Below are 144179 nucleotides of genomic sequence, written 5' to 3'. Positions count from 1 at the left end.
GTTCTAAACAACTGCTTCAGTTGGTTTGTATAGGTACATATAGGATAATACACATGGTAAGAATACTGAAGCTGAAACATGGGCTGCACAATATTTTTTATGATCATCTCCCACTGATTTATCACTCTCATTGTGTCCTATTCCACTCTATCCTTAAAGGTCCCAGAAAATTTCACAGCCACCTGTTTAAAAACAAAACAAAACCAAAACCTGGATCCCACTCTGAATGTGAGAGAAAAAGAAACTTGTAGCTTAGATATTGCCATTTAGAGATAGTTAATTCTGCTTGGTTTCTCAAAATACAGGATTTATTATTTCTCCCTCCATTATCCTCCTGTTTTGGACAATGCTGCTCTCTGGATCTGAGGCTGGGGGAAGCTTCCAAGTGCTTCTAGAAGCTGGATCTGGGTGCCGGAGGCCTGGAAAAGACCTCAGACACCTGGATCAGGCTTCGGGGGGCTGCAAAAGCATCCCCTGGCCTCAGATCCGGATGGCAGTGGCCTGGAAAAGGCCTCCGGAGCCTGGATCCAGCCTCCAGAGACACGTGTAAGCATCCCCTGGCTTCGGTTCCATTCTCTGTTGCAGAGAACAGAGGCCTAAAGTACCATGAGATCATGCAAGATCAGTAGCGTGAGATCTCGCCCCACTGATCTCACGTGATCTTGCATTACTTTAGGCTTTCATTCTCTGCGAACACACCGAAGGCCTGGAGCAGCCAAGAAAGTGAAAGATCTCGATCTTTGCAGGGTGAGTATTGAAGGCCTGTCCTAGTGCCTAGGGAGACTCGGGGCAGGGGAGGGGAGGGAGGGAATAACCAGGGTGATTGTTGCAGTGCCACTGCGGTCGCTCATAAGAGTGAACAACTTCTGTGGTGTGGCAACATTCGTAATTTCGGGACTTGCTTGTAAGCACTAGGGGGCGCTTATTGTGTAACTTTGAATGTTCGCTAAGGGAATGTTTGTAACCTGGGGATTACCTGTATGATTGTGACTGGGCTGGAGTTGCATATTTAATGTGTATTTTAATATATTGCTTCCTGAAATGCTAAGCCTGACATTTTAAGTCTATCATTTTTAAATGACATGAATGTATATTGATGTCATGTATATACTAAGAGAGTTGCTTCCATGCTTAATTTATTGCTGCCATGAATATAAGTTTCTCTTTCATAAAAAACAACAAATTGGATTGAAAACTAACATCTTGTTACTAGTACATTACTAAGAAGACTGTAACTATCCTAATCGCAACGGCCATGCAACAGCTCCTCTAACACACTAGCAATGAGAGCACAAATATATTGCAATAGGAAGAATCTCAGAGGCATATATGAGCTGAGAAATGTCAGATGGGTAGAGCAATAATAGCACCCATGGTATATTGTCAAGCAGTAGAACATCATGACCATAGCCAACATAATGTTTAAAGATATTTCTCAAATGCCTTATTTATTTTGTAAGTAACAAAACTATTAGCCACAAACTGCTGGTGTGAACCTATTAGGCCACATCTGGAGCTGTTTCTTATTCTGTCTAATTAGTTCACAGTTGAATTGGGACACAAATTGTATGTGTTGCTTTCCTTTGCAGTTCTCTAAAGATGCATCTCATCACAGCAAGCATTACCATTGAAAAAGATTGTACTTATTTTTGTCCAGTTCCACCATATTAAAATGAGACACTGCAACCCAGGATATTCAATATAAGCATCATGTTTGCTGTGCACATACTGTAATGTTTACTTTAGGGAAATTGCTTTGCCACAATCAGTAAATATAAAATAATACATTGTGGCTATTGCATTTGTTTTAAAATTTAGTGAACATTATTTGGATATTAGATTTTAACGGCAGAGAATGCAGAATAAAACTGAAGATTTATAGTAGAGCATTGTAGTCTTTGTGCTTGATGCCCCTTTAATTAATGCACACATTGGACACATTTTAATTACTGTACTTCCATTTGGTGATATATCTCTTTATTCTCTTGTATATTCAAAATTTACTTTTGGAGTATTCTTTTTATTTAAGTACAAGAAATGCTAGGAAGGTTGCTAATAATAAAGAAGTGACTAGTTTATATATTGCCCGTGCATGGCTTTATGCATTAAAGAATTTAGAATCAAATAATGACATTTGAAGCATTTCATTTGTTTTGTATTTTGTTTCACTATGCAGCTGCACGTGCAATTACCCTTAACCTTTGTTGTCATTTTTTACTGTGGGCATACTGGCACACATTAAAATTGAAATTCTGTTGCCTGCTCTCAAAAGTGTACACATACCTAACACACATATTATTGTTGTTATTGGGAGTACCTCATGAAGAGAAAGTTTGAACTATTTTGTTTGAACTGATTCCATTTTTTAAGAAGAAAAGGAAATTAAGAGGATGCAAGTTACTATCTAAGAAAGACCATTTTTGTGACATATGATATCACTAAGTAGCTAGTAGGTAAACATTGGAAATGGTTGAATCTTGATTAAGTGAATTGACTTTAATCTCAATGAAATAATGTTTTATCTGATAATAAAGCTTGTCTTCATTCCACATTTAAAAGAACAGCATTAATCAGATGCATAATGTCCCTAATAAAAACTCTGGTTTGCAACTGGTTTTAGTATATTACACTAAATAGCCAAACAAATTAGAATAAATGTAATTTTATGATTCATAAGAGTAAATGTATCTTTGGTATTTCTTTTCAACAATATGCTTTTCAATAGATGGTATACAACAGGGGTGTCAAACTCAATTTCATTGAGGGTCACATCAGCATTGCGGTTGCCCTCAGGGGGCCGGGTGGGTATGGCCAGGGTGGGTGTGGCCTACTGGGTGGGTGTGGCTAGAGTGCGTATGGCCTACTGGGTGGGTGTGGCTAGAGTGCGTATGGCCTACTGGGTGGGCATGGCCAGCTCTACATCGTTCGCATCAAGGGTGCCTATGGGGGCCTGGGCAGGAGTGGGACAGATCTGACGGTCTCTGGCAGAAGGAGGGTCTCTGGGCCAGGGCCAAGGCAGTGGGGGCCGTTTACTCACTGTTTCCAGGATGGCTTCGCGGGCCGCATGAAACCACTTTGCGGGCTGGATCCGGCCCCCGGGACTTGTGTTTGACATGTCTGGTATACAATGTCTTTTTTTTTTTTTTTGCAAATAAGCTTCATTTTGTTTCAACAGTTTATTTCATAGTCTTTTAGTTATTTCTGATTGGACATCTCTAAAGCAACATGGTTTTAAACAGAGCATTCATACTACAATAATCAATGTATTAAACAATAACAGCAGAGAGAAGGTAAAAGAATAGTGGCCAAGTATACAGTGGGTTAGGATGCTGAGCTTGTCGATCAGAAGGTCGGCAGTTTGGCGGGTCGAATCCCGAGTGCCACGTAACACAGTGAGTTCCTGTTATTCGTCCCAGCTTCTGCCAACCTAGCAGTTCGAAAGCATGTAAAAATGCAAGTAGAAAAATAGGGACCACTACAGTGGGAAGGTAACAGCATTCCGTGCGCCTTTGGCGTCTAGTCATGCCGGCCACATGACCACAGAGACGTCCTTGGACAAGCGCTGGCTCTTCGGCTTTGAAACGGAGATGAGCACCGGCCCCTAGAGTCGGAAACGACTAGCATGCATGTGTGGGAGAACCTTTACCTTTACCTATACATAAAATAAATATGGAAAAATGTACGCTCATAGTTACCTGCATACTTCTATCATTATTACCTAAAATTAGCAGAACCCTGTGATATGAGTAACTATATTGCAGTGTTTGATGTCAATTTAATCTTTTGTTCTTCTAGATGTTTAGCAAATGATTTCAATATTTTTTTAACATTTTTCCTCTTGAATTTGGTTTTGCTCTTATTATCACCTTCTTTTTAATTGCTGTATGTATTTTATCTTTTTAATTTATTTAAATACTTTTAAAAACTTACCTTTTAAAAACTTAGGTAAATAATGAGTTCATGGGTTTTATATATAAGTCAGGGATCCCCAACCCTGGGCTGTGGCCAACTACCAGGGGGTGGCATATTTGGAACTGGACTATACGAGTGGCTGGCTGGAGCACGGGTGTGTGGCTCAATTTGCTTGAGCGGCAGCTGGTAGCCATTCACATGCGGCCTAGTTCCTCTCTCCCCTCAGCTGGGCGGCTAGCGGTCCCCAACCTTGGCAGCTTGGGGGGGGAGAGGGGACTAGGTCTATGTGAGTGGTCAGCTAGCGTATGCGTTCGAGCACATGCAGCCCTTGTGTGAGCAGCAGGCTGGTGTGCAAGCACACAGTTCAACTTGCACAAATGGCAGACTGGCACGTGCACCACTCACATGGCCCAATTTCAAATATGCCACAGCACAGTAGTGGGCCATGGCCCAGTGGTTGGGGACCCCTGCTATAAGTTGTGCTCCAAACATAAGTAATTTGATTTCATATTTGTTTCATCCAACAAAAATGAACTTCGCTTTTTTTCCCCAGGTGGCTTTTCTATTGATATGAGCATATATCATGGGGAACCTGGAAGTCATTCACCTTTGTAGAAAAGAGAGATTTCATGTTACTCAAGTCAAAAGAGAATCAGGATATACTCTGCATATGATTATGCATGGTATTTATAAACATTCTTACACCATGAAAATAATATTGTAACCAGATCTGAAACTTACGCAATTTGCCCTTGGTACTTCTGTTGATTATATTTTGTATAAACATAAAATCATTTAGCACATAATATTACTCTGAGTTTACACTAACTCAAGATGTTTCCATTTCTTTAGGAAATGAGTCATACATAAGATGTTTCTCAGTTTCGTCTATCGAACGATTTATGATAGAAAGCTTTAGAAGAGTGTGTGTATGATCAAATTTAAATCAAGGCTTTTTTTGCACTGAGTTGATCTGTTATTGTCATAGGTATCAAGATTGTCCATATTTCTCTGAATTTTATGACAGTAAAATACTGTTGGTTTTATCATTGCAATATAACACTTATAATGCACATATTGTGTTAACATATTGTTTTGTTAACCAAGGGTTTTGCAATAGTTCACAGCTGACTGAAGTGGCACAACATCTGAATCATAAAATAGTTCAGCCTTCCCAAGCTGATGCCCTCCAGTTGTTCAGAATTCCCAACATACAGTACACGGTTATTGATGATGCTGTACAGCTCACCTTGGACTGTACAACATGGCTGTATGTCCTGAAGAGAGTCCAAACCAAACATTTAACAAACAACAGGTTTTCCAGTGTGCTCTAAACACAGTGTTCCAGTAGGAATCAGGAGTTGATAAAGTTGAATCCAGCCTCTGGATAAATATTTTTATTTATTTATTTATTTATTTTTTATTGAAAAGTTTTTCAATACATTTTATCTTTAACAACCCCTCCCCCCCTCCCCTTCCCCCCTCCCCGTCCCCGACTTCCCAGAGCTAAATACAAGGTATAAAAGTAGAAACAATCATAAACAATATTCGGCTTTGAAACGGAGATGAGCACCGGCCCCTAGAGTCGGAAACGACTAGCATGCATGTGCGGGGGAACCTTTACCTTTACCTATACATAAAATAAATATGGAAAAATGTACGCTCATAGATACCTACATACTTCTATCATTATTACCTAAAATTAGGTAATAATAATAATAACAACAACAACAACAACAACAACAACAACAACAACAACAACAATAATAATAATAATAATAATAATAATAATAATAATAATAATAAATATTTTTATTGATTGGCTAAATCTATTCTATAACCCAGTTGGATTGGCACATCTAATTCTTGCAATTTCATAGCCTCCTGGGAAAAATAAGTTGTACCATAAAATAGCCTAGGTGACTGACTACTTCCAACTATTGCTTTAATTTTACTGCATATTAAGAAATCTTTAACAATTTGTTTATTCTTTTTGTAAGCAGTAGAATGTAAGTAGAGAGCGGTTGGAGACTGCCTAGAGAGCGGTTGGAGGTCCAGCTGATCTGAATCCGACTGATTGCGACTAAGAACCCATATTAGGTCTTATCTCGCAGCGATGAGGGTGGCGAGGTGTAACTACTTCGCTGCCCTCATCGTGTCCGCAGATAATCGCCCGGCCGCCCTGTTTAGGGTGACCCGCTCCCTCTTTAATCAGGAGGTGAGTGAGGAACCCTTGCAGGGGCGTGCCGAGGAGTTTAGTCAACATCTGTTGGACAAAATCGCTCGGATTCGGACCGGTCTGGACTCCGACTTGGCAGCATCAGACGATCAGGACACGAGCGGTCTTGTCAATGTTACCTGGGAGGAGTTCGATCCTGTAACTCCGGAGGAAGTGTACAGGATTATGGGGAGGCTGAGCTCCACCACTTGTTTATTGGACCCGTGCCCTTCCTGGCTGGTTTATGCAGCCTGGGAGGGGACACGAGGCTGGTTCCAGGTGGTTATATCTGCCTCTTTGAGTGAGGGTAGTTTCCCCGCCGCCTTGAAAGAGGCGGTGGTAAGACCTCTCCTCAAGAAGCCTGCCTTGGACCCGGCTGTGTTAAATAACTTTCATCCGGTCTTCAACCTTCACTTCCTTGTGAAGGTTGTTGAGAGTGTGGTGGCACATCAGCTCCCTCTGGTCCTGGATGAAGCGGATTATCTAGACCCGTACCAATCGGGCTTCAGGCCCGGGTACAGCACGGAGACGGCATTGGTTGCGCTGGTGAATGATCTCTGGAGGGCTCGGGACAGGGGATATTCCTCTGTCCTAGTCCTATTAGACTTCTCAGCGGCTTTCGATACCATCGACCATGGTATCCTGCTGCGGCGCCTCAGGGGATTGGGAGTGGGAGGCACGGTTCTTCAGTGGTTCTCCTCCTATCTCCTGGGATGCTCGCAGTCGGTGTTGGCAGGGGGGCAGAGGTCGACCGCGAGGCCTCTCGTTTGTGGAGTTCCTCAGGGGTCGGTCCTCTCGCCTCTCCTGTTCAACATCTACATGAAACCGCTGGGTGAGATCATTCGTGGTTTTGGAGTTGGGTATCATCAGTATGCTGATGATACCCAGCTTTTCATTTTGACCCCAAACCACCCCAGTGATGCCCTCGATGTGATGTCCCGTTGCCTGGAGGCGGTCTGGGTCTGGATGGGGAGGAACAGGCTTCGACTCAACCCGAACAAGACTGAGTGGCTGTGCGTACCAGCATCTCGGGATATTCAGGATATCCCACCCCTCACTATGGGGGGTGAGCTATTATCCCCCGTAGATAGGGCTCGCAACTTGGGAGTCCTCCTAGATTCACAGCTTTCCCTAGAAGACCATATAGTAGCTGTGACTAGGGGGGCCTTCGCCCAGGTTCGCCTGGTGCGCCAGTTGCGGCCCTATCTAGACCGGGATGCCTTACGTACGGTCACTCATGCGCTCGTGACCTCTCGTCTTGACTACTGCAACGCTCTTTACATGGGGCTACCTTTGAAGACCACTCGGAGGCTCCAACTGGTACAGAATGCAGCCGCGAGAGTTGTGTTGGGAGTTTCCCGACACTCCCATGTCACACCTTTGCTCCGCGAGCTGCATTGGCTTCCAGTTGTCTTCTGGGTGAGGTTCAAGGTGTTAGTAATGACCTACAAAGCCCTACATGGCATGGGTCCGGAATACCTTGGGGAGCACCTGCGGCCGGCGTCAACTTCCCTCCGCCCAGTACACTCCCACAGACAGGGCCTCCTCAGGGTTCCACCGGTCAAAGAATGCTGACTGGTGGCCCCCAGGGGGAGGGCGTTCTCTGTGGGTGCGCCAGATCTATGGAACCATCTTCCGGTCGAGCTCCGGATGGCGCCCGATCTCCGCTCCTTCCGGCGCGATCTTAAAACCCATCTTTTTGAACAAGCTGGCCTGGCCTGATGGGACGGGGTTGGATTTTATAAATGGATCTTAATTTTAAATCTGTATTAATTTATTACGGGCATTGTTGTTTAATTACTTTTTAATAATTTTTAATTTTTGTATCTTGTTTTTATGTATTGCCCTGTTCACCGCCCTGAGTCCTTCGGGAGAAGGGCGGTATACTAAATAAATAAATAAATAAATAAATAAATAAATAAATAAATAAATAAATATATATATATATATATATATATATATATATATATATATATATATATATATATATATATTTAAATAAACAAGAAAATCCAAACTATAGCAAATATGGAGCCTCTAGATGGTTGTATTGATTGACACATGATTTACACTTTCCCAGTGATTATGTTTTATGGCTTTAATTCAGTTTTAATGTTATTTTATTATCTGTATTTTATTGTTTTTTGTGGTTTTAATTATCTCAGCTGCATAGAGTCCTGAATCTTAAGCTCTGATTAGACCATTAGGAATGGAATACTGCCCAAGTAGTAATTTCATTTGGTACATATGTATCATGAGTCTTTAAGTCCATGTTGTGGGAAAATGTATGCATTAGAATTCTAATGCCATTTTTTTTTAAAAAAATGCTGCTTGAGAACAGAAAATGAAATAGTTACCTTGTGCCATTTAGAAATATTTATACTTTGGGGAATATGGCTGGGACAGAAAAAGGAAAGCGCCTACCATTTAACTCTTGGGTGTAGTTTGAAGCTGCTTCTTTCTAAATGAAAGAAGAAGAAGAAGAAGAAGAAGAAGAAGAAGAAGAAGAAGAAGAAGAAGAAGAAGAAGAAGAAGAAGAAGAAGAAGAAGAAGAAGAAGAAGAAGAAGAAGAAGAAGAAGTAGTTGGAAGGGACCTTGGAGGTCATCTAGTCCAACCCCCTGCTAAGGCAGGAAACCCTATACCATTTCAGACAAATGGCTGGCCAGTCTCTTCTTAAAAACTTCCAGTGTTGGAGCATTCACCACTTCTGGAGGCATAATATGTGCCGGTGTTCAATATATAGTTAATCCTTCTATTCCCAATCTTTAGCAGAGAAAATTAACTCAGCACTGACCAGTAATTTACATGTCATTGAGTCAGATTTTACTTTTGCTAACTTAATTACAAGCTCAACTTGTCCTTAGCAATAATTCATAAAATTTCCAATGACATTCCAATATTTTTTCTTCTCTATCCATCCACTGTTATCTATTGTCTTCTCTTTTTCAACTTCCTTCAACCTTTCCAAGTACAGCTATTATTTTAGTCCATCATTTGTTCACATCACATCACCAAACTATACTGTATGAGTTTCGACTACTGATCATTGCCTAAAAGAGCAGTCAACCTCTGGAATGGATTGATTAATAACCATCTCCAAAACTATAATTCAACAATTTCTGTCTTTCTCATCATTTTTCAAGGTCTAATTTTTTAAATATTACCTTACCTTTGGGACGCGGTAGCTCAATGGGTTAGGACGCTGAGCTTGTTGATCAGATGGCAGTTTGGCGGGTTGAATCCCAAGTGCCGCGTAACAGAGTGAGTGCCTGTTACTCGTCCCAGCTTCTGCCAACCTAGCAGTTTGAAAGCACGTAAAAACGCAAGTAGAAAAATAGGGACCACTAAGGTGGGAAGGTAACAGCGTTCCGTGCGCCTTTGGTGTCTAGTCATGCCGGCCACATGACCACGGAGATGTCCTCGGACAAGCGCTGGCTCTTCGGCTTTGAAACGGAGATGAGCACTGGCCCCTAGAGTTAGAAATGACTAGCATGCATGTGCGGGGGAACCTTTACCTTTGGGAAGATCTTTATTTTTGCTATTCTGATCTTTGTTGTCATTGAAATATTTATGGTGATTCTCAGTCATCCAGGTCATGGTTGTCCCAAAGGTGCTTTTTCAAAAGGCAACTGGACTTTCTTGTTTTTCTTTAAAGATGTTTTGCTTCTCATCCCAGAAGCTTCTTCAGCTCTGATTCAGTTGCCTCTTGAAAAAGCACCTTTGGGTCATTGAAATATCCTTAACATTCATAATACCAGTGCTTTTTTTGTATTAAAAAAAAGTGCCGGAATTCACACACATCATACAACCCGCCTTGCCTACCCTACAAGGATTACCTTTGTAGTTGAAAAAAACAACCCTTCAATTTTTAGTGTATCTAAAAGACTAGGATTTTGTTCAAGGTAAGTTAATACTATTGTTACCATGCACTGTGTGGCTTTAAATTACAAGAAGGCATTTTATTAATCTTTTGGGACATTTACCACTGGCATACCCATTTAGTGTAATCAGTGGAAATGTCAGCTTTCTATGTGGAATGAAATTGACCCAATAAAACAAAATTTGGTTGCTTGTAGAAGATTGAATTATTTTTAAGAAGTTGTCAAACAAGGTGGAAAAATTTACATTTGGAGTTTAATATAGATATTAACTTGAAACAAATTAAAGTTGAAACTTTGTCAGTGAACAGATTATTTTTAAATTACCTTTAAGTTAAACCCAATTTAATAAATAGATCTGATTAAACCTCATACTGTAGGTCTTCCTTGACATCTGACTAATACATTATATACCACGCTCTGGCTGTGGTGCTCCAGCACCTCATGGCTCCTCCTAGAGGAGGCAGACAGCGTCGGAGGGGATCCCGCTCGAACCGTACTGCCAGCAGGGCATTTTCAAAAGCAAACAAGGATAGGAAGGACAACAATAGGAAAAGAATGCAACTTTGGAAAATCCATCGAAAAAAGGTGCCGTAACTCCGTTCTGGTGCACTCTATGACAAAAAAAGCCTTGCATAATACTATCTAGGCCAGGGGTGCCAAACTCAATTTCATTGAGGGCCGCATCAGCATTGCGGTTGCCCTCAGGGGGCCGGGTGGGTATGGCCTGGGTGGGCGTGGCCTACTGGGTGGGCGTGGCCAGAGTGCGTATGGCCTGGGTGGGCGTGGCTCTACATCGTTCGCATCAAGGGTGCCTATGGGGGCCTGGGCAGGAGTGGGACAGATCTGAAGGTCTCTGGCAGAAGGAGGCTCTCTGGGCCAGGGCCAAGGCAGTGGGGGCCGTTCCCTCACTGTTTCCAGGATGGCTTCGCGGGCCACATGAAACCACTTCGCAGGCCGGATCCGGCCCCCGGGCCTTGTGTTTGACATGTCTAATCTAGGCATTTCTCTTACTTCTCCAATGCAGTTTCTACTTTTAGCTGTTCACTCCGAGAAAATAAAACTATATACTCTCTTCACTCCAATTGACTGGCACTACTCTTTTCTTCCAAATATTTAACATAAACTTGAATTTCAGTTTTAGTGAGTTCTTCCAAGTATTATTTAAGGATCCACTGAAAAATTATCCAGTATTTTGGCATGTTAGCCTTAATGTGTTTGCAGTCTGCTGTGCTGTACAAAAAGATCTTTCTGTATCCCATGAGGCAAAATACTCTTGTTCCGCTTAATCTATCTTGTATTGGCCATGTGATCATGTAGACATCTACCTTTTTAGGAGCCTGTATGTTCATCCGACATTTTTTTCTTGTTCTGTGGTTTTATTCTTTTTTTTATAATATGTTAAACTAAACTTTGCTTGGATGAGGCAATAGGGCAATGTTTTCAAAAAGATAGATAGATAGATAGATAGATAGATAGATAGATAGATAGATAGATAGATAGATAGATAGATAGATAGATAGATAGATGATAGATAGATAGATAGATACTCTACCAGTTTCTATATAATGTGATATTTTATTATTAGACCTACAGTTGACAGAGTTGTTAGCACTTAACAGCTGACCAGTAATCACATACAGTACATTCAAAATTTACCAGAGATAATTTTAAATCAAAATCTACAAAAATGTTTTATGTCTTTTAACTCCAATAGTTTAAGGCATATGCACAACGATAGTACAATCAAAAAAGAAATTGTAGATTTATGAATATCACTGCACTTAAACACTTTTTTTATTGTATCAAGGGATCATGCTTCTTAGATTCAATGTGCAATTTGATATGCTAATATATAGAAGAGCTTGTTCTGGCTTTGCTGAATGTATTTCAGCTACTTTTTCTCTGTGAAAGTAGAAAATGATAATCATTTGTAATGGGCTGCTAGATACTGGGGATACCAAGAAAGTAATAGATCAAATGGCTGATCTGACGATTTAGCCACTAATTTAGAACTAAGTAAAAAAACAATTGATTCCTGATTGGATGAGTCAAGGGAAATATGTTTATTTTGTTTAGAGACTTGAGAAACTGACCAGGGAAGTAATTATATATAGTTTTGGGGGAAAAATAACTGTTTTTAACTGTTTTACAGTTTTAAAAAACTATAAACTGCCTATAAATTGCCCAGAGTCATTGTTTGGGATGGGTGGCTATAGAAATTGAATACATAAATAAAAATAAACAATTTCCGTAGCAAACAAATTGTGCAGCAAACTTTTATCTGTAAAACAATTATATTAACTTCTGAATGATTGTGAATAAATTTAGGAATGTGTCATAGTTTAGGTTTAAAATTATTTATAATTCTGAAGTAAAATCATATAACTTTGTATCATTTTTACTTGTATTTTATTATTTATTGTGTTTAACCTAATGGAAAGAACAGAAAACTGTCTTCTCAGGTTATTTTTGCAGCAATTCTTTATTTCCCATGACAATTACAATAATAAATTCTGATAACTTTCTGAATAGTTTCTGATAGCAATGACTTAAAACTATATATAAAATTTCACACAAAAAAACCTTCTACTGATTTTTGTTTTTAATCTTTTCTTAGGTGGAAAGACATGATGTGAATACACTCAGTTTGCCTCTTAATATTCGCCGGGGAGGTTCAGACACTAATCTGAATTTTGATGTAGCTGATGGTATATTTGAATTTCACAAAGTAAAACTCAGCGCAGATAGTCTGAAACAAAAAATTCTGAAAGTTACTGAGCAAATAAAAATAGAACAAACAGCTCGGGATGGGAATGTGGCTGAGTACTTGAAGCTGGTGAGCAGTGCAGACAAACAACAAGCTGGACGAATTAAACAAGTCTTTGAAAAGAAGAATCAGAAGTCTGCCCATTCCATAGCCCAGCTGCAAAAAAAACTGGAACAATATCACAGAAAGCTAAAAGAAATAGAACAGAATACTTCCTCCAAAAGCACCAGAGATGCTTCCAAAGACAGCCTAAAGGAAATCCAGCGCTCTTTAAAAGATGTACATGGCAAAGTTCGTGCTACCAGCCAGGCCAATGAAAGCTGCAAAACAGGGGTTGTTCCAGGAGTCTCATTGACGCCTCCAGTGTTTGTTTTCAACAAATCCAGGGAGTTTGCAAATCTGATTCGGAATAAGTTTGGTAGTGCTGACAACATTGCTCACTTGAAGAGTAGCTTAGATGACTTCAGACCAGAAACTACTTCTAGGGCATATGGTGGTAGTGCTACCATTGTAGCCAAGCCAAAATACACCAGTGATGATGAATGCTCAAGTGGAACATCTGGATCGATAGACAGTAATGGAAACCAATCCTTTGGTCATGGTGGGGCAAATGCGTTGGAGAACCATGGAAAACTTACCATATTCTTGGAAGAACTGAGGGAAATAAAGGAAGCACAATCCCAATTATCAGAAGATATTGAGAATTTAAAAGTACAGTTCAAAAGAGATCATGGCTTTATTTCTCAGACCTTACAAGAGGAAAGATTCAGGTATACAATTATATATTATATTACAATTATACCCTGCTGCTCTATCAGTGTTTGGCTGCCATTATGCTTCTGGTTTCAGTTCAAGGTATCGGTGATGACCTATGAAGTCCTTCATGTCATGGGACCAGGTTATTTGAAAGACTGCCTTCCCTGCTTACATCTACCCATCCCATTAGAACTGGTAGGCGAGATATGCTTCAGGTCCCATCTGTTAGAGAATGTTATCTGGCAGGGCCCAGGAAGAGAGCCTTTTCTGCTGTGGAGCTCACTCACCCTGTGGAATATCAACCCCTGGGAGATCAAATTGCCCTGACTCCACTGGCCTTTTGATGTGACCTTGCCCCCAGGCCTGGTAATCTAGATGTGCCGTAAAGCCTATATAGTGGTTGTTTTGAGTGTTGACTGTTTTATCTATCTTGGCTGTGGATGGTGTGATGTGATTTTGCATGGTTTTCTTTTAAGATTGTATTTTGTTCTTTTGTAGTGTTTTCATTTGTTGTAAGTCACCCAGAGTCGTGCATTTGAGTTGAGTAATTACATAAATTGAAATACTCAACGATTTTATTTTTAAAAAGTCTAAAATGTCTAGCTTCTATATAAGGCAATTTAAACTCACTTCATGAAAAGGTTGGTTATCCTGGTTTTTTTTAAAAAAAACCAACAACCTATAAATGATATTTTAACTTATGCATAAACTACACCAAAAGTAACTTTAATAAATCTTTTTGTTGTTGAAATTCGTATGAAGATATGAGCACTTAGAAGACCAGCTAAATGATCTAACAGACCTCCATCAACATGAAACAGCCAATTTGAAGCAAGAACTGGCCAGTATTGAAGAAAAAGTAGCATATCAGGCTTATGAGCGGTCACGTGATGTTCAGGTATCAACGTTTTAAAATTAAATAATATTGTTTCCTATTTGTAAAGAATATTAGTACAAAGAATCCTTCCATACATTGCCCTCCAGAAAATTAATTTGCAGGAAGTTAAAAAAAGGCTAATTTGTTGCAAGGAAAAATAAATAAACTTTAAAAAATTAATTACTCTGAAAAAATATTTGTAAACCCAAATTCTTCACAAATTAAGCTGGAAAGAGTATGTAAAATGTCAGATGCTTTGTTCTTACAATTAAAGTGGCGTTTTTTTCTCTTAAGTATAATTTCCCTTGAAATTTAGTGTGAGAGTTAAAAAATTGACTCAAATTTTCATGATCAGCATATTCAGAGAAAATGAAAAGGAAGAGCCACTCCTTTTTATATCTTCTTCATAAGCAATGGAAATGTTTGAACTGTATTGTTGTCAATGAAAATTTTAAACAATTTATACATAATGGGGGCAATTTTTAAGATTTATATCTATATCTCTAATGGTATAATGGAGCTGGGAATTCTAAGAGTCATTTTCCAGTAGAATACAGTAGGCTTGAATGACTTCTTTCACTGATCAGACAGAAATGGAAATCTATTTTGTATATAAGTTCCTTAACATTTTGTTCCACTGTGTTCCCTTCCTGTTTTCTGCCAATAGGAAGCTTTGGAATCTTGCCAGACACGGGTTGCTAAATTGGAGCTGCACCAGCAAGAACAGCAAGCATTACAATCAGAAACGGTTAATGCCAAAGTCCTACTAGGAAAATGCATAAACGTAGTCTTGGCCTTCATGACTGTTATCCTTGTATGTGTCTCCACCATAGCAAAGTTTATAGCTCCTATGATGAAAAGCCGTTTCCATATTATGTGCACATTTTTTGCAGTAACTTTTCTTGCAATTTTATGCAAAAATTGGGATCACATTATCTGTGCCATAGAAAAGATAATCATACCAAGATGAAAACACAAGCATGGAGACTTTCCTTTTTAAAAAAATTATTTTGGACTTCTAAACAAGCTACCAAATCTTGTAATTTAAGTAGACGGATTAGGTGAAGACTTTTTCCCCCCACCTGGGCATAAGGACTGCAAACTCCTGACAATGCTTTTCATCTTAGCAATCACCGCATAAGGAATGAAGTGAATCTGATATGAAGTGGAAGATGTGTATGCAACTTTTTGCCTTAATCCAACCAACTTTTCTACATCCTAGATTTCAGTCAAATTTGAATTAAAGGTATTAACTTGATAAGTTTCAAGTGGAAAGAATAGAAGAAATAATAATTAATTACATTTTATTAAATGGAAATCTACAATGTCCTATCCTTATCTAAAGCACTTTTCTTATGGTATATTTCTAAGTAGTAAATTAGGATATCTGTGTTTTAGGAAGTGCTTGACTAAGTTCCCAGATGATCAACATTCCTGTGGTGGGAATTGTGCTGATGTGAATTATCTTCTGTTATTTGTATCCCCTTTTATCCAATAGACATACAGTATATTTAACTATATAATTTATAACTTATTTTGCCTTTCAAATTAATTAATCCACTATGATTTTGCTTCATGATCTTAAAGATGATGTCTCCACTATGAATGAGATCAAGCACTTGGTTCTTCTGTTAATCCAAAAATGGGGGTCTCTATCTTACAGGAAAATGTTTGTAGCCTATGAGAAACCTCATTTATCATAAATGCAAAAAGATAAGAAAAACAGTTCATCTTCTTACAGACACTGGAGGAGATACGATCATTCTCAATGGAGCACAAATATACACAGTAGTATGAAAGAAGAAACAACGCTAGCACAACAGAACATGTTTTTTGGTAGTTTCAAAACATAGGACCAGGAAGAGTAAATTGACACCAAACCATCCAACCACTGTCTGTCCGCCTTACCAGGTTGATTAGACAAGAAACATAATCAGATACACTAATTCTATTTTATTGTAAAGCCACATTAACAGAATCTGGCAAGTCTGAAAATAGAATTATCCAGCTGTCACTGGATAATTCAGTGGATAAAGTCAGAGAATTTAAACAGAGTCCCTTTGCATTTCCCACTATACTACTGTGGGCTGTATGTACTCTCTTATCTGACCATTTCCTAGGCAGCATCTCTTCACCTGGTCTCCCAAGGTCAGGGGAGCTGACTCAGGAATTCTGGGAGTTGAAGTTCATGAGTCATAAAAGAGCCGAGGTTACCTATCCCTGCCCAAGGTCTTTCCCACATACCATTACTTTGTTTCTCTCCTCCCTACTCTCAATAATCTGGAGTAGCTATTTCATCACAAATAAAGAACACACCTCTAAGCTAGTTGGATGCCTTGGATACCCTCCCTGATTCTGAAATGGCAATGGCATCTACCTATACGGTTGGTAAATGCCACTTCATCCACTACTGTTAGAATCAGCAAGCTGCTTATAAGGTGAGCAGCTGACCTTCTAGAAATGGTTGTGATGGTGCTGCCTCCAGGAAAAGAAAGAATCAATGACTGAAGCAGTGAGTCCCCCTTCTACCTCAAACTGTGGGACCTCTTAGGTCTCATGCACATGTCTAGTTACTCCCTTCTCTTTTCCACCCTCCCTTTAGCTTCCTTATTCAACTGTCATTATGATACTCAGCAGTCCTGCTTTCGCACCAACCTGCATAAGATTGGTGCAGTATTCTCAAGTTACTGTGTTTCAGCCTACAGTAACACCGTAATCACTGTGAAGTTTGTATTGAATCAAGACTTCATCTAAGAATTCTCTTGTATATCCTCCTTGAATAGAATTGGCTAGGAAGTGAAAAGATGGGAGATGGAATAGTGTGATTATGTTCCTTGTTTTAAGGCATCTATTTTATTTTTAGCACTTTCTTGTAAATTGACTTGGTTGAGACCTTAAGACATGCACTGTAATCCTTTTGCACATTTTCTGTTGGGTTGTGTTTTTACTGTGTTTCATGAATATAATGGTATGGATGCTGTAATGATAACAGCATCACCCAATATGGTTTTTCATCTTTTGAAAATTTGGATGCGTTGTTTCAAAATGCACATGAGCATAAGTACAGGTCTCTTTAAAGCATCTACATCTTTTTTTAGGCTTCAGATAAACTTGAAAAAAAAGGCAAAGCTGTTTTAACAAGTCGAAAACGCAACTGCTTTAAAGAAATGCTGCAAAGTATTTCCATGCAGAATGAAACAACCTCTCCAAATCATGTTTTAAGTATGTGCAGTTGTATTGTACAATATGTAAATAGTGATAATGCTTGCACTAAAAATGGTTTATAATTGATATGTGCAATTTTATTTTTTAAAGTAGAACTGAACTTGACAGTAACAATTAGAGCCCTTCGTTGTATCAAGCAGTGCCAATGTTGTTGATCATATTAAATCCTGTAAACAATTACTAGTAATCTGGTAAATACAAGTGGCATTGTTTTAAAGCTATCTACATTTAACTAATTAGTCCTATGAAATTCTGATCAACCTCACCATAATTGACATAAATATCATACCTTACAATCTGTTCTTAATATAATACTTTTTCCCTCCAGTGAATCTCACTAGATGAATGCTTTGCATAGAAAATTAAAGAATTCAGATTACCTTAAAAGGGGGGAAATAAAGCATTTTTACTGTAAGTCCATATCCTATTTTTCCATGTCTCAGATTAGTAAAATTCAAAAAAATAATAATCTAGTTCTTAATTTTTATCACATTTGATTATTTCCTTCATACTGTATATTAGGAGCATATAGTTCCTATTAAAATTTATGTTTGAACAAATTTTAATTATTTAGTAATTGAAATATCATGTGCGATTCTATAGTTTATTCTATAATTTTGTGCAAATCACAGAACATTGGTTTGGATGGGCCTTCGAGATCATCTACTCTAACTCTATACCAAAGTTGAGGGCTGGCTTTATTTTTTTTCAGCTCATATTAATGAAGTTATTTCTAAATTCCTCTGCTCCTGCCTCCCCCCCTCCCTCTCCCTCCCCTCCTTTTCTCCCTCTCATTATTTATATATAAGCCAACAACTAAACTCCACATTCAGAAATATTTATATTCTTCTAATTGCAAAAACCAATTTGCTGTTTTAAAACATTGAAACTATTTTTCTAGACTACTGATTATTCTTTTATAAAGCCTGTTTCTGACTCTAGTTCAATACTTTTGAATTTTGGGGCAGAATAATGAATTGCTTCAGGCTGAATATCCTGGCTCTTCCTCTCTCTGGGAAGACACTGTTTATATCTCATTATATATCATGCAGCCTGTCTTGAGCTATAAGCTAGTTAAGCATTTAAGCATAGTGGAAAATACTATTTGGTCATCCAATATTGAGAAATGATTCAGTTGCCACTAGTTTCTATACGAGATGTAAGAAGGCAGGAAAATGAACTAGGCTACTATCTCTCAGGATACAGTACATATTTTTTTCTTAATACATGATCCATTGCTGTGAATGATCTCTTGTTTACATTTAAATATATATCATACCTGGATTCACTTCTTAAACGCTCTGCTTTTCATTTTTATGGGGAAAATGTTATGTTTTTGTCTGTTTATGCTGCTTTATGGTGCACTTCTCCAAGTTCCTTTGCTAAGAGCCATCCTCTGTTTCACTAAGGAATGTTCATGTTTTTACTGTTGAAATTGAGTTTTTGCAACAGCACTTGAAGCCACAGAAAGTGCACAACAGGGAAAATGTATTTCTATTCACTTACTAGTGTGAATACTTAAAAAGTGTTAACCTAGAGATTGTCAGATACCACATCAGAGCTATGTTTTCTTGAATCTTAGATAACTTCTTGTATATTTTTTGTTCTCACTTTAATTCAAAAATAGTTAGTTGCAATTTGCTAACCAGAAAACTCTGGCTTTAATTTTTAACACCATTTAAACATATGCCACGCTGCCAATATTCCTGTGTCAAATGTAGCTTGCTTAATTAAATGACTGCTGCTTCATAGAAATCATTGACTAACTTAAGAACTAAATAATGATGTAATTGAATTTAGCAGTGCTGAACAAAGGCAGCATGCTAAAAGTATTCAAGGCATTTTGAAATCAGGTCACCTTGCTATAAATAAACTTCATACATAACATTTGTCAGATTGCTTATAGATGTAACAGTAAAGCTTTTCCTGAAGCTGGGCTAAATGAAGTATCTAAACATTAGGCCATAACATCTCAATGTGCTTACAGTTCCGATCTTAAGGGTGTTTTAGATTGAAGGCAAGACACAGAATATTCATTTGAATGCTTCCTACATTTTTCCCCTACATCATTTTTTTTCTTTTCTGTCATTTGAAGAGTCAAGCAATCGGAAATGTATGGGAAATCTTGAATCCTGGAATAACTTGCCATTATATCATAACTATTGCTTTAGATACCTTGAATGAAAAAAACCCTGTACATTCATTTTAAATACTAGATTTAAAAGACAGGATCCCCTTCTTTTGTATTCATTTGCCCATCTGACCAGATCAAATAGGAGCAATTTCCTTCATCTCTATAGGATTGCCACCTGAGAAGGCCTTGGAAGCTGCCCCCAATCTTTAGAACTCCCTTTGGTCAAGATTTGGCCAGCTGTGTTCCTCTGGTCTTTAGGACCATGGTGAACATTTAAGTTGTTCTGTGTTGCACAACAAGGGGGTATATTATGACTGAAAGTGAGATTTGCAAGACATATTTATTGATTCTTTTAAAAAAACATCCTTTTTGATTTTGTTATATATATTTTGTCTGGAGAAGTGGTTTTTTTAAATTTTAAGACTATTAGCCACACATAGCTTCTGGAAATAGATAGCAAACAAGTAAAACAAACAAATCAACCTCTATGTGTGGGGGCCAGTGAAATTGCCTTAACTGGCTCTGCCATAGCTCACTTCAGTTTACTTAGTGAGGCTGTATGAGTTCTGAACTAACCAACAGGGAAGCTGTTGGCAATATACCAAGTCTAGGGGTAGAAACCTTTAACATTTGAAGCTAACAGAAGGGGATGCAGCAGAACTTGAGAACAATTATTGGGATCAAGGAAAATATTTTCTGGGTTACAATTTGCAATTCAGGTGTTTCAGAAAAAATGGAAAGCAGAAACTCAAGTAAGACTGTAAGCAGGAGAAAGATGAAATTGTCTAATATCAAAAGTGCTCCTCAGGATTAGTATGATCACATAATGTTTTGGTTCGCAACGTTTCCTACAGCCTCGTGCATCAAACAAATGAAGTGGCAATGTTGAAAAGACTGGGCCTGGAAAATAAAAATTATACCAAATAATTCTGTTTCTCTGCATTTATGTGTGAAAACAATGATCTGATAATGAACAGAAAAACCAAAAGATAGATTAATGAATTAATGTAAAAATGTTCAAAAAGTGTAATGTGCAATTTTAGTACAGACATTTTTACAAAACTGATAATCCTCTTCAAGCTAGGGGATATCATTTAAATCAGTTTGTTAAATTGTATTATAAAGGAATAAATTAGTTAAAAAGCACTTTGAATAAAAGCTAATCCTAAGTAGTTTTGCTTGAAAAAAACTCCCAATCTTTTTACATCACATCCCATGCTGCCTTGTTAATCAGGTTCTCTCTGCATGGCAGTGATGCATATTATATTGGTTTTAGTCAACATTTAATTTCAAAACTACACACACATACACACCACCACCACCAAAGTATTTGTAGGCTATTTTTATTAATAAAGTATTCCAAGAAGTGAAAATAATAAGACAAAACATAGTAATGAAATAGCAACAATAGCAGCCAGTGGTGTGATACAACAAAACCATGTGCACAAACATACAAGTGATAACAATCAATTCAACAGTACAGTTTAAGCTAACAGAAGCTAACATATCTTTCAAAGCCTTCTTAAAAGACTTTAGAAGGTGCCTCATAAATCTTCAGGAGAAATTCATTCAAATTACTGCACTATCCTTTTCTTTTTCACTTCTATCTTAAATTGCCAGTGAAGAAGGCAGGTCATTTCTTTCTTGCAGTAAATGCACATTTGTATAAACAGTGTTGAGCCAGAAGTAACACCCAATTCCAACTTCTTGGGAGATTAACTGTTTTGATAAAAATCAACTAAGGAATAATCTTAGGATGGACTGTTGTTTCTATTAGAATGCCTTTGCATTCATTTTGTAGTTTCCTGCTATTCTTATAAACATGGACGTGCAGAATGGAGAAGAGGCAGATGGATTATGCCATGCTGGGACATTGGTGTTGGCTGAGTGAAAAGTGGAAGGGAAGAAAAATTGTGGGAAAACAAGTGAGCAGGCCAGAGTAAGAGCAGGGACAACAGCCTTACTCTACTGCTCAATAAAAACACTCTGTGATGTCTACAAATAATAAAACTGTCCACAGCTAATCCAAAATGATTTGGCAGAATTTAAGGAATATTATATTTTATTGGGGTTCAAACTTTTTTTTTACATTTGATGAAAACTTAGGTATATTATTTTTTAAAAAACGTGTACTGTTTTTTGTGTTAAAACCTATTATGCAAGACAGTCACGTTAGACATTTTAGAAGCAAACAATTCAGATTTAATATTACTACACAAGTAGTCCACAATAGACCACTCAAGAGGATTATTTTAATTTTCATTAGTGTATATTTTATATTTTTATTCTCAAATTTTATCTTTTATGGAATTGTGTTTTACTTCCTCAAACGATCAGCGAAGACTGCTTCACTACTGAACACAGTAATATACAATTTTGACAATAAGCATCAAGGATTTAAGTTCTATATGCATATTTTATTGTTTAGCTCCTTCTGAGAAAAGAAAGTCTTCATGGTAAGAATTATTTGTATTATAGATACTTTTGCATCATGTTAATACCCTTGATTATAAATGAAAATGTGCAATATAAAACTAAACAGGTAATGTGTTGCATACAATTTTTACATTGAAAATTCATTTTAATAACATTAAGACTACTGAAACATTTATAGAACTATCTCATGATGTAAGTTATTATATACCGTAAATCCAGGTTTCAAATATTAGGAATTTTGAAGGCAGTGCATATACTACTTGCATGGTGAATGGTTGAACTGTTGAACTATTTTGTAGATTTTAATTTATTATCTATGTTTCATGGATTAAATTGTACCTCAGGCAGCCTTTTTCCTCATTACCTTTCCTTTGTAAGATAATGACAACTTGGCATCATTGATAAATGTTTAAAAATCTACTGAATCCCTTTGCACTGAATTGACATTTTATCATTCTGTATGTAACATATAATTGTGCCATGTTTGTTTTGTGGGGCACTGCACACCTATAAACGTACTACTGTTCTTTATTGTGTTCTACAAATTTCATAGGGGATTAGAATTGCCTCAAGGACACAGACTTTTATTTTTAAATAAAGTTTTTAAATGTAGTTGGTATTGTTTATTTTAAATATCTACTGAACTACCCAATGTGACACACAAAATAGTTTTTGTATATGTAAATACATTTTCATGTAAACTGTATTTTATTACAATTGTTTTAATTATTTGTGGAATTAAAACTCTTAGCTGAAGATTAGAACAGCAGGGAAAACTGCTGCATATCATCGTTTTAGGAAATAAAAACTTACCTCCCCCCCCCCAGATTAGAAGAGATGTAATCACTAGATCCAGTTGATATCTCCAGGAAAATGTTATTTCCAGATACTGTGTTGGCATGATAGGCAAATGTAAAACGGCTCACAAAGGCTGAGTTCAGCATTGTAGTAGATTGAATGACGAATTATAGTGATATGCCAGATTTTTCAACTCCCACAAATAGGTTAAAAGTAGTGTTACTCTATGCACAACTATTTACACAGTGTAGAAAAATTTACACAAAGTGGTATAAATGAATCTTCTACTTAGCACCAGGCTATTCCCTAATAAGCATACCTACAAAGATCATGGTATAGTCAGATAAAGATGTTCTTGGCACTTGGCCCAAGAATAAGCTTTTAGTCAAAATAAAAGATTTAAGATATAAAAGGCAGTCAGAGTCACACTATTGGGGGCTTAAGTTTAGACCATCTGGAAAGTTCTCTGCAACAATGGACTGGTTGCAGTATTGTTCACTGCCTTGAAGAAGCCGTTGGCAGCAAAATGGACACGTTTTAGAAATATTTCTCTTGTGCCTCTTTCTTCAAATTTTATAGCAAATAAACATATATAAGCATTGCCTATAGTCATTGGGCATGGTTATTAACCCAAATCCTAAAATAACTTCATGGTTTGGCCAGTAAGTGGTGCTAAAACAAGATTATAATGATACGTGGCTAATAAGGTATATGTTTAGCCAAAGGAATGACAGAATAACCTGAATAATTTTTATGTAGCAGTATTAAGAAAACACGTGATTTTTTCCCAGCTAAAAAGCCACTATCAAGTCAAACAACTAGGATTCTCACTGAGAAAGGAGTTAATATATCTCATATTTTAATTCTGATGGTAGTCTAGACATTTTATGAGGAATGACTTTCAGACCATTGTTTGCTTAGTTTTTCATTTTTAACAGTATTTCAGCAAACAAGCATAACAGTTTAAAATATTTCAGCCTACAAGAGTATACTTTGAGAGACACCATTTCTCATCAAGAGATTGCAGTGTGTAAATCTAGAATTCATCATGAAGTGATAAATCTTTTGACCACAGGAAAAGACTAGAGAATCAAAACTTCTTCTGCAGCACTAGAAAATTTTGATAGCATATATTTGCTTTTGAGTGTCATCAACTCATTTGAAGATTTCAAACTAAACCTATTTACATTTAGTCTTAAACTTGCTGAACGCTATGTAATTTTCTCACTTAAAAAAAGGACAGGAACTCTCGCTGTTCTTTGGCCACCTACAGCGATGCAGTCCTATGCATTCGCAATGTATACATGGTTGTACTTTGACAATAAAGGTTCATTCATTCATTAATCTGGCAGCAGGTTCCATTAAACAGGGATTTTTATAGAATGTTTCAGGATAAAGAAAAGAGTTAGACGATGGAAATAAAAATTGTCTTCATATCCTGCAATATTTAGTTTCTAAGAATGGCACCTCTGGAAGAGATGTCACCCGGAATCAAAATAGATGATCAAAACAGTATCAGTTTGAGAACTTTTTAGACTGAAAGAAAAACACTGAAAGTTAATCATGAAAATAACAACAACAAAATTTACCACCCAAGTTAAAAGTTAATTCTCAAGTCAAGGGTGGTAGAATTTCTGCAGTGGTTAGTGGCCATAATGTGGATGGCAAAGAAGTAAAAAGTTGTTTTGTTTCCTTGGTTTCAAAAAGGTAAGATTGTCACAGTGCTAGAGAACTAACGATTCATCTCAAGTAGAAGGGCGATGTCACATTTTCTGAAGACAGTGAAGAATTTCTATAAGAAAAATCAGAATCCTAAAGGTAGTTGACTTGAGCAAGCTGAATAAGAGGGAGAGAACTCCTTCAAATACTTTTAAGTTACATATTTTAAAAAGGCAGGGGAAAAAATCCTAAACGATAATTTTAGAGATAAATATGACGAATAACTTGGACTGTAGTCAATAAAAGTTGGCAGCTTCCTTGAGCGAAGACCAATAAAGCAGACATTCAAGGGCATGTGGCGACAGTCCAGGATAAAATAAACTTGGGAGACTGAGAAAACTAAGGAGAATATTTGAAGCTCAGGGCTGCAACGAGGGGAGAGCACCAAGGACCCCTCCTCAGACTGAGGAAAGTAGAACGGGAAAGTCAACGGACCCACTGAGGGATGGGACTAAGCTACGTACTTATTCCGAGAGACAGCTCGAGATAGCGGGCGTTTCCCACGCACTCAATAGGAATTCCGCACAGAGCACCTCACCGAGGAAACTGACGCCAGAAGGAAGAACTTTCTATCCCGAAAGATTCCAAATGCCGTTTCTTTACCACAGGAGCGACCTCGGCAACAATACGATTGGTTCCAACGCTAAAGAAAAAAAAAGGAACAAGCCCCGCCTCCGATCTTCCCGCGTCACCTCGCGCTTCGATTTCCATTCCAACGCGGCGATCCCTTTTCCGCATTCCCGTGGTGCTTAGCGACGAAAGCCTAAAACGATGAGGGGTCCGACCCGCAGCTTACAAAATGGAAAGGTAAAAAGCGCGTACGGATCCCGAGAGGTCTCAAATAAAAAGGAAAGGGGCGGGGCAATAATCCTGAGGCGCCATTTTTAAACGGCCGGGGCACCCGACGCCTGCTCTGAACTGGTGAAGGAAAGAGAAGGGGGGGGGGGAAAGGGCCGGTAGGATTAGGATACTTCCCGAGACATTTGACGAGTCACGGTGTGCTTCTTCAAATATGACTTTACTGCAAAATTTCGTAATGCACGGGGTTGTTTTTAATGAATTCGTTCGCTTTCGCCTTTCCCGGCCTACTAGAACTAGATATTATCTTTCCTTGGCTGGAAAGTCTCGAATGTATAATGTTAATATTTCAGAAATGACGGTTTCCTTTGCTGACTGATGAGGGGAAAAATACTATCGGGGGTGGTCTTTTACTTGATAATCACGTGAATGTTGATCTGTACAACGTAGGATTTATAGCTGAGCAGCTGCTTATGAGACTCTGCTGAATCAGATTTAACGTGACAGGATCTTTCACCACCTGAGGTTTAGAAGGAAAAAAGGCATGAAAGTTTTGTATTGTAACATTCCACAGCTTACTTATTTTTGTATGTAAAACAAAATTCTACCAACTTCTGTTTCTGTCCTTTGTTAGGTTGATAGTGATAATACAGATAATGTATTGTACAGATAATGTAAAAAATAAGTGATAATATCCTACAAACAATAGATTTATATTGATAATTGTACCCAAAATATGTTATCTAAAATCACTGTTTCCCATTAAGCCACATTGATGCTTGTTTTGAGATTGCTGTTTTTTCAGCCACAGAACAATCAAGAGGTTTTTGTATATTCCTTATCACCAACCCCTTTAAATGTTCAATTAGTGTTTTGTATTCACTCTTTTATTCTCATCAGAATTAGAACTGGGCAAGGAATAAATATACCACTTCCTAAAAGATCTATATCTTTCACTATAGCTTCTTGACCTAGGCTTGCTTTTATCACAACAGTGATCGTTAGCTTTTTTTTTTAATCCCATTTATATCCCGCCCTTCTCCGAAGACTCAGGGCGAAGACTCAGGGCGGCTTACAATCTAAGAAGCACAAATCAATGTGCTTAGCAATAGCCTTCATTCTATGCATATGCTTTGCTGTTAGTATCACAAAACCTTTCCATTTTTAGATAATGGATAAAAAAGCCAGACTTTGTTAACACACTAAGCCAATATTATTAGACACTACAAGGCTCTAGGCTTGCAACTGTGATTGGTAAATTGTTTTAAGAAACGTAGAATTAGCAACTTCAAATTTCACTTTAGACTTGGCACAAGTTTAGGCAGAGTGGAATTGCTCTCAAAGCCTAATTTGCAGAAGACGTTTCGTTTCTCATCCAAGAAGCTTCTTCAGCTTCTTCAGAGCTGAAGAAACTTCTTGGATGACAAGCTAAACCTCTTTAAAGAAAAAGAAGAAAGTCCAGTTGCCTCTTGAAAAAGCACCTTTGGGTGCTTTTGCTTTAAATATTTAATATTTGCTTTAAACCAAATATTCTCATCAAAGGATATGGTCAAGTTGATTGGCTTTCATGCAAAGTTCACAGTATCTCTCAGGAATATAGCTCTTTTACATCCATAGGGACATCCAATACTCTTGTAAAGAAAAAAAAGTTCAGATAATGGTAAATTACATGTATTGTTCATAATTTAACATTTAGTTTACTGTGAATTGAACTGAATTGTAATGCATGAATATAGAATTTTAGCGAATGCTGTTTAGTGGAAAAATGAAGTTTTGCAACATGTATTCAAGAAAGAGTTTATCATGATGTAGTAACTATTAATTGGGTGCTTTTTTGTTTGTACAGATAATTTGGCCTCTGGGGATATCCTTATGAGAGAAAGCAGTCTCTATGACGGTGATAGTCTTGCACTGACAGCATTTTTACCTGACTGTCATCTCATTAGTATTCAGTCAAAATGGATGCTTTGCCGAATATCCTCTCTCCACTGGGAGGGAGTGGTGATCTCGTCAGTTCAGAAGCAGAATTGCAAAAACTGTTAATTGATGAAAGGATGCGGTGTGAACATCATAAAACAAATTATAAAATTCTAAAAACAGAACATACTAGGTATCACGTTTACTTTAATAAAAATGTATTAGTTGCAATAGATTGAATATATCAAAGCTATTCTTTAGTGAACTTTTTATAATAATGTGGTTTAAAAGGGTGAACCTGTATGATAAGCCATAACACAAGACGTTTTCCCCACAGAACAGATTCTAAATGGTTATAAGAATTCTGTTGGTATTGTTTTGTGTAAAATAGTTCTTAGTTTCTTGAGCTTAGTATGGAGAAAAGCAATTTTACTATTTTAAGCCTTATTAACATGTTTTAGCAGGGAAAATATTTTTAGTTGTCATATTAACAAAACTTAAATATACATATCTGTATACTGTTTAGGGTGACTCGCTCCCTCCTTAACCAGGAGGTGAGGGAGGATCCCTTACAGGGACGGGCCGAGGAGTTTAGTCATCATATGACGGACAAAATCACTCAGATCCGGGCCGGCCTGGACTCTGACTGGGCGGAGCCTGACGTGGAGGAATCGGACGGTCTTGAGCATGTTATCTGGACTGAGTTCGATCCTGTTTCCCCTGATGATGTGGACAGGATCATGAGGAGGCTGAGCTCCACCACCTGTTTGTTGGATCCGTGCCCCTTCTGGCTGGTTTATGCGGCCTGGGAGGAGACACGAGGCTGGTTCCAGGCAGTAATAACTGCTTCTTTGAAGGAGGGTGTCTTCCCCGCCGCCTTGAAGGAGGCAGTGGTGAGACCCCTCCTCAAAAAGCCTGCCCTGGACCCAGCTGTTTTAAATAATTATCGTCCAGTCTTCAACCTTCGCTTTTTGGCGAAGGTTGTTGAGAGTGTGGTGGCGCATCAGCTTCCCCTGTTCCTGGAGGAAACTGATTATCTGGACCTGTACCAATCGGGTTTCAGGCATGGACACAGCACGGAGACGGCATTGGTCGCGCTGGTGAATGATCTCTGGCAGGCTCGGGACAGGGGTTGTTCCTCTGTCCTAGTCCTATTAGATCTCTCAGCGGCTTTCGATACCATCGACCATGGTATCCTACTGCGGCGTCTCAAGGGGTTGGGAGTGGGAGGCACCGTTTTACGGTGGTTCTCCTATCTCCTGGGCCGCTCGCAGTCGGTGTTGATGGGAGGGCAGAGATCCACCCCGAGGCCTCTTGTTTGTGGAGTTCCTCAGGGGTCGGTTTTCTCGCCCCTCCTGTTCAACATCTACATGAAGCCGCTGGGTGAGATCATTCGTGGTTTCGGGGTGGGGTATCATCAGTACGCTGATGATACCCAACTTTTTCTTTCCACCCCGAACCAACCCAGCGATGCCCTCGCCGTGATGTCCCGTTGCCTGGAGGCGGTCCAGGTCTGGATGGGGAGAAACAGGCTTCGTCTCAATCCTGCCAAGACTGAGTGGCTGTGCATATCGGCATCTCGGGTTAACCAGACCATTCCACCTTTAATGATGGGGGGTGAGGTGTTACCCCCCGTTGATAGGGCTCGCAACTTGGGCGTCCTCCTTGACTCCCGGCTCAATTTTGAAGACCACATAGCCATGACCAGGGGGGCTTTTGCCCAGGTTCGCCTGGTGCGCCAGTTGCGACCCTACCTGGACCGAGATGCCCTACGCACAGTCACTCATGCGCTCGTGACCTCCCGTTTAGACTACTGCAACGCTCTCTACATGGGGCTGCCCTTGACCACTCGGAGGCTTCAGCTGGTGCAGAACGCGGCTGCGCGAGTTGTGATGGGGGTTTCCCAATACTCCCATGTAATACCTCTACTCTGCGAGCTGCATTGGCTTCCGGTTGCCCTCTGGGTGAGATTCAAGGTGCTGGTGATGACCTATAAAGCCCTAAATGGCGAGGGTCCAGGATATCTGAGGGAACACCTGCTGCCGGCATCAAGCTCCCTTTGTCCAGTGTGCTCCCACAGGGAGGGTCTTCTCAGGGTGCCGCCGGTAAAAGATTGCCGGTGGGTAACACCCAGGGGGAGGGACTTCTCAGTGGGTGCGCCTGCCCTCTGGAACCAGCTGCCCGTGGAGCTTAGGACTGCCCCCGACCTCCGTTCATTCCGCCGGGACCTGAAGACCTGGCTCTTCGAGCTCTCTGGCCCAGGCTGAGAATTTTAATTTTAATTTTAATTGGGTTTTTTTTTTTACTTTTTCAGGGTCTGTTGTAATTAGTTTTAATTGTTTTTAACTTTTGTATTTCTTGTTTTAAACACCCTGTAAACCGCCCTGAGTCCTGCGGGAAAGGGCGGTAGATAAATCCAATTAAATATCTGAAACCATTCGATATTCTGTCACATTTTATTCTATTGCTCTTCCTTTGTTATTTTGGCTGCAAGTTATGGATGGTTAGTCTTTTGCAAAACCTTTGGTAAAAGTCTCTTCATGTACATTACAAAGCATAAAACAGATGCTTGGAGTTTTCACATGGCTGCCTTTATGGTCCCCTAACATTTTCTGAGCATATGTGAAGGAGATTTCTGAGGTAGCTGCTGAAGCAAAGTGAGTTACTGCTTAGCTTTGCCAGCTGTCCTTGAAAAAGTATCTTCTATGATTATGCACACATGTACAGAAGTCCTTAAAAGGACTAAAAAATAGCAACACCAAATCTTCAAGTACCTCCTTCATGCATATATTTGTTGCATGATTTAAAATTTTATACTTTTTGCAGGCTACTTGATGAATATAATAAATCACAAAGTGAGTTGAAACAGCTGTTACATGAAAAGCAAACTGTTCATGATAAATTTCAGTTGCTGCTTGCTGAACTTAGAGGAGAATTATTAGATAAAGCTAGAGAAGTAGAGGAATTAAAATCACAGGTAAGACAATATTTACTTCTACGTTGTGAAAATGTCAAACTTCTGGTATTGTATAATACCATTTCCTATGGGTCTGATAATTTATAGTTAGCATATTTTCATCTTTATCTATTTTTGTTAAATGGACTGGTATGTCAAGAACTGCTGTGGCTAATCCATAGAAAGGTTACTTTTTCCAATTAAATGTAGATTTTTTATGTTATATTTCAAATAATTTTTAGCCAATGACAAAAAATTGTCATTGCATATTCTTAAAAAGCATCATAGGCTGTCACAGTTTTCTATGGTTTATTATGTCAACTTAGTTTGATTACGGTATTATCCACATTCAACTTTTTTGGAATAGTTGAAGAATTGTGTAAAATTATGCTTCTTTTGTAAATGTTTTACTCATCTGATTTGTTTTTAGTTTAGAAAATTAAATTTGATTAGAAATAATTTAAGAGAATTAATTTTACGGCTTGTAGACATTCCTAAGAGGGTTTGTGATTTTTTTTTTATCCCATTTATATCCCGCCCTTCTCCGAAGACTCAGGGTGGCTTACAATTTAAAGCACAAATCAATGTGCTTAGCAATATATAAATGATGTTTTATACTATTACTCCTCCAAAAGCTCATAGGAGCTATATTACTGTTCCTGTTTTCATTTTATCCTCATGAAGGTAATGCAGGATGAAAGATAGTTGCTATAAAGTCATGTGAAGTTACTTTGTGGGTTTTTGGTTTTATGCTTTACTAAGTGTGTTAGGCAAATCCAGCACTGTAATTTCTTTACCCCATAGATTCCTTCCCACTAACCCCAATTCTGTTCCCAGGGCCTCTGCTGCAATTAATCTTGATTTGGTTCTGCTGTGTATTTACTTGCTTCTTCCCATCCCTGCTAATGTGTGGTCAGTCCACTCATCTCATCAACTAATGGCGAATGCCCTGTGATTCCTTCATGTTTGTTTGTGACCCTCTACATTATTTTTATCTTCATGAAACGTTGGGAGATAAAGTGAAATAGAGATCCACTGAAAGTAATCTAGTGAACACTTCAGAACCACTGCATTTTAGTTATTTGCTTTATAGCTATTTGTACCATCCTGTAGGTAATGACTCCCCAGAAGCTCGAATTGCTGAAAGCACAAATACAGCATGAGGTTGATACACCTATGAGAGAACGCTTTTGCAAGCTGGATGAAGTAAGTAAAATGGAAAGGATTTTATTATACGAGCAATTTGTTAAATGTTTACTGAAAATATGAAAGCAAGATTATTTGGTGGATTTATTCTGTTGATGAGAAGGTGTTTTTTTTAATGCATAAATCAGATATCTCCTAATCAGATCCTGCCTGTTTTAATTTCACGGCTAATTTAAAACTATATGAGTTGTGTACTTTTAAGGTTTTCTCATTATCAGTTGCTTTCAAGGTTTCCTAAATGCTTCATGGTTCCCCCCCCCCAAAATCCCATTAAATATATTGCATCCTCTCTGAGGCCTAAGGCAAGCATGAAAAAAATCTTAGATTTTCGAGTTTTGTTTCATACAGTGACACCTGCATGAGTGCAATATTTATTAGAGACTTGTAGGATAATGAAAATAGGTTGAAATCTACAATGGATCAAAACTGCTACAAGAAAAGACATAGAACATCTCACGCCGGCTTGGCTGTGTTTCATGCCCATATAACTTAGCTATGATTATACAGGCAGTCCTTGATTTATTAATGTGATTGAGCCCAGAATTGTGTTTGCAAGTCAAGGGATCACTGACTGGACAGTATTTGACATTTTAAACCACAATTAAGTTTGGTTTATTTGTTTATTTTATTGTTTCTCAATGACTTAAGCTATTTAAACATTAGAGTCTTAATTATTTTTAATCAACACCATATAAATATAAATTCCATTGTATTGAAATAATTAACATGTACATTTTACACCAATGCAATAATGTTTAATTTTTAAACAAAATCCATTAATATTAACCATAACCAATCCTATAGTTGAAATGTTAAGTTTAACCAATATTTTTTAAAAGTTCATCTATATTTTGGTTTCTCATAAGTCCTGCTTCTTTCCAGAGTGGCATGTTTGACATTTTATTTACATCTTTTATGTAGATGCCCATTTCACACAAGTAATTCTAGCAGTTTACAAGACTGGAAACAAGTAAGCTCTCCCAAACATATCAAAACATGGGGAATTTGAAATAGTTTGCTTTTAAAAAGAGACAGAACTCTCTCCAGGGGTTTGACACCAAGGGTTGATTAATTGAGCTCCATAAAGAAACACTGCAACGTCTTGACCTCAAATAATTTTAACGTTGCTGGGGAATACTATAAAGTACAAGCAGCTTTCCTTACAACTCTGTTAGGCATTTAGTAAGCTATTAATATAAAACTACCTCATGTGGTACTTCAGTAAGTTTAAGTTTATTATATTTGTATACCGCCCTTCTCCCGAAGGACTCAGGGCGGTGAACAGGGCATATATAAAAATACAAATTACAAAAATTAAAAAGAGAATTAAATACGAGCCCAAACTAAAAACAGTAGAAAAATGTAAAAAATCCCCAATAAAAAACCCCAAGTAAGAACACTAAAATAATAAAAACTTATAATTCTAGTTCTGTTTATGCTACGTGTAATTTGTCCATTTGGAAGGCCAAATTTTTGTATTTTTGTTTGCTCCAGTTCAATCACACATGTTGTTTTTAATTTAGGAAGTAGAAAAATATAGAACAGAATATAACAAACTTCGTTATGAACATACTTTCCTCAAATCAGAATTTGAACATCAGAGAGGAAAGCATGCCCGTGTATTAGAAGAAAATAAAATAAGATACGAAGCTGAGGTAAGTCCTAATATAAAATTATATCTGTAGAAACATATTTTAGATTTTTTAAAAAGAGATTGATCAGCGTGTCCAGCTTACGGTATTATTCCATGATTGTTGGTAACTTTATTTTTTATTTCATTGAGCTTAATCCCAAACAGGTTTGCTTAGGATTTTAATTTTAAATTGTAATCATGCTTTGAGATGTGTAAGTGGATTGCTTTGTTTTTCTTCTCTTCATTTGTGAAATGAAAGTAATAGGGCTGTATACTGAACATAATTTTCAGTTCAGGGTCCATTTCAGAAAAATCTGTTTATGATCAGATTGAAACAGGCCGTCTGCTTTAGCTTGATCGAAGACGAGATTTATCCCCCTGACTATCAAGCAAGGAACACAAATGGCTCATCTTTCCCCCTTATGGAATGGAATAAGCTTTGAAGGAATCTAAGGAAACTGAGAAATTGAAGACAAGTGGTAGTTATTTAGCTTGAAACAATTGTGGTGAACAAATCTTTACAAATGTTTATTTAAAGTGTGTGTATGAGAAAAGGTACTGCAATGCACAACGGGCATTGGACAACAGTATTACTGGCAATGTGTAGGGTGCTGCTATTACTTCTGCTTCTGTGATAGGAAGAAAGCTATAAATCATGGCACAGTGAATCATTTTATGATTATAAAATCAATAAAATAAGTTATTTGTCTCTGCCATCTTCCTAATGCTGGTGTTTTTATTAAAAATGGACTAAAGGAATGATTTTTTTGCCAACAAATGATTATCAGATTGAGCGTCGTCTTTATAGAAGAACAGTAAAGAATGGAATAATTCATAAAATGTTTCTAGTTTTGGTTACTTGTAGGGATCCTCTTAAAGCAATAATCAATGTCCTGCTGGACCAGACCTCTGGCCCATGTACTCCAGCAGTTTGTGTTTACAGTAGCCAATGAACTATACAAGGAAGCCTATTAGTCTCCCAGCAGATACCTTCAGAAGCAATAATCATCCCCTTGACTTCCGTGAATTAATCCAGTCTTTTTTGTAGTTAGCCATGCAGGTAGAGAGTCACTTTGAAATGGCACCAGACTAGAAACTGGGAGACAGGAATTCTAGCTCTGCCTTAGACATAAAGCCAGCTGGATGACTTGGGCCAATCTCACAGCCCTAAGAAGGAGACAATAGCAAGCTGCTTCTGAAACCATGCCAAAAAAGCCTGTGGTTGCCCAGGCAGTTGGCAGGAGTCAATAGTGATTCAATGGTACACACAGACACACACAAGTTGGTAGCTAACCTCATATCTCGGGGTAGCCAATCCCAAAGTTTAATTATGCTTTGAGTAAAAAAAAAAAATCCTGATTCTTCAGGGATTCAGAATAATTTAGTGTCTTTAGCAAACTTGGCTATTCCTCTAATGTTTGATTGTAAATCTTTTATAAATCTAGGGAAAATGTTAGAAACATTTTTAAAGGCACAATCCTAGGCCATTTCTGTCTATGAATACAGATCAAGCCTAAATCTGCCTGCTTGAATTCATATTTTAGATTTTGTCAGGAATTTGATATCTGATTTAACAGATGTACTCACACTTTAGAAGTATTATCCCCAATATGACAAGGAGATATTTCTTGCCCTCCTGCTTTAGCCATTCTCTGCATGCTTTATAACTTTGAGCACCCCTTTCCTCCCCACATTCCCTAATGCTGATTGCGTATCAAAAACATTTCCTCTTTGACATCTATTTTAATAAAATATGATGAGATCTGGTCAAAAATAAATCTCATGTGTGAAGGATTCTCATATTTTCATTTTCCCATATGTTGTAAGCTTTGATATTGCTCCATATGTGAACATGGTGACTATCCTGAGGATGGCATTGGACATTAATGTTTTCTGTTCAAATACTAATAGATTACAAGGCTGGATAAAGATAAAGAAGAATTACATAATCAACTGCTTAGTATTGATCCTACAAGAGATAATAAGCGTGTTGAAGCACTATTAAGAGAAAAGGCCCAACTATTGCAGAAATTGAAGGGATTAGAAGCTGAAGTAACGGAACTAAGAGCACAGAGAGAAAATTCTGGTGTGCAAGCAGAAAATGCGCAAAGAATACAGTTCCGACAGTTAGCTGAGATGCAAGCTGCAATGAGAACTTTGGAGGTAAAACCCCCCCACCTGAATTGTTTCTGCATAGGCATCATAAAAATGCACCCTATATGTATGAATTTCAAGGATTTGGCCAATGGTCTAAATGCACATCAGGCTATGAGTGAATCTTAATGATCAGCCTTTTTTTTAAATAGGAAACAAAATTGTACTATAAAATGTATAAATAGTTCCTTTTACACTGGTGAGATATTATATGACTAAGTTTTCATTGTTGCCTTCTGGGAGCAGGCTTCTTGGTACCTGAATCAGAACAACTAGATTCTGTAACAGCTTTGTTCTATATAGTATCATCCTTGTTAACTCTCAAGATTCTTTTTTCCACTAGTCAGGGGTGTCAAACTGCTGGCCCGCGGGCCGGAGCGTCACGGAGAAACCGTGCCCATCCCATTTTCGGCAATGGGAAAAAGTTCCGACACGTCGCGCGACGTCACGTGATGTCGCGAGTTTGACATGCCTGCACTAGATATTGAAAATGGACCGTGATTATATGTTTTTGTGTCATTTTTCTATAACTTGGCATTTTTGGTGTTGTTATATTATTGTTATGCTTGGGAGGGTGACATTGTTCAGTGGATGGCGTTTCTTCTTTTGAGAGCGGGGCAGCGGAATTTCATTTTAATGTGTGCTGTTGTGTAGACAGGTAAATTGCAACAAAGGTTATCTTAATCATGTTTTGGGAATTTTTCTAACCCAGCTTAAACACTTTATACCTATATACTATGTATGCATAGTGTAGTAGAATAAGCTTCCCCCCCCCTCAAATTCTGCACATCATAATCCTTAATCATTACCCTCTGAGACTTAAAGTAAATTTTTAAGGATTTCAGAAAGCCATTTATTATAAACTGTTCTTTTTAAAAGGTGTGGGTTATTTTCAGCTATGAAGCCTAATATTCTTTGGAGAATTGGGTGTTAAAGCTTTTCCTTAAATCATAATTAGCACTAAGCATAGTTCTGAGCTATAATAAATTGCCATTAAAAATGAAAGTCTTCTGGAAGAGAGAAGTGATAGAAGTCATACATGACAAGATTTTTGCACATTAGGCTAAATCATGATTTAAGGTTGCATTCTAGATAGACTGTTACATTAGATAAGCTTACGGTATATAAACTACTAGATGACTTATTTTTGTTAAGTCTTTTCCCCCACACCCACAGCTTTTATCTTGACTGTTGTCAGCAATCTGTAAAATCATAAGTGCTTTTGAAACAGATTTAGGAGCATTAAAAACAATATGTTTCATATACCAGTGTGGAGCTGCTATTTCCTATTCTGTGGTAGTTATCTTTGGTTCCAGATTAATGGAGTTTCAGTTCAGCTTGCTGAGTTTTTTGCTTTTTAACAGTTGTATAAACATCTATTTTTGCTCTATAAAACAGGCACAATAATCATCACAGCCTCACAAAGTTAAAATCTATTGTTATCCAAATGGACATTCACCATAATATTAATAAAATATTATGTTTTGATAATACTAAAGACTACAACCTAAAGATAATGTAAGATAATATAAGATAATTTAATTTACTTCAGTAGAAATGCTTCAATGTAAACAAGTTTCAGACTATAATTCAAATGTAACTTCTCCCAATGAATTCAATTTGTTAATGTACTTTTTTTCCTAATTTTAAGGCAGAAAAACAATCTGGTAAAATGCAGCTTGAACGTGTTGAAAAAGAATTGCAGATAAGCAGTGAACAAAATACGGATTTAATAGGCAAGCTTTACAAAGCTGAACGAGAGATTGACGCCTTGAATACTAAAGTATGTATTTTATGTAGTCTAGCATATATGTTCAGGTACATTGAAGGAGACATGTCTAATTGGGTCTATTTCATTTATTTTCTTTTGCCTTCATAATTTTATCTTTTACAAAGTGATTCTACTGTTCATATATATTTTTTCACAAGCCACATTTTGTAGCTTATTATGAACCAGTGAAACTGCCTTAGGTCAAATCAGAATGTTGGTTGATCTCAGTGTCATCATATCCAAGATTTAATTCTCATTTGAAATAGTTATACTGATTCTGGTTGAGTCATTTCTCACAACACATCAAAACTCTCATGATAAAATGTTCTTTCATTTGAAAACTTTCCATTCACCTGGGAAATTAGATATCCTGGAGAAGAATTTGAGTTCAGTTTTTATTTTAAGAAATTCACTTTCTATTTGGAGGATATGGAGAACATAAAGTAACATTTAAATCTGGAAGATCACCAGGTGGCAGTAAAGATACATAAAATTCTTGTCACCCAGACCCAGTAGTTCTGGGCCAAAAATAGTCCTATGTCTAATTTTTGAGAGCTTGAACCAAAAAGGCTCAGGACTGAGCCTTGTATCTTATGTGTACATTGTTTAATTACTACACTTCAAGCAAACAACTAGTAATTTAGTTCTAAAAATCTCTCGGATTATTTCAAGTAATTTCCCCTTTAGAAATAAAACTAAAATGTCACTTTCAAATGGAGACTACTTTTCATTTTGAAACTTAAAAATATCTCATAAAATATTTTCTACCCTACTCTGTTCCTATTCATATTCCTATTTATTCCTGATTGGCCCAATAAAATAAATACATGCATTATCTGTAATTTTTTAAAAGGTTTTTTATTGAAGTTGCACATTCTTAACCTTGTTTTACTGCTTACATATTACAAAAGTTTAACTTAGTGAAAAAATATCCGTAAACAGTAGTTTTGCTGAATCTATATCATTCTTTGCATCTAAGCCCATGTATTTCCTAAAGAATAGCAGATAGTACAGTTTCAAAACATAATGAAATGTATACATCATGTATGATATTTTGAATAATAGAATTACAATTATGTAATATTTTGATACCAATTGAAAATATATATAGCTCCGGGTTGAACTCTGGAGTCCTTGCGGTTCTCTGAGCTTAGTTGTTTACTTGCAGACATTTCATTAACAAACTAGGGAACACCGTGATGATAGTCAGGAGTGGGATTTGCTTTCTTATTCCTTTCTCTGAAGGCTAGCATTTAGAAAAATCTGTTCTTAGATTTCTTGATTAGCTCGACTCTCTGATGTAAATTTTCATACAGTAATTTGCCTTGTCAGTATTGGTGGGAGCATTAATTAATCAATTAAAGTATTATTTATTGCTTGATTTTTTTGTCTGGTATTAATCTGTTTATTTAAGTGTTGAGAAGGTGTTCTTGTCATGTACCTTCTATGATGAACTGTTTTGTAGCACAGCTACTTATATCAAAGAAATATCATTTTATTAGCAGTCAAGAGGTAGCCAATTACTGTATTTTTCGGACCATAAGACGCACCCAGTTTTTAGAGCAGGAAAACAAGAAAAAAATTCTTTCTCCTTCTCTCTCTCTCCCTCTCTCTTTCTCTCCCTCCCTCTCCCATTGTCCCTTCCTTCCTTCCTTCCTTCCCTCCCTCTTTGTCCTTCCCTCTCTGCATTAGAGCAGTACCCGCGGAGGTGGCCCTGCAGCTTGGCTTTCTCTTGCAGAAAGCAAGATGAAACGAAGTGAGGGAGATTGCCAGAAATGCGAATCTGCCGATCTCGTGCTCCTGCAAACTCCCTCGCTCGGTTTCAGCTTCCCTTGCTACAAGAGAAAGCAAGCTGAAACGAGGCAGATTGCAGCAGCGCGAGATCAGCCGATTCACATTCCTGGCAATCTCCTCACTCCGTTTCAGCCTGCTTTCTCTTGTAGCAAGGGAAGCTGAAACCGAGCGAGGGAGAGTGCAGGAGCGTGAGATCGGCGTTTCTCAGCACGTGCCGATTCGTGCTCCACTTACAGAGGTTGGGGCTGGCCATACGGATCACCTTCGGACCATAAGATGCACCCTCGTTTTCCCCCCCCACTTTTGGGGGGGGAAAGTGCGTCTTATGGTCCGAAAAATGAGGTAGATAATGTCAAATTTATCTGCAAAGGTATAAAAGCTTTTATTTTTAATGGTGGGCCTTTAATGATAATTAAAAGTTTATGAAGAGACAAACTAAATCTTTATAATATATAAAGTGTTCTTTATTCATAATGTAGCTGCCATTTTTATGGAAAAAAGCGATAGCCAAAATTAAAACATGCTTCATTTTTTTGAACTTCCACCCAATAGCATGTGTTAAATGGGTTTCAAGAGCATTCCTTGCTACTTAATTGTCACAACATGTAATTATTGTACAGTGTACAGAAAAGCTTAAACTATAGAATGTCTCAGTTCAGACTGTAATTGCCTTTTGGATTTAAATTTTCTATTGAAAGCTAGTTTTGTGCTGTTTTTTTAATGAGGCGGGAGGATAAATACATTTAGCTTTCAAATTGTGTTAAATTGCAAAGCAGCATGTCGTAATTTCTTTTCTAAAGATAGCTGTATTCAGTGCCTGCAGAGTATCAAGAAAATGGAGGAGGGCAATAATCTCAGTGAAGAGCATCACTGGGCAAGATTTAACTGTAATTAAGATTAGCATTTTTCTAATACGAAGATGCATGTTATTGAGTCGACAGATTGCATTTTTAGGCATAAAGCAAAGAGCAAACTGGCTGTGGCAGAGGCAGCTTACTGTTGCTCACAGAATGCTTTAGAATGTTTTGCTTTCTGAACTTCACAAGCAACCTGCGTTTACAAAAGTTGCAGTATCCCATATCCCATTATTGCTATTTGTGACCTTACCTGATTATTTACCACAAGCAAAATCAATGGGGAGGCTGGCAGGGAAGGTCATAAGGTGCCCACATAAGTCTCTCTCACAATCAAACCCAACCCCAGCCCCTCTGCACTTGTTTCGTGCCTTGCTGGCCACCCCCCACACATCTTCCCTCATCCATCGGCAACCACCTGAAGTCCCCTCACCCCATACATCCCGCACTACTCCCACGCTCATGTGCACTCTTTTCCCTGCCATTCATGTACCCTCCTCCACTTGGTAGTGGCCACACCAAGGCACTTCACTTTCCTGCTTCTCTCACATTCTCCCCCACCTTGCAGCAGCCATTTCTCTGCCTACTGGCTTGACGGTTAGCCTTCCACCTCTTGATGGCTTCCCCAGTAACTTTGATTGTTAGAAGGCAGCAGGAAGTTGCGAGGAGATGCTCACTTAAGGAACGACAATCCTTGTTTAACGAAGGGCAATGAGGACTGCAGAGATTGCCTCTCTTGAGCATTGCAGTCACATGAAATTACATTTTACAACTACTTAGCTTTAGTGATGGAAATTGCCATCCCAATTTTAACTTGAGCAGTACTTGTACATTTTAATTTACTGTAAATAATTTACTGTAATAGGCTGAGCATATATTCTAGTGACACCCATTGCAGAAAGGAATTCATCAGTATAAAGTTACATAATGAGCAAAAACTTATCTATTGACGTGAGAGCTAACATTAATTGAATTCAGTTCACAGAGCCATGTCCTTTTAAAACAGAGCAACAGGGAAAGGGAAGACGGGTTGGGGTGTGATAGATTAGGGTGTATATATTTTGTACTAGGTGGAAATGAGAGTTTAATGAAAGTTTTGTTAAGGGGAGGAGGGAGATAGTCAAGAATAAACAAATTCAGTAGTGATGGGCAGGAGACAAAATACTAAAAGTAAGGCAGGCTATTTTAGGAGGAAGAGAATATGAAAGTTTAGAGGAAAGAAGAAGTTTTAGGGGAAAGAGGAAATGAAAATTAACAACCAGCCAGGGTTAACACTAGGATTAATACCCAACCAACAGTTAAGCAATAAACAGTACTCCAATCAAGGAATTGCCAACTCAGATAAACAATCAAATAGTGAACAACAGTCTAATCAAGGAACTACAAGAACACAACATTCCCACCAACACCAACAGAGCATGTGAAACTGGCTTATTTGTGGGGTCCTTGGTGCTCTCTCAGCTTGGTTGTGTTTTTTTGCAAACATTTTATTCTTCATCACAATATAAACTATATTGTTTATTTATAAATTACATTTATAAAAGATGCCCAACTCATTTAGGATAGCATACAGATTAAAAATTAAACTCTAGAATAAAATTGTTGAGGATATTCTGTAAACCAGGCAAAGTAGATATTAATAGGATTTTACTCTGGGGCACATATCCCACTTAACCGTGGGGAAAAATCCAGTTCTTCAAGGCCCATTTAAAGGACAGTAAAGTTAGAGTAGCTTAAACCTCAGGGAGATACATATTCCAGAGAGCAGGCACTGCAGTCGAGATGGCACATCTTCTACCTCCCATTACACGACACTACTTTAAAAAAGGAACCTAAAGCACACCCACTCTGTCAGATCCAGCCATGTGGGCAGAGACAAAAGGAGATAAGAGTTTTTGTATTAGTGCATCAGCATCAATCAATCCTAAGGAAGATGAGGAGGCACGAGACTCATCCATTGGGAGAACCTCATATGTATTAGGGAGCCTCTATTAAGAGTCATTAGGTGGGACGTTTTATGTGTGTAATTTAGCCTGAGGGATAAGCTAAGAATACTGGTATTGGCAAAGAAGGATGTCCCAGCATGTTGCTCCACAAGCATGACTTCTTTTTAAAATTTGTTTATATTTAACGCAAAGATATGAAAAAGCTTGTAAGCACTTTTTAGCCACCTACCCTTTCTAATATACATATAGGTTGTCCTTGGGTTACAACCAATTGTGTAGAGACCATTCAAAGTTATGACAACATTGAATAAATGGTACTTACTATGGGTTTTCCAGCTATGGTATACCTTCCTGTCTTTCCCATACACCCTTTTGGCACCCGTGGTACTCCCGTGGTCCTTACCTGGGATTCCCACTTAAGGATCTACACATCTTAGGGTTATATCCGCAACTGAAAGAGCTGTGACTGGCACCACTAGGCAATGTGGTCACTAGATATCACACTTCATGACCATATTGCTTAGCATTGGCAATCCCAGTCCCAATTGCTTTCATAATCCAAGGACTGCCTATTAAAAAAATGAAGAAAAAATTCCCTAGTATTAAATTAAGAAGCATTGAGCAATATCAATGTAGGACTGGTCATTTTTGCACTAAGGTATGAGAAATCAGAAAAGGAATCTAGTTGTAGCTAAAAGCCAGGAAAGAAAAATAAAGTACAAGATTTAGAAAATCTTTTTAGGGAAGAGTTTTAAGTGGATACCACTTGAGAAAAGATTTGGCTCTTAACAAAGCCTACAAAGCCTTATTTGACAATAATACCTCATGCAAAACATTTTATAAGAGTAGAGGAGTGCAAATATTATTTCAGGCTTTTCGCTAAAACTGGGTTATCTTTCTAAAGCAGGAAGCTCAGAAGAACAGTGGTAGTGTTTGTGAGCCTTGCCAGTGAGATATTAATCTTACCATTTTACAACCATTGCAAAAAAGACAATTTTGCAATATGTTTTTTATCAAAACTAAAATTGATTATACATTCTTTTTCTATAGATTGGAGAACTGAAGCATTCACAAAAGATAGAAATAACAAACATTAAGCTGGAGACAGCAAGAACAAAGAGTGAGATAGAAAGAGAAAGGAACAAAATTCAAAGTGCACTGGATGGTAAAATATTAGTATTTCAGTTATTTGATATACCAACAGAAATGTTACATTGGGTGAGATATCATACAGGTGGTCCTTGTTTAATGGCTGCCTTGGAGAGCGATCATCCGCTGTTGCGATGGTGATGAAAAAGTAACTTCGCAACTAATGCCAGCATTTACAGTCTTTGCAGCATCTGTCTGGTTCAGCTCTCCCAGGTAAACCAAACGTGAAACTCGACTAGATGAGCTAATTCTACTATATCGTAAGGCTATATATTAACAGAATATTGCAAGTCTGAAAATCCAAACTTTCTGCCACCACTTTTTAATTGCTTGATCCATTAGGGCAGCTCCTTCCTTCCTTTCTCTGACAGTTAAACTCCTTCCTTTCTTGTCTGATTGTTTGCTAGGTAGCATTTCTTTCCCTCATTCCCCGAGGTCGTCCTTATATTCTATTAACATTCAGTCATATTTTGCTTTACTGTTAGTTAGCCCTCATCCTGTGCCTGACTCATTCCCACCCCACAGAGCAGAGAGATTGCTTAAACGAGGGATCTCTTCTCGAGCTGCTTTTCTCTGTAATGCAGTGTACCCCTAAAAAAAAATGCTAGCAGCAAGTTAACAAACTGGACTTCTAAAGGCTTTTGTTTGCTCCTAAGCAGCCCTTGCTAATTATCCCAGTGCTGGGGTGATCATTCCAAAGCGGGGAGGGACGGGGGGAGGAGAGGGCTATGTAATATTTGAGTCCTTCGGGAGAAGGACGGTATACAAATTAAAATAATAATAATAATAATAATAATAATAATAATAATAATAATAATAATAATAATAATAATAATAATAATATATTTGCCCTTTAACCTGGTTTGAGTCAAGTTCTGGAAACCTTTCCCACTGTCTGGGATCACATGGCTGTTTGAGGTTGTTTCATTCTGATGCTATACAGGGAAGGCTAAAATAAAAATGCTAAGCACAGTTGAGGTCACTTGCTTTTTACTTTAGTGACTGCCTCGTTTTATGACTCAGTTGATAGTCTAGTTGTGGTTGTTAAATGAGGAATACCTGATAACAATAACAGTCACTGAACATTTGATGACTGCTAAAATGCACTTTGTGTATTTTGGAGCAGGTATAAGTAAGCTGGTGCCTACCATTACGGCATTAAGCATATTGCTTGGTGCACAGTAGGCTCACTATGCTAATTTTTAAATGCTTAGATTGTTTTTATTAAAAGGAAGCTGGCATATTGCAGAGCACGGCTGACCGAAACAGCATTATCCAGCAATAGCTTAGTACCACAAAAGGCTTCTTAGAAAATAAAAGGCAGGGAGGAGGATTATGTTCATTATTTTTTATATATATTTGTTAATTTGACTATTGGTGATCATGAGCTTGACTTTATCTAATTATCCAAATATTACCCTTACTTTTAGCTCTGTGCTCATAGAGATAAATGTAGTAATTTTGGGGGTGGGTTAATAAAGTAACTCCTAGATGAGGAAATGTCTGCTTGGTTTGAAAATATTTCTTGTACATTTCCACTGTGATATTTCTCTAATATTTGTGATATTTTGTTTTTAGGTAAGAGGTATATTTGTATATTTCCTCTAAGTTGTGTGATATGAAACAGTGCAAGCCTGTATTGTATTTGGGGGGAAAAATGACCCAAAGTGTTACTGGCTGCCTGGTTAGGATACATAGGAGTCAATTCTATTTTCTCACTGTCTGCAGCATAATTGAGATTATAGAACAATAACTTTTTTAAACATATAATAACAGGATTGCATTCAGATAACGAAATACTTAAGACAACTCTTGAGCGGCAGAAAGCGCTTTCAGTAGAAAAAGATCGTGAATTAGTACGTAAAGTACAAGCTGCCAAAAACGAAGGCTTCCAAAAAATTGCAGCATTACAGGAGGAAAAGTATGTACACTTTGTTTGTTCCAGCTTTTTTAAAAATAAAAACTGCAATGTCTGCCCTTGATTCTCTTTGATTATAATTCATTGCGCATCCTGTCCTGGCTACAAAATTGATGTTATTTCAACTGCTGTTGACATTTCTGTACCTCTTTTTGATATCTCGTTTTTTGTTTCCATGCCCCTTTCATTGCCAAAAATTTGTTTGCTTACATCAGTGTCATCCATGAGGAAGTACAGTATATTCAGTTTTTGCTGTACTCCTAGGGCTTTGCCGGTAAGACAGGGGTGTCAAACTCAGTTTCACTGAGGGCCGCATTAGCATTGTGGTTGCTCTCGGGAGGCCAGGGTGGGGTGGGCAGGGCCTACGGGGTGGGTGTGGCCTACGGGTTGGGCATGGCCAGCTCTACATCATTCGTGTCAAGGGTGCCCGTGGGGGCCTGGGCAGGAGTGGAACAGATCTGAGGGTCTCTGGCAGAAGGAGATGTGACCGGGGCAAGTGCCAAGGCATGGTCCACTGGAGGAGCCTCACTGTTCCTCTCAGGCCATGTGCGGGGGGGTGAGCAGGGGGCGGGCTGGACAGTGGCAAGTCAAATGCCCAGCCCAGCCCTCAAGCACCTGTGGCACTAAGCCCAGCCCCACTTCCCCAAGGGGGCGCCCAGCTGCACTTACCTCCTCCTCAAGGCTGCTGCTGCTATGCTTGCTCTCCTTAGCCAGGTTGCTCATGATGGGTAGCCCACTCCCTCTCCATGTGAGGAGACCTGGCTTTGTATCCAAAGCTTCCTTAGCAATAGGATGGGAGACCCCCCAGGATAGGCCAGGAGGAGGGGGCAAGGGGATGGTGAAAGGGCAGCAGGGCAGGTCTAAGGCAGGTCTTCCCTCAGACCCTCCCCCTTCCTTCCTTCCTTCCTTCCTTCCTTCCTTCCTTCCTTCCTTCCTTCCTTCCTTCCTTCCTTCCTTCCTTCCTTAACAGAGTGGTGGGAAAATATTTGAGATAAGGGAGGGAGAAAAACAGGCAAGAAACACAGCTGGGGAGGTGTCACCCTTCGTGAGGAATGAAGAAATGCACCATTGCCTGGAAATGGCCAGCACATAGCCCTCGCCTACTTCACATATCTGGCTTGGTGGGCTCTGGGGGAGGGGATACCATGAGTAGTGTGAGAGTCAACATTACTTGTGCAATGCTGCCCAGCCCCCAGCCTGCCTGGTTTCAGCAGGCAGCAAGGCGCTCTCCTCACAGTGCCAAGAGGCTGAGCCAGGTGGCAGAAATCTGAAAATTAGCATGATGACACCCAGCCCCCAGCCTGCCTGGTTTCAGCAGGCAGCAAGGCGCTTTCCTCAGTGTGCCAAGAGGCTGAGCCGGGCAGTGCAAATCCAAAAAGAAGCACGATGACCCCCAGTCTGCCCGGTTTCACCAGGCAGCAAGGCGCTCTCAGAGCGCCGAGAGGCTGAGCCAGGCGGCACGAATCTGAAAAGAAGCACGACGATGCCCAGCCCCCACCTGCCCGTATTTGGCAGGCAGCAGGGCGCTCTCAGTGCGCCAAGACGCTGAGCCGGGCGGTGCAAATCCAAAAAGAAGCGCGGTGACGCCCAGCTTGCCCGGTTTCAGCAGGCAGCAGGGCACTTTCTTCACAGCACCAAGATGCTGAGCTGAATCCAAAAAGAAGCATGATGTCGCCCAGCCCCCAGCCTGCCTGGTTTCGGCAGGCAGTGGGGCGCTCTCCTCGCAGCTCCCAGAGGCTGAGCCAGGTGGTGTGAAGCTTGCCAGCTTTGCACCTTGCTCCCTGCTGAAACTAGGCAGGCTGGGGGCTAGGCAGCATTGCACTTCTCATCAGATTCGCGCCACCCGGCTGTGCTCTTTGCGCTGTGAGGAGAGCACCCCGCTGCCTGCTAAAACAGGGTAGGCTGGGAGCTGGGCAGCATCGCACGTCTTTTTGGATTCGCACCACCCAGCTCAGCCTCTCAGCGCTGTGAGGAGAGCACCCTGCTGCCTGCTGAAACCCCTCCCCCGGAGCCCATGAAGCCAGATATGTGAACTAGGCGAGTGCCTTTTGCTGGCCACTTCCAAGTGATGTTGCATTTCTTCATTCCTCACAAAGGATGACACCTCCCCAGCATGCGCCCAGGGGGCGGGGCCGACGCGGCAGGGGCTGGTCCCTCACTGTTTCCAGATGGCCTTGTGGAGCTAAGACTGAATGTGTTTCAGCATAGATGGTCACCAAGGCAGCGGGGGCCATTCCCTCACTGTTTTCAGGATGGGTTTGTGGGCCACATAAAACCACTTCGCGGGCCAGATCCAGCCCGTGGGGCTTGTGTTTGACATGTCTGCAGTAAGAAGTTGTCTGATATTACAGAACGTGTATATATATACTTTAGCGTGATAGTGGCATTTTTTTTAATGGGATGGGTATGTGATATCTTATTGGTATCTGATCCTGCTATGACAGTCAGATTAGTGTAGTGGTGAAGGCATCAGCCTAGAAACTCAGAGACTGATAGTTCTAATCCCATCTCAGGGCAAAGCCAGTTGGGTGACCTTGGGCCAGTCCCTCTCACTCAGCCCTAGAAAGGAGGCAATGGCAAACTACTTCAGGAAAACGTTGCCAAGAAAACTGCAGGGACTTGTCCAAGAAGTCACCAGGAGTCAATGCTGACTTGAAGCCCCCCCCCTTAATCTGCCCTATTAAGCATAATCATATCATTTAAACAACCTCTTTTACAGCTATCCCTATATTTCAGGTTAGAACTTGAAACTAAATTAACTGAACTAGAGAAAACCAGAATGGAGCAAGATGCTCAGAGGCAATCAGAGAAAGATCAGTATGAAGAAAAGATTTCTGCTATGCGCTTGGAAGACGAGTCCACCAAAAGGGAAATCCAAAATCTTAGGTAAGGTGTACTATGTAAGGATTTAATGTATTTAAAAAGTTCTTAGAACCTAGCAATTTAGTTACAGAAGGTGGATATTAAAGCAAGCACTTTGTTTCCAATAAAGATAAAGCAGAATTACTACTACTACTACTACTACTACTACTACTACTACTACTACTACTAATCCTATTTGTTTGTAAAGCACTTTACTAATTTGTTAAGAATAAAAGTTTCTTTGCAGCACTTTCTTGTACAGATATGTGCTATCCATGTCTGTGACAGTTTTATTCCTCCAGCCTTATTATTTTAGTTTAAACAAAATTTATTAAAATGCATTTTAGGGTTGAAAATTAATTGAAAAATCCATTTTCTATTAGGAAAATGAACACAAGAAAAAAAAACAAAGATGGGAACAAAAGCAGAAAAACCAACAAGATAGCCTTTTATTGCTGTTTTACAATGTCAGAAATTGTTTAAATTTCTCTCCCTTACATCTTCATCACTTCTTCCTTGGCTACCAGATCACTTAGTGTTTAATATCCAGGGATTAATGTATAATTTGGCCTTACTTTAGTACTTATGCAATAGTAATGCTTTCCTGACTAAAGCCTTTGCTGCTTCTTTATTATAATGATGTAGTATTTCCCAATGTCAGCATTTTGCAAGATTTATGTTTCATGGAATTAATTTCTTGAAATTCAACAGTTAACGGATGCTTTGTTCCAAGATTTTTCTGTATCCCAAACTTCCAGCTTGAATTAATCCTTAGCCCTTGATTAAGATAATCATTGTTTTCTGCAGCACTCGGTGTGGCATTTAATGCCCAATTAAGAATTAAAGAGAAGTTTGAATCATTCAGAATATTTAAATACTTCAATTCTGTTACATTCAACGACTGTTCGAAGTTACAGTGGCACTGGACAAGTGGTACTTACAACCGGTCCCTGAAATTAAGGCAGATGCAACTCCCTTTAGTCACGTGATCAAAATTGGGTGCTTGGCAGTCTGCCTACATTATGATGTTTCAGGTCTTGGCACCCACCTGTCTTCCCTCATATCTCTGCCATTTGGGGCACTCTGCACAGCGGCCCTACACAGCAGTACTCCTCAGTGGCACTATTGGGGCTGAAGTAGAGGCCCAGAGTGCTCAACAATCTCAGCCAGCTGTCATTGCCCTCAGGCCTCAGCGTCAGCCCCAGTGCTGCTGCAGAGTGTTGCCTCAAGCACCCTAGTACCAAAACATAAAACCCTCACTGCCCTGTGCGCCACAAGTACTGCCACATCCAACAGGCCTTAGCTATCTTCCTCCTGCTGCTTGCAGCCTGGCCCTGTATGAAGCAGCTTCGGGCCAAGTCAAGCCTTCTTCCCAAGGCCACTCATGCCATTTTCCAAATAGCACATCATGAGAATGAAGCGAGCTATTTGGAGATATATAGGTGGGAGTAGTTCATGATGAGGTGGTGGTTCGGAAACCCATTAGAAAGTGTTTGAGACCTGAAGCATTGTGAGAATGGCACGCTTGCTGTTCTCCAAATAGCACCCCCCATTCTTGGCCTCAGAAGCTTGCCAAAGGCTTTCCGAATCATCGCTAAAACAGGGCAGGCTATTTGAAGATAGGCAGGTGGGATGGATTCAAGAGGAGGCAGCCTATTACCTTATCAAGGCTCAGGGCTAGGAATGGCTTGAATCAGGGTCGGTCCTTGCCTAACAGGGTCGGGATTTGGCTAGGTTTGCTGTCACTAAGCAATCGTGAGGTCATGTGATATTTCCCCTAGCAACCAGTTAATGCTTGTAAGCCACTTAGATTTCACTTCCAGGTGAGATGGATAGCATATAAGTTGTATGAATGAATGAACAAACAGCATTGCTTAGCCATGGAAATTCCAGAACCAGTTATCATTGTAACTCAAGGACTATGTGGGTAGTCTTATGTTTTTAAGAAAATATTTTGCAGTTCTGCTTTGTATTGACTTGTAGAGTAAAGATTCAAGAACGAGTTACTGCTTCTGAGGAACTAGAAAAAGAGAAAAGTGAAAATGCAAATCTAAAGCAGGTAAGAAGTTAGTTTACATTCTTTCATCTATTATAATTTGTAGCAGTTCACGTGATAGTTTTATTCCATATTTTGGGTTGTTGTTTTTTTGTTTTGATTGCCGTCTTCCATTTCAAAAAAAAAAAAAGACTTCCTGATACAAATCACTTCAAAAATCATCTGAATAATATACAAGAATCTGTTTTTATTTGCTCGTAGTATTTGGAGTTAGGAAGAATGACACCATTTAAAATTTTCATTTTCCTTTTTTTTACATGTCCATCATACATGAGAAATTTGGTATTGCAATGTATTTATTTATTCATTAAATTTATATTCTGCCCAGCTCACTCCGAAAAGCGAGTTTAGTATATTATCTTACAACTGTTTGTGATAAACACCAGCAGCTCCATTAATGCATCTTTAACTTGTTCTTATAAAACCGTAGTCACGAATGACTATGCCATTGATTCTTTCTATTCTATCAAGTTTTCATTCTCATTTGTAATCTCTAATTCTGTATCTTGGTCTTGGAGGTTTCTAGCATTGGAATGAGCCCTTCTTACAAACTTTTTTTAACACAATTGCCATGTATTTCCATTAACCACTTCCAATATTGGCCTTATTTGTTGTATTATTCCTTATTTTATTGCACTTGGCATGCTTTTTATTATTATAATTTCTTTGACTGTTAAGAGATGGACAGCATACAAGTTTAAAAAATGATTTGATTTTCTGAAACATCTACACCTTTTTGATCTGGTTGGTGCCATCATTTGTCAGCTTTCCTTCAGAGACTAGTTTAAAAGTCCCTGTGCCACTTTTTTGATGTCACGAGCAGAGCTTTAAAGATAACAAGCAGCATGTTAAATTGCACCTGAAATATATTTGAAGCCAATGTATCTCATGTAGCTATGGTGTTGCACGGGTGAGGTTTGGAGCACCACAAAATGCATGCATCGCCTCATTTAGAACCAGTTTAAACTTCCAAATATTCTTCAAGGGAAGACCCATCTAGAGCAGAGGTCCCCAACCTTTTGGGCACCAGGGACTGGTTCCGTGGAGAAAGGTTTTTCCACGGACCAGAAAGTGCGTGGTTTTGTGTGCTGCCTGCATCCCACGGATGGGGCTTTGCTTATTTGTGCGGACTGGTTACTGGCATGCCACAGACCGGTACCAGTCCACGCACCGGGGGTTGGGGACCCCTGATCTAGAGTGCTTTGGTGTGAGACTGCTAGGTTTTCTGGCCATTATAAGACTGCTGGATCAGATGGGCTGGGATTTTACAGCAAAACAACTGGCACACAACACAAATCTGTGCAAAGCCCTCTCTGAATATATCTACCACCCTTTTTTTTAGCACAAGTCATGAATCTATGAGGACTCTTAAATTATGCAACTATGTATAAGGAATGCTCCATATTGTTTCCCTTTTTCATATTGGTTTCTGGAGGAAGGAAGTCAGGATTCTCCTCCCACCATCTTCTCTACTAATTTCCCCATTTTTGCTTCCCTCATCACTAATTCTCTTGTTCCTATTTGCTTTCTCATTCTCTTGGTCTGGTTGCGAGCTTTAAACTTTTGTGTGAGGCAAAAAAAGTTACTGTTAACCATTTTTCAGTTACCATTGCAGCAACCCTATAGTCATGTGATCAAAATTCAGATGCTTAACAACTGACTCATATTTGTGACAGCTGCAGTGTGCTGGGATCACGTGATCCCCGTTTGTGACTTTCTGACAGGTAAAGCCAATGGGGAAAGCCAGATTCACTTAACAACTGTGTTACTCATTTAACAATTGCAGTGACTCACTTAAGTACTGTGGCAAGAAAGATTGTAAAATGGGGCAAAATTAACTGTCTCACTTAGCAACAAAAAATTGGGACTCAATTGTGATTGTAAGTCGAGGACTACCTGTAGTTTCTTAATTTTTTTATATCTAATTGATTACCCTTATGAAACAGTGTAACTTTTTAACATTGAACTATTCATTTAATGTTAAGTGTTCAGAATCCCTGATCAAACAGATATTTCTCTCATATGTTAAAATGTGTTCAGTTGAATCCCCCCCAAACACCTTTTTTCTGAGATAAAGTACATATTTCAAAGTAGCAGGTTTGTGTGTTAGTGGGTACATTGGGGATCATAGATACCATGCTTAATCCTTCTCTAGAATTTGATAAATGAAATTGATTACTTCACAAGGTGTTTCCATTGCAGCAATTGCATGATGTGCAGCTTCGAGTGGCTTCCCTTTCACAGTCAGAGAATGATTTACTGGATTCCAATCAGAAACTCAAAGAAATGCTGGAGATATTAAAATATGAATGTCGGAACGCACGAAGTCAAGCAGAAAGAGCTCAGGCAGATTCAGAGAAGTATGATTTCACTCTTAGTGCAATGCTATTATTGCATTTATTGCAACCAAAAATTGGATGACATGAAGAGTAAATTGTCCTAGGCATCTAGTATAGGTTCATCTATAACAGAATTTTCTCTGGGAGATTTAGAATATGGAGTTATCTATCATTTTTCCAGTCCATAAAAGCTCAAGCAAATCTGTATCCTTGTTTCACTTCTGTTTAATTTTTTAAAAATAAATATCACAATAAGTCATTTCAACATACATTTTACACATACACCCAGAGGATTGTTGCCGAGAAACATTCTGCTTTATGCAAAACAAGTGGCCTTTCCAGGAGTCCCATAAAGCTCAGAAGGCAACTGGGAATCCTGGTAGAATATGGTGTGGTAAAACATTTGGACATATCATAAAATTATGTCCTTTGTTGAGAGATCAAAGACACGTTGTTAACATATAAATAGGAATGTGATTGATTGGGTTCCATGTTTTACATTTTAGGATAGTGTTTTTTCTGCTTCTAGGAAAGCTGCCCAAATTGTGCAGAGAAGTGTTCCATCAGTCTAACATTTAAAGAAATCCAAATAATATTAATACACAAGAATCTTAAATTATTGGAAGTTAAGTTCAAAATCATCTTTGTGGAGCCAAGCTATTTGAAGTGGGGTTTTTTAGCTTTGTCTCTTTAGTGTTTGTCTAGTCCAAATCTTTAAATCCAGTGCTTTCTTATCTTGCTGTAGTTCTAATGTCTGTGTATGACTGGAGACAAGCGAAGGTCATAATATTTATCTGTACTCTATTTTTGGCTATGATTATTTTTTTCTCAATTGATGTAGCCTCCCAACACTGAAGAATACATATCAATACTCTTGGACTTGAAGTTTTGTCAGTGAAACTAAGATCCTTTGGACTCTTTGCTACCTGGGCTTCGGGCAGACCAGAACTCTTCTTAAATGGTGGACCTAAAATATCAAAATGATTTAACCATTTAGGGTCAGCCAAATTGAAATTCAGAGCATTTTAGTCTAGCTTTCTGCAGAAACAAATTCTAAGTGGTTCTTGATGGGAAAATAGAGCAAAATTGATGTGCACTGCTCCTGTGTCCCTTCTTTCTCAGATTGGCCTATTTGTCAGCCTGCCCAGTGATTTCAGCACATTTCTTGCTCATAGTTACGGCTGGTCCATATAGCTTGTTATGACTCAGGTGGTCAAGGCAAGGCAAGTTCTTTACTTCTCTTGAGAGGGGTTAAACAAATAGCCCTCCACCGACCAGTAAGGCAGAGCTCCCTAACCTTTTGGGCACCAGGGACCAGTTCCGTGGAGAGAGGTTTTTCTGCGGACCGGAGGGTACGTGGTTTTGTGTGCTGCCTGCATCCCACAGATGGAGCTTTGCTTATTTGTGCAGACCAGTTGCTGGCATGCTGAGGCCCGGTACTGGTCCATGGACCGGGGGTTGGAGACCCCTGCAGTAAGGCTCCAAATCCACAAGGCAAAAGTCCAAGCATAAGATAAATGGTAATCCTCAAGGCAACGACAAGGTACAAAACAAAGGCAGTTCTGAAGCTAAAGTAAAGTAAAGGGCAAAAGCAGTTTTCAAAGCTAGGGCAAGACAAACATGGAAGGCTTTCTGGAAACCTAGAGGCGGGTGTGTGTGCTGGATTTCAGGGAGAAAGGAGGTTTTCAAAAAGACAGGGATTCCTTTCAAGATGTGCTCTTTAAATCCCACTTGAAAGCAACACTCATGGGAATGGTTTCACAGAGACCTTTCTCTATAGCTGGATACAGTTTATTATAGCTTAAAGGAATGTTTAAAGTTTTACTGAAGCAAATTTTTAAAGTTTTCTGAAGCATAAATTTAGTTTCTCAGCATGAAACCCTTCACAGATTGTCTTTTTGATCTGTGTTTATATTGCATAATAATAAGAAACATGCTTTATAGGATTGTCTGGAATTCCTGGGCATATTTTGTATTCTTAATATTTTCAGGTAGCAAACAAGGATTGAAGTCATGTCTGTGGATTTATAATATTCACTTCTGTGAAGAAGTAGAATTGATTTATAAAATAACCACTGTTTGTTTCTTTTTTAGGAATTTGGAAGATAAACAGGTAAAGTGGCTAGAAGAAAAACATAAACTTACTCAGCACATCACAGAGATAGAAGACAAGTATAAAGCAGCAAAAGAGAAAATGTATCGAGCATCGGTTGTTCAGAAAAAGGCAGGTCTCATATTTGCATAATTCTGAAAGCTCTTCTGTCTTAGCTCAGTCAAAGTTTTGTGCCATACTGTAACTAAAAGACGATCCTAACCTGTAAATAACATAATGACATAACTATTTCTATTACCAAAGTTTCTTTTAAGTTTTGTGAAGCTGAGAAGCCATAATGTGTGAGTTAATATAAACATAAACAGATAAACATAAATAATAAACATAAACGTAAACATGATGTTAATTTTAATTGTGCTAATGTGGCCTTTTTCATATGAGTTACTTTCAAAAGAACAAGAGTTGATTCACTTATTACTATTTCTCCTAATGAATGTTTATGATTAGGGAAGTTTTTGGTCAGTCTGCAACTCCAATGAATGAGTTACATATTTAAATGTGGAAGTCAACCTTAAAAAATATAAATATGTATATTGTATTAATTACAGAGAAAGACACTTAATGACAACAAGCAAAAGAAATTACTGAACAAAATTGAGCTCTTAGAAGCTAAGAGAGAAGAACTAGAAACACAAAACCAAGTGTTAAACAGGTATAACTTTATGTTGATTCTGAATTCCATAATGTTTCATATTGTTGCTGTTAAAAACATTTTAGGTGCAATCTTTGCTGTCTTAATCAGGCTCATTACATTCATTTTTGAATTTCTGAAAAAAACAACAGAAAGTTGTATGCATATACATATGCTTCGTTCCTAGCAGTACTGTTACTGTGAAACTATACTATCAGAAAGTGTTTTAGAAATATAAAAAATGCTTCTAACTAAAAATGCTTCTAACTTCAATTGGAAACAGTCATTTCTAGTTGAAAATAAGCTGTTTCAATCTCTTGGAACTTTCTAAAGAAGGTTAAGCTCTGCAGGAAGCATTTTGAGGTTAACAAAACAATATCAAACTTCAGACGTTTCTACTTGCCTTCAACCAGTCCATTTCAGGCTCCAAATATTTTTATTTGGGGAATCACCAATAGGGGGTATCAAAATGTTATACTTTGAAGTGATTGTTTTATTGGGAATACGTAAAGGAAGCAACATTCAATTTTAAAATCTTGTGTTGGATTTGTCCATGAGCATTTAATTATTTATTTGAGAGCTGATTGGTGTAGTGGTTAGGGTATCAAGCTAGAAACCAGAAAATATAAACCAGGAGATATAATTATATTATTATAAATTTTAGTCTTGCCTTAGGCATGAAAGCTGGCTAGGTGACTTTAGGCCACAGTGTCAGATTTGGATAACAATTCGTATCGCAACCAGTCAACTCTTGGTTGATTTAAAAAAAACGCTGGACCCTGTGCTTCTAGGAAAACATTATTAAGAAAAGAATTTTTATTTAGTTATTTATATTTGTTATAGGCAACATATTCCTTTTGAAGAACACCTCCGCCTTCAGAAAAGGCTGAAAGATCTGCAACGGAGACATAATGAGTTCCGCAGACTGATCCTTTTTCCCAACACCCCAATACTGAATCCAGTTAACTTATTATCTTCATCTTTGATTCCTAGACCAGAATTACCCTTCCCTCTCCTTCAGGTATGTAATATTCCCATATGACAGAGTAGGTAATAGTGCTTTGAAAAGCATAAAAAATAAAATTCATATTTTTCTAGTTTTCAATAATAAAGATTGATGAAACAGTACAGTAGTATTAAAGAGAAGTGAGAATTTTATTTGTAATCATGCATTCAACTTGTTTTGCAGCTCAGGTTCTGCTGTTTCCAAAATGTTTTACCATATTGAACCAAAAATTATAAACAAAACCTAACCTTAATTATGCAGAAAAGTAGTAATACCATTTCTTTAATTATATTGATTTTGGTTAAAATTATACAATTTCTTTATAATTATTTTTACAGTGAAGGTTACCTAAACGTTTAGTTAAGCTATGTAATACTCTCCTAATTCCTTTGCCTGCAGGAAAGTCCCTATAAACCAATATAATAAACATCTTGATTGTGTCCATTCTATTAAAATATTGTGTTTGTTTTGTTTTTTGCTTATATAACTGAATATCTTAAAATCAGAACATAAAATTGAAAGCCAGAACTAGTAGCCTGATTCTTCCACAGTTGTATAATATCTTTAAAAATGAAAGTGCCAAATAAAGTGTGACATTCCTTCCCCCATCTCTTTACCTCTTATGAAGGAGGAGCAACATCAAAGAGAACTTTCACTGCTTCGCAAACGCTTGGAAGAACTAGAGACCACACAGAGAAACCAATTGCGAGAACTTGGTGCTTCTGCTGAACAACCTCAGTCAGAAATAAGTTCTGAACCAGACACAAATAAATTTGTAGAACAATGTGATCTGTCATCTGGAGATGCCAAATAAACCAGTAAACACTTTTTGTCTTTTGCCAAAAATTCATCTACAAGTGCCGTGAAATAGGTAAAAACTCTGTTTTCCATCATTTGTATTATTTTTAATATTTTTTAAAAAAATATAATTAAAATATTTGGAAAATAATTTCCTAATTTTAAACTCTAAGAATCATTACACTGTAACATTTTGCTAATAATCCTTTTCTCAAATTTTTAATAGTTTGATTCTCTGAAAAGAAAAGAGTCCCTTTTATATTCAGGTTGCTATATAAAGTTTCCATTTTTTGTTAATTACAAAGCTGGACTTTTGTAATCTTAAAATACTGAGAAAATTGAAAACAACATTGTTTAAGCTCTGTTATCCTTATATGAATTTTATCCACAATGTTACCTTTGAAAAATATTTTACTATCTGCACTTTAATATATTATGAAATATCAAGAAAAATAATCACATTTTAAGTGAATATGAATATTGCTTTACCTTCATGCAAAGAAGTTTTTCTGTTTGTTTCAGATTGAAGTTTTGTTAACTAATCAAATCTAATTAAATATATTTTTGTAAAATCTTATCTTCTCTGTGTTTTATTTAATTATTTAATAGCCATAAAAAGCATAATTTCAAGTTTAGTGCATTGTTTTTATTCTACAGTTCCTTAACTTCTCATAAGCTAGGCTAGGAAACACAACTGTTTCTAAAGTATTTTATTAATTCATTTTGAGCAGCTTCCAGTCAGTAAATAAAGCCCCTAAGCTAAATGGATAAATCATCTCACGAGTAAAAAAACCAACAACCTGCAGCTCAGATTCTGCCACTTCTTCAGGGGTTTGATGACAGAATGGAATTATTACACTGTCCAACAAATTTAAGTGGTTCTGCTAATCTTACTATTTTTTAAGATTGATATATAGGTGAAGACTATTTTCACTGCCAACTTAGTTCATAGGTATTCAAGTGACTAAATTTGTAAATTAATCAGAATAGTTATAAAGTTAGTTGATAGTGAAACATCTGCTAAATAACAATTCTGAATGGCTCTTGAACTGACATATCACTGAAACTCAGCTAAATGAGGAGTTAGGACTCATCTCTCCAGCTCTACCCAATGGGCTAATTTAATAAGAAAACAGTGTGAGAGGAGCAGTTCATGTGTTGCTACCATTGACTTTTCTTGAGCTAGCTGTAATGGTCTTAGATATATTTATAGCATTTATTTATAACATGTACATGGCCACCCAACTGGGTAGCATACAAAAGAGAGCATCAACTGCAACCACAAGAAAAATAATGCAACTAAAACAATAACATGGAAATCAGACCAAAATTTATTAGAATTCCTCCAACTGCGATTCCACTCATTCTGATTCAAGGTCTGGAAAAGAGCCATGTACAGGTAGTCCCCGACTCACAGCCATTCGTTTAAGGACCATTCGAAGTTATGATGACACTGGAAAAAGTGACTTATGACCATTTTTCACTTGACCATTACAGCATCCCCATGGTCATGTGATCGAAATTCAGATGCTTGGCAACTGACTCATATTTATGACAGTTGCAGTGTCCTGGGGTGATGTGATCGCCTTTTGTGACCTGACAAATTCAATGGGGAAGCAGATTCACTTAACAACTATTACTAACTTAATAATTGCAGTGATTCATTAACTGACAAAGTCATAAAATGGGGCATTTTGGCCTCAAATAAGTCTAGGGCTATCTGTATTGACTGCCTTCCTAAACGTCTGCAGAGTTAGAGCCAGCTATATTTTATTCATTTAGAGAAGTTATATAGCTGCCTACTTGCTCACAGTGACTCTAGGCTTACAAACAATAAAACACAATATAGAGAAAATAAAATAAAATAATGAACAACCCTCACCCACCCCTTCCATGACAAAATACAGTCAGATAAGCCATTTGATGGGTCCCATCCCACTCCTCAGGACCACTGGCAAAACCAAGTCTTCAGGGCCTTAAGGAAGAGTGTCAAGGGTGGGGGGGGGGGCAGTCCAATTTCTAAAGGAAATTATTCTGAAGGATATTCCAAAGAGATGGAGCTCCATGTGGGATAGTACATTGCAAAAAGCAAGTCCCACCACATGTTGACTTTTTAAAAATTGGGATACATCACTCCTAAATAACTGAAGATTTTGTATTCCGTATAATGATTTTGGACAAGTTCTAATTGGCATTTTACCCAATGAATTCATTGCAGCACATATAGCATTAGGCATTCTGTTCATATGAAACTAGTAATGAGCAGAAATGGTTTCCACTCCGGTGGTTTTAAGCTCAGACACCGCTAGTCCCCTGGCTCCTGCCACCCAGCAGTTTGAAAGCATGAAATATTGTGAGTAGATAAATGGATACCACTTTAGTAGGGAAAACCTTCCTGTATTTGTGTGTGCAGCGATCGGAAGCTGGCACTGGACCTGACCAGACAATAGGCAAGGGGAGACCCTCAGAGGAGCCTGGAAGAGCCAGCAACCCACGCACTGCTAGTCAGCTGGTGTAAGCTAGTTCGTCCCCTCCGGTGCACTAAGGGCAGACATGCGAATGCCAAACAGAATGAACTAGCAATTTAGGCTATCAGGATTGCATTGTGTGTACCATCTATAGCTTTCCCCGACACTGTATGCCATACATTAAATAAATAAATCTATAATAGGCTTAATGATGGACATTAAGCTGAACATATAGTCATACACAACTGATGCTACTGGAAATATACGTAAAACCAGATTCAGAGTATTTGTACAGGTTTATAATCACCCAAAAAAGGTGGTTTGGAATGTTCCTCAAGCCTCAGATATTACTGGATTCCTAAGTGAGGGCTGAATTTGCCCAATTAAACCGTGACGCTTATGTTCAGTCATGAGCTATCCACCTTGATCCCAACATTGTAGGATTATCCTTGAAAAGGTGAATGGATGAAGCTATTGTGCAATTTGGCTTGTAGATAATTCAAGATATAGGAACTAAAAAATTGTGATGTACCAGGCAGAATTGATAGTAGTATTAATTTTTTATGTCCTAAACAGCTTAGAATCTGACTTTCTGATGAATCGCTTTTTCCTTACAAACCTTGTGTGGTGCTAAATTGCTGGAAAGGCCTTTTTGCTGTCAGGCTCATATGTCACATATGGAAGAGGACTTTTCCTGTTTGTACAACATTTCCTTCAGAATTCAATCGGTCTCCATTCTCTTCAAACTTAAGAACTGTAAATCTTCATTTTATGCAATTCTAGTAGAAATTTAACGTGTTAACTTTCTGATTTTTCTCAAAACAATTGTTAGCTACTTTGTGTTTTCACTAGAGCCAAAGCATTGACAATAAATACATAAATATTATCTGGTTGATTGATTAAAGTTTTGAAGTTTATTTTTTTATTTTTCCATTTTTGAAAATTATAATTCTGGAATAAAACTGATTTCTGTAAAAAACAGATTTCTAAATTATCTGCCCATTTAAAAATGCTATACTTGTTTTCACATTGATTTTCTTGAAAAACTGGAACATACACTGAAGTCTCAAATCAAAAATAAATATCACCGTTTATATATGTGAAATGAAACATTTTACATATTCATGCAATATATTTTCAAACTCCATTTATACTTGTAAACAATTACTTTAAACCTAATAGATTGGAATTCTATGCATCTATAAAATTTAAAATAATTTTAAATTGTTTTACACATTTATTGTAGGAATGCTAAAATGTGGCTTGTTTGCAGAGATAGTCAGAAATATTTTATTTCACTAGTTCCTTTCAATAATGCAATATACAATAAATACATTGCAATTTTCAAAGAACTTTTTAAAATCCTGTGTACAAACTCCAGCCAAAAGCAGCCTTGGATATTTCCCACTGCACCCCACCCCATGCCTCCATATATATATATGCTTATTGGAAATAGTTTTCCCCCAAAACAAGTACACTCCCTGGTCCTGCATGTATTAATTTAGTAACTACTGATCAAAATGAATTACTTATCAAATAAAGTGCTACACTTACAGTACTGATCCTTTCTGCATGCACAAGCCACTTTCATGCAGAGAAACATAAATATATATATATATATACACACATTTCCCTTTGCCCTTCCAGCGGAAATGGAACATTTAAAACAACAGCATGACATTTGAGGAAGGAATAGACGTTTAGGGAGAAAAAGAGAACAGAGAGAATATAACTGAATAGAAATCAACACAGAATTAATTAGGATGGAAAAAGGGAAGAAAGAACCAGGGAGGGGAGGGGAGATCCTGTTTAGGTATTTTTTAAAAAGTTTAATTTTTTGGAAATCCCATTCCAAGTACCTTCCTTGCTGCTCTGCTTTTTTTGAATAGACTTAACAGTTACTGAAAGCAAACCAGCTCTTGATGCCTGTCAAATAAGGAAGCCTGAGTGGTCTTTTTCAATTTTTTTATTTATTTCACAGGCACCACCAATCACCATTTGGCCCTTGAAAAGAGTAAGCACTCTTGCCCGGTCAATAACTGGCAGATATTCTGAAAGCAACTTACATCTCTCAGTGTTGTGCAAGTGTTTAACTCAAGCTGGTTTAGAACCACCATCTCCCCCTTTCCTTCCTGGCTCTGATGAATAAGAGTAACTGTCTTCAAAATGAAACTGAATTCAGGAACTCAATTGTGTGGGGGGTGGGAACATACAGATTCACTGTATCATTTTTGATACAATTTAGTTTGGGAAGCCCTAGTCCAGGGGTCGGCAACCTCGGCTCTTTTATGACTCGTGGACTTCAACTCCCAGAATTCCTGAGCCAGCTATGCTGGCTCAGGAATTCTGGGAGTTGAAGTCCACGAGTCATAAAAGAGCCGAGGTTGCCGACCCCTGCCCTAGTCTCACCTTCAGAGACATCCATGCTATGTAACACTGAGTTGTATGCTTTGTTCATTGTAACAGGCAATTATTGGGGGGAGAAATGTTCAGCACCTATTGGTTAAATATGACACATTGTGCATAATATTCTTTTAATTTCGTAAAACCTATTTTCCACACGATGTAAAACCTTTTCTGAAGAAAGGGGGGGAAAAACAACACCGGCCTCAGTGCTTTGCTTTTTTTATTTTTACATAGATATATTCAGTGGAAAATATACAGGTCTGTCTGTCTACGCTTTAGAACAGGGGTTCCCAACTGGAGGTGTGAGATGATATTCCAGGGGATGCGAAAACCTGGGTTTAGAAGTTTCAAAATTATAGTGTATATGCATAATTTGTCATTTTGAACTTTTGTAAGGGGCAGGAGAATATAAGAGAAACGTTCTAGGGGTTCAGGGTATAGAAAAGGTTGGGAGCCGCTGCCTTAGAGGAAACAGTCTCGGAATGGCTCTTCCCTCCATTTTCCTGTCTATTAGACCAGTGTCCCCAACCTTTTTGGTTTCACAGACTGGCAGCGGCAGTGTGTGTGGGGGGTGGGGGTGGGGGGAATGGTTTCACTCATGCAACCTAATCCCACCCATGTGCAAATAAAGTTTCATGCACTCGGTTGGGGGTTGGGGTCCTCTGTATTAGAACACATCTATGTGTATTTTGCAGGACAAGCTAACCATGCTGGATTGGGAATTCTGGGAGCTGAAATCCACTAATCTTAAAGTTACCAAGTTTGGGCACCCCTGTCCTAGAGAATCATCAGACTATAATGGCTAGTTAAGCTTGCCAATGTCATTAGGGTTTTCCTACCAAGAAGTATCGGGTCTGGAACCTGATATAATGTCTATTTGTTGAGGCACTTTAAAATTTTTCTATTTAATTTTTTTTGTGATAGGCAATAAAGGAATTCTAAATAGAGCTGAGCAGTGAATCATATTTGAAGGCAAGGAGACACTTTAGACTAGAGTGTGTACATAGCTCTCATTATATCAAACCTATCCATTCCTTGCGATTCTGCTATAATTGTGGTGTACCACCCCAATCCCAGGAAAAGATACAACCTCCTGAAGGAGTAGCAGACAATATCGCTTTGCCTTCAAATGCAGACACTGCAGGGCCCTATAAAATATAGCTGAGAAAATTGGTATTCCATCTGCAGGGAAGGCACAGAAGCTGAGCGGAAGACCATGTGATGCCCTCCTCCACATTTACTTTATAGTCAACAATAAAATTACGATACATTTATGAATCTTAAGTTGTTAAAAAAACTTATTTGTAATTTTTCTTTTGCCCTTATATTTACAATGCATGTATATACTAATGAAAATACAGATAGGAAAGGCCTCCAGCTGCATTTTTTAAAAGTGCAGCTACAATGATGGAAAAAAATCAAAGTGTAAATTGCGTTCAGAAGACAGGGAAGCTGAGGCCATTGCAAACCACTTCCATTATTATGCCAAGAAACTTACATGGATGTGTCCATGACATCTTCAACAGACGAGCTGGATAAGAAACCGACTTTAACAAGAGACGAATTACGTTTCTGTATCAATGTGCTGGAAATCTTCCCCTCCATTTCAGTCACACATCACTTTTAATTATGCCACAATGTCCAACTATTTGGAAGAAACTGAAACTCTGCACTTTATTATAAAACCATATAGCAGCTGAAAGCTCTCTAAGGATTTTGATGCTCAGATATGAATAACAAGAGGATATATTTGTGCTTATCTGAAACCAAGAAATAAGTCTTTTAAGGCACATAAATTGCTGCTCAGTGACAGCATAGAAATTAGACAAAGTTGTGAACTATATAACACAACCAGTTTTTTTTTATATAAGATCTGTATTTCAGTTTGTTTTTAATTCAAAAAATCCAACCAAAATTACTTGATTGTGTCAATTTAAGAGGGAAGATCTGCATAGAAAGATTGCTTCGGCTGCCAGCAACAGGAAGGTATACTTCTCAATCCAGGCTCCACTTTGTTGACACATCTGGAGATGGCTGTTCCAATCTGATGGCCTCCGTTGCTGCTTTTGTGTGAATAGAACTGGGTTGGCCAATATTTTCAATTTGGTTCCATAACAGCAGCAATTATACAATTACATTCCTAAGCCCATTTGCATTTTTTCTTTTCATCCATTAAACCTTTTATATTTAAGAGTTGCTGTCGGGCTTCTTCAAACCCTCGTTCTGTCTCTAATTTATTCAGTATCTATGGGAACAAAGGAATGTATGCTTAGTTTGCTTATTAAAAACAACAACAACCATTTTCCCCCAATGTTAAAAGTAAGCTCTGCTTAAGTAACCATTCCTTTTAAAGCCAGGCTATTTTTGCATCTTCCTTTACAAGTTATTATTAATCACAAGATGAGCAACACTTCTGTTGGCACTAGCAACCTCAATTAAAATCACAAGTGTGTCCGTAAATACAACTCAGATAGCAATAGATGCATGTTGTATATCTGTTAAAAGCAGAAAAACTGGCATATTGAGTGCTAAAACATTTTCATTACCTGCCAGCCAGATATAAAATGCTCTTGAGATCATGAAAAAAATGATATTCAGTTTGTTTGGAAACTAGTTGGATATTACTTAAGTCAGTCTAGTTAATATAGCTCACATGCATTGACTTCTGTGTTTTATTTATGAAAATCATAGTTTGTCATAAAAATAAGATTTGTTTCTGAAGTATTGTACAAGACAAAGAAGACAGCAAAGGCCAGGGACAAGACAGTGCAAAATCCAAAGGAACTCTGGATTCTCCTAAATTAATTTTTAGCACTTATTAAGTCTTAGAAAAGGGATGGGTAACTCTTGTACTGTAGATGGCTTTGCCAAACTACAGGTTGATTTCTTCATATATAATTTTTTTCCCCCAGCCAGATGGTCTAGTGAAAAACAATGCTGTATTGTCAGTAGGGAAACAGCACTGGCCTTAAGAATAAAATGCAAAGTGACTGAGTATAGGAACTCAGTAATTACAAAAAGGATCACAAGCTATTGCTTCAGGATCATTAATCCATATGAGTTATTAACCCTTAAGGGACACTTAATTCACTTCCACTTACTTTCTGCTCAGTTCCTCTCTCCCTCAGTCCTAACTACAAGGGCAGGGGTGGAATATTGGGGACTGCCAGTGCACACACACACACACACACACACACGGGACCAAACAGGAATCTTAGAATGAAAATTGCCCACATATATGATATGCATTGCTAATACAGCAACCACTTTCTTCCCTAATTGGAATGTTCCTGAGCATTTTATGCCATTCAGAAAACCACTACTAGCCAGGCTAGATGATTATGGGGGGAAAAAACCCTTACCTTATCAAAGTATCTTGCTATATATTGATAAATTTTATTCAAGGCCTCGGCTTCATTAAACTCATTTTCATGTTTCTAGAAAAAAAACAAGAAGTTTAAGGAACTGTTTAAAGATAGTATTATTATCCATTATTATTATCCATATTAGTACATAAAATAGTAAATAATAATTATAAGTAAACATAGAAGGACAGAGGAAAATATTACTTGAGACTTTGATATATGTCTGAAAAAATCCATTAATGGGAACTTTAAATACGGTAAGACACAGTTCCATTTACAACATATCTCTAAGTTCCAACTACAGCAAAAATAATAGACAGATACCTGTGATTCCAGAATTAAAAATTCTTCTAGTTCTGCTCTGGGCAATGGAGGCAAATCCCTTATTGCTTTATAGAAAGCTTTAACTTCCTCTTTATAAAGTGGTATATCCTTAGCATAGAGAAGTTTATTTGTTGGTGCTTCCTTTGAGGAGGAAGAAGAAAAGACGTGTCATAAAAGTTAGCAAGATGCCTCATTTGTTAGTGAACCACTGTGATGTCAAAATTAGGAAACAATCAGTTCTGGCCATCAGTTCTATCAGGCAATCTAGGTGGACATGATAAGACTGTTTGCAGGTTTGCAGCCATTTTCTGAAATCTCTGTGTACAAAAATTTAGGAATGTAGTCTTCCAGCCAGAACAGCAGGCAAATACATGTCTGGTTCTTGACAGGTGCACCAAAACTAGCATTGGGTCCTTTTCAGGCAGTTGGACAGCTCTAGAAGAGAAAGGGGCTTTTGCAACTAATCCCAACTTCTGTGTGATTTTTTTTTTCACATTTCTGCTCTGGGCATCCTCCTGGTTTAAGAGTGGGCTGTCTGTCAATCCTTTCTTCTAAAAACCAACTTTGCTTGTTCTAAATATATACCTGTTCAGAGCAACTAGCCCTTTCTCAAACTATCATTTCAAGATTTTAGAGCAATTCATGCAAAATGATTGCAGTTTTTGGATAATTAGGAAAAAATTAATAATTGTTTCACACAAACTGGGCCAAACTGGCTAGATAGTACCCCTGAGTGACCCTAGACTAGCAGACATCATAATATATCCAAGAAGCTAGGTAAGAGCTTGTTAAGCTAATACATTCCTTTGTACAGGTTATGAAGCTATTCTAAAAAAAACTACGGACATAGGAAATATGAAGTTATACTCCCCAAAAACTATGGACATGGCTCAGGAAATACTTTTTCAACAAGTCACATTTAAAGATGAAAAGACCATTTTCAATAGGAGTAGTGCTTGGAAGAGTGTAATCCTGTTAACTCACTTATCTGAAAGTTAGTCCTGCACAACTTAACAGGACTTACTTTTTAGTCCTGGGTTCTCTCTGAACTTGTTTGCAAAACCCACACTAATTAGTACTCGTGGTGTTACCTAGTTGAGTAATAAAACATTGCAAGCAAACAACCAACCTAAGAGAGTACCAAGAATTCCTGTCAAATTAAACTCAAGAATGACAGAGATTAATTCAGTCAGAGTTCAGTTGTTTATTTGCTTACAAGAGTTCGGTTGTTTATTTGCTTATACACAATAGACAGAATCTTGACAGACTGAACCCTTATTACTAATCTAGTCTTTACCCCCCGTGGATAGGGCGCGCAACTTGGGAGTCCTCCTAGATTCGCGGCTTACCTTAGAAGATCATATGGTAGCCGTGACTAGGGGGGCTTTCGCCCAGGTTCGCCTGGTGCGTCAGTTGCGGCCCTATCTAGACCGGGAGGCCTTGTGTACGGTCACTCATGCGCTCGTGACCTCTCGTCTTGACTACTGCAATGCTCTCTACATGGGGCTTCCCTTGAAGACCACTCGGAGGCTCCAACTGGTACAGAATGCGGCCGCGAGAGTTGTCTTGGGAGTTTCCCGGTACTCCCATGTTACACCTTTGCTCCGCGAGCTGCATTGGTTGTCTTCCGGGTGAGGTTCAAGGTCTTAGTGATGGTTTTTAAGTCCTTAAATGGCATGGGTCCGGAATACCTCGGGGATCACCTGCTGCCGGCGTCAACTCCCCTCCGCCCTGTGCGTTCCCACAGAGAGGGCCTCCTCAGGGTGCCTCCGGTCAGAGAATGCCGGCTGGTGGCCCCCAGGGGGAGGGCCTTCTCTGTGGGCGCCCCGGCTTTGTGGAATCAACTGCCGGTTGAGCTCCGGATGGCACCGGATCTCCACTCCTTCCGGCGCGGGTTCAAGACCCACCTATTTGAACAAGCTGGCCTGGCCTGATGGGGAGTTAATTTGGGTTTTAAATATTTGTATATTTTATTGTTTTATTTTGGGCATTAATTTAATTCTATTTTAACTTTTGTATTTTTGTATTTTTATTATATGCCCTGTTCACCGCTCTGAGTCCTTCAGGAGAAGGGCGGTATAAAAATTTAATAAAACTATAAAAACTAAACTATAAACTACTAACAGGAGCTGCATTGGTTGCCAGTTGTCTTCCGGGTGAGGTTCAAGGTGTTGGTAATGACCTACAAAGCCCTCCATGACATGGGTCCAGAATACCTTGGGGAGCACCTGCAGCCGGCGTCAACTTCCCTCCGCCCAGTACGCTCCCACAGAGAGGGCCTCCTCAGGGTGCCACCGGTCAAAGAATGCCGACTGGTGGCCCCCAGGGGGAGAGCGTTCTCTGTGGGTGCACCGGATTTATGGAACCATCTTCCGGTTGAGCTCCGGATGGCGCCCGATCTCCGCTCCTTCCGGCGCGATCTTAAAACCCATCTCTTTAAACAAGCTGGCCTGGCCTGATGGGACGGGGTGGGATTTTTATAAATGACTTCAATTTTAAATGTGTATTATTTATGGGCATTGTTTAATCATGTTTTAATAATTTTAATTTTTGTATCTAATTTTATGTATTGCCCTGTTCACCGCCCTGAGTCTCTTGAGAGAAGGGCAGTATATAAATTAAATAAATAAATAAATAAATAAATAAACTCCTAACTCTCTTCCTCTGTCACCTATCCAGCTCCAGACTGGGCTGCCTCTCGTCTCGTCACATTCCTTTCTGAAATATGTTCCCTCCTTCCTGGGAAACTTAAAAAAGAGTCTCTGGGTATGCATGAAAAATAAGATTCTACCTTTCCCAATTGTTGCTCTGACAGAGAAAATGCATCCATAAATGCTTGTGCAATGACTGACAGGCAGCCATCTATATGTGGAGTCTTTTTAATATCAAAGACAAATTGAGGATTCTTCAGAATATTCACCCAGAATCTAAGAGGCAGACTAGACAAAAAAGATATTAAAAACAGTTATATTGAAATAATTAAATACAAAATCCTTCATGGAACAATCTAGCAAAAGTTTACTGTAAAAAATGCTAACCAAAAGTAACATAAAAATCATTTTTACTGTCAATTGATGAACACATTTTCAACATGTAGTGCTAATAATTTCTGAAATTGTTGTGTGTATATGCATGTATGTATGTATTCAATTCATACAACTCCTAAGCAATTATGGATGACTTACAAATTAAAAAAGAGCAATATATATACAAGTAAAAAGAGGCCATGGCTGACTAGGAGAACAATGCATCCAGCTATTCAGCAAACACAATTAACATAAAGTCTTTGGAGAACAACCATGTTTTTAAAAGTTTCCTAGATTTTTAAAAGTTTCCAAGGGTGAGAACTGCCTTAATCACTGGGAGGATGTTGCAATGCCCAGACATTGCAACAGAGATGGCATGCTTCCTCAGTCACACATGATGGCACAATTTAAACTTTGGGGCTCAAGACACACCGATCTTGCTTGTTCAAACTAGATCAGTAGAAAGAATTGGAGATAAGCATCTTCTCAAAAAGCCAGGCCTAAGCCAGGCCAAGTAATTTCTTGCTCTCCTGCATTCTGAAACAGTTATGGTTTCTTGATGGTTTTTAAGGGTGGTCCTATTCAGAGCATGCTATAATAATCTGATTGTGAAATGACTGGTTGGTGAGTAACTGTCTGAAGGGCCTCATAATTTAGGAAACTGGTGCACTAGACTCTCTTCAAGCAGGAGCTGAGAGTTGTGGAAGAACCCCAGATTGCACACCATCTCAAATGAGGAAGTACATCCCACTGAAAGTTAGTGTATTGGGGGAGTGGCTTGAGTAAACATAGCCACTTGGTCTTCTCAAGACTGAGACTGAGTCGGTTTTCCCCATCCATACCCATACAACCTGCAGGCACTAAGCTAGGACTTTAAACGGTGTCACTTTGCGAACCCAGAGTCAATATATAAGTGAATATCACCAGCAGACTCATAATACCTGACCCCAAACTGACAGTTGACCTTACCCAGCAGCTTCATGTATATGTTAAAGCTGATAATTTCATGTATTATAGAAGGGAAGCGAACCTGTAGTACCTAACAAGTAAGAAGCTATCACCTCAATTGGTCCTCCCCAATTAACATCAGTTGATACTAGCTGCAGAGAGACTGTAAAATATGCTTTCTACCCCATGCCCAAAGTCAATCTGAAAGGATACTTTAGTCAATGGTATCGAGTACCTCGGGGACCACCTGCTGCCGGCGTCAACTTCCCTCCGCCCTGTGCGTTCCCACAGAGAGGGCCTCCTCAGGGTGCCTCCTGTCAGAGAATGTCGGCTGGTGGCCCCCAGGGGGAGGGCCTTCTCTGTGGGCGCTCTGGATTTATGGAACCAGCTGCCGGTTCAGCTCCGGACGGCACCGGACCTTCGCTCCTTCCGGCGCAGTCTGAAGACCCATTTATTTGAACAAGCTGGCCTGGCCTGATGGGGGATGTTAGGGTTTTTAATGGGTTTTTATATTGTTATTGTTTTATCTGGGCGATTATTTCTCTTTTAATTTTTGTATTTTCTATTTATATGTGCCCTGTTCACCACCCTGAGTCCTTCGGGAGAAGGGCGGTATACAAATGTAATAAATGAAATGAAATGAAATGAAAACTGCGGATAAATAAAAAAACACCAGGATCAATATACCATCTCAGTCCTGGCTTCACCACAGGTCATCAATAAATGCAACCAATGATATCTATGTGCCAAACCCTGGCCCAAAAACTGACTGAAACAGGTCCAAAATAATTGTTTCCTCCAGGGTCCTCTGAAGCTGAAGTTTGACCACCTTCTCTATCATTTTCTTTAAAAAGACATAATTGTCACAGACGTTTGGGCCCCATGATGGTTTCTTGAGGAGAGGATACACAATAGACCCACCCTTTATTCAAGGAGGCCAACACTACTGCACATACCCAACCACAAGTCACCTCATGGGCAGCTTTAACCATAGAAGGGAAATTTGGATTTAACAGGCAAATGGCTGAACTAATAGTCTTGTTCACTTCATAAGGAGTCACAGAATCAAATTCACTCCAAATAATCCCCCAGGACTTTGCCTCATGCTTCTCAGCTGGACCTATTTAATCACAATTGAACTACAAACACCTTTATCTGCCAAAAAGCAAGAATATTCTATATTCTGCCAACTTACAATGAGCACATAAATACCTGTTGGTTTTCCAGATATGAACCACATCGGGATCTGTAATTTTTTTATTTTCAGCTTGAGCATCCAGAAAATCAAAAAAATATTTAATAGCAACTGGGGCTTTATTGTTAGGCAAATTCCAAATGCTTCTAAAGAGCTTTTCAACAGTTGAATGGATAGCAACCTGCGATAAAACAAAAAAGTATTTCATTATAGTATATATATAAAAAATTGCTTAGGGTATAAATAATAAAAAAGGCAATCTAAGCTACAACTACATACTGTTTGATAAGACTGGAGCCAATACACTCCAATTAAGCTTAACATATCTAGAACCTCACATCTGGAACCTCATGCAGGGAGACATATTAATAAATATTTACTAATTACATTTACACCTCTTCTTTGTCTATGAAGATTGATACAATATATGTGCTTTTGCTCAACCACCATTCCCACAAACACTTTATCTGTCATGAATGCAGCCCTTCTTAAAGCTCCTCAGTGTGTAACACACAGTGTCCAATGATTCTCAATTTATGTAAGTCACAGAGGAAACCATATATATATATATATATATATATATATATATATATATATATATATATATATATATGTACACAGCCATGATTTAGTGCATAATTATATGTACTTAATGATGTCAGTATTCAATTATATATAAAGCATTCCCCAAATGCTGTTGTTTTACATTTAAAATTGAAAGTTTTGTGATATATTCATTTCCCCCGGTGCTTTTTAGCCTCCACATGCAAGTAAGTCATTTTGTAAGGCAATAGAATGTACGCTGAATAATTATAGCATTATAACATTATTTTACGATTAGAAATAAAACCTTGGAGTCACCTTAGTAGAGAGAAGTTTCGTGAGATACATTTCTTTGACTTTAAACTTTTGTTTTCCTTTATGTTTTGCACTCTGTGTTTCTTTGGCTGCTTCTGCATCTGGTAATACCTATAAGAAAGGTTTACACAGATGTTCATGGAAATGCTGTGATTAAGGAGCTAAACAAATGACTAATTAGTAGGTATTAAGCTGACTTACCAGATGGCAATAGTCTTCAGAATATTCTCCATCTGGTCAACATAGTGAAGAGGGGGAAAAAGGATAAACTGAATGCACACATAAGGATCAAGCAATGACCTAGAAAGTAGGTTGTTGCTGAGGAAAAATGCTGTAAAACATCCATGGTCAGCTAAATTTATTCCTATTCAGATTACTACCAATATAGATGGTAAGATCTCTGATCATGGTACTCTTTTCTATTAACTAGTACAATTAATATTTAAGTGGAAATAGATGCTTGATTACAAATATCAGAAAATTGTATTCCCAACATCTGGAAGGCGTAAATTGGTTTTCAATTAGATTTTCAAAATCAGATTTCCCAGGACTTCTATGAGTTGATTTTTGCAAGACGTGAAGTATCCAATTTATCTTTCATATTGTTTGATTTGGAGAGAATTGAAATCCTGGACTGGGCAAGTGAGCTTTTTAAAGTCATAAAATTGCCCAATACTGAGAACAGAATATTTAATTTTTCTTCAGTTAAACAATTCAGTTCTTATAATATTGCTGTATATCTAAAATTAGTTCTATATTCTCAGTTCATATGAACTTCTGAATGGTAATTCAATTATAATTCAAAGAATGATCACAAACTTAAATTTTCAAAAATCCAATATACTATATAAATACGTTATTTGTTTTACCAGCTGATATATCTTGTTTCTTCTTAAATACTTTAATTTTTGCTCCATCTGAAATCTGAAATAATATAACAATTAAAATCTGTATCAGATTGTCATACTTTACATATTCTCTGTATGTTAACATAAAATGTATGTTATAAATTAGTATACACCCCCTTAACAAAGGCAAATTTTCAACATCTTTGGATGTTTATTCTTACCTCATAATGACCTATGGTGTTCAGCTTAGTAACCCCATTTTCCAAAATCACTGAGGAACCATCCACATCCAGAAGTTCTTTTGCTTGGCAAACAGACTCAAGAGCTGACAACACAAATAAAATAGTTAATCTGTGCTTAATTTTAAAATGGTAAGAGTGGCCTTTTCCTGAGAAGTTAAGGCAGTATATTATGTGAAGCAAATGTTATGCTTATTGTATAGCATTGTTTATTTTGTACCGTTCACATAAAAGATGCAGCTTGAAATTGTATCCCATTTCTTCCCTAGTCATTTCTCCACTGTCCCAAATTCTTTATCACGGTAAAATTTTGTGAAAAGCTTCAAAGTGACTAGGCTATTGTGCTATTGTCACTACTGAAGGGGATATTTTTTAAAAAAAATTTAATTCCATTTATATCCCGCCCTTCTCCGAAGACTCAGGGCGGCTTACAAGCTTAGCAGTAGCCTTCATTCTATGTATATGCCTGCTTATTAGGGCTTTCACACACCCCCCCCCAAGCGGTATTATTACAAAGTCATAATAAGTACATATTCTAGGTCAACAAAAATTGAAACACTAATTGTAACTTGTCCTAACAAACTATTTGTGGCTAATGCTATGTACTTGCTCACTGATGCAATTTAGTATTTTTATGATTGGATCAATTATATTTGATTTTTATCACTGCCCATTTCTCTGTAACAACCTGGATGGCTAGTAACTCATAAAAAATACAGTACAAAATAAAGAACCAACAATGTATAAATCCTAACATGATAACTGAGTAAAGCCCAACTAACCTCACAGACTCCAACTAAGCTCCCAGCCCCCATGCCTGGAATCAAATTCATGTCTTAAAACTTTCTGACAAGTCGGCCAGTCTTGCAACAGAAAAGAATCCTTTTCCAGTCCTGCAAGATGACATTCTGTAACTCAGACATGTCAAACACAAGGCCCGGGGGCCAGATCCGGCCCGTGAAGTGGTTTCATGCGGCCCGTGAATCCATCCTGGAAACAGTGAGGGAAAGGCCCCTACTGCCTTGGCCCTGGCCCAGAGACTCTCCTTCTGCCAGAGACCCTCAGATGTGTCCCACTCCTGCCCGGGCCCCCATAGGCACCCTTAATGCGAATGATGTAGAGTTGGCCACGCCCACCCAGTAGGCCATACACACTCTAGCCACGCCCACCCAGTAGGCCACACCCACCCAGGCCACACCCACCCGGCCCCTTGAGGGCAACCACAATGCTGATGCGGCCCTCAATGAAATTGAGTTTGACACCCCTGCTGTAACTGATGGGACTCACGACACGTCCCTCCTACCAGACAAGACAGATGGAAACAATTGGGGAGAGGCAGTTCTACAAATAAAGCCCCAGGCTGTGGAGGGTTTTGTTTGTTTGTTCAGTTTATATAGCCCCACCCCCAATCTCAGACACATGTGTTACAGCTGACAAGTGTATTGTCCGCTTGAATTGTACCTGAAAGCACTCGGAGAGCAGTGCAGCAGAAGAAAAATATAGCAGGGGTGCATTTCTATTGAGCCTTTTCAGCAAAAAGCCACAAATGTATTTACAAAATAATTCAAGACATAATTCAGGTAATAAATTACATTAAATGACTTCAATCTGTTAATCTTACAGTTCATATGTTAAATAGCAGAGAAATAATAATTTTTAATTTTTAAAAATGCAAACCATAATATTAAAAATAAATAATAAAACAATTATACAATTGTGGAGAAAGAAAAACAAACAGCTACTTTTGAATTTATAATTAGCATAGCACTTACTCAGCCCCATTTCTCTTAGCTGGAGACCATACAGGGATCCGTTCTTGTTCAGAAAGGCCTGTAGGATCTTCTCCTTAGCCTGTCCAATGGTGTCACAATCCAATACTTTAACTTGGATATTCTGAGTAGCACCACTGGCCTCATTTTCTTGGATATTTTCAAAGACAACATTTAATACCTGGAAAAGTGTGAATGTTCATTCAAAGTTACTTAAAAGTTGAAATTGGATAAAAATACACATAACAAGGATTATTAGGAATGCTTAACAGTGGCATGGCTGATTTCTAAAATATTATCATACTTCATATTTGTTTCTCTTGGATGAGCCCCCAAGTACACATTCTGCTTTCCTCAGATACACACAGAATGAACAACCTTCACATACAATCTTTCTCTGCTTTTCTTCTTTATGACTTCTATGTCCTAACACTGCTTGTCACAATGCTTTTGTTCTGGCAAAGGTCTCCCTCATTCCATAATTCATTCTCTTTGATTCTTTTTCCTATCCGGTCCAGTCTAGATTTTGTCAAATAAACTCCATATATCCATCCTCTCCAAGCTTTCAGAGTAGTATTTAGGGCTAGTATTTATATCCTGTAGTATTTATTTAGGGTTTTTCTTATTACCCTGAAGTCCAGTAATTCTAGGTAATACAGATGACAGTTTGCTGAGTTTTACTTTATTATGTTCTCAAATCTACAGCTAAAGAAAAAAAAACCAACCACCAAGGCTTTTTACAGACACATAGGACACATCCATGGGCTTACTAGAATTCTGATCATGCTGCCCATCTTCAGACTAAACTACAACTTAGTCTTAAGCTCTTCTCTTCTCTCACTTTCTTTTCCTTTGTGCTTATTTTTCTAAATAAGTGATTTAGGCTGCTGTAAAGCAATTCCATAGAAAACCCATAGTATTTGATAATGAATATTTCCAGGGCTAAAGAATGAGATTAGTTCCACACTACTCTGTCAAACCTCTCCATAAATGATCTTTTTCACATGAAGAAAATGAGCATCAAGTGGTACAACTGACATGGAACAAACTATCAGAATAATTTTTGGATTCTCCCACAGCTCTGAAATACTTAGATCATCTTGAGCATATTGGAAAGACATTGTTTATAACACCACAGCAATAACGGAGGCACATAAATAGCTCTCCTTCTTTAATTCTCCCCTGCCCATCTGTAGCATAGTAATTCAACATGAACTCAGGATTTCTCTGCCTTTAGAGTATTCCATAATGGGATATTTTGTTTTAAAAGTGCATCAAATATAAACAGAATTTAAACAATTCCACTGCTGTTTTCAATGTAGCAACTGAATATTTGAATCTAGAAATAATAACCCATAGTTAACTTAGAGAAAACAGAAAAAGAAGTTTAATTTTTCATCCTTTGTTGTTACATGAAATTTAAAGAGTACTTGTATCTCGTCCTATTTCCTCTATTCCCATTAACAGCATTTTCAATACTATGCTTTCTCTCTTATTATTCGTAGAGATAAATGCTTTGGAATGATAATAGGTACAGGTAGTCCTTGACTTTCGACTGCAATTAAGCCCAAAATTTCAGTTGCTAAGTGAGACAGTTCTTAAGTGAATTTTGCTCCATTTTATGACCTTCTTTGCCATAGTCATTAAGCGAATCATTACAGTTGTTAAGTTAGTAACATGGTTGTAAAATGAAGCTTATGTCTCCATTCAGTTTCTTGTCAGAAGATCTCATATGTGATCATATGACCTCGGAACACCATAACCACCATAAATATGAGACAGTTGCCAAGCATCTGAAGTTTGATCACATGATCAAGGGGATACTGCAACAGTCATTAAGTGTGAAAAACGGTCATAAGTCACTTTTTTCACTGCTGTTTTAATTGGAACAGTCACTAAATGAATTATTGTAGGTCGAGGACTACCTGTATAGTCTAGTCTAGTGCATGAATAACATGCACTCTGCATCCTTGATAAGAAGGGAATGGTATTATGTACATATTTTGAAAGTTGCTTCCTGTTGAAATGACTGGTTTGTGGGTGGTGCAACCCACTAAGCTTAGTTTCAGACACAGAATGATAAAATAATTTCACTGAACTTTTTGCTATCTCTGACCTAAATATACAGCCATGCATTGTGTTGAGATGTTATTACCACAAAGACAGAATTGAAAAGATAAAAGAAATATTTTTATATAATGGAACTGTTTTCAATATTCTGGGGCTTATTCATCTTCAACAAAAAATATATAAAAATAATAGGATAATTCTTTACCAATTTCCATAACTACCTGTAGGTGAAATAGATATTTTTTAAATTAAGTTAAAAAGTCAGCCTTTCTTGGCACTGAATCTTGAGTTTTAGAATACATTATACAAAGCCTTTATTGAAATATATGCTTCTTTCATACAAACTGTCTTGATTCCAGTCATAAAGTCATTAGCTAACATACCACTGTGCTGAATTCAGGGGCTTGCCAGAGTAACCAGTCTTCATTTAGTGTGTATAGGGCCTTGCAAGTTATTACATCCACAGGACCCTTGATAATCCTTTGATTTAAAGTTGTTACAAGTAAAAAGAATGGTTCCCCAACTGTTTCCTATGAAACAAAACGAAACACAGTTATTGTCTTTTGTTGCATTTCTTTGCAACTGTTTAATGAATGTGGTGTGAAAAAAATAGGCAAGGGGAAGTACTAATCTTGCCCCACATGTAGTACAAATCTGTTTTGAAAAATATGCATATTCAATTCACACCAAACCTTGAAACCAAGCTATTTCTTTGTATCTATTTGTAACAAATATGATATGTAATGAATTAAATTAACATGCAGTTGTTACGATCTACCAGTCAGTTAGAGATTTTTTTTCCTTATGTCAAAGTGGCTTCTGCAGGAAATATTCAGGAATGTTTAAAGTAATAGATTACTTATGTCTCATGTATCAATCTGAATTTATTTAATGCATTCAGAATACCAAGTTTATGAAATTTAATTTAATTAAAGTAAGAGGCTATCTGCAAAGCTTGTGCCAGTAATCCACAGTGTCAAAATAAAGCAAGATTGGATGATCAACACGGCTAAGGAGAGCAAGTGTGCTGCAACACAGGAAAATGTGAGCAGGAAAATCTGCATGCAAATAAACCAGCCTTTTGTTCACTGATGTTATATAGCAAGAATGTATAATATATAATACTTGCCCGAAGAAAACCAGAAAGGCAAACTGACATCCAGTTTGTAAGCAGCTTTTCTACTACTGATTCTGTACGCCTCAGCATCAGTTTAGGTTGCATATTGCTAGATTGCTCCATCAAATCTTTTGTCAAAACTTCTAGAATATTAGTTAAATAGACTAGATTGGTCTGTAGTGCAATTGTCAAAAAAGATGCAAACAAGCATCTGTTTAAAAAGAGGGGAAGAAACAGGATAACAATAACTCTGCACATTAGGAATTTGATCATTATCTTATAATAATAACAGCAGCTTGATCCAAACTCACCCACATTTTGTCATGTGCTATACAAAAGCATGAGATGATTACTGGAACTATTAAATATAAAGGGTCTATTTAACAGAAAGGATTGATAACCAAAGGTAGCCTAGTACATCTAAGAGCAGACCATTGTTTGGAAAAGTCACTAATCAAGACTACAAATATAAACAAAGTCTGTACTGTTATGAGAGTTAAGAACCTGAATATTATGAATTTAAACTCTGCTAGCTATTTTACAGCTGAAGAAAAAGACAGGAACATTATCAATAAACACCTGAGTATTGTTCAGACAATAAAACTGGTTATTCTTCAATCACCTAGTGGCTCAAATTACACAAATTATGCAGCAGAAAATTAACTTACATAACTTCACATCTGAATTTAAATAAAAAATGGTTTTACTATGAATAATATAAACCCCTTATTTCCCCATGCACTTCAGTTGAGAAGTATTCACACAATCTCCCAAATGAAAAAGGCTAGATTAAAGTGAAATTATTGATTGATAAGATTTATAGGGCGTATCATAACCCAGGGCGTCATATTTTATTCAAGATGAGAAGAACTGATTTTGAGTATTCAAAAAATGAAGAAATCAACAAGAAGACATTTTCAAAAAACATTCACTATTTTAACCCCCGAAACGTGAGAATTTGGTGTCTGTTAATTTTCCCCAAGATGCTTTTTCATGAGGCAACTCGACTTTCTTGTTTTTCTTTGAAAATGTTTTGCTTCTCATCCAAGAAGCTTCTTTAGCTCTGAATGGATGGTGGGGAATGAAAGGATTTATATTCCTTGCAGGCAGCTGTTCCTTTCCATTCCTTTAGCGAGTTGTTAAAGCTACCTGGAGGCTTGTCTGTGTCTTCAGGGTCACCATTTTGTCCACATTTTGGACAGAGAGGACTGCTGGTTTGAAAGAGGAGTCAAAGAGGCCATCTATGTCAAAACTGAACAGCCCTCTCTCAACAGAGGGGGAGGGATCTGACATCATCTATTTCCAGTCTACAACACAGTCCTTTCAACAGTTCCAAGAAGGCTTCTCACCTATTTGCACTACTCAGGTGACTCTGAAGACAAAGATAACCTTCCAGGTAGGTTATCAACCAAGAAGGGCGGAACCATCACCTCAGGGGAACACAGCCACGCAGTCAACGGCCCTCATAGTAACACAACAACCCGTAGGACTGCCACCTGCAGCGACACCCTAACAGACTGCAAGGCCTAACGGGGAAACCAACAACAGAGCAGATAGTCCAACGGGGAGATACCCTGCCAGGGTTCATAAGCCACCCACTTACTTAAAAGATTATGTTAGATAATAACAACTCTTATCTGGGGGGGAAGGGGTGTTGTATAGGTAGATTAGCAGGGGAGTGGTTTCCCACCGGCGGGAAATCCACGAGCCTGGGTTGGGTGTTGTTTCCTGTGGCGGGAGATTCCCGGCCGGGGGTTGGCTAGCGTCCAGCGGCTGCTGGACATATATTGAGCCACCCGGACGGGGATCCCCAGTTGACTCCACGTGTATCAATAAACTTTACTACTGCATTCCTCGCTGTGTGTGTGTCGTCGATCCGAACAACAATATCAACCATCTTTGGGATAACTATGACCTGGATGACTGAGAATCTGCATAGACATTTGCCTGTTAATTTGTCCCCAATTTTGTATAATTTACAGAATTTAAATTTTATAGCATACCTATCTTTCACTTCAAAGGTTTTCTGTTTTTCAAGAATGTGAATCAGAGTAACAAGAAAATGTTTGTTACAAATTAATGCATATAGATCCCGATCTTTGCTCTGAAAGAAATGAAAGATATAAATTACATTATTATTCACCTATTTTTAATGAGGTATATATTTAATTCTTAAAGCTGCAAAAATCATACTTTGATATTTAGAAATCCTGCTACAGATATTGATATTATAAGAAATATCAAAGAGGCAGATAAAAGAACATATTAATCCTCTGAGTAAAACTTTTCAGACTTCTCGCAATATCTGTCCCCAGCTTGAATATGCAATATTTCTAGATTCTGTAAAAAATCTAATATCTTAGAAATATTTTTAAAAGCACAAATAAACTTAAGAGAATGAAAATTATACTTACAAGTGGTTCATTAGAGTCTTCAATAAATATAGATGAAATACCTATACTCTAAACAAAAAAAAATGTGAATATAGTATTAAACATTTTCAAAACACTTGGAGCATAATGATGGTGATTTTGATGAGGTGTTGTGTTCTGAATGTTCCTTCTCTAAAATACAGTGATCTGAAAATTCTTAGAAACTATAGGCTTACTGTATAAATTAGATGCATACTGAAAGCTACATGTTCAGTCTATGGAAATCATTTCTTAAGAAAAAAAAACACAAAACCAACGCTGGTTCAAAACTGAAGTATCTGTCATCTGATTGTTTAAGGGCAACAGGATATACTGGCCCTTTCTGTAGCTGGAAAGTTCTAAGTTATGGCTAGTCAAAAAAGAAGAAATCAACAAGAACTTGCTAAATTTAAGACTGGCTCAGGAATTCTGGAAGTTGAAGTTGACAAGACTTAAAGTTGCCAAGTTTGGAGATCTCTGATCTAAAACACTGCAGTGTTTGTGCTTTTTCTTTAATACAAAAGATTTGCATAAGATGGGAGGGAACCCTGAATTTCTTTTCTATTTTTATTACCTCCGTATTCTACCACATTAAAGGAAGATGATGCTTTGCAAATGGGGCGATGAATTAGAAAAACCTTTTTAGTTACAAACTGAATGCTCTTTGGCATTTTAAAACAGTGTAAAATTTGAAGCAGATCCTTATCAACTATCTGATTTGTGAAATGTTGGTTCTTTTCTCCAGATGTTATTTTTTTGTATTTTGTGTTGTGCGGTCTATTTTATTTTTTTTTAAAAATAAACTATACATCATTTAGAGTTGTAATGGAGTTGGGCAGATTAAATTTAAAAAATTGAAATACATTATTTCAATTACTTGTTTATTATAGAATATAGACCAGGGCTTTTCAACCTTTTCACCCATTGTATCACTTTTAGGATATGGCAACGTCCGAGTACCACCAGTCTCTCGCTCAGGCTTGTGCAGTGCTGCCACCAGTTCAGCTCATTCCCCTCCCCTGCCACCACTTTTCTAGGATGGTCGCATGCCACCTGCCATGTGCCAATGTACCACAGGTGATACCCGTACCACTGGTTGAAAAGCCCTGGTATAGACAAATAATCATTTACCTCTGGGAAGAAAGTCCTAAGAACAAAATGCTTGTAGTCAAGAAATGGAATTGTTCCAAAACTATCAACTATATCCAATTCTTCAACTTGCAGTTCAACAAACCCTATAAAGAAAAAAAAAGTCCACTGTAATGTTGATTTTTATAATGTAACATCCTAGTAACAATTTTCAGTGTGATTCTGGAAAAGAATTCTAGCCTGAGAAAGGGGTTGGACTAGATTACTTCCAAGTACCTTCCAACATCATCATCATCATCATCATTATTATATTATTAAGGAAAGGAACGGTTACCGATATGTGCCTTTGTCCGTATGTTTGTGTAGATGTGTTTATTTCTGTGGAATATGCAAAACTGATTGTATTTTTTAATAGGCAGATTTTTAAAATACAATTTTTTTGTATACAACACAGTGATGACTAAGAAACTAAAAAGCAGCTTCCATTAAATGTTGATCATCAAGAGGAGATTAGGTAACTAGAAAGCCTATGTAGCACTCAGCAGAATGTGGTGCTTTTTTATTAATTTTTAACTGAGGGATATCAAATGTTTATTTATTTTAGGATTGACAATAATACTCTGTGGAAAAGTTTAAACCAAATCCCAATAAAGACATTACATGTCAGAACAGGCTCCTACAATCACATGAAGATTTAAGATAAACACATAAAAATAGTTTCTCTGTTTATCTTCAAAAAACTTAGTATGAGATATTCAGGGAATGGCTTTTGTTACATTAAATTGGGGAAATCAGGTGTTTTAGGTGTAGCTAAACTTAACATTATTGCAAATGCATAAACCATTTGTCTATTCTAACAAATTTCTTTATGCATTATTTGTGATCTTGGCAAGGTCTACATACATTTATCTATTACTGACCTTTCTATTAGAGTAGACCTTGTAGTCTATGTTTGTTTATATGTACATACAGTTCTTGTTTCCTATGAATAAGGAGAGATGGGCTAAAATGAGCACAGGAGCATTGCAACAGTAAAGGCAGCTTATGAAAGGATTAAAGAATATTAAAGGGTTTTTTTGAGGAAAAAGATGCTTCCTCCACAATTCTTTCATGTGGTAGGATAATTTAAATACAAAACCAAAATTCTGTATCTGATATAACAATAAAATAATTGCATAAAAATAATGCAACAATTCTGGGAATTCTTACACCCAAGTGACAATACATTCACATGCATTCTGCAGGTATAAACTTACCTTCCCGTATTTCTTTACGAAGTTCACATTCTAATAGTTCCAGATGTTCACTCAATTTTTGATTTAATTGTTTGGACTTTCGCTGGGTGACAAAAAATGCAACTAAAAAAAAATAACATTAAGCTAACACAGAAGTATTAACATGTCATCTATCCTAATAAACATATATTTATAATTTGTTTTAAAAGGACAAAAATAGCATTTTAAAATATCTGAAAACTAGTGCAGTTCAGAATGGCCAAGTTTAAACTGACATACAATGTATTTAATGTATTTAAAACAATACATTAAAAGTATCTGCACACTACAAAAAAAAAGAATATTAGTAGGACTGTAGTTACTAATAGAAGCCTTAAGCATCCTTCAAAATTTTGGGAATAGGATTTCCCTACAAATGCTTTCCTTTTTGTCATCCCATCCCATCCCAAATCTTGACAAGGTTTGGAGGCCTCTGCCTAGGAGGGATAATCCATGGGGTATTAGTGGTGGTTTGTTCTCCAGGTTTGTAGTTTAGTTTTTGAAAGTTCTGTCACCACACTAGGTAACATCATCTGCGGAACTTTGGTTGAAGTGTCTTGCTTCAGTTTTCTTCTGATTTTATAAATCTTATGTGGTCAGTTAGTCACATGACTGACTGGTCACACTGTGTGAGGGTCATCTGGTGCTGAGGTCACTCTGGCTGGACATCATGTGAGTTGGCTGGTGGTCGATGCCCTGATTAGTTGGTCTCTCAATTGATCCAACTTCTTACAGAACCGTAGGCTGGTTTCAAACAGATATGTTTGTTGATTGACCAGGCTTTGACCAATTGTGGCATGTAGTGGCATGACTAATAATTTTGTTCTGTCCCAGTTGAACTGGTATTATTCAATGTTGATGTGAGTCGAGATCGGGGATTTGTGGTTATGTCGACAGATTGCTAGTTGGTGTTCATGGATTCTTGTGCACAGTTGTCATCCTGTTTGTCCAACACAGAATTGGTTGCAATTGTTGCATTTGATCTTGTAGTTTATGTTGCTGTTCTCTTTTTTCTGTACTTTGTCCTTGGCTCTAGACAGCTCTTGTCGGAGTGTTGATGTTGGTTTGTGGACCCCCGTTATTTCCAGAGGATGAGGAATTCCTGGTCCCTATTTCTGACACTCCTTTGATGTATGGTAGAGTTTGTTTCCATGCTGTAGCTGACTGTGTGGTGTGAAGGGGTCTGGGTAATGTGTGTCGGAGTATGAAGGTTTTGAGTAGCTGTTGAAGAAACATTCAGAAACTAAACAACAAGCCCAGAGAACAAACCACCACCATCTCCCAGACAAACTACAAACATTTTCCACCAGTCAACAGGGTTCATTATGCTGATGGAACTAAAGAATTTATATAACTCAGTCTGAGGCTTTGGAAAAACTTGGCATATAGCAAGGGAGAGAAAATAATAGGATGGATCATTAGTCAGATACAGTATAAGCAGAACCTCTTGAGCTGTGACATGATTATGGGCAAAAGTGCTCTCTGATGACTGAGTGAATTTAACTGATGGTTTTGGTGACTGGCAGTGCTTTGAGCTGTATCAAATGGCTTGGTTTGTTTCCATTTAGTTTATTTTCATTGATTATCTTATACAAACACTCTTTTGTAACAAATTAATGGGTAGAGATAAGTATGCAATTACTTACCCACAATTACTATTGGGATTAACAAAAGAATGTAGAAGAATGAATAGTTTTTGTTTTCATTAGGAACTTCATACACAAAATTCCCCACCTTGACCTATGGATAAATATGACATTGATTTAAATAATGTATATTATTTATATATTATATATTTATAGAAGACTGCAATCACTATGTATTGAATCTGCTATAGGGATAAAAGGAATTGATATAGTCTTTAAATTTCCAAAATGGTTGATAGTAATGTTTTAAATTTATTTGATTATACCTTGTCTTTTTATTTAGAGAGCATTCAAGAAAAGCATTATGGAAAGATAAAATTTACTTTCCAATTAAAAAATGAGAGATCTTCCCTAATTATAGAAAAGCGTGAAACATAAACAGAGGTCCAAGCAAGCATTTCTCCTCTCTCAAAATCAAGAGCAGCCATCCCATATTCTAAACATTAAGAATGTAGATTACTTGTAATATTCAGTGTGTAGATATTCTGTTAATTTAACAAATTAGTTCTACTTTCCTGGTTATATGGAAAATTGCAGAGAAATTTGGGGGCAAATAAGACTGAGAGACTATAGAGAGAGAGAAGCATACAGGGTTAACTACTGCAGTATTAAATTGTATAGTTCAAGATATAATACGTTTTTATATAACCTGCAAAACAGAAGAAAAGAAATGTAATACTACTTTATTCTATCAGATATTTTTGCAATAATATATCTCATGATTAGCGACATCTGGTATATGGTTTCCTTGCTTTATTTAAGCACTTTATTAATTCATTAGTAAAATAATAGAAAAGTATTAAAGAAACTTTTGAGACATTCTATAAGGCATTATATTGATTTTCATACCTTTTTATTTTTTTCATAATGATTTGGAACCAGGGATAGGTAAATTGCTAGCCAAGTTTGCTAATATTATCAAATAACTGGAAACAGGAAAGGACAGCAACAAAGTTACTAAAAGGCTATTTCCGTATGAAAGAAGAGACAATGAAATAGTGGAAATTAGAGGCAAATATATGAGCGAAGTATACAATGTGAGATATAATTTAATCTCACATGTATCTCCTTGATTAGATTTGAATTGTCTGTCTAAAGCTATACATCCGTGGCTAGTTTCACCATAGGTTAACTGAAATAAGTTTAAATAAGTCTTCTTCTCCTTCTCCTTCCCCTAGAGCAGGGGTAGGCAACCTCGGCTCTTTTATGACTCATGGACTTCAACTCCCAGAATTCCTGAGTCAGCTTCTGGGAGTTGAAGTCCATGAGTCATAAAAGAGCCGAGGTTGCCTACCCCTGCCCTAGGGCTATTTCAGTAAATAAAAATGAAATCTAAGTTAATTTTGTTTACTACTGATTATTTTTAGTCACAAAGATGCAAAAGAGAAGTCATGTCTACACTACCACTTTTTTCGCTTCCCAAACCTTCAGAAGTCATCCAAAAATGATTCATGATCATCTTAGTGTCTGCCATCAAAATGCTGAACAAGGAATTAAAATGACTGTTACACACGTCCTGCAGTAATGAAAATCCCTCCCAAACCACCCCATACAAAGGGAAAGAAAGAAAAGGAGGGCAGGGGGGGGGGAAACCCTCTCAGTTACTTGGCAGATGTGTTGCCTACTGAGCCTTTGCAGAAGATAAAGAGAAAATAAACTTTTGTCAATTTCAGCACTAGTGGCTTTTGCTAAGGAAGTACCCCAAAGCCATCACGTTAGCATTCCAGTTCCAGAGCAGGAATCAGGAAAGTTTATTCTCAACAAGGAAATAATGTTCCAGAAGAACAATCCTAGCTTTCTGCAGTATCATACACTCCATAATTGAGACAGAAATAAATCAACACTTTCCAACGCTGAAGTTACAAAGGGTCTGGAATTTATTTTGATTGGTATGGAATGTGTAGAAATGTTCTAAGTAAAAAAACAAACCAAAAGCTTCCAAATGCTTCCTTATAGAATCCTGCTCCCATAAGAATAAGTTTTGCTATGTGCCTTCATGCAGCATCTGAAAGGTATTTCTCAACTGACAAAAATCTTGAATTTAAAAAATACTAGAGACGCATCACAGTTTGAGAAATTGCGTTGACACTGAAACTCTGAGAGAAAAGCAGAAGTTATAATTTCATTTTAGAGATATGCAACATTTTATCCAAAACAGGAAAAATGCCTTGGGATAAGTAACTGTCAATAGAACTTAAAACAGGTTACACTTTTTTCCTGATCTTGCACAGTGCTGCATAGCCCCTGAAAATCCCAAATCCTAAATGTGTATTTTCCATGGACCACACTGGCCAATATGTATATTTCATATGAGCCAGGAAGATTCTCTAAGGTGTGGCTGACAAATACAGCATATGCATCCATATCAGATCCAAAGTATTTTTCTGTTTTGGATTTGACTATGCACAGCTTAGAGTTTTAGATTAGATGAATGCTTAGACTTTAAAATGCTTAGATTCAAGCATTACTCACATTGAGAGCAATGTAATTCTATCTGTATGTACATAATGCTAAGGACTGTTTCCAGGAAGGAGACATAAAGATTTAGCATATGGAAAAATCTAATTTTGAAGTATCAATATATGATTTACAAATTCAGAGACATATTTTTAAGAATAAAATTTAATAATACAAACTTAATAAACAAAAAATATACAATCAATGCAATATGTACTCACATAAACTTGCATGCTTGACTTATTAATCTTGCTGACAAGGTTTTTTTCCTGTCTAGCTCTACAGTGTATTATGTTACGAGTAGCTGTTTTTGAAATATTTTGGACACTGAATGTTATGTTGATCAGATTCTTATCAGATAAGAAAACTTCAAGTTCATGTCTAGAAAGATTTAAGTTGTCTTTTTTTTTCTAGAGAAAGAAATAGAAAAAAAAATAGAATGAACCATACAAAAAAATTCAAACAATGAAAATTGTTTAAAAGAGAAGTTTTAAGACAAAGAACATAAAAGCCCACAACTTACATGTATTTTCAATTCCAAGTCAGGTTCCAAATCAGTTATGAGTTCATAATGAAGAAATTTAGGATCAGGATAATATTGAAAGTCACCGCAAGATATATTAATATTTTCAACTTTAAGAATAATGTTAATAATCTTAGGTCCTTTCTCCATCTTAATAGGTGGGGTTGTAAAACTGCATTCAGAATTATTTTTGTGGCAAGTAAAATGCTAAAAAAACAGTATTGAGAAAATTATAAATTATAGCAATACACAAACACACACACATTATTGTTAAATGCTGATCTTTGCACAGTTCAAATGTTTAAACCTCACCTTAATTCAGTGCGATTTGATATTGCTCATATACAGCATATATTCATAAGTTTATTCACATACATTTTAAAACACCACTGAGCCATCAGCAGCCTAATTAACTTGTAGACTGAGTCATAACAGTTTTAAATTATACACACACAAATACAAAATACATACACATCCAGATTTGATATTTAATACAAAACCATTAATCCGATGATTAGCAGGAGTGACTGACTAACTGTGGGCTTTAGGATTCCCAAGTCCAAGCTGGGGATTTTCCACATTGGTTTTAAATGGGGTTGCACTCACAAATGAAAGCAAATATAATACAGGATAATGTTGCAGGATCCAATCTGGGTTGATCACTGAGACCAGAGGTTTAATCTTCTGAGCTTTCAGACTTATGCTGGAGCCCATCCTCAGGGAACTTCTCTTCCACCAAAATGTTGCACTGCCCAAGTGAGAACTAGTGTACAGCTGGGGGATATCCTAGATTTTGGATCCTGTTCAAAAAGTATGTGGTAGGCATGGCTAGGAGGGCCCTTGCAAAATATTGTGTGGCAATTGCATCAGTCTGTGGATTGAGAACTCAAACATTTGTGGCCCAACGAATGCCCTTTTGGTTTACTGCTACATGCTGTGCAACATGACACTTCCTTAAGAACTACACAGTCACATCTGTGTTCACCCACTACTGTTTAAGCTGTATTGATTCCTAGTAGGTTTCCCGGTGCAATTCAAAGTTCATGTTATCATCCATAAAACCTCTCATGACAGTCTAGGTTACATGGGAGAACCATCTGTGCCCAATTATTTCTGCCAATCCCAGAGTGCGCATATGATAGATGTCATCTGATTTTTTTATTTTTTATTATTTTTAATCCCATTTATATCCCGCCCTTCTCCGAAGACTCAGGGCGGCTTACAATCTAAAGCACAAATCAATGTGCTTAGCAATAGCCTTCATTCTATGTATATGCCTGCTTATTAGGGCTTTCACCACCACCCCAAGCGGCATTATTACAAAGTCAGCTTATTGCCCCCAACAATCTGGGTCCTCATTTTACCTACCTCGGAAGGATGGAAGGCTGAGTCCACCTTGAGCCTGGTGGGACACGAACCTGCACTAATTGCAGGCAGCTGGTGTTACTTAAGGAGGCATTAGCCCACTGCTCCACCAAGGCTCATGAGAGATGAGACCTACAAAGCACTTTCACTGTCTGCCTTGTAGAAAAACATAAATCCCTGAAATTTGGATGGTCCTGATCTATTGGCTTTCTATAAAGTCTGGCTTTTTCTCAGTCATTGGACAGGATAGTTAGAGAAGCTATTTTTAGGGGATTGTGGATATTAATATCCATGTTGCCTCTGGTGTGATTTGTTTTGTTCTGTTTTCTGTTGATATTGTTTATTAACCATTTTAATTGTAGTTCAACATCCAGATGCGTATGTTGAATGAATGGCCTTATAAATCTAAATTCTTTACAAACACTATCAATATGTTTGGCCACAACATTCATTTTGATTCATTCAAAGGCAAAGACACTTGGAGGAAAAAAGAAAATATACAATACCTACCATTAGGTTTTGTGGAAAGTCACTTAAAATAACTTCATCCGTGATACTCAGATATTTCCCATGTATAGTCACATTGCGACCTCCACTGGGGGAGGGGGAACAATAAAAAATAATGTTAAATTTAGAATTTCTTCATAAATAAAAATTTAAAAAACATACAATCTAATTTTCAGTGTTGAATGCAAAGTACATTAGCTCAGAAAATCAAATTTTAATCTCAAATAATCAGGCAATCTACACATTTCTGATTTCAACTATCCTCTCCTATGGCGCTATACAAGTTAGGCTGTTTCAGGCAACTCACTAGCTATGGCCTTAGATATTGACAACACTTGAAGTGTATAGTATCTACACAATAAAACTGAGCTTATACACAATTCCTGCAATATATAATTATGTTTCTAAAATGTGAATTTAAACATTCAGGTGTTCAGTGCATTATAGAAAGAATCACCAAAGAAAAATTGCATTTTTAAAAAAATATGCATAATATACCATAAAATATTTCAGAGCATATAAGAGAAAAGGCTCAAAACATATTTCGTAGGTTACTTTCTCCTTAGAGAAAGTAGCACATGGCATTCAATATACAAGACTACAAACAAAAAGGCAGGTAGAGAAAAACTTTTTTTTATTGTTCAATAACTCTGTTACCCATGTAAAAATACACAACTGAGGACACATATGTTATGTTTTGACTGCAGAATTATTTTTATGCTGATATATATAACAGAGTTACGTGAATTTGCTTCACTACTAAAGTGTTCTAGTAACTTGTAGTTTAATGTAGTAAAAATAATTTTATTTTGATCTCATTTTTCTAGTAATACATTGAAAAAACTTGCTGGACATAAAATGTTTTCTGTTTATGAGGAAAAAAAGTGAGGAGGAAGAGGGATTTCTGTAGTCATGTCATGGTACAGAAAAGTTCATAGTATTATTTGCACCCACTTGCTATTTGGATATGGCAGAGGAATAATAAGATCCTTTACATAAAAGGGAAAGTTGTAAAGGGAGAGAGAGAGAGGTCTATAAACTCAAAGGATCTACGTCTATCAAAAACAATGCTGACTATTAACTTTCAGGTGGTTTAATCTTTTATGATAGTGTAAATTAAATATTACCTCATCCAACTAATATTTGGAAGGATCTCAGAGCACGATGGAAAAGAGACGTAATGTAGTGGAAAAGAAGCTGAACATTCAAACCCACTTTCCTTTATGCATGCACTCTTGACTTCTTTACGACTTGGTGGTAAACAGAATTTCATGTGTGTGCCATTTAACACTTTAGTAACATATCCCCTAGGGAAAAAGAAAAAAAGTGCCCCTTTTTAATGCATTATTACCCGCACTGAAAGTTCCTGCTACCTGAACTCCTTTTAAAACTCCTTTTGTCCCCTTTCACCTATTCTGCACTGTCTTCTGTCTTTTTGTTATGTATTGGGCTTAAGTGTAACACCACGTGGTAAGCTGGAGCTAGCTAATGGCTCCCAGCAACTCAGACACCCCGTCTCCAGGGCTGCTATTGGCTGCCCCTAGGCGGCAATAGGTTACTTCAAACCTATTGGCTGCCGCCTAGGGGCCAGGCTATAAATTGCTGCAGGCTGCAGCTCAGTTCCTCAGTTCAGATCCTGCAAGCAAATAAACATGATGTCAGGACCCACCTCAATCCACATCTTAGGAAATAAGAACTCTTGGATGCAAGTTTAGTCCAAAAGGAAAATGTTTACTAGGAAGGAATTGATTGTGGGAATACAAGACGGAATCTGAGAAAAGTTACATTTCAATCCTATATAAACTATTCCCATTCCAGCCCCTCCCCTCATCCATTTGGTCAGGCTGTCGTCAGTTGCTAGGTGTCAGGTTCTTCCATGGGAAAGGGAACTCTCCTTGGTTTTATGGTTATTGCTTCCCTTTTTTCAGTTGTAAATGAAGACACAAACCATATCTGTCTGTCCCCCTCCCTTCCCCCGTTAAAACATCCCCTGTTGTTTGAAAATCGCTTTAGTAACCATCCTCTCCCCCCCCCCTCGGAGAGATGGCAGAATCCCCAGTAATAGCACGTTGTTCTACCTATACAATTATGAAATGTGATATAAATGGATTCTGACATTCGGCTCTCCTTTCAGAAAAAAGATGAGTCCATCTGTGGGGAAAGAAAACATATAAATGTTAGCCTGGTTTGTTTGGATATTCTGTATGAAACCTCTTAAGCAACTTAGGTGCTTTAACATGGAGTTTGTTAACCCATTCGTTTTCTGAGGAGGGGAGGTGTTTCCATGCCACTAAATATTGTATCGTTCCATGGTGTTTTCTGGAATCTAAGATTTCTTTCACTTCAAAATGTTGTTCTCCTTCCACCATGATGGGGGGTGGTGGTGGTGGGATTTTTTCTCGTAGTGGAGATTGTTGTTCTCTCTTTAATAGACTGCAGTGGAAGGTTGGGTGTATTCGTCTAAGATTTTTGGGTAGTTCTAATTCAACTGTTACTGGGTTTATGATTCTTTTAATTGGAAAGGGTCCAATATATTTTGGTCCTAGTTTTTTACAGGGTTGGAGTGATTTCAGGTATTTTGTGGATAAATATACCATCTCTCCTACCCTAAATGGTGTGGGATCGGTTCTTTTTTTGTCTGCCTGTGTCTTGTATGCTTTTCTGGCATCTTCCAACGCTTTCCTAACGATTGGCCATGTATTTTGTAATTGAGCAATCCATTCCTTCAGGTCAGGGATAACCGGTTCTTTTGGGGTTAGTTCTGGTATTGGGTTGAAACTCTGGCCTGTAGCTACTTGAAAAGGAGTGTAACCTGTGCTTGAGTGGACTGCATTATTATATGCTACTTCTGCAAAAGGCAGTAGGTCCGTCCAGTCGGACTGCTGAAAATTAATATAGCATCTCAGATATTGTTCAAGTATATTATTAAGTCTTTCAGAAGCTCCGTCTGTCTGAGGATGGTGACTAGATGACAGTCCTTGGGTGGTTCCTAAGAGGGATAAAAATTCTTTCCAAAATGCCGATGTAAATTGCACCCCTCTGTCAGATATGATGCGTTGTGGTACCCCGTGCAATCTGTAAATATGCTGTACAAAAAGTTTTGCTAGTGCTTTTGCAGTCGGGATTTTTTGGCAAGGTATGAAGTGTACTTGCTTAGAGAACAGATCTGTGACAGTCCAGACTACGGTGTTTCCATTACTTTCAGGCAGTTCTACGATAAAATCCATGGCTATTTCTTTCCATGGGGCTGAGGGGTTTGCCACCGGTTGTAACAGACCTGGCGGTTTCCCTTGCAGTCTTTTGGCCATCGCGCAAATTTGACAGCTACCCACATAGCTTTCTATGTCCTTTTTCATAGATGGCCACCAAAATTGCCTTTTAGTTAAGTGTAAGGTTTTTACAAAACCAAAGTGTCCTGCTGATTTTGTATCATGGCACAGTTGCATGAAATTGATTCTCTGTGTGGCAGGTATATATAGCTTCTCCCCCACCCACGGTAGTCCATCTTTAATTGTGCACACATGTTTATTTTTCTGGAACCATTCATCACTTTCCAAAGATTTCCTGAATTCTATTCCAGTTTGGCTATCTACCTTTGGCTTCATTTTTTCTTGTGCCCTGGTGGTGACTGGTGCTGCCAGTTGTTGTTCCGGTACAAGTGGTTTAAAGTCAGTAACTCTTGTGCTGTTATATTGGGGCATGCGGGATAATGCATCTGCAAGGAAGTTCTTTCCCCCCGGTAAGTGTTTGAGAGTGAAATTGAATCGGTGAAAATGTTGGGACCAGCGGGCTTGCTTAGGAGTGAGCTTCCTGGGCGTTTTTAGTGCTTCCAAATTTTTGTGGTCTGTCCAGACCTGGAAAGGTATTTTATTTCCTTCTAAAAATTGGCGCCATGTTAGTAATGCCCACCTCAGCGAGAATGCCTCTTTTTCCCATATTGGCCAGCGTTGTTCTGTTTCTGTGAGTTTTCTGGATGTGTATGCGCATGGTTGCAATGTCCCCCCATCATTTTCTTGTAATAGTACGGCTCCTACCGCTACATCACTCGCATCTGCCTGTATTACAAAAGGTTTGTCGGGATCTGGGTGTTTTAGGACAGGTTCAGCAGAAAAAAGTCTCTTTAGCCTCTCAAATGCTGCTTGACATTCCATTGACCATTTCAGAGGCTGGCTGGGTTTCACGGGTGACCCCCCCTTCGTTTTCAACAAATTTGTGAGGGGCATGGCTATTTGGCCAAATGCGGGGATGAATTGGCGGTAGAAGTTTGCAAACCCCAGGAAACTTTGCAATTGCTTCCGTGTGCGGGGGGGTGCCCACTCTAGTACTGCTCTGACCTTCTCAGGGTCCATTTCGATGCCCTCTGGAGATATGCGATATCCCAGGTAGTCGATTTTTTCCTGATGGAATTCACACTTCGATAATTTAGCATATAAGTGGGCAGCTCGCAACTTCTTCAGGACTGCTCTGACTAGTTTGATATGTTCCTCTTTAGTTTCTGTGAAGATAAGGATGTCATCGAGGTAAACCAGGACCCCCTTATATAGGTGCTCTCTCAGCACGTCATTAATTAATTGCATAAAGACTGCGGGGGCCCCTTGCAGTCCGAATGGCAATACTTTGAATTGATAGCACCCCATTGGGCAGTTGAATGCAGTCTTCCATTCGTCTCCTTCCTTAATCCTAATTCGGTAGTATGCTTCCCTCAGGTCTAGTTTGGTAAAAATCTTTCCTTTCGATAGGTGGGATAACATATCCTTCATTAGGGGAAGGGGGTACAGATTACATTCACTAATTGTGTTCAAATTTCTATAGTCCACAACCAAACGAAAGGATCCATCCTTCTTCTCCCTGAACAGAACCGGGGCGGCCACTTTGGGTTTGGCAGGCTCAATAAATCCTCTTTCTAAGTTTTTCTTTATGAATCTCTCCATTTCTGCCATTTCCCTTGGGCTCATGGCATACATCCTGGGTTTTGGGAGTTTTGCCCCAGGTTTGAATTCTATGGTGCAGTCTGTGGGGCGGTGGGGGGGAAGCTCATCTGCTCTTTCCTCACTGAAAACCTCAGCCAGGTCCCTGTATTCCTCTGGTATCTCTGGTAATCCCTTCTCTTCCCCCACTGCTGCTGTCTCCTCCCTCTGGGTTGGGGGGTGCTTTTGGAGTCTACGTTCTTCTGCCCCCCCTTTGGGAAGTTGAGTTCTGCTGTCCTCCAGTTTATCCCGGGGTTCCATTTCTTCAGCCATTCCAGTCCTAGGATCATTGGGCATTCCATGCCTGGGGCCACTATAAACGTTATGTCCTCCTCATGGGGCCCCAGTGATAGGTGGATTGGTAAAGTGGCTAGGGTGGCTGGTCCTCCCCCTGCTATTGTCCCATCTAATTGACTAAAAGAGATTGGTTGTTTTAGCTTCCTCACTGGGATGCTCAATCTCTCCACCAGCGTTGGGCTGATAAGGCAGCGGATGCACCCAGAGTCTATCAGAGCTTTTATTTTGGCTGCTTCAGGCATAGGGGAAGCTAATATAGTCACTGTCTTAAGCATGGGTGGAAGGGGTCCACTTACCAATGGTTCTCCCTCTGAGCTGTCTTCCGAGTTGTCCACCGTCCCTGCGGTGCAGGCCGGAGTCCAGTCCCAGTTCCTGGCAGGAATTGTGGACTCTACAGCCTCTGTCCCCTTCATGGAAGATTCTTTTGTGTTGCCTTGGGGCTTCCCCGGCTTCTTGGAGGATGATGCCTCTGGTTTTCGGGGGGGGGCTTTTGAACGACATTCTGCAGCACGGTGGCCCTCTCTCCCGCAGTTGAAACAACTTGTTGATTTTTTGGCTGTGGCTGGTGGTTTTTCCCCCTCGCGTGTTTGCTCGGGTGGCAGGCGGCCCCATGGTTTTCCTCTGCGGTGTCTCTTCAGTAGGTCTATTTCCACTTCCTCCGCCAGGATGTACCAGTCGTCGAGGTGGGGTGGGTCTCCTCGAGGCAGGCAAGCATCATACAGGTCGTAGTTCAGACCGTCTTTGAAATGGCTAAGGAGGATGTCTTCTGGCCAGTTCAGCTTGCTGGCAATGGCTCGGAATTCTTGGGTATAATCAGCCACTGCTCGCCTGCCCTGCCTCACCGTTTTGATTCTCTCCCGGGCCTTACGGTCAGCCAAAGGATCCTCGAACCGTCGCCTCAAAGATGACATGAATCGGTTGAAGTCGTTGAGTTCTGGGGCGTTGGAGTCATGCAAGTTCACCACCCAGTCTGCAGCCATCCCGTCCAGGGCAGATTGCACAATTCGGATGCGTGTTTTGTCACTGGGGATGTCCCGTCCATACTCTTCCATGTAGCTGAGGACTTGGGTTAGGAAAAATCCCAGTCGTGATGGCTCCCCCTTGAATTTGACTTCCAGGGGCGGGAGTCTTTGGCTGGAGCGTTGTCTGCGCCGTGGCCGGTATCGCTCCTCATCCTGGTCCCCATCTGTGGTTCTGGGGGGGTGGGTGGGTACTGCTGAGGCAGCAATTCCTGTTCCATTGGATGGCCCCGGGGTTTCAGGTGTTGGATCCCCTCCGTTACCTTTCCAGTTGCGTCCCCAGGCGCTGCCTCGGTTGCGATTTTCAGCTCTCTCCTCCCTCAGTGAACTCAGGGTTGCTTTCATCAGATCAATGGCCTTTTCCAGGATCCGCTCCTCCTCGCTGGCGTGCAGGGAACTCTCCATCTCTTGCCTCCATTCCGGTTGGTGGTTACTACGCCTCAGGGTCTTTTCTCCCGAAGCCTTTTCCCACTCACTTTTCCTTCCAACGCCCATCGACCACCGGAGTTTTCGGTCGTACTGCTCCACCGCTTCTTCCCCGGGGGAATATGCTGCTTCAGTTTCCCATTGTCTCTGGGATTCCATTTGGGGGGAAGACTCCCCCTCCATGGGGCTTCCCTCCTCTCTTGCTTCGTCGCCAGACATTTGTATTTGTTGCAAAGTCCCCCGGTAAGGTTTTCCCTTCCAGGTTGACTCTTAAAGCAGATTCCGTCTACTGTCAGGACCCACCTCAATCCACATCTTAGGAAATAAGAACTCTTGGATGCAAGTTTAGTCCAAAAGGAAAATGTTTACTAGGAAGGAATTGATTGTGGGAATACAAGACGGAATCTGAGAAAAGTTACATTTCAATCCTATATAAACCATTCCCATTCCAGCCCCTCCCCTCATCCATTTGGTCAGGCTGTCGTCAGTTGCTAGGTGTCAGGTTCTTCCATGGGAAAGGGAACTCTCCTTGGTTTTATGGTTATTGCTTCCCTTTTTTCAGTTGTAAATGAAGACACAAACCATATCTGTCTGTCCCCCTCCCTTCCCCCGTTAAAACATCCCCTGTTGTTTGAAAATCGCTTTAGTAACCATCCTCTCCCCCCCCCCTCGGAGAGATGGCAGAATCCCCAGTAATAGCACGTTGTTCTACCTATACAATTATGAAATGTGATATAAATGGATTCTGACACATGACCATTGCTGAATTCACTCGCCTCGTCTTCATTCCTGCGCAACAAACTCACTACACAACACTTTTCCTTCAAGGCTTAGAACCTCCCTTCACCTCAACGGTGTTTCTTAGTATAAAACATTGTCTACAGTTCTTGATTCTTGTTGACACTCCCATTCACCTCTTTCTTTGATTATCTTTCTTATGGAGAGTTGCTTCCTCTTTCAGCTAGCTCTTTTCTTTGCTTGATATGATAAATCTTTATACTCTTATCTAAGTACTGTTCACTTAAAATGAAGATATTATAGATTTGTAAACTCCTTCAGGAAACCGATGTTTGCTCTCTCTGTTCCTTCACTCAGATGGCTTCTTAGAATCTAACTGCCTCCAGTCATTGCTTGCTCAGCAAGAACAGTCTATCTAATCAACTATAGCTGAAGACTACTAGCTCTCAGTATGCATTGCTTGCAATCGTAACTATTTGGGATATTATCTTGTTACTTTTCACAGCTGAACAAACAATCCCTCAGAGAATTAGCTTCTCCAGAGACAGTTCTCTTTTCTTTGCTTTTTTTTACTGGAAAATTCCCATTAACTATTCTTGTTTACTTTCTCAGTGTATTGCTCCTTGGACTATAATTCTTGTACAGTCTCTGTTTATTCAGGAGGTTAATAAATCACCTATAGTGAGCAATCAGCAGCCTTCAAGAGACACTCCTTGCAATCAACATTTGTCCCTTTACTGTTGAACAAATAATCTCTCAGAATATACAGTTTCTCAAGTCACTCAGATTCTCTCTTGCCTCCTTTTCATATTGAAAATGTGGAAGAGCATGGTCAAGGTATACAGTACAGTAAGTTCTAAGAATGATTGTGGAAAATGTGAATAACTATCAGGAGTCTGATGCCATATATATTTAACCCTACTTTACATTTCATTTATCCTATATTTACTATTAATTTTGTTCATAACTTTATGTCTTCATATGTACGTTTCAGATAGACAAATTCAGTCCAATATTCCACAGAGAACGAGAAAAAGATACACGAATGAATTTTACTTCTTAATTACTAGCAAAGTTCCACTTTGGGGGTTAACAAAACAACAGAACAGTTCCAATTTCCATGTATAGGAACTGTAAATCTATGTTTCTTAGGCAGACCCTATGTGACTGTATAGTACAATCACCTGTGCAAACTGTTTCAATATAAAATCAATATATTATTTTGACTCACACATCTTGTTGGCAGCTGCTTGTTCCAGTTATCTCCATCAAAAAATTTGATTGTGTAAAGTTTTCTCCTATGACTAGCACTTTAGGTTTACCTAATGTTGATATGTAGTTCGGTTCAATGGAAGTAATTTTAATAGGCTATTGGAAATAAAATAAATTTATATTAACATATCCAAGCAATCTTTTTAAATTAAATAATAGAATCATGCATTTATAAATACCTTTAACATTCCTTTGTTAGTTATGGTTTGGGAGCTAATTTGGTGTTGTGGTTAAGGAACCAAGCTAGAAAGCAAGAGGCCAAGTCCATCTTTAGCTAATTTATTTAGCGTATGGCTGGTCACACACAGAATTAAAAGCACTTCATATTTACAAGTTAATCCTTAGCTAAGAAAGCCAGCTGAATGACCTTGGGCTGGTCACTCAGCGCAACCCATAGAGTTGTTGTTGTGGGAAAAATAGGAGGATAAAGTTGTGTTGTATATGTTTGCCACCTTGACTTATTTAGATAGATAGATAGATAGATAGATAGATAGATAGATAGATAGATAGATAGATAGATAGATAGATAGATGCAACAGTTTTTACATGATACTTGTAGTGCAGCAGTATATAAATAATTTCAATTGTTTTTTATAATAAAGTAACAAGAAAAATAACTAAACTCATAAGAGCTTATAATCTGATGCAGATAGAGATGGCTCTCAAATGATGATTTGCAGGGACTTGAAGTTATTGACCCATAAATTGATGCCACCGAAGTTACCTTAACCATTGCTTACCATTACACATTGGGCAACATTAAATACTATATGAGAAGGGCTAAGCAATGTTTCTGTCTTGATCAAGCTTTTAAAACAATATTTGAAAAGAAGGGGAATATTAACTATAGCAGATGTACTCAAAAGATGGGGTAACAAAACTAAATATTTAGTTTCATAAGGATATATCTCCATCTGCAATTATATATCTTTTTATTTTATTTATTTTTTTATTTTAATCCCATTTATATCCCGCCCTTCTCCGAAGACTCAGGGCGGCTTACAATCTAAGCACAAATCAAATGTGCTTAGCAATAGCCTTCATTCTATGTATATGCCTGCTTATTAGGGCTTTCGCCCCCCCCCCAGCGGCATTATTACAAAGTCAGCTTATTGCCCCCAACAATCTGGGTCCTCATTTTACCTACCTTGGAAGGATGGAAGGCTGAGTCAACCTTGAGCCTGGTGGGATGCGAACCTGCAATAATTGCAGGCAGCTGGTGTTACTTAAGGAGGCATTAGCCCACTGCTCCACCAAGGCTCTTAAAGTCACAAATTGAATTAGGAATATGATTTAAAAGAAATCCTTCCCTCACATCAAGTTACATACATATTATTTTAATTTTCTAGTAAATATGTTTTTTAAAGTTACTTTTAAAAATTCTTTCACTGAAACCAAGGTCCACACAAAGATGAGAGAATTAAATTACTTTATATGCAGTGATCCCAACCCAGATTTGCATCTTTATTCTGTTATATCTGGAAAATTTACAAAGGCAGCTTAAAATGGATATAAATATGTATCAGTAGTTTACTTCTCATAAAACAGCCACATCAATCTGTTAGTAAGTAGACAGCCTGCCTTTCTCTAAAAATACAGATTCATGCCAAGGAGTTAAGGGATAGAGAACTTGTAGCCTTCCAGATGTTGTTGATAATTCCCAGGATTATTTTCCATTGGCCATGCTTAACTGGCTTTCTGAGTAATCTTAAATCCATTTCTGATGTAAGACATACAGTAGATACATCTTTTCATTAAACTTCCAATATAATACATCAGTTTCATATTTTTTGCTGACCTTTGATATTGCTGATTTATCTTTTTTGTTTAATGCATTGGTAGCACTACTACAATCAATCTGAAAAATAAATCAATAAAAACAAATCAATTTACAAAGATTAGTTCAGAGAACAAATTTCATTAAATGATTTTTGTAATTCTATAAAATCAAAACAACTTACTTCTTCGGCACAAGTCATGGTAGAGATAACACATTTTTTCTCTCTAGCATTCCAGGTACAATGTGTATGATTACATTCTGAGCATCTAGTAGTACATATTAAAAACAGAATATGTTTTAGCATATTCTTAGCAAAGGTCATCAGCAAAAGTGTGAACAGTGGCTAGTAGCTAGGTCCTATTTATGATATTTACATAACATAAATATTAAATATTTGATACTGGATCTATCAGTAACAATCTCAACTATACTTTTTTTACTTTTATGATCTGTTTACTTTTCTCATTCTTAGTAAGTGGAATATTATAAATCCATACAAAATGAATTTAGTAAATGTATCTTACGTTTTTGATAAGGAACAGATGTCAAATTCAAATATTTCTGATAACTTCCAAGTTCCTGAGATGAATGACACTTGAACTGAAAAAAAAGAGAAGAAAATCCTTATATTATTAAGTGCATGGATACCTGAAAGGCTTACAACAAGTGAAATGCATTACCAAAGAAATATGAAATGTCTTCAACAACAAACCTCTAAACAGATTGCACCTCTTACTATTTCATATGTCACACAGATTGACCATCTCAATAAAATGATTGTCTACATTTCTTGAATATTATAGTCAGAGTACCTTGCACAGAACCTCACATTATGATACAATTGTACAGGGTGTACAGATCTCATCCACTGCTGCATGCATTATTTTTGCAATACCATTAATGTAATTTCTGGGACTATCAACCTGCTTCTATGGGCAAAGTTTTTTAAGAGTGCTTTCTTCAGGTGAGTGGGGAGAAATCCTATCCCAAAGGTTCAGATAATGAAAGAGTTAAAGGAAAACTGAAATTTAATCCATCAATCAAATATAACTTGTTGTAGATAATGACCAAAGACTATCAGGTCCTGGAAAATCAAACTCCGAACTACTGAGGGACAGAAAATTTCCCTATCTAGGTGCTTTTTAAAACCGAGTAGCGGAACTCCATTTTGTCTTTTGTTCTAGTGGGAGCTCTTTGCCAGGGCTGACTGAATGCCACTTAGAAGCCAAACTCTGATCCATTTAGCTCTGAATTGGCATTCAAGGAATTACATGATGCAGCTATCTAGTTACCAATGAGGCTGTATGTGGTATAAATTTACTTTTGTTTCAGAGTCTAAACTGTGCTATTGGGATTTTGTTTTATCTGTTCTCTCTTTATCTGTCTATAAAGGGAGGAAGGCCAGTGCAAGAAAAATCTGTTTTCAGTTATTCTGTTTCTTTTAAACTTCTCATTTTTAAGCTCAATATACATAATAAACCATCTGCATTTCTTATGAAATCAGAGCTTTTTTGACAAATAATTTCTAGCATATTCCAACTATTCAGAGAAGGTTAAGAGTTTTGCCATTTTCTACATAAGAATTGAAATAGGCAGAGAGTATGTTTTCTCTGGAATAAGACAGTTTCTTCCAAAGATTTGTGGGAAGGTGCAGGTGGAAGACCTAAAATGGTTTTCTCAACCTTAGCTGCTTGAAGATGTGTGGACTTCAGCCCCAGAATACTGGATTGGGAATTCTGGGATCTGAAGTCCACACAACTTCAAACTGCCAAAGTTGAGAATCTGATCTAAAACTGTGTGGGAGCCAGGAGTCATGTCCACATTATCTCTATGCAATGCCCACACCATTATAATACCTAGAAATGTATTCATGCTTTATTTATTAGATTTTTATCCCATTTATAATACTTTACAAATATTATGTATGTTCACTCAAGGCAGTGTACATACATAATACTCCTTCTGTTTCCCGCACAACAACGTGCCTTTTTTCCTGTATCATCCAATATTGTGGGAAATAGTCCTGCTTTAAGAAAGAATAATAAGATACATATTACAACTATACCATTTAAACAGCTTAATAGTACTTAAAACTATGCCACGTTTTAATCACTATGAACTTTTTTATTGGTTTTCATGAAAATGGTGTTACAGGTAGTTTACAGGAAGTATTAGCATTATATACAAAGTCTAAAACAGCTAAGAACTAGGCTCCAATGGAAGAGAATATTTGAAGCTCATGATTGAAGTGTGTAGCCCTTGTGCTCTTTGAGTTTCATTATTGTTACTTAGTTGGATAATGAAACTCTGTGAGAAAACAACCAAACACCAAGAACTCCAAAGAACTAGGCTTCTTGAAACAATCTCTATGATTATCTTTGTCTCCTCCACTAGCCTATGAAATAATCTCTCATGAGCATGCCACACCTCCAAACTGATAATTTTTATGTAATTTTTAAATGTTTTTATGTTGGCTTTTTCCCAGTCATTGGAATTTTCCTAAACATTGATTTTTTTTCTTTTAAATGAGGTTTCTAATAATTAGCAGACCCATACCAAAGTCAAGATTCTAGATAAAGAATACATAGAAGAAATAAAAATAGAATAAATAAGTTGAGATGGATTAACAGAGCAAATAATTATATATTTATATTTAGCTTGATTTTTGCATTCTTTTACATCTGTTATACACACTGATGCTAATGGATCTGTTTTCAGTCTTCTACAATTTCTTTTACTAATAAGATTAGATTGATATTTATTAAAATTGCTATAATTGTGTCACCACAAGATTAGACTGTATTCAACAGGTCAGATTTTATTTTTCCAGAATGCTGAATCGTTAAAGCAACTTCCTTAAACTTGCATTCATAGGGTGTGGTTATGTGAAAGCAAAATGGATCTTTAATTTCCTTCACTTTAATTAACCACATCTTCTATTCCCATGCAATATCCACCCAACCACATCACTCTGTAATAATGGTTCAAAATTTGTTTGCCAAAGAGTTCCCCTTTTCTTTTAAGCAAAGTTGCTGAAACTCAATATGAATAAATATTTCTAGAGGACCGTATAAAAAATAATGCCATAATAATTACTATAATTCTCCAGATCATAACCAGTCATCCTCCAAATATATTGGTATAATAAGTATCTTGTAGGAAATTCTAGAAAATATTGTCTCATTTCTAATATACTTGAATTGCACGAAAACCCTTTCTGGAGAAGTAAAGTCTCCTGAGTTCCATTTTTAGGATGCCACCTCTTTTTATGCTGTTTATCACAAGCAGAGTGATACCGTGTTTCCCTGAAAATAAGACCTGGTCTTATTTATTTATTTATTTTGCCTCCAAAAGAGGCACCATTCTTATTTACAGGGGGTGTCCTTTCCAAAGTCTCACCTCACAGCAGCAGTACCAAGCTCCACTCAGCCGGCCCACTTCCTTGGTGGCCTCTTGCCGCTGCTCAAAGGCATCACCACCAGCCTCCATTTCACTGTCAGAGGCCTTCTGGAAAGTCCTCTGCAGCTGAGAACCGAGCTCAGGATTGATGTGCACAGCACCCCTGACCTCTGGCAGCAAAATGGAGACTGGAGGCCACAGATTGGACATGCCTGCACTAGACCAAATTGGCTTTCTTTTGCAGGTTGCAGATTGCTATCAATTAATAAAATATTTGGAATTAGAAGACTTTCAACATTATTGGGTATAATAATCCAATATGCAACAAGGCAAACCCAATGAAAATACATTGTAATGGATAATTTATGTACGTATGATACCAAGTTATTTTTTAAAGGCACAGAAATGAAATAGATAGAATATGTAACTACATATGCCATATGTCACATTTCATACAAATGAAAGATATGGTCAATAGTGTTGGAACTCTTTTAAATACAAATCTTGTTTAGGTACACCTCTTCCTTTTCCTTTCAGGTGTTGCTATGAGGAGATTGAAGTTTTTGTCTGTTTCATTTAACAGAGGTTTATTTTTATTTCCAAATCTTAGGGTGCAAATACTTATAATGATACTTCAGGAAAAATAGGCTAAGATTCTTTAAAGTTTGTATTTCTTAATCACAATTTAGATGTCGCACAATATTAAACTGTATTTAACTTTAAAAAATGAGAATTGCCAATCCACTCTTACTGAAGGAAAAGAAATGGACCTGAAATTAATTTATATAGTTTTCAATCATTATTTGGCATTACGTTTGATCAAGACCTTAGAGTTTATTGTTAATGCAAATTTTAGTTAATTATTACATTGATATTACTACCTTTCTCTTTAAAATTTATTATTATGGTTCATTCACTGTCAACCATATGTTTAGACAGGATTTGGCATTTTTTTACCCATCTATCAAGTCCTTCTCCAAAGACAGGCAGATGTTGTTGTTTGATGATATTAAAGGTATCATCACAGAATGTAAATTGTTCCAAGTAATTCTGCAACTGTCTGATGATGATTTTGTCAATGATGATGCTGTTCAGCTGCTGCTCCAGATACTTTGGGATTGCACCCAAGGAACCCAGTACTATTGATGCTATTTCTGTTTTCTCTTGCCATAATCATTTTGCTTCTATTTGCAGATCTTTGTATTTTGCATTTTTTCCAGTTCTTTCCCTTCTACTCTGCTGTCTCTAGATACTGCCATGTCCACTATCCAGCTTTTTTGTCTTTTTATTGACAATTGTTATGTGGCAGGTGAAACAAAGGAGCAACGTTTTCAGTCATAAAATATAGTTGTATAGCTGATTCAACTTTACATCCAAATTGTATGCTTTCTTCCTTTCTCATAATCTTTTTGAAAAAGGAAGTCAAAATGAGGAAATCAGTTATATGTATTTCCCAATATGCTTGCAAGTCAGCATTAATGCAGTGTTGGTATCTGGCTGAGCACTGAGAAACAGAATTATGCAAATCGTTTTTGCCCATACATTTTAAAAGCTAATAGATTTAGGCACCTGAATTTTGAAACTTTGAAATTTTTGGGCACTTTGGAATTCTTGAAGTCACCTACAAACATTTATTTCTGCCCTAAAAGATGTAATAACAAAACATTGGAGAATTTTCAGTGTTTTGTTGCTTGCCTAAAGATCTTATAGATCAAAATACTGTATATATATATATTTAAAAATCTAACAGTAAAGCTATTGCACTGCAATACCCAAAAAGTACTATAGCTGACATTATTTATTAATGGATATGAATGTACTTATAATTGCACTGAACTTAGAAGGCAGTTACAAAATACACATGTCCATTTTGCTTCAATAAAAATGCCGACAGGAAAGCAAGTGATTGAAATATGCTACTATACCGTGGCTGAACATTGGATAGGTTTCATAAAGAAATGTGTATTATTTTCTTCTGCTAAAAAGGTCTTATAAATAATGCATAAGTAAAACTATAATTATAGCAATGAATAATACAAAACAGCCCAACAATAAAATGGCCATTCAAATGGACTGCAGATTTTCCACAGCATATGAGAAAGTTGAATCCCTTGTATATTGCCAACTTTGGTTTTTGGAAATGGTAGTCAACAGCTAAAGAGAAATTAGAAGCACAGTTGACCTTTCTTAGGCCATTTTAAAAAATTTTATGGCTTTGTTGAACTTGCCACAAATCTGATGCTGGAAAATGTGTTATTACTATGTGGCATATTAAAGAAAGAGATTGGTGGATTTCCCCAGATTTTTATCCCTTTCCCACAAATTGTCAACACCTGACTGAAAAGCATTCCTTGCTTAATACTGGATAAAGATAGAATGGTGAGTTTTAACAGCCAGTCTCCTGCAGCACTTGCCATTTCTTTGAGCTGCTTCACTCCCTCCACCTTTCTCAGACTGTGAATTTCCTTCCTGCTGCACAGCTAGCCTCTTTCCCGCTCCCCAGCTGCAAGTCAGCTTCTTTTAAAACACAAATAGAGACCTGCATTAAGCTCCTGTTTAAAAGTAGCCTTGATAATACTGGTATGGGGAGAGGGGACATATACAATGCAATGGGAAATTCAAATTCAAATTGAATCCCACTAAATTATAGCACTATGCTATGCTGTCAGTCCACTTGAAGCATGGGTTTGGTAGTCTTTGGAAAGAATGCTAATCCTGTGTTTAAAAGTAGCCTTGTTAAGATGAGACAGGGTCTATAGGGAGACTTCATAGTGTAGAGGAGTCTCCCTCCCTCTATAGTGTGTAGACCACCGGTTTCTTTTAATTAGCTAACTTAAATCAGCTCAGAGATCTGCAAGTACAAGTTCAGAGATTGAATTGAAAGATCTGAATTCTTTCAGTCCTACTGCCCAAATCAGAATGGCTCTGGAACTAGAGGGGAATGGCAGAGCCCATATCAGCCTAAGATATCTTCACATTCCTAAAGTGGTCAAGAGAAATTAATTCAAACCTATCTCTTGGGATCAGTTTAATACATCCCTGACAGAATGATTGGCAAAACTTGTCAGTTTATATCCATTGCAACAAATATGCTGTGGTAAGAAGAAAAACTTACTTTAAAACCAGAAGAGTTAAAGATACTTGAAAGCTGCCTTAGATGATATCAAGGGACTAGGTCAGTAGCAGACAATGGTAATGTTGTCAGGGAATGTTTATGGTGTGGTTAATGCAGGTGAGGGAAGGCCCAATGAGTGGTTCAAATATTGATTTACTATCTTTTAGGAAACACTTAAAGAACCTCTGCCAGAAAAAACATGCTTGTAATCTGAATCATGTTTGTATTAGCGGACATATAATTTAGATTCTAATGGACTGTATTTTTTAAAGAAGGATATATGGTTGATACAGGCTGCAAGAAGTAAACTAGTGGACAACCCATGAAAGTTTAACCATTATTCCTAATTAAAAAAGGTTAGGATGGGTGTAAAGGTCCATATCCTGTAGCATAATGGCAAAGGTTTGAATAATGGCTAGATCTGGAACTGATTCAAAAAGATTACAGTTGCCAATCAGGATTATGATTCAATTTATTTTTATCATCTATGTAGTGCGATCTAGGATAGATTTGAATAACCAGCTTGCCCCCCCATGTCAATATCAGCCACTGGCCACTCTTAAGAGCAGGAAAACTTGTTGACATCAGGTCTAGGACAACTAGCCACAGACAACTCACCACAACCAACTCACACAGCTGACTCACCATAGTCAACTTGCTGTGGCCAACTCACCACGGGACAATTCACCACGACCAGCTCATCATGGGACAACTTGCCGTGGACAAAAGTTACATATTATCAAAGAAATGGTGAAATAGAATCATTAAAGAAAGAATGTAAAAGGAAAGACAAAATGAAATGTGAATGAAAAATATTAAAATATTTTTAAAATTATTTTAAATAATTGAGTAAAATTGTTGAAATGTCCCTTGGTCTTTTGTCCCACAGTGAATTGGCTGCAGAGGGGTATCCCATGATGAGTTGGCCATGGCAAATTGGCAGCAGTGAGTTGGCCATGACAAGTTAGCCGTGGCAAGTTGTCCTATTCCGTGTTGACATCTACTTAACTCTAGCCATCCAGAAAGGCGACCTCCATCTATTTTTTCTTGTTGTGTATATGGACTTTTAAAAATTTATATATTCATACTAGCAGTGCAGTCTATGTTGTCTTCTGCATTTCATTTCATTGCAGGAAGCCCCCTCTACTCCAACTGGCTGTGATGCCATGTTGCAAGAATTCCCCTGTAGCTCATTCCAACCCTTCTTGGCCATCTATTTATTTTACATATTCATCTGTAGATAAATGAAAGTCTAGCTTTTTTTTTAAAGTTACACGATACAACATTGGAACAGTGAAATGGTGAAACTTTTTTATTTCTTTTTCAAATTAGGTAGAATTGACAAGATGTTACATTTTTGCCTTCTAGTCCAAGTAAAAATGGTAAATTGTGCCCCTTCCTTCATTTCTTTCTGTCTTCCTCCCTCACTCCCTTGTCAACTATTAGGGGGCTCATACAAAAGAACTGTTACTGGAAATCTTGTGTCCTTGAGGCCCCTCCTGGGTCATTAGTGCTTGCTTTCCTGACAGGCATAGGACGGTAAAGTAGTAGTGAAATCCATCAAACATGGTAAACATAGTATAATCATATATCAGGCCATCTCCATGGCCAATGTGAAGACAATGGAATCTGGAAAAGGTTTTCTTACACTGGCTTCGCTTCCGTGATTTTAAGGCTGGAGTGTGGAGTGTATTTTTTTCACACATGTTTTTCACACATCAACCAAAGGAACATTTTTAATAATGTAACTGAATTCATTATTACATTAAGTAATGTTTTATGATATAGCTGAGTCTAAAGGGGGTTATGTTATCATGAACATGCAACACAAATATTAGCTAATAACAAATTAGTTATTAACTTAATAACTAATCTAATTAGTTAGATTAGTTAACTTAATAACTAATTAAGTTAATTAGTTAACTTAATAACTAATCCCTTTGCACTGAGTTCAATTATTAAGGGTAAATTTTGAATTTTTATGTACAACTAGAGAAAGGATATTGCCAGATATGGAAATATCAACTTACAAAACTGAAATATAAAGAAGCTCACCTTTTTCTGATCGAGCTTCAAAATTTATATCACAGGAACAATTCAGATGGCTTTGATTTACATTACAAAGAATTTCATTGGTCCTTGCATTTAACATCCTGCAACGGGAATGTGCTTTAGGAAGACCAAAAGAATTTACATCTACTGTCACACGAATCTAAAAGAATAAGAACATTGAAAACAATACATTTATTCAGTGCTAGCTATAAAATTGCCAATTTTATCCTGACAGTGAGCTAGGGAGTAGAAATCTGCTGAAATCTGTGCAACTCCACTGATTAAAACCAAATAATCAACTATGAAACAGGATCTATCCAGGTTTCCTTCCTTCTGTTGCCAGTCTAATAATGATTTAATATATGTAATGATGCGTGGCTTCTTTTGTTTAAAATATAGTAAAAATTACTTGAAAATTAAAGTACATCCCTAGGATAATCATGAATCTGGAGCGCTCCATGTTAGCCAGACTGGTTAATCTGTTTTGTATAGCCTTTTAATACAGATGAATATTTAGAAATTTGAAAGTCATAAAATATAAACAGTATTGCTATGATAAGTACAACTGGTAGAAAACCTCTGTGGCATGGGTTACTTGCTACAAAGAAGGATGTACTGTGTGCTCCAACAGCAGCAAAAATATTAGCTGAATATACAATTCTGTATTACCACTATTTCAACTTTTATTTACTTGTGTTTAATTTACTGGATTGGATCCAAAAATAAAGTATTGCAATCATGACTATATCTAGATCTGATCCATTATTCTGCTTTTATTGGCACAGTGAGAGATACTACTCTTGGAGAGGAGGTTATAAAAATTACTAAGGACCACTGATCTTACAGTTACATAACCCTGCAACAGTTTTCATTGGTAAAAACTAAAAAAGGGAAATATTTTTACTCAAGTGGCTGGAGCACTACACTAACGCAATATTATCATAGCCTCAAAATCATCATTGCTAACCATTTCATTACTATTACTGACTTTAATCTATGCATAGTGAATTATGAATTACATACCTTACTACCTTTGAGTTGAGAAGTGTAGATTTTCAGACACTTATCTATGCTGTATGAAATATTTACCCAGTTAGGTGAGTTACTAGAAAATGGACATTCTCCTTTTAAAGTGCAGCTTAAGAAAATACAAATATATCTGTTACAGAAATACTAAAACATGTTTTGACTCTATATTGCAATTCATACTAACTGTTTTCACTAGCCATTTCTGAATGCTATCCTCAGCTCATAATAGGCTGAAAGGATGTGTTTCACATCAAATATGGTTTGGGGGTGGGTTCTACCCCATTTCTATTCAACTATTTTTGTAAAAAAAAATTGCTGTATTGTTTATGGAAGCAACGCAAGCATTCCTGGGAAACAGATTGGCCTAACCAGATTATCATGCTCTGCTGCATTTGCTTATATGGTATTTTTATGATTCAATAAATTATTTTACAAAACAGCCAAAGCCAGGACTCAATGTAATGACTTGACATTCAGATTTGGAGAGGCCTAAATTTAAAGTTTTGGAAGCCTGGAATTAAGAACATAAAGAAGTTCAACTAGATTAGATTAAAGTTCACTGATCTTTATATAATTTTCGGGAATAGCTTCTAGAACTCACAATTGCTAGCAGGGAATTCATGGACTTGTAATCCCTATATTCTGGGAAAACAGCACCATTTTTTTTAAAGCTGGCGTGCAAGCTGTTTCTGGGACATTTATATAAAGAGCATTATTTATTTTGCTATGGAAAAAGAACTACGGTAAATAAACCTTAAATGAAACTTATGATTTCTCTCATTCAGGCCATTAAAAGATCTTAAGCAAAGATATTGCTTCTTTTGAACACTGTTATGGAATCTAATGCTCTTTTTTTCTGAACAGAGGTTCCAAAGAATGTTGCCCTTAGATTCATCCATCTGAAACATAGCAATAAATACTGAAATGTATTTCTGCAGAAATTAATTTATAATTTTTAGGAGTCACATAATTGCAAAATCTGAAAATCCCTGCCTTAGTGAAAATTTTTACAGAAATAAAAAAATCTCTTTCTTTCTTTTTCTTTTTCTTTCTTTCTTTCTTTCTTTCTTTCTTTCTTTCTTTCTTTCTTTCTTTCTTTCTTTCCTCTTCCTTCCTTCCTTCCTTCCTTCCTTCCTTCCTTCCTTCCTTCCTTCCTTCCTTCCTTCCTTCTTTTCTTTCAAAACACATATAATTTTGAACAGACATTTAGACTGTCCATGAAATATTAATTATATTGCATTACAATATTAATTAAAAGATAAATACCTTTTCTTTGTGTGGCACCATCCACAGTGTGGGTCCATTGCAGATAAACAATCTCTACAGGAAATATATTTGCTGCAATTTGCAACCTGTATTCTCCTGATCTAAAAAAATTAAAAAGTACCTTTTGCAAATTCCTTATCAGCCATTCCAAGCAAATCAAATAATATTTTTATGAGTTCAAGATACACAAAAAAGAATAGCTATTTTTAAATAACGTTATAACTGTTAAAAATATAGGGAGGTATTCAAACAAATATGCTTTATTAGAATACTAGAATAAAGTATTATAATGTGAGCTGCTGCATTAATATTTTAATGTTCTATTTAATTATTTTGTATATATCTAACTATAGGCAAATTCACCGGAAACTACTGCTAAAATTCATTTTGAAATACACTTCTGGCCAACCTCTAAGTCCATCTTTCTATTTCTAGGAAGGTTCATAACAATTTCTGTTAAGCTCAGATGGATTCTATTAATTCTATTAAATCACTAGGAGGTGTTCAGTTTTTTCTCCATTATCAATGAAGAGTTGCAATAACGCTAAGTGAACTTACAAAAAGAAAGACTGATAATGTTGATGTCTTGGACCAATCACAATGTGGAATAAGATAAATAGAAAGCAGTGATTGTAAAGTGGAAGAATGTGAATACTGCAGAATGTGAAAAGGGGCAATACTTGCAATATTAAATTACTAGGACGGGGTGATTCTTAGGACCTGATGTTGTAAGAATTTTCCAAAGTCCTCTCCCTCCCCCCGCCAAAAAAATCCAGTGTGTAGCAATATTTTATTATCCTCTAAAATTTCCATGGGCATTCCAGAATCTTTTTACTATAAAACTTTATCAGAAAACAATTGGAATATTTGCAATAGCTTTGCTGGCCTTTGATACTTGGCTATATGAAGTTTTATAACCAACTTTGGAAATAGCACATAAATGGAATTCTACAGTGTAATTTAAAATTCAACCGACCATATTATTAGATGGTAGATAGATGTAATTCTGATCCGTAGGGTCAAGTTCAAGCCTATGGAAAATTGGTGTTTCTTCCTTAATTTCATATAAAATTTCTGGACAATTTGGCTTCATTTTGTCATCAAGAACAATCTATAAAAACAGGATATATTTAATGAACATAAACTTGCAAACAGTTTGGAATAGAGTTGTCCTGTACTCTTCTGCCAGCTATTCATCATCACAAGTTCTTTTCCGATGTGGTCTTAAATAACTGTGAGAAAAGATTAAGGCTGACTTTTACCTTGCTAAAATTATTTAATAAAAAAGAAAGAAAAGAAAAGAAAAGAGAAAAGAGAAAAGAAAAGAGAAAAGAGAGAAAGAAGGAAGGAAGGAAGGAAGGAAGGAAGGAAGGAAGGAAGGAAGGAAGGAAAGAAAGAAAGAAAGAAAGAAAGAAAGAAAGAAAGAAAGAAAGAAAGAAAGAAAGAAAGAAAGAAAGAGAAAGAAAGGCTGAAAAGAGTGTAAATAGTTATAGATGCTGTTGCTATAGTAAAAACATAAGCTATATTCTAACATTGTACAAAATCATTATGTAACTTCTGTTATAGTGGCTTAATGTATGAGTCTAGCCTAGCCAGTTTGTAAACTGTGGCTTATAAAACTGTAATATTATATATTGTTCAAAATACCACGGTTAAATCAAATGAACATATTATTAAATCTAAAGTAGCAAAGAATGTATTTTTTAAAAAAGTAGCTTTTTTCAAAGTGAATAATGTAAAACCTGTCTTCCTTCAAAATATTTTCTATTTGATTTATGGAAAGTGGAAGCTCTAAATGTGCAGATAGTGCAAATGCATGAACCAACATGTTTTATTCCACTCAAAAGATAAATTCCATGTGCAGATTATTTGTGAGTTAGTTCTTAAAAACTAAGTATATTGATTATTTATATTAATGGTATTATTTTTTATTAAAAACACATTGAAGAAAAATAGATCCAAATATGAATACAGTTTTCTGCAATTTTACATAAACCTGATGTATGAACTAGTGAAATCATAATGATTCATGGCATAACCTACCTTCAACAACTGCCCATTTCCTGTCCCTAAAAATAAAACAATCTTGTTTAGAAGCACAGTGGCATAAACTGACACCAAATTAAAGTGACTCAGAGAAGTTGAGTTGTTGATTGGCCATATAACTTTTATCTGAAACAGAATGAACAAAGAAACAAAACTTTAGAATACATCATTACTTCATAATTGAAAGAAGAAATATTCAGTAGCTGTCTGTAGGAAGATTAATTGCCACATTATATATTTTGGGTGGTATTTTATCTCAAGTAGGCTTCAATACAGTATTATTAAATTGTTCATTAGGATTAATATAATATATATTTAATATACTTTTTAAAAAAATCAGCATAATTAGATCAGAGAAAAATCAGAAACACCTAATCATTTATTGTACAAAATACTGCACATATTTATGAAAGAAATAGCCATAGGTCTTGACACTTTTCTTTCTTGATCATAAATTCAGTTGTATTTACCCATCCTAACATAGCAGCAAGTATGTCCTTAGAAGCATCTTTTCTTAATTAATGATGCCTGATTAGCTTAGGTCACGGGTCGGCAACCTGCGGCTCCAGAGCCGCATGCAGCTCCCAGTCCTCCTCCGGCATGTGCAGTTCTGAAAAAAAAGTGGGAGTAAAAAAGTCCCATTGAGAGAATGGGGCGGCGAAGGTTTGGAGGGCTGCGGTGGAGGTTTGGAGAGCTGAGGTTTGGAGAGCTGCGGCAGAGGTTTGGAGAGCTAAGGTTTTGAGAGCTGCGGCGGAGGTTTGGAGAGCTGAGGTTTGGAGAGCTGCTGCCTTTGTCTGCATTTCTTTCAGCCCCAAAAGAAACGTGGATGAAGGCAGCAGCTCTCCAAACCTCTGCCGCCCCATTTGGAGAGCTGCTGCCTTTGTCTGCATTTCTTTTGGCTCTGAAAGTAACACGGACGAAGGCAGCAGCTCTCCAAACCTCTGCCACCCTGTTTGGAGAGCTGCTGCCTTTGTCTGCGTTTGTTTCGGCCCTGAAAGAAATGCGGATAAAGGCAGCAGCTCTGCAAACCTCCGCCGCCCCATACCCATTGAGAGAATGGAGTGACGGAGGTTTGGAGGCCCTGGGGAGAGGGGCAGGGTGCTTGGGTGGTTCTGGTGGTGCCTGGGCTGAAGGCAGCACTGCGAGCCAGCGCCCGTTGCCAGGGAGACCCGCCGCCACTGCCGCGCAGGTGCCTCCTGGCTCGGGGGAGCCGCGCTGTGGGAGATGCTCGCGAGGCTTCCTTCGGCCAGGGAAGGGCCCATTGCCTCTGAGGGGGGGCCAGGAGGGATCCTCTGAAAGGCCGTTTCCTTCCTCGTCTTTGCGTCGCCCTCCGCGGTCGTCTCGGCCTGCGAGTCCCCCCCGGTAAGCTGGCGGCACCAGGCAGTGACAGGTGCGTGTGGCTCAGGATGCGGCGCGGGCATCGGGGTGGTGCACATTTTGCCTTGTTCTGCACATGCGGGTGGGTACATGCATGCACGCGCACATTTTGCGGCTCCCACTTTTTTGTGTGTCTGACGGAACCGGTTCCGAGTGGCTCTTTTGCTGTTTCAGGTTGCTGACCCCTGACCTAGCTAGTTTGTTGCTAGCTAAGTGAATCCAAATAATTACAGGAAAACTGTAATATACTGGCCTTCTATGCTGTAATTACTTGCTTTGTGTTTAAACTGTTAATGGCTGACCTACTTGCATGTTTTGTAACAGTTGCTGGGCTGAACTAGACTGGCTGTCTCCAGCTGGTTAAGTAGGCTTTGGGTGGGAAACTGCTGCTTTAAATCTATTGGTCGCCACCTAGAGGCCAACCATATAAATAGCTGCGCAGCAGATATTAGTTTGCTTCTGTTAGGTTCTGACTTAAATAAACCTTGTTGCTGTTTGAACCCTTCGTCTCGCTCAATGCCTACAAGAACCGAATACATAACACTGGCAACAAGGATGGGATGTGTTGCTTCATCGTAAGAGTCTGAAGTCTCTAGGGGGTGAGGCCAGGACAGACCCTGGCAGGAACTACGTTCCCCCCCTCGGTCTGCCTAGGAAGCCATGCTGGAGACCACCCAGCCCTATGGATCCGTCATAGGGCCTATGCAGAAGCCAGTAGGCAACGCGAGACTCGAGCCACGAAGACTACTACTCATGGTGAAGGTCAGAAAGCTCAAAGAGTTCAATGTGACGCACCCGGAAAGATGGTCACCCTACATTTCCCATGTGGAAAACTACCTCCACGCCAATCGAGTCAGCAAAGATGGGCTGAAGGCCACAACCCTCCTCTGCGTGTGCAGCCCAGCCACCTTCGATATCGCCAAGAACTTGGTTGCCCTGGTGTTACTGGAGTCCATCACCCATGCTGACTTAAAGAAAAAACTGCACAACCACTTCGAGCCGAAGTTATCCATGATAGCGTTGAGGCACGCCTTTGAGCAATGCAAACAACAACCCAGTGAGTCAGCAATGGAATTCATTGCAGCACTTTGGCAAGCATCATGACTTTGCAATTTCACCGACTTAGAAGAGAGACTAAGAGACCACGTAGTCTGTGGACTCAGGAACCAAGAGCTCCAACAACAACATTTTGCTAAGGAGACTCTCTCACTACAGGAGGCCTTGAAGGAGGTCACGGCGGACGAAGCTGCCAGAGGAGCCATGAAGGCGCTGTTTCAAAACAACCATGTGTCGGGCGTGTGGGAAACCAGGCCACATTGCCACCGTTTGTCGAGGTCACCAGAGGGACCGCCAGCTGGATGATTTATTCAGGAGAGGTACCGGGGCCCTGGGGCAACACCAAGTAGGGTTCTATTCCAGTCATAGGAATGTGTTCCGCACTGGTGCCCACCGACCTCTTAAGCAGAAGTTGCAACTGCAGGTTGAACTTCAGGGTGTTCCATGTAGAATGGAACTAGACACAGGCTCTGCTGTGTCCATCATCTCAATTGGAACCTTCCAGCAAGTTTGCAGCCATAGCAACAGATGGGTCAAACTTCGACCATCTAACATTTTTGTTAGGCATATGGTGATAGCCTACATTGTTGGGTTGAAAATATATAAACTATGATGTTGTGACTTTAAGATGTTAATTGGCCAATGGGTGTGTAAGTGTTTGCATGGCCATAAGAGGGAGCTAGGAACATAGCTTCTCTCTCTCTGAATTCACTGTTTTCTCTACTATTACTGTTTTTGCTCTGTTTTGCTGTACTGTTGGTTTACTACTGTGATAAACCTGAACAACTGTGTTTTTGACCTCTGGACCGGTAAGAAGACTTTGTATTTGGAATACTCCTTGGACTGTTGCTATTGTGTATGACCTGGACTGTTTCTTTTTGACCGTGCATTTTTGTTTTTACACCACCTCAAAAGTAAAATACTTTCTGTTTTCACAACTCAGTGTACTCTTGTGGTTACTGTGTGACTCTTACTGCTCTCAGTACCCTTCCTTGTCTGTGCAACTCCTTGGTAGCACAAGGAGACCTCTGCACAACAATTCCTAACAATTTTACCCACAGTCTTCCAGAACTCCAGAGTGGCAGTCAAAGGCGAAGAGACACTTGCGGTGAAATTCAAGGTTTTTTTTTGGCCCACTAGATGTTATTGTGGTGGAAGGCCAATGTACAAGCCTCATAGGGCTCGACTGGTTCGATGCATTGGGCATCCAAATAACCGACATTCACCGGACTCAAACGACAGACTTGTCTTCAGTCTGCAAGGAATTCGCAAATGTTTTTGGCCCAAGTTTGGGAGAGTACAAGGGCCCTCCAATAACTTTTAAACTTGATCCCCTCATAGCGCCAATCTGGGTTAAGCCCCGTCGAGTGCCTTTTGCGTTAAAGCATAAAATCAATGCAGAGCTGGACAAGCTTGTCAGTCAGGGGGTTTTGCAGCCCGTAGACAGTGGCAAGTGGGAAACCCCCATTGTAATGCCACTCAAGGCCAACAGAGAGGTACGAATATGGGCTGACAAGTGCACCATTAACCGGGCACTACAACAGCACGCGTACCCTGTCCCAGTCGTCAGCCATATTCTGGCATTGTTGCAAGGAGGCCGTGTGTTTTCTAAATTAGATTTAGCACAGGCCTATCAACAGCTGCCAGTGGACGAGGCCACAGCAGCCGTCCAAACAATTGTCACACATAGGGGGGCCTTCAAGGTCAAGCATCTACAATTCAGGGTGAGTGTAGCCCCAGGGATTTTTCAAGGAGTAATGAAGTGTACATTCAAGGGTATTCCTGGGGTCTGCCCCTACTTCGATGACGTACTCATCACCAGGGAATCCACAGAAGTTCTGGTTGAGTGGCTCAGAGCTGTCCTTCAGCGGTTCCGTGCAGTGGGACTCAAATTAAAAAAGGAAAAATGCAAGATTGGGGTTCAGTCTACTGAATTCTTGGGGTTTCGTATCGATGCTGATGGCATCCATCCTGTAGAGTCAAAGCTAAAAGCGATTCAGCTGACACCAAGCCCTAGTTCCAAGGGGGAGCTTCAAGCCTTCTTGGGCCTTTTAATTTTTTTATCATGCATTCCTCCCAAACAAGTCCGCAGTGGCAGAGCTGTTACACCGGCTCTTAGACAAAAACACTCAGTGGCAGTGGACTAAGATCCACAAAAGAAGTTTCCAGGCAGTCAAAGCACTGTTATCCTCAAACTCGGTGCTCACACACTTTAACAAAAAGCTGCCAGTTTGCATTGCATGTGATGCGTCCCCTTATGGGGTTGGGGCTGTGTTGAGCCATTTATTGGCTGATGGGAAACAGTCTCCCATCACTTATTACTCGAGGACCCTGTCTTCTGCTGAGTGCAATTACGCACAAATTGACAAAGAGGCCTTGGCCATTGTGGCCGGGGTTAAAAAGTCCCATGACTATTTGTATGGGTGCCATTTCATGATCTTTACTGACCACAAGTCCTTGCTAGGATTGTTCACAACGAACAAGCAGACACCTCAAATTCTGTCACCGCAAATGTTGAGGTGGTCTTATTCCTTTCGGCCTACAATTAAAGGCTGATCCACAAACCAGGCAAAGAAATGGGCCACGCAGATGGCCTTAGCAGATTGCCCTTGCCGCACATGGAGCTAGATCCGGCTCTGGCTGCATGCATTTTAACTATACAGGATTTGCTAGAATTCCCCCTACATGTGGGAGACGTCAGCCGACAAGACCCTAAGTCACGTGTTGGTGTGGATTCACACAGGATGGCTTGAAAATAGCCCAGGACCAGAGTTCCAAAGATTTTTAATACGAAAAAAATGAGCTGTCAGCTCATAAGGGGTGTATCCTTTGGGGCAGTAGGGTTATAGTCCCCAGCTCACTCAGGCTCAGGGTTCTGCAGTCTCTACAAAAAAAAATGAGCTGTCAGCTCATAAGGGGTGTATCCTTTGGGGCAGTAGGGTTATAGTCCCCAGCTCACTCAGGCTCAGGGTTCTGCAGTCTCTACACGAAGGCCATTCGGGAATCGTTCGGATGAAGACACTGGTGAGGAGCTACCTCTGGTGGCCAGGGCTAGATAGAGCTATTAAGGTCCAAGTACATGGGTGTTATCCATGTCAACAATCCAGACCGGAGATGCCGCAGAACCCTGTCCACCGATGGGACACTGAGGATAACACACTGTGGTCAAGAATCCACATGGATTTTGCTGGGCTCTTTCAGGGACAGCTGTTTTTAATAGTGGTTGATAGCCACTCTAAATGGTTGGAGGTGGTTCCAATTTCCAATATGACTATTGCTAGTGTGGAAAATAACTGGAAGTAGTGAGGAAATTTAAATATATATATATATATATATATGCTTTTAGTATTATCATGTAATCATATTTTATATTTTATAATAATCATTTTATAATCAATTGCCTGAGTAGATGCTTTGAGTATATGGGGAAAAATACAAGCCTCAAGTGGAAAAGGGGGAAAACAGGAGTTACCATGGGGCCCAATGTGAGTCACCATCTAGGAATTGTTTTTAAGTACCTTCTGGTGCCTGGTACCCCTGGCAGGTGTAGAAGATAGGAGACATCTCTCCTCTAGAATTGATAGTAGGGGAGGGATCTTAAGCAAACAGAGGCAGAGATAATGTATTCTGTTTAGGCACTTCTGATAGATTGTAACCTCCAAAGCCTAAGCCAATGGGGCCATGGGGGAGGGAATGGGGCGTCGCGATAGGATGTATAATAATATGTGATTTTGGAATTTGGGGTGTGGTTCAGTGCTTGGCTACATTGTTTGCCTTCCTGAATCCACCACGCTTTGCAAACCATTATTTTTTTAGACTTTGTTGTGAAGTCTAATAAACTTCTTTTCTATTTGTAACACAAACAGAGTGGATTTCAATTTGTGACTATTTTTGTGTCTAACACTAGGACCACTAGAAGAGTCCCCCCCCCAGAGATACAGACTGTATCAAAGGAGCTGGACAGTCATCCTACACCCAGTAGCAGCTCTGCCGATTTCGCTGCACAATTGGACTTTGGTTTGGGCTGACTGGGACAGGCCAGCCAAAGCCACTCAAGTCCTTTTGACTCCACTGACCTGCGGAGCCCAGGTCTACCCAGCCTGGCAGGCAAGCAGGTAGACAGGGAGCTCCCGGTAACCCCCTGATGTTCCGAACAAGCACAAAGGCCACCTAAGTACCTACAAAATTATGTAAGCAAATGAGAGTTTGTGCTATCCAGGGGGAAGGGTTGTAATGTACTGGCCTTATATGCTGTAATTACTTGCTTAAAACTGTTTGTTAATGGCTGACCTACTTGCATGTTTTGTAACGGTTGCTGGGCTGAACTAGACTGGCTGTCTCCAGCTGGTTAAGTAGGCTTTGGGCGGGAAACTGCTGCTTTAAATATATTGGTCGCCACCTAGAGGCCAACTGTATAAATAGCTGCACAGCAGCTATTAGTTTGCTTCTGTTATGTTCTGTTATGTTCTGACTTGAATAAACCTTGTTGCTGTTTGAAACTTTTGTCTCACTCAATGCCTACAAGAACCAAATACATAACAAAAGTCAACTGTGTGACTTTGGGCCAGTCACTCTCTCTCAGCCTAACTCATCTCACAGGTTCATTGTTGTGGGGGAAATAGGAGGAGGAAGAAGTATCAGATATGTTTGAGTTATTTATAAAGCTAATAACATGGAGACCTGAAACATAAAATGCAGAACATGTGAAAGTCCAGATCACAAAATTACAAATATGTGTGAATTCCTTGCTCTCAATAATTTATTCTGTTTTGAAAGAAGATATTGTGTGATGGGTAATGGCCAAGTGGAGCATTCTGGACACTAGAACTCCAAAATATCTGGAAGGCAGTAGGTGGAAAACTATACTACACATTATAGGTTTTGTATTCAGAGATGTTCATATAATGTAATTATGAGGTTGGATATTATTTAATGTATCATTTTCATACCACTTTAATATCAAAAAATATGTGGTGAAAGTGCTCATAATGAATTAGTGAAGACTCCTACTGCTCTTTCCCATGATACATTAAGAAGAGGAAATAAGTACAAATAATCCAACAATGTATATAATATATTAAAGAATTATAGGTCTAAAGCAGGGGTGTCAAACTCAATTTCACTGAGGGCCGCATCAGCATTGCGGTTGCCCTCAGGGGGCAGGGTGGGTATGGCCTGGGTGGGCGTGGCCTACTGGGTGGGTGTGGCTAGAGTGCATATGGCCTACTGGGTGGGCGTGGCCATCTCTACATCGTTCGCATCAAGGGTGCCTATGGGGGCCTGGGCAGGAGTGGGACAGATCTGAGGGTCTCTGGCAGGAGGAAGGTCTCTGGGCCAGGGCCAAGGCGGTGGGGGCCATTCCCTCACTGTTTCCAGGATGGCTTCGCGGGCCGCATGAAACCACTTCGCGGGCCGGATCTGGCCCCCGGGCTTTGTGTTTGACATGTCTGGTCTAAAGAATTATAGGTAAATGGAAACCATTCAGTAGTATACATTTATTTGTTTCCAATGTATGGGTCACCTTTTTAAAATTTCCTTTTTCTTATGATGCAGCTAAATTTAACATTCATATTATACTCTCAGTGTTTGTATGTTGCTTTTTCTTTAATATTTCACAGCACTACAACTTACAAGAAAGTAAGAAAAACAGGAAATCCTGTACAAAATCTTTCACCTCCTTTTTTCGAAATGCCTTTTATAATTTCATTTTATATGGCTCTTTGTTTCCAGGGCTCATGGAATCATAATAGAAAACTTATTTTTAAAAGACAAAAATCCTCTATTATCTTTGGTTGGTATCAGTTCTGCATGTATTCCTTAAATTTCTATTTATGGTTCTGAATAATTATTTATGACAAATTTACTCTATTATTATATTTGTAATGAAGTTAATAAAAATCCTTCATATATAACAGCACTATTAAAATTTGTCAGATGATCTTTTTACATTGCTGTAAGCCAAAGTGATGATCAATTACTCCAATCTCCTTCAACCTGCTTTACTATACTTCAGTTTCCATAATTCTCAGTTAACACAGAATATTAATTGGAAAAGGCTGAACTAGATTATCTCTATGCTGCCTATTATCTATTACCATTTGGCAAAGTGGTTTTCTGTCTATAAGCAACAGACACAACTTCGTTTAATAGTTAAGCTGTCCTTCCAACTTGTAGCTATCAAGTGACATAGAAATATGCCATGGAAAAAGAAATACACTTTAATATGATCCTTTATGTTTTTGGAGCATCTGGCATATCTTGTAATGCATATCTCTGTTTAAGCCATGACAACTGCCATAACCTCTTACCCAATAACTTTAATACCAGAGCACCTAGGGTCAACCTTAATCTGCCTCAGATATGGATTGAGGATGAGATGAAGGTAATATCATGAAAAAGGAGGAGGAAAAGGGGGACATACTGGTGCATGCTGATGTCATGCTTAGATCCAGTCTAAATATAAAAGACCACTCAGAGATAATTCTCTTTATGTATGGCAGGGGTGTCAAACTCAATTTCATTGAGTGCCGCATCAGCATTGCGGTTGCCCTCAGGGGGCCGGGTGGGTGTGGCCTGGGTGGGCGTGGCTAAAGTGCGTATGGCCTACTGGGTGGGTGTGGCCAGCTGTACATCGTTCGCATCAAGGGTGCCTATGGGGGCTTGGGCAGGAGTGGGACAGATCTGAGGGTCTCTGGGCCAGGGCCAAGGCAGTGGGGGCCGTTCCCTCACTGTTTCCAGGATGGCTTCGCGGGCCACATGAAACCACTTCGCGGGCCGGATCTGGCCCCCGGGCCTTGTGTTTGACATGTCTGATGTATGGTATTTTCCATTTAAGCCATATTTTCACAGTTCATTACCAAGTCTATGATTGAAGGAGAATCATCTTGTCAACACGGCACTTCCCAGTACAATTATGATGTTGAATAAATGACTGGGAACAGAAGGCAGCTGCTCATTTTTGAAGCACTGCATTCTCTATAAAAATACTTTCCCATTTAGGCATCCAAAATGTGTATTATTATCATGTCCCAAAATCTAGATACACAACCTTCCCCCAGGACAAAGTAGACTTAAATCTGGGGAGATTCCTTATCCTAATCCCCCTTGAGCCAAATATTTTTGTACAACGCTACCTGCTCTGTCACAGCATCAACAGTTATGTTTGCTGCTGTTCTGTACCAGCCTGCTACCGGCCTTGCAGAAAGGCAACCCCTGTACAAACGGCAGAGGCTGGAAAACGTCTGAGGCTGGAAAACGTCTGCCAAGTTTAATACACAAACAAACAACAGAACAAGAAACAAGATACCGGAACTTTGATCCTCAAACGGAGCGGTCGCTTTCAGCAACCAGCCCATCCCCAAACACTCCCTTTATTAGAGTTCAGGGCGTGGCCTCCCTGTGCCTCTTCCGAGGAGTCCCACAGCCTTTCTCTGCTTGCTCCTGCTTGACTGCCTCCTGCGTCGGGCGTCCTTGAACAGGGCCAGCTGTGGGTCATCATCATCTGCACTGTCGGGCTCGTGCAGCTGAGTCTCCACCAAGTAAGAGGGGCCTGGCTGGGGGCTCTGCGAAGCCTCCAAGCCATCATCAGCAAGTTCGTCTTCAACACCCTCCTCCTCCCCCTCGTCTGAGTCATCCGAGTCATCCGACCCGGCTGCCGGACCCACAGGCTGACCCTGAATCACAACAGCTGCTGCCCTCAGAGGCCATTGAAACAACTGTGGTCCTTGTTCAGAATAAAACTGTAAATCCTTATCCTACAGAAAGTCCCCAGTATGTAATTCCTCACCTTCTAGCTCAGGGCTTTTCAACTTTTTCACCCATTGTACCACTTTTAGGATATGGTAACATCAGAGTACCACCAGTCGCCTAGCAAGGTGTCAAAAACTTGATGACAAAAAAAGGAAAAAAGTGAAGTACAGGTAATCCTCAATTTACAACAGTTTGCTTAGTGACTGTTCGAAGTTACAATGGCACTAAAAAAGTGTTTCCCCCCCCAAGCTACAGCTGAGCAAGATACCTGCCTGCCCACCCGTTGGCGGTCTTCCTCCTGTCCGAGGTTTTCATTGTTGTGAGCATTTCTGTTGAGGATTGGCAGCAGGGGTGGGGTGGGGGGTGTTTGTTTTTATCCCCCCCCCTCTGCTGGATGGTTATAGCAGGTTTTCATCACTTCACATGAGCCTGGGACACTGTGACCGTCATAAATATGAATCAGTTGCCAAGCATCTGAATGTAAATCACAAGACCCTGGAGATGCTGCAACATTCCAGCTGATCGGTGCTTCTTCTGAGCTCACCAGAAGCACCGGGATCACTGCTGAGCTTCAGCTGAATCCTGGCATTGATCCTGGTGCTGAGCCCTGACAACCCTGTAGCTCCAGCCATCTCTCACTCGGGCCTGTGCAGTGCTACCACCAGTTCAGCTCATTTCCCTCCCCCGCTGCCACTTTTCTAGGATGCTTGCGTACCACCTGTCAGGTGCCAATGTACCACAGGTGGTACCCATACCACTGGTTGAAAAGCCCTGTTATAGCTATCTGGTATGACAGCATATTAAAAGTATCAGATTATAAAAGGGTGATTTAGATTCTCAAGAGTTTAACTTCCAGAGCAGAGAAGAAAAGTAAGACAAGGTCAAGGCCTTCTCAAGGAGGCCTTCTGTTGGTCAGATAATGTCAGTACCTCTTTTCTCTCCTGTGTTCTGGTGACAGTGGAAGAATAGCACCACACAAGGGATTGCAGGCTAGATTAAACCCTAAACCAAAGAGGTCCCATTACAAATGTGTTGTCTTAAAAATAAGTTAGTTAATACTTTTCCTCCAGATATATCAACATAATATCCCAGCACATTCAGCAGTGATGAAGTTTGATAAAGAATTCTAAAAATTGAAGTGCACACATCTGGTTATTCTTATTTTTATTATGATTCAAATTGGTTTTAACATAATCCTGGATGCAATAGTGGTGAATATCTGTAGCTTGGGTGTAGGATGAGGGTGAAGGTTCTTTCTCCAAGCTTGTGGGTTGGTTTCCAAATGTTTCATTACCAGGGTAGGTAACATCTTCAGCAGAGTTTAGGGGGTGTCAGTGTCAGTGTTCTTCAGTTTATAAGGGCTTTGTGTGGTCAACAGGTCTTGTGATGGATCAGGTGTGACTCATTAGTGGGAATCTTGTGATGGGTCTTGTGATGGGGAGGTTACATCAGGTGAAGGTCATTGGGAGGTGAAATGCTGGGTGGGGACTTGCTTGGGTTGGTTAAGGGTTGGTGCTTTCTCTGGTTGGCTGTGCAGTTGATTTGGATTCAGAGGGATTCATAGGCTGGTTGTAGGTCAATGTGTCTATGGAATTGATATGGAGTGCCAGGCTTTGATGAACTCAGGAGCATGGTGGGTGGTAGCGTGGCTGATGATTTTTGTGTTGCTCCAATCAAACTGATACTGTTTGGTGTCAGTGTGGGTAGAGATTAAGGATTTGGAATTGTGGCATTTGACTGCCAGCCAGTGTTTGGGGATCCTGGTTTTTAATTGATGTGAAGTTTGTCCTACATACGACAAACATAGGACAATTGTTAGTTGATTTTGTAAATTACATTGTTTCTTTCATTTTTCTGTATCTTGTCTTTGGTTCTGGATAATTTCTGGCAGAGTGTGGCTGTGGGTTTGTGGGCTATTGCTGTTCCTAGAGGTTGGAGAATTCTGGCTATTTTCAACATCCCTTTTGTGTAAGGCAGGGTTAGTTTTTGCATGGTGGTTGGTTATGTGATGTGGTTGGTTATGTGATGTGGTTGGTTATGTGATGTGTTGTGGCTTGGGTGCTGTGTGTCAGAATGCAAGGTTTTTTGGATATAATCCTGGATATTTTAATTTTGCTTTATATAAGTTCAAGGAATCAATATAATTTTGCTTTATATAAGTTCATGGAATTTATATAAGTTCAAGGAATCAATGATTGGATGGATGGATGGATGGATGGATGGATAGATGGATGGATAAAAGGCAGGATGATGAAGGCTTTTGAATATGTGAATCATAATTCTAACTACCAAGGAGACCAAGCTTCTTGAGAAGGGGTCATGTGAACATTAACTCTAGGCAGTGTTTTCAGAATTAGAAAAAAATGTCACTTTTGATTAGAATCTTCAGAATTCAAAACATATAACATTCTGTTAGAACTCGTTGAATGGGATCACTCAAAGAAACAGAGGAATCAGAATTAATATCTCAGATACACGGTGGCCTACATTTTGAAGGAATTCCAAGTTACAATCCAAATTGCTAAAATTTCTGAGAGAGACCCCACAAATGTTGGAAGTATGGGGAAGCAAAAGACAGCCAATCACACTCTCAGTCTAACCCACATGAAATGTATTTCACCACCTTGAGTTACTTATAAAATTAATAATGCAGGATTAAACATCAAATAAATAAATGACAGTCCTGTGAGATTAAGAGCATGAGTACCAAAAAATTTAGTTACAGTCTCAAGATATGTTTGCTGTTATTATTTAATGAGACAACACAAAGAACTGAAAACATCGACTTTTCATGTGGGAAGCTTGCAGGGAATGTCAGCAACTGCGATCACATGACTGCAACTCAGGCACCTAGCTCCCAGATTGTGATTACATGATCACAAGAACACTGGGATGGCTGGAACTCTATCATAAGAACCACCCATGCAGGGCCATCATAATTGTGAATGGTGACTGGATGAATGGTCATAACCTGAGGACCACTGACGCTCTCTGATTTAGAAATACTATGCCAAGACACACCTGATGCTATCTTTATTGTCTTTTCTGTGCTGGAGAAATGCATTTTATTTTCCTCAGCCTTTTAATGATCTGCTAATTTCACTATAAAAGGGATGCGGTGGCTCAGTGGGTTAGAACGCTGAGCTTGTCGATCAGATGGTCAGCAGTTTGGCGGGTCAAATCCCGAGTACCGCGTAACAAAGTGAGTGCCTGTTACTCGTCCCAGCTTCTGCCAACCTAGCAGTTCGAAAGCACGTAAAAATGCAAGTAGAAAAATAGGGACCACTACGGTGGGAAGGTAACAGCATTCCGTGCGCCTTTGGCGTCTAGTCATGCTGGCCACATGACCACGGAGATGTCCTCGGACAAGCGCTGGCTCTTCGGCTTTGAAACAGAGATGAGCACTGGCCCCTAGAAATGACTAGCACGCATGTGCGGGGGAACCTTTACCTTTACCTTAATTTCACTATGGTATTTTACTACCGCTTTTACTGTTATTGTTTTAATTGCTTCTGGTTTATTTTGTCTTCCATATTATATTACAGTGCGATACTGTGATATACTTTGCTTTTATTAACGATTTTAACTTTCATTGGAATTTTTCAATTTTAGATGTTTAATAAAATGTAATAATAATAATAATAATAATAATAATAATAATAATAATAATAATAATAATAATAATAATAAAAAGAGAATAAATATCACTAAATCAAATAAGAAACATGGCTAAAAGCCTTACGATTCTATCTGTTCAATCCCTCCCCTCCTTTTTTAGCTTTCTATTTTAGTTAACAAATGGCAATAGTACAGCAGCAAATAATTTTGACCCGTATGATAACCATTTGGACTTTTACTTGAAAAGTGAATCAAACTATATATTTTCTATATTCTGTCATAAGGTGGTAATGTAACTAAGCATATACACAACATCTTAAAATTTGATTAAACCTTTAAAATAAAAAATTCTCTAATTTGTATGTTATCATTATAATTCCAAGTTCCTTCTTCCTTAAGTAATATCATATGATATTTTGCAATATATGTTCAGCTAGTTAGACATTATTTTTCGCTGTTCGCCAATGATACATATTTTTAAAGCCCACTGCCTATAATGGAAATTTAAACATGTTCAAATCATTTCAATGGAAATCACAGAGGCTTGGTAATATTTAATATTGGGTGGGTCATCCTCAGGATTATATCTGTTTATTCTTTATGCATAAAAAAACTCAAAGATCTGAACTAATTTTAACATTTCCCACATATGGAAGACTGTTAAAAATAACATTATTTAATATGTACCAAGTTAGCCTACTCTGTAATTGTCTAAACAGCAGTTTCAGCTCCTTTTGATGGAAAATTGAAACAGAATAATATTAAAATACAATAAATCATATATATTAGGGAATAATTGCTGAAGGAAATAACAATTCTTCAAATGAAATTTGCAAAAATATATCTACTAAAATTATGTCAATTTTAAGAATTGTTAAGATTTTAAAAAACAAATTGTATTATCACATTATGGAATATATCCCTTGAAGTTATTACTAAACAATCGGATAGAATATTAAATTGTACAGTATTACTACACACACACATTTGCTGAAAATTAAACAGGTGAGATCAACATGGGATATTGTCCTACAAAATGGCCTGAATTTTATGTTGCAGATCACGGAAAGTACAAAAAAAAATTAAACTTTGTTTAAAAATTGTACAATAGCTGACAGCTAATCTTAAACAGATTTTTACTAAATGTTTTTAAGGCAGTTCCAAACAATGCATACACAATAATGAAAGAATGCAATAATATATAACCTGCAGTTTGGATCTAAGATCCATTGACATATTTAAACATCTTAAAAATCCCATATAATTAATATTTCTACAGTTTGAACAGATTAAAACTGCAAAATACAAATACAATTACAATTAAAATCCAAAACTGATAAAATATCTAATAGATATATGCCATATATACCACAGATTCCAAAAATTAAAATAGTCAACACAAAGTTGAGTTAAAAGGAGACTAGGAAACAGTATTTACTTCTGGGGGTTGAATCCAAAGTATTAAATGTTTATTTACTCTCAGTTCAGCTCAACTTTTTCATACCTGATTTTAAGAGAATGAGGGGTGAATTTCAACAAAGCAAATAATTCCAACCAAGGATCTCAGAAATTTGGACTGAACTACTTCTACAACAAGACTATCTTTATATCCACAGCACTGTACACATATAGTATAGCAAAAGACTTCATTTAGTTTTGGAAAAAAAAATAATTGCTACAGGCAGTTAGCTGTTTCCCTTACAAGTATCACTTAGTGCTGTGTCTGATTATTGTGCATGGAGTGTAAGGTTTGAAGATTGAAGTTCCCAGGACATAGAGAATTGAAAATAGGTATTCAAAAGTCTTCACCTGCTCCGTTTGGTTATTGTTGTTTGTATTTATTTTATTTATTTTAATTCCATTTATATCCCGCCCTTCTCCGAAGACTCAGGGCGGCTTACAAGTTTAGCAGTAGCCTTCATTCTATGTATATGCCTGCTTATTAGGGCTTTTGCCCCCCCCCCCCCCTAAGCAGCATTATTACAAAGTCAGCTTAATTGCCCTCAACAATCTGGGTCCTCATTTTACCTACCTCGGGAGGATGGAAGGCTGAGTCAACCTTGAGCCTGGTGGGACTCGAACCTGCACTAATTGCAGGCAGCTGGTGTATGAGTATAATGGAGGCTATCATGCTGCTTGGCATATACAGCCACATTTCTGCCAAGGCTTATCTGAAGCTCTCCCGGTTAAAGTACTAGCTCAAATAAATCTGTGAAAATGAGTTCTTAGTCCAATTAGTATTGATGGACTGAGAGCATTGATAGACATAATTTCCCATGGAAGAAGCAAATCACTTCCAAATTGATCCAGTGTAGTTTCTCATCCTAATATTTAGCCATGTTGGGCTCAGACAAAGCCTGGAGCAAAGTCAGGCAAAAAAATTTTTTGATCTTGATGTACAGAGGAATAAAAACCTCAGATCTCTGCTACAATAAATAAATAAATAAACCTTTATTGTCAAAGTACATGTGTACATTGAGATTAACTGAGCCTCCCCCCTGTGCTCTCTCCCCCCAACACACAGTGACAACAAACCCTCCATCCTACCACACCATGTGAACCAACTACACCACACACCGGTCTCCCAAGTCAATTCTGCATAAGATTATATCCCATTTAAAAGCCTAACAGCCCACGGATAAAAGCTATTTTTCAGCCTGTTGGTACGGCTGGCTATATTCCTGTATCTCCTACCGGATGGTAGTAGAGTAAAGAGATACCGTCCAGGGTGTGAGTCATCCCTGAGAATGAGATTGTGGATCCACCTTTCATCAACCCCAAATACTTTCACTCTTACTTAGGAGGGCACTCAAACTGACATGCCTGAACAATTTGCCCGCAAAGGTATTGACTAGGAAATTCAATAATATCCCCTATCCGGAGCTCTTATACATACCATATGCTCAGACACTGACATTGAGATGGTGCTTTTGAAATGCCCTGTTATCTTCCAATTACAAATTACTTGATCTCAATAGGCAATGGTATGCTTCCTGTTAAACAGTTAGGATTACATAATTTCTAGGAAATTCTGGCCATAGCAATCGTAGCAGAAACTGTTGGGTCTGAACATATTACTGTATAGAACATGTTAGCTTCCGCTTTGAACAGGCTTTTATCCAATTTATTTTTATTTTGATATTATTTTCTTCTCTCTTTTAGTTTGACTTTTTTGAATGATTGTAACTTTTTTAAAAAATAAAATAAGAGAATGAAAAATAAGATGAATTTACACACTACACTAAATCATGATGTGATTTTCTTGTTTATTAGATAAGTTTATTAGATAAGTAATCCAGCCAGCTACAGTTTTAATTCAAATATGTTAAAACAAATTATGATTCAGCATTATACGTGGTTATTCAAGTTTATCCAAACTATGATTAAAACAAAGTATGGTTACAAATATGTGAATTATTTGCATACAAACCACAATGCACTACAACTGGCCTCAGCCAGCAGTTTAAGGTCAATGTTAAGCAGCCATAAGATAACAGCCAGCTAAACTGTGTTGCATTTTCGGTATGACTGAATATTCCAATACCGCTTTCTAGTAATTGGTGAACAGATAAAGATTCCATATCACAGTTCAAGATGGATATAATCCTTGATGACATCAAAAAGCAGCAAGAGACCCAGAAAAATAATGGGATTGCATTTCTTTTCCCTATTCAGTTTATTTGGTTTTGACAGGAAAAATGTTTTAGCACCCAGACTTAAATATATCCAGGAAGAAAAAGTCACCCCAAAGACCCTAGCCTTTGCCCTTAGTCCACAACAAATGCTCAGCCTAAAAAGAGTCTTTATCATTAGCCTACTGCAGTATTATATATATTTTTAGAGCCCTACGGGGGTTCATGTTCTACAGGAATGATTGCATTACTTTTAAGGATGGAAGGAATGGGAGGATTTCTTCTTTTTGTGGGATGTGGCAACCTCTTGAATCCAGCTTTCTATCAAAAGTGGATAAGGACACATAATATTTCTCTCTTTCCAGCGCTTCCCTTTTTAAAGGGTCTTTGCTGATGAGCGTGCTTGTTTTCTTGCAGACATTTCACTACTCAAACTAGGTAACATCTTCACTGCTAGCACTAATTATGTTACTTAGTTTGGGTAAAGAAACACCTGCAAGAAGACATCCAAGCTCAGAGCACCAGAGACCCCTTATTTCAACCCTGAACTACAAATGTGCTCTTTGATTGCTTCCCCGCTTCTGTCTCCCATTTTTTTCCACATCTTTGTTTCTTTCTCCCAAGCAGAAGGCTGCAGGAAATTAACAAGACACTAAATATCTGGATTTACAGCACCTTTTGCAGGGAGTATTTAAAACTAGGCCAATTGTCACAGGCTGCTCAGAAAAGATCACCCATCCTTTGAAAAACGTGTGAACTTCAGATTCATAATTATCATCACACAGATTAAACTAGGCAATGAACTCTTACTAAATATTTTCTACCACTGCCATTCTAAATGATGTCATTACTTTGAGTTCACAAGTATACCAAAGAATAGAAGCAATATAAAAGGTCACTCAAAAGTTTCCAGTCTATTATTTCATTCTGCAACTGAAGATTCTTACAGCAATGTCAGCTTATATCAGTCAAGACCCCAGCAATCCTAAGGCCCAGTGAAATTGATCAATACATTAGAACTCCTAGCTTTCCACTACCAGAGAAAACTCCCAGCTTTCTACCACTGTTTTCAGTCGAATTGAATCTGGATGTAGATGAGCACTACTCATTGGTGGAAAGATTAGATATATAAAATAATTGAAGTCTTTCAATTTTGGCTTGAACCACCTAGTGCTTCAAGCACAAATGCCAAGATTTTTCTCCAAATGAATTTTATAACCCGAACTGCCTAACCTCATCCATGGAATTTCATTCCCTGCTGGTTAGTCTTTATTTGTTCCCCCTTCACACAGCCATAAAAGAAGTAATGATACCTTGGTACTAGTGCTAGTCATGGTGACGGTACCTAGTTTGGGTAAAGAAACATCTGCAAGAAAACAACCAAATTCAGAGAGCACCAAGGATTGACTCTTGTCAATCCTGAGCTACAAATATTCTCCTTTTAAAGCATCTCCAAATCCCAGAGTCTCATACCATCAGCTTTCTTCTCCTTGCACAAGCATTCTTTATCTGCTAAGGTGTTTTTTTCACTGAAGCCAACGGAAAGTAAACAATAACCATGTGGAGAAACAATTAAAAATCTGAAATAACTTTTTGACTGCTGTGTCTCATCAAATACGGTAGCGAATCACTCCTTCAGAAACAACACCTTACCCCTGCAGAAAACGCTAAACTGTCCTTTTAGTTTTGGCTTCCACTGTGATCTGCTTGCTAAGGCTGCAAAGCTATGCCTTTTTGGGGTGCGGAGCAGTTTGCCAAAATATTCTGTATCTTTGGGGGGGAGGGGTCCCGCTTCTCATAATTACATAGCTTGCAACAACTAAACAAGTCGACCCTAAATATAGCTGATTAGCGAGGGATCCAGCCAACAAATAACCCAAGGTACTCACACATGTGTCTGGATGTTGGGGTACCGAATGAAACGGGGAAGTGGAGGGCTCGCTGAAGCTGCAGCTTTTCGCATTCTTTACCAGCTCTTGAAGAGCAAAGATGCAAAGGCTGGTGGAAGTCGGCGTGGCGGGACCCGAGGCTGAGCTGAAAATCCCGGCCCAGAGCTCGCGTTGCTCCAGGTAAGCCGAGGAAAGAACTTTGGTCTGGCTGCCGGCGCCACATCGCAGGAGCTGGCTGTTGTGCTCGAAGGCGTTTCCCTTATACCGAGCGACGAGCATCTTGGCCTCCGTGTTTCTATCGGTATACCAGTAAGGGAAGAAGAAGTGCTTCTTCCAGCGAAAGGCATCCTCGAAGTGCAGGGTGTACGCATTCTTCATGGCCACCTGGCTGTCTTCGCCCACTCGTTTCTCGTCTACCGTTATGAGGAAGACCGCCTTGTTGGCGATGCTGGCCGGCGGATCATCGGAGCAGTTGTTCAGCTTGTGGGTCGTGGCCACGACCAAGGACCAGTCTGAGCAATTGTCGCAAAACAACAGTCCGGCCGCAGAGCCTTCAGAGGCGTAGGTCACCAATTCGTCGCCCACCTTATTCAGGGAGCTCCTATTGTTGAGGCTGTGGACGTAGCAGACGCCTCGCTGCTGAGTCCAACAGGTCAGCAGGCGGTGGCGACCGAAGGGCAGCAGCAGCTTGTTGACCGAAGCCACCGGCTTCCCGCAGGAGCTGCCCTCCACCGGCTCGCAGTAGCCCTCCTCCTTCCACGCCAGCGAAGGCGCCACTTCGTACCAGCAGTTGCCGCTGGCCACCAGGAAGCGCTCCCCGCTCACGGCCAGGTTGGCAACGGCGTGCGGGAACTCGAGGGGCTCCTGCCCTCGGCCCCCCGCAGCAGCCCAGGCCAGCAGCAGCAGCAGCAGCAGCGACGGTAGCAGCGGCGGCGGCGGCGCCGGCAACGCCGAGCTCCCAGGGTCACGGCGAGCCAGCTGCCTTCTCGTGCCCCCCGGTCCTCGGGCCATGGTCCCCGCTCTTCTTCTCCAGCTACCTAGGGCTCCTCGGCTGGCGGGAGAGGCTCTGGTAGCTCCGGCATGCCAGCGGCTGCAGCCCCACCCCGCCCCTCGATCGAGGAGGGAACCGCTCCCGCGGCCGCCCTTCCCCCGCTCTGTGGCTTCCTCTGTGCCTCAGCTGCCTCGCGCCTCATCAGTTCCCCTTTTCTCCGTGGGAGCTGGGAAGCCCGCCTCGCCTCCTGCCCTTGCGCAGGCACCCCGGCCCTCCCGCGCCATAGGTGCTCCCTCCCTCCTACTGAAGGCGTGCCCGCTGGGCGCTCCACGTGCTTGTGGCTTTCTTCCCCAACCCTCCAGCTCGCTGTCAACCAGGCGGGAAACAGGCTACTGCAGATGTGTGCCATTCTCCTGGCGGAGCTGAGAGAGGGAGAGGGAGAGGGAGAGGGAGAGAGGGGGGAGAGGGAGAGGGAGGGAGGGAGGGAGAGAGGGAGAGAGAGAGAGAGAGAGAGAGTGAGTGTGAGTGTGTGTCCTCGCTGGTGCCAGAAGGTTCAACCCTTGTCCTCGGCCTCTGCTCCGCCCAGGCCATAGGTCCCCCTTCTAAAGGCATTCTGCAGCTGACTTTCCCCCTGTAGCCCAGACATGTCAAACACAAGGCCCGGGGGGCCGGATCCGGCCCACAAAGTGGTTTCATGTGGCCCGCCAAACCATCCTAGAAACAGTGAGGGAACGGCCCCCCACTGCCTTGGCCCTGGCCCAGAGACCCTCCTCCTGCTAAAGATCCTCAGATCTGTCCCACTCCTGCCCAGGCCCCCATAGGCACCCTTGATGCAAATAATGTAGAGCTGGCCACGCCCACCCAGTAGGCCACGCCCACCCTGGCCATACCCACCCGGCCCCCTGAGGGCAACCGCAATGCTGATGCGGCCCTCAATGAAATTGAGTTTGACACCCCTGCTGTAGCCATTTTTTTCTCTAGCAATTTACAGCACCAAACAACCCCCCCCAGGTGTGTTGTAACAAGCAGGCTTGACAGACCCTCAATGACTTGATAGACCTATGTCTTTAAATAACCAGAGACAAAATGGCCCGTGTGGATGAAAGCTGTTTCCAGACTTATATGGTAGAGAATCCTAGAAATAAGGCTTCTTGGAGCTTGGAGATCCTTTAGTTCAATTCTCTGCTCAGAGCAGGACTATACTACTACAGCAGACGGCCCTTCCAGCCTTGGTTCAGACACCTCCAGTGAGACAGAGTACACCTACCCAGGGCTTTTTTTCTCATAGAACACTCAGAACGGAGTTCCGACACCTTTTTTGGATGGAACCTTGTAGGGTAGGCAAGGTGGGTTGTATGACATGTGTGAGTCCTGGCACCTTTTTCTTTTACAAAAAAAGCACTGCACCTACCCAAGCACTCTCCCCCACTGTTGAGCAGCTTTTTTCATTACATTCCCCCGCCCCATGCCCAGCTGAAATCTACCCTCTTTTCATTGAAACAATTTTTCTCCTGACTTCTGGAAAAACTCTGAACAATTCCAGTCTATCTTCCACAAGACAGGCCATCAGATATGTGGAAACAACTTGGTGGAGCAGTGGGCTAATGCCTCCTTAAGTAACACCAGCTGCCTGCAATTAGTGCAGGTTCGCGTCCCACCAGGCTCAAGGTTGATTCAGCCTTCCATCCTTCCGAGGTAGGTAAAATGAGGACCTAGATTGTTGGGGGCAATTAAGCTGACTTTGTAATAATGCCGCTTGGGGTGTGTGTGAAAGCCCTAATAAGCAGGCATATACATAGAATGAAGGCTACTGCTAAGCTTGTAAGCCGCCCTGAGTCTTCGGAGAAGGGCGGGATATAAATGGAATTAAAATAAAAAATAAATATCTCACTGCAGTCTTCTCTTCTATAATACTGCACGGGCTAAAAATACCAAATGGCTCCAACTGTTCTTGTAAGTTTCCTTCCAAATTTCTTGTCATCTTGGTTTCTGTTCTGTGGACATCCTTCATTCTGTCAGTGTCTTTCTAAAATGTGCCCTGCACTAAATGCAATATTCCAGGGGCATTCAGTTGACCAATGCAGAATACTGTATAGAGAGCAGGGCTTTTCAACCTTTTCACAGATTGTGCCACTTTTAGGACATGACAATATTTGAGTACCACCAGTGCTTAGCAAGGTGTCAAAAACTTGATGACTAAAAAAAAGGGGGATTTTGGGTTTTACTGATTAGATTCATTTGTTGTTATAGAAATGTTTATAATATTATGGAAAAATAAAAAGTTGTTAATGTTAATGCTTCCTTCTGCTGCAACAGAGGAACTCTGTTCTTTTTCCCTTCTCTGCCTCACTTTCCCCCCCTTTTTCCTCCCCACTGTGTCCTACTATTTGCTTTTTTATTTTTGCATTTTATTCTAAAATCTAATAAAATATTACAAACTGTAGAAAAAAAGTAAAAAAGTGCCAGTTTTAATTTCTTCGGTGGCTGCTCCTTTGCTGAATCACTTTCCTTTTGTACTGACAAATGTATGATGAATTTATCCATGTTTGTTAATATGCACCGCTACCAGCTAGTTCAGTGGTCTTCAAACTTGGCACTTTTAAGACTTGTGGACTTCAACTCCCAGAATTCCTCGGCCATCATGGCTGGATGAGGAATTCTGGGAGTTGAAGTCCACAGGTCTTAAAGTTGCTAAGTTTGTAGACCCCTGAGCTAGCTGGTTGGCTCTTCTTCCTTCTGAGCTCTTCACAGTGTAGTAAGAATGCACCCCCACACACACACACACACCAATCCCTTCCCTGAACCCTTAAAGACACAGGAATCAAGTGCAAAGCAAGAAAATAAAATAAACACAAACTCCATTTCCCCCCCCCCTCTCTTTAAGCTGCCTCAGGTGTGTCACATGTCACAATGTTGCAACCTAGACTGAAAGGCTCCAGCAATTGTGAAAAGCTTTAGCTTTAAATTAAGCCTGTTTACCTTCAAAGAAAACTTTCTAAAAGCCATAGACAGACTCAGTTAAAGGGGGTAAAACTAATTACATTTGTTTAAAGGGATTAAACCTTTCCTGTTGTCTTTTTTCCCTTCCCGCACCAAAACCACGTTCTTTTATATCGTCTCCTCTCTTCCCCCCTACTTTTTTTCTTCAGTTCACCTCCAGCTCCAGCTGATTGGCTGGAGTCAATCAGCTGGAGCCCTGACAGCTCCTGGGGCTTCTGCTGAGCCCAGACAGTCCTGCAGCTGCCTCTCCCTCTCCCTCAGGCTTGGCTCGCTTAGGTTCATTCCCCTCCCCTGCTACACTTGGCTAGCAGTCGTGTGCCACCTGCTATGTGACAAAGTACCACAGGTGGTATGTGACCACTGGTTGAAAAGCCCTGATATAGAGGAATGATTATTTCTTTAGATCTTGACACTAGATATCTGTTGATACAGGCCAGAATTACATTTGCTTTTCTTGTAAATATTTCACATGTTGGGCTCATGTTCAGATTTTGATCCTTCAAGATACCTCAACCGTTTCTGCATGATGTTTGCTCAGTATGTCACCCCATTCTATTCCAAAGACTTTGATTTTCATACTCAAATATAGAACTTTGCATATTCAAGGGCAAATTGAAACTTATCTTGCCGCTTTTCTACCCATTTTTCCAGTGTATCAAGTTCTTCCTGATTCTTCACACTGTCCAAGATGATGCTGTGTTCCCTTACTTTCATATTAATTCATGACAAATTGTTAAATATGATTTCCAGTTCCAAATCCAAGTAACGTACAAGTATGTTGAACAATGCAGGCCTTATAACAGAAACTTATTGTACGCTACTTATTCCTTGTTTCAGCTTTACACAGTTCCATTAATGTGCACTTATTGGGTATGTTCATTCCACCAGTTCTGAATCCATTTAATGATAGCATAGTTTAGCCCAAAATTTTCCATCTGGTCTAATAACATCTTATGGGAGACTGTTGAATGCTTTGCTAAAGTCAAGATAGATTATGTTCACTACATTTCTATGGTTAACTAAACTGATGATTCTGTGAAACAGGGAGATAAAGCTAGTTTGACATGACTTGTTCTTGATATATCTATGCTTGTTCCTGCCAAACAATCTACTTGTTTTCTAAATGCTCACAAACTGATTATTTGATAATCTGTTCCAGAGTGTTGTCCAGCATCAGTATCAAGCCAACCACTCTGCTGTTACCCAGATCTTCTTTTCCTCCCACCTTGGAATATAGAAATGCATTGTTCTTCTTTTGTCCTTTGACAATGAACTCCATGATGTCTTAAAGAGCATAAAATGGCTGCTGAGATGACATTAATAAGCTCCTTCAAGACTCTCAGAAATAATTGTTATGGACATAGAAATTTGAAATGATTACTAGTGCTCCCTAGTAATCTTTACTTCCTTATAGTTACCATTCTCTCCTTAAGTTAATTGTTCTGCTTAGGTCCATTTGAACATAATTTAGCTGTTTGGAACGTAATCTTGCAATCATTAAGATAAAAATCAATATTCAATCATTACAGCGATACAGGCTTATATGATACACCTATAAATTGAAAGACATTTGGGTTCAACTCCCTTGGATTCTGACATTTATATTAGCTATTAATGAGACACAGCAAAATCTTTATGGTCTTGTGTAATTAACATTGTGGGTGGGGGTTAAACTGAAAATAGCAAGATAATCTTTCTGTTGGAGAACCTTGGCAAACTGTGTAGTGTGTACTACAGTAGATAACAATAGAACTTAGACTTATATACCTCTTCACAAGGGACGCGGTGGCTCAGTGGGTTAGGACGCTGAACTTGTCGATCGGAAGGTCGGCAGTTTGGCGGGTTGAATCCCGAGTGCCGCGTAGCAGAGTGAGCGCCTGTTACTCGTCCCAGCTTCTGCCCACCTAGCAGTTCGAAAGCACGTAAAAATGCAAGTAGAAAAATAGGGACCACTACGGTGGGAAGGTAACAGCATTCCGTGCGCCTTTGGCGTCTAGTCATGCCGGCCACATGACCACGGAGACGTCCTCGGACAAGCGCTGGCTTTTCGGCTATGAAACGGAGATGAGCACCGGCCCCTAGAGTCGGAAACGACTAGCACGCATGTGCGGGGGAATCTTTACCTTTACCTTTACCTCTTCACAGTGCTTTACAACCCTCTCCAAGTGGTTTTGCAGAGTCAGCATATAGCCCCCAACAATCTGGTTCCTCATTTTATCTACATTGGAAGGATGGAAGGCTGAATCAATCATGAGCTGACGAGAATTGAACTGCCAAACTGCAAGCAGCCAGTCTAAGAAGATATATTATTAGTACAGGTAATCCTTGATTTACAACAGTTTGTTTAGTGACCAATCAAAGTTACAGCACTAAGTGCTTCACCAGTACTAGAGGATTTAACATTCCTATATAAAAATATACATCTATAAACCTGCACTCAAATAGCAAAGCACAGCTTTTAACACTTTAATTTTTATTGCTAAAAAAGAACTCAAGGCTGCCTCAAATATGGGGGATCAGATAAAGATAAGAAATGCCCTACAAAAGCAATGAAATAACAATTTGCTGAGGCAGATATAACCCACACTTGGCTACAATGAGGAAACAATGATTGATTCATTCATATTGATTCTCTTTTTGTGGGGAGTTACTGACATATTAATTTATTTACATGTATAAAAAATTAGGAGTGAAAGGTTCTTTCTCCTACAATGTGGGGCTTTGCACAGTTCAGTACTCTCCATTTTTATTTAACATCTACATGAAACCGCTGGGTGAAATCATCTGTTACCATGGAGTAAGGTATCATCAGTATGCTGATGATACTTAATTATATCCCTCTGCCCCTGGCAAACTAAGTGATGCTATGGATGTCTTGTCCCAGTGCCTGGAAGCTGTGGGGGTCTGGATAGGAAACAACAAGCTTTGTCTGAATCTTAGGAAGACTGAATGGCTCTGGGTTTTGGAGCCTTTTGGATTTGGGACTTTACCATTTTTGGTGCTTGATGGGATTACACTACCTAGTGCACTATCTGGGAGTCTGTTTGTAGAGATGATGATGATGATGATGATGATGATGATGATGATGATGATAATAATAATAATAATAATAATAATAATAATAATAATAATATAAAATAATAAAAGTTGGAAGGGACCTTGGAGGTCATCTAGTCCAGGGCTTTTCAACCTTTTCACCCATTGTATCACTTTTAGGATATGGCAACATCTGAATACCACCAGTCGCCTAGCAAGGTGTCAAAAACTTGATGACCAAAAAAAAAAGTAAAAAAGTGATGAAGTACAGGTAGTCCTAGACTTACAACAGCTCACTTAGTGACTGTTCGAAGTTATAATGGCACTAAAAAAAGTGCCCCCCAAGCCACAGCCGAGCAAAACACCTGCCTGCCTGCCCGCCCAGCGGCACTCTTCCTCCTGTCCAAGGTTTTCATTGTTGTGAGCAATTCTGTTGAGGATTGGCAGTGGGGGTGGGGTGAGGGTGTTTGTTTTTTATTCCCCCCATCTGCTGGGTGGTTGCAGCAGGTTTTGGTCACTTCACATGACCCTGCGACACATAAATATGAATCAGTTGCCAAGCATCTAAATGTAAATCACAAGACCCTAGGGATGCTGCAACATTCCAGCTGATTGGTGCTTCTTCTGGTCTCAGAAGCACCAGGATCAGCGCCAAGTTCCAGCTGGAGCCTGGCACTGATCCTGGCGGTTCCACTGAGCCCTGACAGCCCTGAAGAAGCACTGATCCTGGCACTTCCACTGAGCCCTGACAGCCCTGCAGCTCCAGCCATCTCTCGCTTAGGCTTGTGCGGTTCTGCCACCGGTTCAGCTCATTCCCGTCCCCCACTACCACTTTTCTAGGATGGTCACGTACCACCTGCCAGGTGCCAATGTACCACAGATGGTACCCGTACCACTGGTTGAAAAGCCCTGATCTAGTCCAACCCCCTGCTCAGGCAGGAAACCCTATACCATTTTGGATAAATGGCTGTCCAGTCTCTTCTTAAAAACTTCCAGTGTTGGAGCATTCACCACTTCTGGAGGCAGGTTGTTCCACTGCTTAATTGTTCTGTCAGGAAGTTTCTCCTTAGTTCTAGGTTGCTTCTCTCCTTGATTAGTTTCCATCCGTTGCTTATTGTCCTGCCTTCAGGCATTTTGGAAAATAGCTTGACTCTCTCCTCTTTGTGGCAGCACCTGAGATATTGGAACACTACTATCATGTCACCCCTCACCCTTCTCTTCATTAAACTAGACATACCCAATTCCAGCAACCGTTCCTTTTATGTTTTAGCCTCCAATCCCCTAATCATCTTTGTTGCTCTTCTCTGTACTCTTTCTAGACTCTCAGCATCTTTTTTACATCATGGTGACCAAAACTGGATGCAGTATTCCAAGTATGGCCTTACCAAGGCATTGTAAAGTGGTATTAATACTTCACGTGATCTTGATTCTATCCCTCTGTTAATGCAGTCCAGCACTGTGTTGGCTTTTTTGGCAGCTGCAGCATACTGCTGGCTCATATTTAAGTGATAGTCCACTAGGACTCCAAGATCCCTCTCACAGTTACTACTATTGAGCAAGGTACCCCCTATACCCGTGGTGGCGAACCTATGGCACGTGTGCCACAGGTGGCACACAGAGCCCTCTCTGTGGGCACACGCACCATCGCCCCAGACCTAGGCCTTCAGCTGAGTTTTAGAAAACCTTTTCGCTTTAGGAATCTGCCGCCTTGTGCAAAAAAAGGGAAAAAAGTTTCAATCAATCAATCAATTTAAACTTCTTGCATGAAAAAAAAAAAGATCTCGCAAAGTTGGAATTGATTGATTGAACTTTTTAGTCCTACCCAGTCTGCCGTTACCACCACAGCCACGCCCATCCAATGGACCATACCCATCTGATTGGCCACACCCATCCAATGGGCCACGCCCACCCGGCACCCGATGATACATAAGTGGGTTTTGGGTTGCAGTTTGGGCACTCAGTCTCTAAAAGGTTCGCCATCACTGCCCTATACTATACCTGTGCATTTGGTTTTTCTTGCCTAAATGTAGAACCTTACTTTTTTCACCATTGAATTTCATTTTGTTAGATAACGCCCAGTGTTCGAGTCTGTCAAGATCGTTCTGTATCTTAAGCCTATCTTCAGCTTGGTGTCATCTGCAAATTTGATGAGTTCCCCATCTATCCCCTCATCCAAATCATTGATGAAGATTTTGAAGAGCATTGGGCCCAGAAAAGAGCCCACTACACACTTCCTTCCATATAGATGCGGTTCCACTGAGGGCCACACGCTGAGTACGGCCTGGCAGCCAGCTACGAATCCATCTGGTGGTAATGCTATCTAACCCACATTTTTCTATCCTATCGAGTAGTAGTTTGCGATCTACTTTATCAAATGCCTTACTGAAGTCCAAGTAAATTATATCCACAGCATTCCTCTGGTCCACTAATTTTGTCACTTGGTCAAAGAATGCAATAAGATTTGTCTGTCATGATCTGTTTTTGACAAACCCATGTTGGCTTTTAGTAACGACTTTGTTTGCCTCTAGGTGTTTGCTGATTCATTTTCTGGATCATTCTCTTGTTTGTCATTTGTATTTCCCTTTTTATTTTTAAAACTTCAGACAGGTTTGTTTGTATACAAGTCCAATAAAGTGTTCTTTTCCAAATCATTATCTTGGCCTGTCATTTCTGGTTCCACTTTCTGTCCTTTCTGTCTTATCAGACAAAATTTTCTCCACAACTGTCATTCTCTCATTAACATATTTTCAACATAATCTATCCATTTAGTCCAGACATGTCAAACACAAGGCCCGGGGGCCGGATCCGGCCCGCGAAGTGGTTTTATGTGGCCTGTGAAGCCATCCTGGAAACAGTGAGGGAACGGACCCCACTGCCTTGGCCCTGGCCCAGAGACCCTCCTTCTGCCACAGACCCTCAGATCTGTCCCACTCCTGCCCAGGCCCCCATAGGCACCCTTGATGCGAATGAGGTAGAGCTGGCCATGCCCACCCAGTAGGCCATATGCACTCTAGCCACGCCCACCCAGTAGGCCACACCCACCCAGGCCACGCCCACCCGGCCCCTTGAGGTCAACTCAATGAAATTGAGTTTGACACCCCTGATTTACTCCAACATCATTAAGTGAAACCATTTTTATTGTACCTACTAATTTCTAGCTCTACTCTTCAAATATCTCCTTTAATATTTCCAGTGTTATGGTTATTTTTGTCATTTTGAAACAGGTTTGGATTTTTTTCTGTTTGAAACCTTTAGTCCTCACTAGTGTCCAGTTTCTAAAATTATAAAGCCTACGTTATTAGCTTAGGCTATGTTATTAGCCTAAGATCAGATTCCCACAAGAAGCTATGTTTTAGAGTTAATTCCGAAATCTTATAGTGAAAGTCAATATTCCAAATTTACCTGGACTCTTAGTCTGTTTATAACGTCTTAGATCAAAATTTTGTTTAGGTTTCTGCTGTTTATTTCAAACTCTTTAAGTTCTTAAGCTTATAATTATTTTTTTTTCTTTTGTTCAGAGCTGAAACTCAGCTCACTTAGCAACTTTTTAAACTTGTTATTCTGATGGTTTCTAATAGCTTTGTGATGGTTAGATAAGGAATTTCTGAAAATGATTAGAAATTGAGGCTTGCAAACTTAGTGTCCTTTGCTCTGATTGTGAGCAAGATGGCTAATCCCTTCATCTCCCAGGTACTCAAATCTGTGGAAGACTGCTATCCTGCATCTCCTGACAAGGAGCAGCCATGTGGAGTCCACATGGGTGACCTTCCATCCTCTCCTCTAGAGAGGTTCCAAAAAGTCTACTCACTGTTCTTTGGTCTTTGCGTCAGTTTTTGGTTATGCTTTCACAGAGTCATCTTCAGTTCACCTTGCCTCTCGGAGGACTCCCACACAGTGTCTGAATATCTTTTCCAAAGCACAGCAAACGGGGGCTGGGAGGAGGTCCTGCTTCAGGTTTCGTCAAATCAGTTCCCCCATTACATTTGATTTAGTCTGCATTTTTAAAAAATCTGTACAGATGCCATTTTATTAAAAGGAAGTGCTATTATCAGCACATATAGCCTTGTATAAAGCAGGGGTGTAAAACCACCCGAGTGCAATGTGTTTGTCAGTGCAATAGGGCCTCAGCAGCTGTTATATTCCTTCTCCTTTCTCTGTTAACAAATGCTAAAAATACAAAAATTAAAATATTATGAGACTAATTAATTCCAAGCATATATTTTGTTGACATAAGTCTATTAATAGTTGTTTTGCCTTTTCATACTTCTTATGAATCTTAAGAATATACTGTCAAAATGTGCAAACCACAACCCAACAGTTATCACCATCTGCTGTCTCGGCACCAAAGCCTGTGGGAGTGTGATTAAAACTGTCAAGAGAAGTAGATTTCAATCATCTATTCAGCGGAAGAAATCCAAATCAGAATCTAGGCAAGCTTTCTGTGAGTTGATGCCCTCTAACATATTCAGTCACAATTTGAATTCCTAACTGGTCAATAACATAGTCAACGATTCTGCCAGCTGAAAATTGTGACTGCAATGATCTGCCATATGTAGAACCAGTGGAGCGGGACAGTGAGATCAGAAATTTAGACCACAAGTCTTACAATTTATGCCTGAAACCGTGTCTCTTTTATAATAAAAATCAAATTCTGATTGTAACAAAGAAGGTACTGATTGAATTCCTAAACTATTTCCCTTTATTTGGAAAAGCCAAAACAATGTAATGGGGTTCAGATTGTCTCAAATTCAATCTCATTCTTAGCAAACATATTTGTTCTGGAATATATAATAAGTCCCACTGAAGCTGATGGGATTCATTGTCACGCATACATGGTTAATATAGTGATATATTTCTTTTGATGCATGTTTGTGTGTGTGTGTAAGAGAGAGAGAGAGAGAGAGAGAGAAAGAGAGAGAGAGAGAGAGAGAGAGAGAGAGAGAGAGAGAGATATTTTGATTTATCTTTCATCAGAAGGTATCAAGTTCTGTAGAACTTCAGAACTTTTTTCATTTTGCATATTCAAACTGGAAATTTTTTTTATAAACCTCCTACTGTTTCCTCCTTTTTCTTCCAGGTTCTAAGTGAACAGCCTTTTCCTTTTCCTGGAGCTTCTGTAGATACAATTCATAGAACTACCAGTTTGGATTTCAACAATTTAATTTCACTCAAATCGCTGATTCACTTTTGTAGCATAGTAACACAACTCATTTACAAAGCAGGGAAAATAATGTGTGGCAGGAATTGCAATTTGCAAAATATAAATAGCATAATATGTTCACACCAGAAGCAAAGTGTGCAATGAACTCCTATAAATCATAAATTTAGGTTCATACATTTTTAAATTAAATGTTCCTTTCTTGTTGTATGTTACTAGACTTGACATTTGCCCCATGTTGTAATTCATGTATCTCTTATAAGCTACTTCTGAGGTGTATATGGATTAAAATCTTGATTAAAAACAAATATTAAAAAAATAAATAACATCTTGGCAAAAGAGATCTCTTTTTACCAAATTCCCAAATGCTGTGTCCTACTGCATCATCCCACAACCACACAGGAAAATGTAATTCCTTGTGTATTGGATAGAAGAGCCTCCAATAACAGGAGCGTTTTAAGCCACCTCTCCCTGTTGATTTGAATAGTTAGGCAGATTTATATCAGGAGAAGCTGAACTTCAGATAGGCTGTTTAGTGCTTTAGGAATCAAACCTTAAATTGTGATTAGAAGGTGATTGGTAGCCAGTACTGATCTTTCAGTGACAAATTATATGAACCCTGAACTATATTTTACATGCCTGAAATTTCTGAACATTTTTCAAATGCAGCCACAGGTACAATGCAGTAATTAAGACAGGTGAAAACCGAAGCATGCATAACTGTCACAAAGTCTACA

At 38.9% G+C, this 144179-nt stretch overlaps 3 protein-coding genes across 4 annotated transcripts; 2 read left to right on the top strand and 1 right to left on the bottom strand.

The window, feature by feature from the left end:
* Window positions 1–10567: 10567 nt before the first annotated feature.
* On the top strand, window positions 10568–15947 carry TMCC3 (transmembrane and coiled-coil domain family 3; the record flags this gene model as incomplete). The annotated part of the gene is made up of 4 exons (XM_083365358.1): window positions 10568–10597; window positions 12630–13549; window positions 14298–14433; window positions 15080–15947. 4 exons carry the CDS (start codon window positions 10568–10570, stop codon window positions 15380–15382), a joined length of 1389 nt encoding a protein of 462 aa, XP_083221484.1. The 3' UTR covers window positions 15383–15947.
* A 9732-nt stretch (window positions 15948–25679) lies between these two features.
* CEP83 (centrosomal protein 83) lies at window positions 25680–57301 on the top strand. Of its 2 annotated transcripts, XM_083365824.1 has the most exons (16): window positions 25680–25720; window positions 27369–27632; window positions 30266–30416; window positions 31509–31601; window positions 33125–33256; window positions 35146–35397; window positions 37040–37171; window positions 42804–42918; window positions 44679–44823; window positions 47557–47706; window positions 49666–49741; window positions 51941–52098; window positions 54172–54301; window positions 54739–54842; window positions 55665–55842; window positions 56456–57301. In XM_083365824.1, exons 2-16 carry the CDS (start codon window positions 27481–27483, stop codon window positions 56639–56641), a joined length of 2154 nt encoding a protein of 717 aa, XP_083221950.1. In that variant the 5' UTR covers window positions 25680–25720; window positions 27369–27480; the 3' UTR covers window positions 56642–57301. The 2 variants fall into 2 exon arrangements, with proteins under 2 accessions (XP_083221950.1, XP_083221949.1); XM_083365823.1 differs by lacking the exons at window positions 31509–31601; window positions 33125–33256 and having other exon boundaries at window positions 25683–25720.
* Window positions 57302–61447: 4146 nt separating this feature from the next.
* Window positions 61448–132382, bottom strand: PLXNC1 (plexin C1). The gene is made up of 31 exons (XM_083366384.1): window positions 131258–132382; window positions 111934–112062; window positions 110867–111001; window positions 109891–109991; window positions 108619–108733; window positions 107599–107755; window positions 99554–99629; window positions 99211–99295; window positions 99048–99107; window positions 97209–97345; window positions 89658–89837; window positions 88534–88618; window positions 86659–86865; window positions 86357–86545; window positions 83679–83772; window positions 82015–82116; window positions 80801–80904; window positions 79673–79720; window positions 79262–79362; window positions 77271–77469; window positions 76525–76671; window positions 74075–74252; window positions 72285–72388; window positions 72085–72139; window positions 71417–71448; window positions 71219–71326; window positions 70375–70538; window positions 67980–68127; window positions 65189–65329; window positions 64862–64936; window positions 61448–63744 (listed from the first exon to the last, which is right to left on the bottom strand). The coding sequence occupies exons 1-31, from the start codon at window positions 132266–132268 to the stop codon at window positions 63640–63642; spliced, it is 4572 nt and encodes a 1523-aa protein (XP_083222510.1). The 5' UTR covers window positions 132269–132382; the 3' UTR covers window positions 61448–63639.
* Window positions 132383–144179: the final 11797 nt, after the last annotated feature.

This window comes from Vipera ursinii (genome assembly GCF_947247035.1).
Source record: "Vipera ursinii genome assembly, chromosome: 6".
NCBI lineage: Eukaryota > Metazoa > Chordata > Lepidosauria > Squamata > Viperidae > Vipera > Vipera ursinii.
The sequence above is the reverse complement of the archived record's forward strand: the minus strand, read 5'-3'. Positions and strand labels throughout refer to the sequence as shown.

What these genes read in the sequence shown, in the direction of transcription:
- CEP83 (XM_083365824.1), top strand. Translation starts at nt 27,481, where the DNA reads ATGGATGCTTTGCCGAATATCCTCTCTCCACTGGGAGGGAGTGGTGAT. An exon ending in GCTTTTGCAAGCTGGATGAA is followed by an intron (nt 31,602 to 33,124) that starts GTAAGTAAAATG and finishes TTTTTAATTTAG; the next exon opens with GAAGTAGAAAAATATAGAAC. An exon ending in CTGCAATGAGAACTTTGGAG is followed by an intron (nt 35,398 to 37,039) that starts GTAAAACCCCCC and finishes CCTAATTTTAAG; the next exon opens with GCAGAAAAACAATCTGGTAA.
- PLXNC1 (XM_083366384.1), bottom strand. Translation starts at nt 132,268, where the DNA reads ATGGCCCGAGGACCGGGGGGCACGAGAAGGCAGCTGGCTCGCCGTGAC. An exon ending in CCCAACATCCAGACACATGT is followed by an intron (nt 112,063 to 131,257) that starts GTGAGTACCTTG and finishes ATTCTGTTTCAG; the next exon opens with ATAAAAGTTATATGGCCAAT. An exon ending in CGAAACTTCTCTCTACTAAG is followed by an intron (nt 70,539 to 71,218) that starts GTGACTCCAAGG and finishes GTTTTATCGCAG; the next exon opens with GTTGCTATCCATTCAACTGT.